The sequence below is a fragment of the Tasmannia lanceolata genome, unplaced genomic scaffold (assembly GCF_043159265.1).
Source record: "Tasmannia lanceolata isolate RefF3 unplaced genomic scaffold, GAP_Taslan_0.1 ptg000008l, whole genome shotgun sequence".
Classification (NCBI taxonomy): domain Eukaryota; kingdom Viridiplantae; phylum Streptophyta; class Magnoliopsida; order Canellales; family Winteraceae; genus Tasmannia; species Tasmannia lanceolata.
Window position 1 is genome coordinate 24,834,206 of NW_027518685.1, and position 144,179 is coordinate 24,978,384.

Genomic DNA, 144,179 nt, shown 5'->3' on the forward strand with positions numbered 1-144,179 from the left:
CAATGATTTATGAAAACTGAAGAAGTGCTTGGATCTTAATCTTTTTTTGGTTATGGATTTGTGTTGTATTGTTAAATACTTAAATTATTAAGTATTTTAAGCTTATTTTCTTATTAAGTTTTTGACTTTTTGTTATTATTTAATGTTTAGTGCTTATGCATAAAATGGTTTGGATTGTTATGTTTCAAGTACTTATATTTTATATAAAAAAATGCAAGAAATTATGAAAATATATTAATATCTAAAAAAAAATGAAAAACGCCTAGAAACGCCTGGGCGGCCTGGGCGCTGGAAGGTCAGTCAGCCGCCCAGCTCCGCCCAGCGCTTTTTAGAACACTGGTTGCAGGTTCAATCAGAACATATAAATGAGAATAAGGAAATTCTTCATAGCTTTCCTGGAAAATAACCTAGAGCAGTTTCAGAGAGCGCTCATAAAGACCCATGTGTTGCCTCACAGGACATTTCATTACCTGGCCTCATGACCTCATCTTTTGCCTTAAAATACAGGTGATAAAATTGACTACCTTCTAATCCACTACCACAAATCTCTTCCCCACCTCTGTTGTTTGGACTGTGGCCTAATATCTCCAAGGCCAACGCATCAAGGTTAGAAGATAAGTAAAAAGGGGAAAATCCACTACCTAATGCTGTGATTATGCATTAATTGATGAAATAAAGCTTGACTTGTTGTTTCCAAGGGATTGTTGTTTGAATGTAAGAGGTCCTTTTCTTAGATATGTAGCCTCTTTTTTTTTTTGAAATGGAGATATGTAGCCTTTTTAATTCGACTTTTGTAGTTCTTTTGAATACTTAAAGGCATGTGAAATATTTTTATTGGGTGCCCCAAATTGATTGAATAGATGGTATAGCAGTAGACAATATGCGCAAAATTAATGGGCTGCATGCCCATCGTAATTGTATAGTTGGTGTTGTTTCTTTTCATGATTCCAGAATTCCCTTACCGAGTTCTGATACTATATATTGGTTCTTTAAGGTTATGATTTCCTTATTTCATTTTATTCAGTGTGAAAATGAATATGGATTGTTCAAGTATATTTAATGGGTGAACTTTTAATTGTATTTTGCTTGATTTTGATCAACGCTGGTGTGTCCATGTTCCAGAGTGCAAATGAGCTTTTAGCTAGTAGACGAGATGGTCAAATGGGCGACTCATCGGATGACACTCCTATAATTTGTGGTCAAAAAACAAAACTTTCTGCCAAGGATACTGCAGATCAGAAAATAAATGTCTATATTTGGGATATGGACGAGACACTTATATTGCTGAAGTCTTTGTTGAATGGGACGTATGCGGTGGCTTTCAATGGATTAAAAGACCTACAAAAAGGAATAGAAATCGGTAAATGCTGGGAAAAACATATTCTTCAAGTTTGTGATGATTTTTTTCTTTATGAACAAGTAAGTTTGTGGTTTCCAGACGTTCATTTTCCTCTTCTTGATACATTGGCACACATGGTTAGTTTAAGGGTTTCCCACTGTTTTATCTAGACTGTAATCTCCAATGGTTATTGCTAATAATTGTAACTTATATTTTTTATCCATGATGGAGCAGATTGAGAATTACAACGAGCCCTTTCTTGGTGCTTTGAGTGATTATGATGATGGGCGAGATTTGTCAAATTATGATTTCAACAATGATGGCTTTAGTGCTCCCTATGATGACCCCAACAAAAGGAAACTTGCGTACCGGCACCGGCTCATTGCACAGAAGTATGCACAGGTGTTGATGCTCATTTCTGATGCATTTTCAGATCTCGAAATCTCATACATTTTTTTTGAAATGAAAAAAAAATCTTCTAGTTATTGTGCATGACTCCTTGAAAAGAGCACTACTTGCTTTTCTATTAGTGCATACAATATTAAGTGTTTCTATGAGGGTGAGGAATTGCCATGAAGTACATTTCGATTTTCCTGCTTTGCACCATTGCATTTTCTATGTATTATTATTGTTCCAGCTTTTATTAATTATAGAAAACCTTTCGGAGTCTGCTTCTCCTAATAATAGCAGTACTACTTATTAGTCTACTATTAATGGTTAGCTTAATATGATTTTGTGCAAGGATTTAAATGTCATTTTCGGTGTTGGTTTCTGCCACCACCGAAACCGATTTCAGTGGAAATTTCGGCTGAAATCATGTAAAACCTTGATAAAAATTTCGTTTTAAAAAAAAAATCCTACTCAGATGTATAAAATTTTGGTGGAAATTTCGGCGATTTCAGTGGAAATTTTGATAATTTCAGTGGAAATCTTCAACATTTCAGTGAAAAATTTTAAATAAGTGCAAAATCATGATTCAATGTACTTTCGGTTTTGGTCCAAACCGACACCGAAATATTTCAGCCAAAATTTCGGATTTTGGATGAAATTTAAAACTATGGTTTTGTGACTTTGGGTCTGTGTCATTCTAGCAAAGGTTTACACTTTTTGTTTCAGTGTAGTCACCTAAATGGATCAGGTCTTCATTTTATGTAAATCTATGCCTGTCTTAATCATTATGTACATTGATGTTGGTTTTTAACTTGTTTAGGCATATCTTCTCTCTCTTGTTTTACTTATTGCTGTTTTGGTCCTTCGGCCAATTTACATTTGCGATGAGGATTTCTTCGCCAGATATTTCATTCACTTCTCATTATAGTTTGTCTAACATGGCATCGGTGCATAATAGCTATTAATGCTTGAATTTTGTTATTTCTTATTATTTGTTGCAAATTAGGAATTCAGAGTGCAAATGTCCTGTGCAATGTGTTGCTCGAAGACTCCTTGTATCTCTGTCATTGGAACCGGATTTTAACATTCCGAGTTTTGACCAGATTTTAATATTGAGAGTTCTATTATTTTTGTTTCCTCGGCAAGGTATTTGATCACTCAATACAAAAAGTTCTACGATGAACTTGTTCCAACAATAGCACTTTATCAAGTAAGTGATCATTACATAATTGGGATAAAAAAAATTTATGGCCATAATCAGCCAATTCACCCACTATGCATCCAAATCCATTGAAATTCTAGAATTTCTTAATTATGGAAATTGGGTTTTCTTAACACTGTTACATCCAGCTCAGAGTGACTTCTGTTCTTTTTTGAGCAGTAATAGTACACATTTATTAATGAAATAAAAACAGTGCATCAACAAAAGATCTTGGATGTGATGTCCTCATACAAAAAGTAAGTAAATTAAGTGGCCTCTAACAATTGGGCTAGGGAATCTATCATGCCTTAAGCACGCCTATGAATGCATCTGAAAAATGGAGATAATATTAATGCCTAATCAACTAACCTCCACGAACCCAGACTCAATCTTTTGGTCCATGGTGTCTCACTTCCACTTCATTTGAATCTGCAATATCAACGGGACACAAAAAGAATTTATGTCGTTCTTTTGCATTTAACATTTCCTTTCTAAGGACCTCAAAGACTTGTCGATGGTGTATCAGGTGACCTGTCTTGATGCGACTATAAATTAAGATATCGGCAAAGTATAAAATCAAAAACTTTCCTATGGATGGTCTTAGCACCTGGGCATAATTCGCATGAAAGTACTTGGTGCATTGGTCAAACCAAAAGGCATGTCAAGCCATTCATTCAAACCATCCTTTGTCATAAAGGCGGTTTTCCATTCATCCCCCAGTCGAATGCAGATTTGATGGTAATCTTTGAAAAAAATTCTGATCTGGCCATCATGTCAATCATATCATCGAGTCTAGGTATATGGAACTTATACTTAATGGTAATTTTATTGATTGCTCGACTATCCACTCACATTCGCCGGCTTCCATCCTTCTTTGGTGTGAACAATGCAGGTACAACGTGTGGACTAAGACTTTCTTGGATAAAACCCTTTCGCAAGATCTACCTGCCTCATGTTCGGTGGGGTTCATCCTTTTTTTCTTTGAATGATCTCCTTGGAAAATGGTCTGCCTCATCCGTCCTCCAAATCTTATGATCTAAATATTAACAGGTTTATGCTTCACTTCGTGAAGTGAGTTGGAGCTTTCCTAGTTAAAATAGGTCAAGATCCTGCTGTACCCATATAAGATTGTTTCCTTCTGATTAAGAATCTGCAAGTTTTGGGTCATTTTTTATCTAATTTATTCAGTAGTGCATTCTTATAAGTTATGACAGTATGGTCAAGTGACATAATTCAAGTTTTACTCTTTCTGCAGGGTTTGCATAGGGTTCTTGATCAGGAGATGGTTAAACTCTGGGACAATCTATATAATTTGACAGATAGTTATACAGATAGATGGCTTTCCTCAGGTATGTCACTGTGAATAAACACCTAGAAGCATACTTTTAGAGTTCTATTTTATCCCTTTAACTCATTCACTTCAATTTTTTATGCACTGAAATATCAAGATTTTAATTATGCAATATATGTAAGTAATATGCTTACATCTCACCCAGACTCATTGTTTGAAATCTAGTACCTCCAAAATTTTCACTTGGGCACATAGGCCTAGTAGCTCAATCATTGTTTGGTAAACTTGACCAGGTTGAATCAGTAAGGAAATATAGAAAAAGGGAAAGGCTAAAAAATTTGTGGAACAAATACAGAACAGGGGAGGGGGATGAAATTTCAAGCATAAACTCGGAATATTGACATGAATGTTTAGTTTTGTTTTTGTATTTTTTGTTCGTTTATTATTTATAGAGGGGAAACGAAATTTCATGTTTTTTTATTATTAAAAATGTGTATAACTCTGGTCATGATTGTACCTGGAATATGGTTTTAGAGCTTGTGTTCCTAAATCTGATATACATAAGAATTACATTTTTAAGTTTCTAATTTTTCCATTGTCAGTGCAGCACGGAACTTTTTGGAGCTAGTCTCAGGAGGGAGCAAAGACTCAACCCCTCATCTTGTCTCACCAGAGGGTGCCACTGGATCTAGTGTTATGAAATGTCGAAACATTAATGTTTTGGTTACTTCTGGATCATTGGTACCTAGTCTTGTCAAGTGCTTGCTCTTTCGGCTGGATGATCTTTTTGTTCATGGAAATGGTCAGTTTGTTTTTTCTTCTCCCTCTTTTTTTTGTGTCCTAATATTCTTCGAGATTTATGATAATTATAGCTTTTTCTACTTGTTCTTTGTCTTATCTTTCTAGTTATCTTTCTTGATTGTCCGTCCATTATCTTATTCACTCTCACTTAGTTTGAAATTTGCATCCATTGTAACCCAAGTCTATACAATTTGTATGAATTCTATTTCTTTTAATGTTTTGAAATAAGTTGAAAATTTTATTTTCTGTTATTGAAATTTAAAGTATATAGAATAAGACCTATAGTTGAATATTTGAATCAAGTTTTTTGTAGAACTTTTAAGTCTTCTCTCAATCCTTTTCAGTCATGTGAAGTGTTATATGAGAATATAAAAATCTTTCATTAACACGTTCAGATTACACAAGGAAAAAGTGTATCATCTAATTGAGTAGTTGAAAAATCAACCAGCACAATGACAAAACAGTCTCTCAGATTCATATCTTCTGCTAACTTTTTCTTTATATTTGATTCGATTTCAGCACTCGGCTGTTTTTGTTAGTTCCAAAAATTTCACAAAATATCTTGACAAATTCACGCTATTACTTGTTTTCTTAATTTTTTTTTCATAAATTTATATTTTTAAGTATTTTAGTTTTTCCATTTTTCCTGATATAAACCCAAAAATAACAAAAAGAATTAAAATACATCGAGATACACCCTTCCCAAGAAATTACCAAGACATATTTGTGACTAACTGATTATGCCCCTGAATACATATCCTCACTCTTCTTTGTGAAAAAGCACTTATAGAGCTCATTGTTATAGCTTTATACATTTGCTACTCATCAGCAAACTTTTCATCTTATTAGACTTGCTAACTAATGAAGATACAACAATTAGTTGAGGGTCTTGTTTATCAGTTTAGAACTACAGAAATTCGCTTTAGGTTCTGTAGCTTCTATAATTCATGTTCCTTTTGCTTACCCTCCAATTATGCTCCTCGAGAATATGGTCCCACCTCTATTAAACTGCTGTAACTTGGAGTGCAATTTGGGTCGGACTGGGCAGATCTTTTGCTAAAAAATGAATTGGAATCAACCCGAACCGAACCTGATTTCATGGTAAAAGCTCAACCCGCATTCCCAAAAGTCGACCCGAGTTGCACCCCTAGCTCTAACATCTCAGGACATTCAAAATGTTCTATGACATCTTCCTTAAAACTGTCTACAATCTCAATGACTTGGTAACTCCAATCATGCCAAAAGCATCTTTACACACGTTTGCATCACTTTGCCTAAACTTGATATCATCATACATAATAGATTCATTATGTAGTATTCTCAATCTGTGACTATAGTTCTCATAAGTTTAGAATAGATTTAAGAACTCTAGGAATGTAGTTACGTAACAATTTTCTACTGTTTCTTCAGTCTATAGTTCATGGGAAGTAGGAAAGTTCCAATGTTTTTCGTGGATCAAAGAGCGTTTTGGTAGTTCTTCCACCCAATTCTGTGTGATTGGAGACGGGCTCGAAGAGTGCGAAGCTGCTGAGAAAATGAGATGGCCTTATATTAGGATCGATCTGCGACCGGATAGTTCTCATAGGTTTCCCGGTCTTACCATGAAAACAGTCCAGCATTATATCGATGTCGTATACGGTGTCCCTGATGCCGAAGATGACAACAAACAGTAAACTTCCAAACCATCTGCACTACCTATGCTTTACTCTTGTTTATGAGGAAATTATATCAGCACAACCATGGTTTAATATTTGCACAAACCCTGCTTGTCTTTCTTTTTTAATTGGCCCACTGAGAGTTTTTTGGGGAAATGTAATGACCTTCTGAGAGCTTTTTATATACTAAAAGGCAAAATGGGTCAATGAAAATATCAAAATATGGTTGTGCTGATATCATTTCCCTTTTATATTGTAAATGTAGTTGCTCCTTTGTTACTCTTTCTTTGCTTTGTTAATAAATTATGTTGCTTGATAACAGAAAATAAGGGATTTACTAGGCAATTTCGCGGAAAGCTATTTGGCTGCTCACTTTTGCAGGAGAGAGCAGCCACCTAAGATGAATTAAATGAATAAGCCAAAATCTGCTAAAAAGTGAACCTGTGTGGCTGTTCTCTCCTGCAAAAGTGAGCCACGAAATGGCTTTCCGCGAAATTGATGCAGCAAATCCCTAGAAAATAAACAAGGGGGGTATTTTAGTCAATTTAAAACGAAGCAACATGCTAAATTAATTGCATTTTAAACGACTACAATGCTCCTGCAGTATAAACAGATGAGAAAAAAAGAGGGGCAGAAGAGAGGGTAATTTAGTTATAAAACCAAGCATATTAACATAGTATATAATTCAAGGGGGTGAAATTTAGGCGGTGCCAATATCACATCTCATTTGCTGTTTTCCTAAGCTGGTCTGGGTGGTTGTTATTGAAAAAGGTGTGTTTCTATCATATTGGAAGGTTAAATTGGTCCTTTCGGAAAATGTATCTACTCGAATCATTTCTATGAAAATCATGTCCAAATGAAGCACTATTTCCGATTAGTATAATAATGACTCCCAAAACTATCATCTGGCAAACTGGCCAAAGGGAAGTGATATAAATTTGCCCCCTTTTTCTTCCCCGGTCCACCCCCTCGTGGCCTCTAGTCTATTTATGACTGCTCCTTTTACCCCGGGGGGGGGGGGGCAGAATGGGGCTAATATATCACTTCCCTTTGGCGCCCATTGTACAAATAGATGGGTCCCACTATCCCTACGACTCCTCTACTTGGTGCCATTGTGGATGGCCCTCAAAAAAAAAATCCATCTAAAACACGCTTACGTTTTGATAATTAAAGCAAATGATTGAAATGATGAAAATACCCTTAATTAAGGGTTTACTAGGGCACAAGACTTGCCTACGAATATTTCATGCGATGTGTTTTTCATGATTGTAAACATGCCCTTAAGGCCATGTTTGGCCCCATACAAAATATTCCATGGAATATTTTGTAGGGCCAGTTGTGATAGATGGAGAGACTTTAGAGGGTGAATGTCAGTTTTAACCATATTTTTGCTGAAAACTTTTAGGGCCCGTTTGGATACCTCTCATTTTGTATTTGGATTTGGATTTGAGTTTTGAATACAAATTGAATAGATCCGGCAGCTCATGTTGAGGGAGATAGAGAGGGAAGGGGGTACTTCCTAGTGGAGGGGAGAGGTTGAGGAGCAAAGAGGGTAAAGGAAACTGCCACATCTATGGATTTTCAATTTCTTATTTCCACAGCATATTTAGAAATCTGATTTATTTCACTGTCAGCTGCTGAATTAGAAATCCAAGAATTTGATCCGATCCAAATTACAATGCAAAAAGGGCTGCAAATGTGAGAAATCCAAATCAAAATTTTCTCGGCATCCAAACGGGCCCTTAAGGCTGTTTCATAATCTTGGATTTCCTCAAAATCCTAGATGGGAGATGAAAGAAGAAGGAGAGCATCCATCGTTTTCTGATTTCTCACTCTTCCTTCTGTCAGCAAGAGATTAGTCCATCATCCCATGTTTCCAAGTTTTAGAAATCTCATGATGGGGGAGAGATTTCTAAAACCTGGATTTCTCACTTAAAATCCAAGATTATAAAGAGAAGTGAAACGGACAGTCTCCTCTTGTCTCCCATCCAGGATTTTGAGGAAATTCTTTAATCCGCTAATCCAAACGGCCCCTTACTGTTTAAAAAAAAAAACTCCGGTTTGTTGAGGAAGACATTTTAAATGCATTTTTTTGGCAAACTTTCCAACATAATTTGTAAATAACAAAATTTTTATACGCATTTTTTTTGTGTTTTCATTTTTTTTTTTACTACGTTTTTTTTAGCGAATGCCGTATTAAATTCAAAATTTTCCTGTCTTTTTTTATTATGGCTAACTATGGTTTTAACCATGCCTATGGATGTAAGTTTTAAATAAGAGCATATTTTCGTATAATTAAGAGTGCACGGGTTGTAAAATATCCATTTTTGGATCAGCCCTGGATGCGGAGAAAAGTCCACAAAAATACAGGCCCAGTGGTCCATCTCTACACGCTCCATGGTCACGCCTCAAGAGGCAACCTTCTCTTGAAATTTCTGTCTCTTTTGCTTCTCATTTCTTTCTATTCTTCTTTTTTATTTTTTTTAATATTTTCACTTTCTTTATTATTATTGTTTTTGTTCTTTTTTTTACTTTGTTTATCTAAGAGCTGAATCCTGTGTGATTTTTTTAATTTTATTTATTTTAAATAGGTAATAAAATTAAAATAATATAAGATCGCTTTCGAGATAGTTCGGACGTGCAATCTAATTGGATTCTGGGTGCAATTTGTCTGCTGCAGTCATGGTTTTAAATTTCGGTTTCGGTACCGGTTTCGGACCCCACCGAAATCGAAATTGATAAACAATATTGTATTCCATACAAAAGTCAGGCCGAAATTTTGGTAAAATATTTAATTAATTAAAAAACCTGGTTTTTGGGTGAAATTTTGGACAAAAACGAAATTTCGACCGAAAATCCGAAGTTTCAGACGAAATAAAATACCATTTAAGGTATATGTGATTTCGGTGTCGGTCTCGACTGAAATCCAAAATCATTTCGGTCGAAATTTAAAACCATGGTTGCAGTATAAAAAATAACTTCAATAGTTATTCAAAAATAACAAAAAACCCTTGATTTTTAATGAAAGAAACCGGTTTTAGTAGGGAGAAGAATACATAGGAACAGATAGCATCAATGATAAGTCACTCTCAAGTCTCAACAATTCATATTAAAAAATGAATTATTGCCTCTTAGTAGCTGGGGAAATTATATTTCCACCCTCTTTTCTAGTATTTTCACTCCCTTTTGTTTCTCTTTTCTTAAAGTGAATATATTTCTTTTCTTTTCTTTTTCTTTTCTTTTTCTTTTTTTTTTCTTTTTTTTGGAGAAAAGATAAATGCTGGGAAAGAGGGTGGAAATACCATTTCTATTAACACTTATCAGAAATGACATTGGAGGTTTCTGAATACACTCTTCAACGGTACGCATGGTATTAAAAATAGCCACGTCGAGGCCTCTTTAGAGCCACATGTTGGAGCATTTGGCTGACTGCAAATATAATCTCCTCTTATAAATTTCAACTATTTTTTCCTAGGCACTACAAATAAAAGGAAGGGACTCATATCCGCCCTACCTCATTTTTATAATTGCACTACTTTGTTTCATCTAGGTCATCAAAGATAGTGCTGTGACCAAATAGTTTTATTCTTAAATTTATACAATTGATGATTTAAAAGTAGAGATTTTTTGTGTGAAGATTTCTTTTTCTTTTTTTGGTTTTTTTAAATGATATTTGAAATTAGCCACTATCTAAGCTAAACATTAAAAACACAATTTAGCCTTAATCAACCCGAGAAACTTTCTTATGTAAGGGCGGTTTGTGTACTCGGATTTTAGAATCTTGGATTTCCTCAAAATCCTGGATGAGAGATGAGGGAAGAAGGGCCGGGTTTGTTAATCTTGGTATTCCCACAAAAACTTGACTCGACCCGGGAGAAATATCAGGTAGGGTAGGGTTCTTGAAAACCCACGCCGTCCGGCCTGAGTTGCAACCCTACTATCAAAGAACTAATAAGAAAAAAGTGTAAAATAACGTGAGTAGCAGTATGTAAATATGTTGATATTGGAAGACAAATCAATGTTAGTGAGTCTCTAACAGCCCTTCATATTATGCCACGTATGTAACATCGTATTAACAATTACCTTTTCATGACAATCATATCTTTTCTTTTTTAATAAAATCCCAAATAACAAATGTACCGCTCCTTTAGTAGCATACGAGTATGCCCGATTGGAACAATCCTACAACAAAACACGTCGTTTTCCATACTGTTTGAAAGGAAATGATATATTAGCTCCTTTTTCCTTCCCTGGGCCACACCATGTAGTGTAAAAAAGAGTAGTAATATATGCACTAGAAGGGGTAGCACAAGGAAGAAAAGGGGGCGAATGTCACTTCCCTGTTTGAAATATTATGAATAGTGATAGGGTATGAAAAGTAACCCCCAATCAGCTGTCGACACGTGGCCAGGTGATGGCCCACTATCAAGCTGATACCTGCCCTAGGAGTAAAGAGGTAATCTAATGAGAAGAGATGGGGTTTGGCCCACTAGCAAGCTGACACGGGTATGTTTATATGAGTTGGTATATATAGACACCATATAGACACCCTAAAGTTAAGCATGTGCCATCCATTTGGTAGTTTGTCCTTTACGTAAAACAAGTACAAAGAAATCAAAAGTAAGTGGGGCAGGGAAGTCTATCTCTAACATGTAGGCCATGTTTGGCCACCATGAAAAATTATTCCATGGAATATTCATGGGCCCAACTGTGTGAGAGGGCTCAGAAGAAGAGTGAGTGCATTGATCGGGTAGAGTAGATATAGTGCATTGATTAAGGAGCTTTTCATGGTCCCCTCTCCCCACCCTCTCAAGTCTCTCTGTCTGTCTCTCAGTCTCTGTCTCTCTCAGAACTGGCACCACAAAGATTTCATGGAATATATTTAGGGTAAATTACTGTTACGTGCTGTAGTGTTGAAAAAATGACTAGAAAGTGTTAGTTGTTTCAAAAACCCTTATAAATGTTATATTTAAAGAAAAGAGGAACTCAAGGACGAAAATGCCCCTCTAGTACCTTCAAGCTTTAGCCTTTCAATTTTACGTTTTACCTTTACCTTTTACTATAGCAAACGAGAAAGAGGGTTTTCCAACGTTTTCTTCTCTTCTCTGGCGAGACTTCTCCTCTCCGGCGAAATCTTCTCCCGTAAAAGCTCTCTCTCTCTCTCTCTCTCTCTCTCTCTCTCTCTCTCTCTCTCTCTCTCTTTCCCTCATTGTTACTTTTTTAAAGGAAGTGGTGTAAATTTATTTTATGAACACCTAGGGTTGCTTTCTTCTATGCCTCTTCCTCCTCCAATCTTCCATTAAAGTTGGGGTTTCCTTCTTGCTGTTGAAAACGGTTTGGACCTCTCTCTCCCTCATTCTCCAAACCAAAATAGGTAATCAAAGCCAAAAGAGTGTAATCGAAGTGAAAAAAATAATGGTTGAAGCCAAAAATAGTTACTCGAAGCCAAAAACAGGGTAATTGAAGCGAAAAATGACTACCCGAAGTAAAAAATAAGTTGCTTGAAGCCAAAAATTAGCTTCCGACTACTTTTTATTTTCGCTTCAAGTTATTATTATTGGCTTCGACTAATATATTTTTTTTTGGCTTCAAGTCAGTTTTTTTTGGGCTTCGACTAGCTTTTTTGGCTTCAAGTAAAAAATTTTTTTGCTTCGAGTGACTTTTTTTTTTTTTTGGCTTCGACTATCTTTTTTTTTTTTTTTTTGGCTTCAATAAGATTTTTTTGGCTTCAAGTAAATTATTTTTAGCTTCGAGTAACTTTTGTTGGCTTCGTAAATTTTTTTTTGGCTTCAAGTAAATATTGTTTTTGTCTTCGAGTAACTTTTTTTAGGGAGTCAATTTTTTTTGCTTAGACTAGCTTTTTTGGCTTCAAGAAAATTTCGTTTTTGGCTTCAAGTCAGCTTTTTTAGCTTCAAGTAAATTTTTGTTTAAATTCGACTAGCATTTTTTGGCTTCGACTATCATTTTTGGCTTCGAATAGTATTTTTTTTTGCTTCAAATAACTTACATTTTGCTTCGACTAACTTGTTTTGCCTTTGAATACAAATTTTCGCTTCTACTATTTTTTTTTGGCTCCAACCAACTTGTTTTGCATTTTTTCCCTACATTTCTCTATGGATTTTTGATCAATTGGTTGTGGGTTAGGATTTATCTTAATTATGATTTTGAGGTTTTCATGGCCGAATTTTGTGGGTTTGGTGTTTATGTTGAAGCATTTTTTTTTTAGGGTTTTGGGTGTTAATTTGGGGTTGCTTCATTTTCTTGTTTTTCAATGTTTGGTGTCTTACAGAACATATGCTGGGCCGATTTACTAAATAAATCCACTTATTTTTCATCCTCAACTTCGTTCTCCTTGCCCAAATAGATGGAATTAGAAGAGAAACAAGAACCACCACCATCACATTCTGACACCTCAGTATAAATTGCACTCTCCCCCTCTTCATTTTGATCAATTCCCATGTTTGGCTTTTGGGTTTTATGTTAATGCCAATTCTGTTTGCAGGGTTTGAATTTGGGGCTTTGGGACTAAGGTTCGTTTACTTTCAAAATTTACTATATGTGTGCTATCTTTTTATATTTTTTTCCGTATGTGTTTCTCCTAGCTTCTGACTAATTATAATTATGTTTTTGTTTTAAAAGGAAAAGCAGACCTTACCTTAAAGATGTCTACCGGTCGATCAAGAACCAAGAGAGAATGATAATAGTTGGAATTGGTTTTTAACACACTTTCGTCGCAGTATCATGTCATCAGAAGATAAAGTTATTACAGTTTACTCCGTTCGACAAAAGGGGTTGATAAAAGCAGTACCTACGGTGCTACCGAACTCATATCATCGCTTCTGCATGCATCATCTCAGCGCTAACTTTTACGTCAAATTTAAGGATGACATGCTTTATGCGTATTTCTGGGCTGCTGCAATGGCGTTGCATGAGAGCTATTTTAGAGATAAAATGAACAAAATTAAAGCAAGGAATGAACGTGCACACAAATATATAATTGAACATTGGCCAAAGGAACATTGGGCAAGTTGTTATTTCGAGGGTAGTAGGTATGATGTGTTGACACTATGAGGCACTGTGGCTGCAAGAAGTGCGCTGGCTAGGCCCATCAATTGCCATAAACATATGCTATTTTTTTGTTTTAAATGTTTATGTAAAACCTCTTAAGTTTTTCTGTGTAGCTTTTGCTCCAGACTTTACCATTGAAGAGAGTAGTTGATAATGTATAAGTAGTTGTTTGCTGCCTTATTTAATGAATTCCAAATTGCATTTGCAAAAGAAAATTTTTGGTGTTTTTTGTTTGAAATGCACAAAATTGAACACATCGGCCTTCTTCCTTCTCAAATATTTCTCAAAAAGGGTTTCGAGATCTCTTGACGCAAAAATAAGTACTCGAAACAAAATTAGGGTATTCGAAGCCAAAAAAATACTTGGTCGAAGCCAAAAATTGCCTGGTCGAAGCCAAAAATGTGTTTCCAGTAACATTTGCAGATTTGTTTTTCGCTTCGACTAAATTTTTAATGCTTCGAATAACTGTTTTTATCCTTCTCGACGCAAAAAAGGTACTCGAAGCGAAATAAGGTTATTCGAAGCCAAAAAATACTTGGTCGAAGCAAAAAATGTGTTTCCTACATTCGCTGTTGTATTTTTCGCTTAGACTAAATTTTTTAGGCTTCAAATAACTGTTTGTTCTCCTTCTCAACGCAAAAACAAGTACTCGAAGCGAAAAAAGGTTATTCGAAGCCAAAAACTACTTAGTCAAAGCCAGAAATTGCTTGGTCGAAGCCAAAAATGTGTTTCCAGTTACATTCGCCGTTTTGTTTTTTGCTTCGACAAATTTTTTTAGGCTTTGAATAACTATTTTTTTGCTTCGACTAACAGGTTTTTGGCTGTTACTAAAACTTTTGAATTCCAGTAACATTCAGAACTTTTTTTTTTGCTTCGACCAAGTAATTTTTAGCTTCAACAAATGTTTTTTTGGCTTCGACTACCACATGATTGGCTTCAACTAAGTTTTTTTGGCTTTGACTATGACGTCTTGGCTTCCACTAAATTTTTAAATTCCAGTAACATTTGGAACTCTTTTTGCCTTCGGTCAAGTAGACCTCATTCAAATATCAGACGGTGGTAAACATCAACTACCTTGGACCGACCACTCTTGCAATCGAAACAGGGTGGTTCTATAAATTCTAGCATAAGGATTTTGTCCTCTCTGAAAATAACTAATCATTTGATGTCCATTGGATAGCACAAAAATGATAAACATATGACTTTGCCATAGCATCTCTTTTAGACCCAAGTTGCATCCCTACGGTCTCAGGACAAATGAGCATCTGCTGCCGGAGAAATGAAGATGTTTCGCCGGAGAAGAAGGCTTCTTTCGCCGGAAAATGAGGTCGTTTCACACAAAATACGTCGGAGTAAGACATAGAAAGGAAAGAGTGTAAAATCAGAAGTAAAACCAAGAAGAGAAAGATTAAAGTAAGTTGAGGAGTAAAATCGCCGGAATTTCTGTCTCCTTTGCTTCTCATTTCTTTCTATTCTTCTTTTTTATTTTTTTTAATATTTTCACTTTCTTTATTATTATTGTTTTTGTTCTTTTTTTACTTTGTTTATCTAAGAGCTGAATGCTGTGTGATTTTTTTAATTTTATTTATTTTAAACAGGTAATAAAATTAAAATAATATAAGATCGCTTTCGAGATAGTTCAGACGTGCAATCTAATTGGATTCTGGGTGCAATTTGTCTGCTGCAGTCATGGTTTTAAATTTCGGTTTCGGTACCGGTTTCGGACCCCACCGAAATCGAAATTGATAAACAATATTGTATTCCATACAAAAGTCAGGCCGAAATTTCGGAAAAATATTTAATTAATTAAAAAACCTGGTTTTTGGGTGAAATTTTGGACAAAAACGAAATTTCGACCAAAAATCCGAAGTTTCGGACGAAATAAAATACCATTTAAGGTATATGTGATTTCTGTGTCGGTCTCGACTGAAATCCAAAATCATTTCGGTCGAAATTTAAAGCCATGGTTGCAGTATAAAAAATAACTTCAATAGTTATTCAAAAATAACAAAAAACCCTTGATTTTTAATGAAAGAAACCGGTTTTAGTAGGGAGAAGAATACATAGGAACAGATAGCATCAATGATAAGTCACTCTCAAGTCTCAACAATTCATATTAAAAAATGAATTATTGCCTCTTAGTAGCTGGGGAAATTATATTTCCACCCTCTTTTCTAGTATTTTCACTCCCTTTAGTTTCTCTTTTCTTAAAGTGAATATATTTCTTTTCTTTTCTTTTTCTTTTTTTTTCTTTTTTTTGGAGAAAAGATAAATGCTGGAAAAGAGGGTGGAAATACCATTTCTATTAACACTTATCAGAAATGACATTGGAGGTTTCTGAATACACTCTTCAACGGTACGCACGGTATTAAAAATAGCCACGTCGAGGCCTCTTTAGAGCCACATGTTGGAGCATTTGGCTGACTGCAAATATAATTTCCTCTTATAAATTTCAACTATTTTTTCCTAGCCACTACATCCAAATCTCCACGTTGGACTACAAATAAAAGGAAGGGACTCATATCCGCCCTACCGCATTTTTATAATCGCACTACTCTGTTTCATCTAGGTCATCAAAGATAGTGCTGTGACCAAATAGTTTTATTCTTAAATTTATACAATTGATGACTTAAAAGTAGAGATTTTTTGTGTGAAGATTTCTTTTTTTTTTTTTTTTTCAATGATATTTGAAATTAGCCACTGTCTAAGCTAAACATTAAAAACACAATTTAGCCTTAATCAACCCGAGAAACTATCTTATTTAAGGGCCGTTTGTGTACTCGGATTTTAGAATCTTGGATTTCCTCAAAATCCTGGATGAGAGATGAGGGAAGAAGGGCCGGGTTTGTTAATCTTGGTATTCCCACAAAAACTTGACTCGACCCGGGAGAAATATCAGGTAGGGTAGGGTTCTTGAAAACCCACGCCGTCCGGCCTGAGTTGCAACCCTACTATCAAAGAACTAATAAGAAAAAAGTGTAAAATAAGGTGAGTAGTAGTATGTAAATATGTTGATATAGGAAGACAAATCAGTGTTAGGGAGTCTCTAACAGCCCTTCATATTATGCCACGTATGTAACATCGTATTAACAATTGCCTTTTCATGACAATCATATCTTTTCTTTTTTAATAAAATCCCAGACAACCAATGTACCGCTCCTTCAGTAGCATACTAGTATGCCCGATTGGAACAATCCTATAACAAAACCGTCGTTTTCCATACTGTTTGAAAGGAAATGATATATTAGCTCCTTTTTCCTTCCCTGGGCCACACCATGTAGTCTAAAAAAGAGTAGTAATATATGCACTAGAAGGGGTAGCACAGGGAAGTAAAAGGGGCGAATGTCACTTCCCTATTTGAAATATTATGAATAGTGATGGGGTAGGAAAAGTAACCCCCAATCAGTTGTCGACACGTGGCCCAGGTGATGGCCCACTATCAAGCTGATACCTGCCCTAGGGGTAAAGAGGTAATCTAATGAGAAGAGATGGGGTTTGGCACACTAGCAAGTTGACACCTGTCCCGGGGGCACGTTACCGGGGCACGTTACCTAATACCCAAGGCCCTCACTATAAATAGCCTTCACAAATACCAAAGAAGGGACCGAATCCCAAAGAGTTATTTTACCCAGCTTTTGGTTTCATCTTTCTGTGCCCATTACTGACTTGAGTGTCGAAGGGCCCATCCGGAGCTACGACTCCGGATTGGTTTTCTGACCTTTTGCTCCCTTCTGCAGGGCCCAGCTCTCTGACTAGTTTGGACATTTCAGACCTGCTAGATCAGCTCCTTTGTCACTGCCTCATCTGTTACCAATTTTGGGCATAACAGATAGTCATTGTATAGTTCCTCTTATATATATGAGCTGGATGCTCCTACGCTTCCTTGCATATAAATGACCAACTTCACGTCCAAAATAGCCACACTGCTGGGTTCAAAATGCCTACATTTATGGTGTCACTATCAATTTCTTACCTATGTATGTTTATATGAGTTGGTAGATATAGACACCCTAAAGTTAAGCATGTGCCATCCATTGGGTAGTTTGTCCTTTACGTAAAACAAGTACAAAGAGATCAAAAGTAAGTGGGGCAGGGAAGTCTATCTCTAACATGTAGGCCATGTTTGGCCACCATGAAAAATTATTGCATGGAATATTCATGGGCCCAACTGTGTGAGAGGGCTCAGAAGAAGAGTGAGCGCATTGATCGCGTAGAGTAGATATAGTGCATTGATTAAGGAGCTTTTCATTGTCCCCTCTCCCCACGCTCTCAAGTCTCTCTGTCTCTCTCAGAACTGGCACCACAAAGATTTCATGGAATATATTTTGGGTAAATTACTGTTACGTGCTGTAGTGTTGAAAAAATGACCAAAAAGTGTTGGTTGTTTCAAAAACCCTTATAAATGTTATATTTAAAGAAAAGAGGAACTCAAGGACGAAAATGCCCCTCTAGTACCTTCAAGACCTCTCTCTCCCTCATTCTCCAAACCAAAATAGTTAATCAAAGTCAAAAGAGTGTAATCGAAGAGAAAAAAATAATGGTTGAAGCCAAAAATAGTTACTCGAAGCCAAAAACAGGGTAATTGAAGAGAAAAAGGACTACTCGAAGTAAAAAATAAGTTGCCGGAGGCCAAAAATTAGCTTCAGACTACTTTTTATTTTCTCTTCGAGTTATTATTATTGGCTTCGACTCAGTTTTTTTTGGGCTTCGACTAGCTTTTTTGGCTTCAAGTAAAAAAAATTTTGCTTCGAGTAACTCTTTTTTTTTTGGCTTCGAGTAACTTTTTTTTGCTTCAATTAGATTTTTTTGGCTTCAAGTAAATTATTATTAGCTTCGAGTAACTTTTGTTGGCTTCGAGTAAATTTTTTTTTGGCTTCAAGTAAATATTGTTTTTGTCTTCGAGTAACTTTTTTTAGGGAGTCAATTTTTTTTGCTTAGACTAGCTTTTTTGGCTTCAAGAAAATTTTGTTTTTGGTTCGAGTCAACTTTTTTAGCTTCAAGTAAATTTTTGTTTAAATTCAACTAGCATTTTTTGGCTTCGACTATCATTTTTGGCTTCGAGTAGCATTTTTTTTTGCTTCAAATAACTTACATTTTGCTTCGACTAACTTGTTTTGCCTTTGAATACAAATTTTCGCTTCTACTATTTTTTTTTGGCTCCGAGTAACTTGTTTTGCATTTTTTCCCTACATTTCTCTATGGATTTTTGATCAATTGGTTGTGGGTTAGGGTTTATCTTAATTATGATTTTGAGGTTTTCATGGCCGAATTTTGTGGGTTTGGTGTTTATGTTGAAGCATTTTTTTTTAGGGTTTTGGGTGTTAATTTGGGGTTGTTTCATTTTCTTGTTGTTCAATGTTTGGTGTCTTACAGAACATATGCTGGGCCGATTTACTAAATAAATTCACTTATTTTTCATCCTCAACTTCATTCTCCTTGCCCAAATAGATGGAATTAGAAGAGAAACAAGAACCACCACCATCACATACTGACACCTCAGTATAAATTGCACTCTCCCCCTCTTCATTTTGATCAATTCCCATGTTTGGCTTTTGGGTTTTATGTTAATGCCAATTCTGTTTGCAGGGTTTGAATTTGGGGCTTTGGGACTAAGGTTCGTTTACTTTCAAGATTTACTATATGTGTGCTATCTTTTTATATTTTTTTTCATATGTGTTTCTCCTAGCTTCTGACTAATTATAATTATGTTTTTGTTTTAAAAGGAAAAGCAGACCTTACCTTAAAGATGTCTACCGGTCGATCAAGAACCAAGAGAGAATGATGATAGTTGGAATTGGTTTTTAACACACTTTCGTCGCAGTATCATGTCATCAGAAGATAAAGTTATTACGGTTTACTCCGTTCGACAAAAGGGGTTGATAAAAGCAGTACCTACGGTGCTACCGAACTCATATCATCGCTTCTGCATGCATCATCTCAGCGCTAACTTTTACGTCAAATTTAAGGATGACATGCTTTATGCGTATTTCTAGGCTGCTGCAAAGGCGTTGCGTGAGAGCTATTTTAGAGATAAAATGAACAAAATTAAAGCAAGGAATGAACGTGCACACAAATATATAATTGAACATTGGCCAAAGGAACATTGGGCAAGTTGCTATTTCCAGGGTAGTAGGTATGATGTGTTGACACTATGAGGCACTGTGGCTGCAAGAAGTGCGCTGGCTAGGCTCATCAATTGCCATAAACATATGCCATTTTTTTGTTTTAAATGTTTATGTAAAACCTCTTAAGTTTTTCTGTGTAGCTTTTGCTCCAGACTTTACCATTGAAGAGAGTAGTTGATAATGTATAAGCAGTTGTTTGCTGCCTTATTTAATGGCTTCCAAATTGCATTTGCAAAAGAAAATTTTTGGTGTTTTTTGCTTGAAATGCACAAAATTGGACCCATCGGCCTTCTTCCTTCTCAAATATTTCTCAAAAAGGGTTTCGAGATCTCTTCCTTCTTGACGCAAAAATAAGTACTCGAAACAAAATTAGGTTATTCGAAGCCAAAAAAATACTTGGTCGAAGCCAAAAATTGCTTGGTCGAAGCCAAAAATGTGTTTCCAGTAACATTTGCAGTTGTGTTTTTCGCTTCGACTAAATTTTTAATGCTTCGAATAACTGTTTTTATCCTTCTCGACGCAAAAAAGGTACTCGAAGCGAAATAAGGTTATTAGAAGCCAAAAAATACTTGGTCGAAGCCAAAAATGTGTTTCCTACATTCGATGTTGTATTTTTCACTTAGACTAAATTTTTAGGCTTCAAATAACTGTTTGTTCTCCTTCTCGACGCAAAAACAAGTACTCGAAGCGAAAAAAGGTTATTCGAAGCCAAAAACTACTTGGTCAAAGCCAGAAATTGCTTGGTCGAAGCCAAAAATGTGTTTCCAGTTACATTCGCTGTTTTGTTTTTCGCTTCGACAATTTTTTTTTAGGCTTCGAATAACTATTTTTTTGCTTCAACTAACAGGTTTTTGGCTGTTACTAAAACTTTTGAATTCCAGTAACATTCAGAACTTTTTTTTTTGCTTCGACCAAGTAATTTTTAGCTTCGACAAATGTTTTTTTGGCTTCGACTACCACATGATTGGCTTCAACTAAGTTTTTTTGGCTTTGACTATGACGTCTTGGCTTCCACTAAATTTTTTAATTCCAGTAACATTCGGAACTCTTTTTCCCTTCGATCAAGTAGACCTCATTCAAATATCAGACGGTGGTAAACATCAACTACCTTGGACCGACCACTCTTGCAATCGAAACAGGGTGGTTCTATAAATTCTAGCATAAGGATTTTGTCCTCTCTGAAAATAACTAATCATTTGATGTCCATTGGATAGCACAAAAATGATAAACATATGACTTTGCCATAGCATCTCTTTTAGACCCAAGTTGCATCCCTTTACCGTCTCAGGACAAATGAGCATCTGCTGCCAGAGAAATGAAGATGTTTCGCCGGAGAAGAAGGCTTCTATCGCCGGAAAATGAGGTCGTTTCACACAAAATGCGTCGGAGTAAGACCTAGAAAGGAAAGAGTGTAAAACCTAGAAGTAAAACCAAGAAGAGAAAGATTAAAGTAAGTTGAGGGGTATTTTCATCCTAAAAAATTCTTCTTTTAATAAAATAGCATTTTGTAGAGTTTTTTCAAAAGGCAACATTTTCTCGTCATTTTTTCAAATTTGCAGCATGTAACAATAATTTACCCATATATTTTTCACGGTGGCCAAGCATGGCCATAGTCTTTTTAAGTGGTGAAAATATTGAGAAGGGAGATGGAGATATGCATATCATTATCATTATAAACTGAACTAATGCAAAATAATAATAAATAAAAATACCAACTCTGCCACTTTACTGGACTTCTGCAGGATGAAAAATGTGACCCTTTTTTTTTTCTACCTATTCAAAGACAAAAGCCCAATATTTTATAATGAAAAGCCAGTACTCTTCAAAATATCCACGTAGCTATCAACAGTAACTATAATTCAGCTTTGGATAGGAATGCAATCTATGTTACCAGTCATGTCATTAAGAAGGAAAGTCACATACCTCTGAGTTGTTAAGAAAATATATCACCATATACATTCAATGCCGATCGATCTCATTTAAGTTTATCTTCTAAAGTTTTCAATGGTTCAGTCTGACAAAAATATGTTACACCATTAATATTTCCACCACCTTTTCTTTGTCTTAATCCTAAAACTCTAAAAGTGACTGAATTTCCACCCTTTTTGGTTTATGCTACTAGTCAAAGCCCAACAACAGCGTATTTTGGAGGACTCTGATGATTCTTCTGAGTAACGTGGATTAATCTGCACCGTCTGTTGTGGAAGATGAGGTGGATCTTGTGGTTGGCCATGGAACTCACGTGTATGTAATGGGTACAGTAAATGAGAGACAGGGACTGACAAATGCTGATCTTGAAGCTTAAAAATGGAATGGAAAACAAGTCACCCTCCTCTCCTACTCTTAAAAACAATCGTTTCACCAGAAACAAACAATCCCAAAACGAGAAAAAGTAAAAAGAATCACTCATTAAATTAAGACTTTTTCTTACTTATCTTTAAAAAATCACTCTTTAAATTAAGACCTCTCTCTCTCTCTCTCTCTCTCACACACACACACACACACACACACACACACACACAAAAACAACCATTGCACCAAAACAAACAGGCCCAAACAGAAAAAGTAAAAAAAAACACTCATGAAATTAAGACCTTTTTCCTACTTCACTTTTCTCAGATTCTCTCTCCCTCAAAAACAACCATTGCACCAAAAGAAACAAGCCCAAACAGAAAAAGACAAAAAAAAAAAAAAAAAACACATGAAATTATGACCTTTTTTTAACTTTACTTTTTTCTCATATTATTTATCCAAACTATCTCTATCTCACCTAGTTAAATTAAGACTCTTTTTTTTTTCTTACTTCACCTTTTTCTCATATTATTATCCAAACTCTCTCTATCTCCTCATCAAATTAAGACCTTTTTCTTAGTTCTCTTTTTCTAAGATTATTATCCAAACTCTCTCTCTCTCTCTCTCTGCAGTTCATCTGCAACCTGCAAAGGTGTGTGCTGCTCACTTTCATGAAGTTCAACTGATTTTATTGCCTTTCAGTTTTGCTTTCTGTTTTTTGAAGTGTTTTCTGTGCTCCTTGTTTTCTGGGTATGTGGAGTTCAGCTTCATGGAATGAATTGTAATTGGAAAATTTCCATTTGGGTATTGAGTTTTTAGAATATCTTAAGTGTCTTCTTTGTTTTGGCTTTGGAAAATTTTCATATGGGTATTGAGTTCTTAGAATATCTGAAGTGTCTTCTTTGTTTTTGCTTAATCTAAGATGATGTAGCTTTTGTTTTTCCAGAGTGGCTAGAGTGGGGTGACTCTTCTGCTTAAGTTGCAGAGTTTATAGGAAGGAGGAAGAAATTTGTGTCAAATAAGCAATGCCGGTTCCTCTTGCGCCATATCCAACGCCTCCAACTCCGTTTACACCGCCTAATGGTTGATTCCATGCAAATTCTATTTATCTTGAATTTGATTTGAATTTCTTTGTATTTTATTGAATTTATAATCTATCCATTTCTAGTACCATTTATGTCACCAAATGGTTGGTCTGTTTGGGTCTGCAAGTATTTATTTTGAAACTGACATGAGTTGGTTATATTTTGTCTGATTTTGGAATATATCTGTCACTTTTAGCTCAATATATAAAACTTCGTAATCAATTTTTTTGCTTGAAAAAGAAATACAACCGGAAGTATTTATTCATTTTGAATGTAACTGTGGGATTATGAATCCTCCATCGAAAATATCTCTGGTTTCGGTACTAAAAATAGGTACTGTCCTGGGATTTAGATATCTGGTTCTGCTGTTGTTTGTTTTATGGGTGTCTTTCTATTGAAGAGATTTGGATTTCTAGGAGAGAATTGAGGGTTAATTTGATATAACGCTCTGTTCTCGAATGCTGAAACTGCAAGATTTCATAAACTATAAAGTGGGTGTCATATTTAATTGGGTATAGCTCAGTTACAGAATTCTGGAACTGCAAGAGTTCAGAAATCAGGAAATTGTGTATAGCTCAGTTGAATGCTTGTAGTAAGTTTTCTAGGCCTAATTCTGGAAGCCCAAAAATCCATTTCTTATGGCGAGGACGATCCTTCAAACTTTTGCTTCTGTATCCAAAAATGTGTACTTGATGTATAATGATGCAATTGATTTCTGCTACTATTTTTCGTTGTTCTCACATCGTTAGTGCTTTTTTAGTTGCACACAGTCTGTTTATACTTTGGAGAAGTGGTCATGGAGATATTAAGATTGACCGAATTTGAGCAAAATCTGCTTGCTCTCAGGTGTTCAGAGCCAACTTGTTTGTTCTGGCTGTCGAAACCTCCTCCTTTATCCACTCGGAGCGACATCTGTATGTTGTGTTGTTTGCAATGCAGTGACACCTGTACCACCTCCTGGTATGTATTATTTTTTCTGTACTATTTTCATCTATCACAATTCACATGTTTTTCTTTGGATATTGAACCAATTGAAACTCACTCAGTTGCTTGTAATTATAGTTCAGTTTTCATGATACTGGCTATCAAGAAAGTTGAGCAAAAATGTCACTCTGCTTCGATCACTATTAGCATTCTTTCTTCCATATCACTCTGATTATAGACTTTGATTGAGGTGATTAGCAAGGTGTGACCACCTAAAAGTAGGTTATAGTTGGATGATTGCTTCTTGTATGAAGTTTGGAGGGGTCATTAACAAGTTCTAAATGACATGAGGCTTTCATTCAGAAGGTCAAACATATATAGCTTCTAATATGTCCCCTCAAGGGTACTTTAGAGTTATTTAAGAAAGGAGATCAATATTTAAGAGTTATTTTTATTAGGCTATATGTATTGGAAACCAGGTAATTTTGAGGAATTTAATCTCATTTCCCGCAATGAGTGCCAATAAAGAAGAAAAATAACTCAGAAAAGTACCTTTGCTTCATTAGTCTAAGATGACTTGTAGTATATTACATTGGAGCACATAATTTATAAAATTGTCATCTAGGCAGATAAAGATGATAGAAATTCCACTGACCATATATAAGAATCAATGAAAACTGAGAATATTGACATAATATCTTTGTGAGAGAAAACAACAGTTAACATCCCATTCGGAATAGAGCATAGACAGATGGATGTGGGTTTGCATATGAGACAGATCACAAAATGGATGGGTTTGAGGACCCGCTTTCTTTTATCTTTTTACTTCATCAAACATAAACCTAAATTGGCAACACATTTATGTTTTTCTTGTTCTAAACTGTTTTGAATTTGGAACAGGGACAGAGATGGCTCAGTTGGTTTGTCGAGGCTGCCACACTCTTTTGATGTACATTCGTGGAGCAACAAGTGTACAATGTTCTTGCTGTCACACAATAAACCTCGCTTTGGAAGGTGAGTTTAATTATGAAGGAACATATGATCTTGCAAGGGGTAGCAATTTACTTATCATGAAAAGATAACATGTAGGTGGTCCATGCACAACTTATTCTAGTGATGAGCTATGGTATACTTAAAAGTACGGAGAACTAGGAAAATGTAAAGTACTACCAACACAAATGAAGGGTGCTATTTTATCTTATTTGAACTTAGTTTGTAAGACAATATAGCAGTTTCATTTGGAAAATGTTTGAAATATTGACTCGTGGACTAGACGAATAACATATGATAACGAAAAATTATCTCCATCTCAAAATGATGGAATAGCATGTCCCATCCCAAAAAAAAAAACACTGTCAATGTTTACATAGTTTATGCTTGCACTTTTAATTCTTTGAACTTTGGAAAATGTTGTTCATCAGATATGTAATGTCAGTCTCTTTCAATAGCTAGTGAACTTCCTATAGGAATGCAAATGGGGCCTTCATTACTCAAGGATGAACTAGTTTAGGGAACTTGAAAATTTGAATTTTCTTTTGTGTGAGTTTTTATTTTTTTGTAACCGTCTTCCTATCAGCGTAAGGGATTGTTTTTTTTTTTTTTGGCAACCAATAAACTACATTTTTTGTTACAGCAAATCAGGTAGCACATGTGAACTGTGGAAACTGCCAAATGCTGCTGATGTACCAATACGGAGCGCGATCTGTTAAATGCGCAGTCTGCAATTTTGTGACATCAGTTGGGGTCAGTATTCATGTAATTGAAATGTTTGTGACTTATTCCTGTAGGGTTAATTTCATGTGCATGCATAATTCACCTAATTATGAAAATTGAATTTGATCATAGTACATGAGCATGGTTTTGATTCTCATTAAGTGAATTGATTCAAAATTTTAGAAATGTAAATGACTTCTGACCTATGGGTCAGCCTTAAAACATGTTAAACTGAAAACTACCATGCAATACCCGACTATAGCTTTGTAAGTTTCAGGCTTTCTTTGCGTACCATTTCTATGTCAGATCCTCCAAACCAACAGAATATACTATAGATGTCCTTGCGGTCTATATCTTTTTACGATTATAAATAAAACACAAGGCACCCATAAATACCTAAGTTCTCAAATTTATTTGTAGATGACATAAGTAACAACTCCCCCATTTATGCATGTTATAAGATCTTGGAAGACATGTCATTAACTTTCACTGGATGCACCTCCTTTCTTGCATGTAAAGCACATTATTGTCATTCAACCATGCATGGTTTTAAATTTCGGACTGAAAGTCAACACCGAAACCGAAATCACCAATGCCCAAAATGGTATCGGATTTCGGCCGAAATTTTGTTTTCTTAATATTTCATCCAAAATTTCGAGAAATTCAACCCAAAAATCTCAAAAGTTTCACTATATAGCATTTTCCCTGAAATTTCAGAAATTAAATTAAATAAAATGTATTTTTTAATGGTGTACCCCATTTCGCCCGAAATTTTCAGTTTCGGCGAGGGCCGAAACGCATTCCGAGACCGAAATTTAAAACCATGTATTCAACACCCAATGGGAAAATACGTTGCTTTGACAAAAAATATGTGACTACTTTTTGGCTACTTGCCCAAAATAGGCATTCCCCTATTACATAAACCTATCAGTTCATGTAACCAATTTTGATTACTTATTGAGAGCCATGGATCATGCATCTAATAGGCAATCCAAAGTGCATGGTCATAAGAACCTTGCATTTCATCAGTACAAAATTTAAATACTAACCGGAAAAGTTACTTTGTTGCCAAAAAGTGATTGGGTTTACAAATTCCATCCTAATTTCTTACTAGAAGAGAATTATTTAACATGAGGTTCCAACTTCTGTTGAATATAATCATTCCTGTTATGTGTTTATTTTATAAAATTCAGTATGTACTGTATTGTAAAAATTTAATCAATGTCTAGTTGGTCGATGTTGATTGTCCCAAGCCCCTGAAATTTTGCAATTTCAGATTTTTGATCTGACCTTCATGATTTAAATAATGATAAAATCAGATTTGTAACTTGGTTCGTTCATAGAAAAATCTAATCAATTACTGCATATCTCAATACTACTCTACTATTTTTTTGGATTTTGTTTTAATTGTGTTACTACTGGACCACACAGGCTTCCCCCAGCACTGAGCAGAAGTTCAATAATTGAAAATCCAGAAATTGCAGAGTCAGTAAATTCAGATTCCTAAAGCTTGCTCTTTCATTTTTTGCCTAAAGTAATAATGTCCATCAGCAGATGAATAAAGAAGTTTTGGCAGGTTCAATGAGTGAGGATCATTTCATTGAAGACATGTTATGAGTGCAGTTAGAAAATTAGGATTTGGAAAATTTTCTTTCATTGTCTCTCCAAGTATGCAGAACAAAGTTTCTATCTAATAGTAAGCCATGTGAAAGGAAATTTGTATGAGCCTGTCAGTGGCATGATCTACAATGTGTTTTTATTTCCTTATGTTATTTATTCCTAAATTTTGTAACAAATCGAATATTAATCTGCTAAACGTTGTGAATATTTGTTTTTTCAAAGCATGTGTGTGGAACTTTCAATACTTCCGGAATTACCGTGACACTTTTAGATCTCTTTTATCTGTTTTTTTCTTGATACAACTACCAAAACTTTACAATTACCACATGTTTTGAGTTTTATCCATCCTAATAGTAAGTTTTGTATATGTAGGCAAAATATTATATTAACTTAGAGAAAATGGTTTCGGGGGGGGGGGGGGGGGGGGGGGGGTGGGGTGGTGATCCAAACCATTCATTTGGAAGGCCCCATCATGGATGGGCGGTCTACCAAAAATCAGCTCCATTGGACACCATAGGGTGTCCATTTGTGGGGACAAAAATGGACAGATACTGTTTGTTCACAAATCTGTCCGTTTTTTGCCCCACAAATGGACACCCTAAGGTGATCCAATAGAGCTGATTTTTGGTAGACACCCTATCCATGAAAGGGCCCATCAATTGAATGCTTTGGATCCCATAAAAAATGTGGCCACCCTTGTCTCTGAGCTCGAGCGCAGAAACCATTTTCTCATTAACTTAACCTGTTAAAATTCTCAATATATTACTTGCTATAACCATAGTATTATGTACAAAATTAAAATTTAAGAATTGATTAAAATATTTTTGCGAATCCACAAATTATTCCTTTTGAGATTTGCGGAACCCACTCGATATTCGTGTCGGATTCTGAGATCATGTTTTTTGTTCTCAGGACCTCAATAGCATTTGATATTTGAATGTTGTCTATTTAGGAGGACATATCTTATCCACATTATCCAGTCCGTCAGAACAAACCATCGACGTGAAATTGATTTTGACAATCTTACTAGTACTGCAACATGGATCACAATTTTTTGTTCTCAGGATCTCATTAGCATTTGATATCTGAATTTTGTCTATTTAAGAAGACATATCTCATCCACATTCTCCAGTGGATTGAAACAAACCATGGATGTGAAAATGTGTTGGGCCCCTACTATGTTCCATGGTCTTACTCTACCACAGAATTGAAAAAGGTTCAGTGGATGAAATTATATCCAGAGTTCAGGGAAAGATAATTGTGTTATAAGAGTGCAGCCAGGGACCTCACACTGAAATAGTTGATTGTGAAAAGAGGTTTGACACTGACCTACAAACAGATTGGCCCTACAAAAGGCAAGAAGGATATTGTAGTAAATAATGGTTTGGCAGGAATGTGAAAGATTCTGAAACTGAAAAGTTCCAAGCAACAAAACTATGGATCTTATGGATGGTTTGAATGACTGCAACACTATCCTTTTTTACTTTTTTTTATTGAAACAGTAAGAGATATTTTTTAACAGGAAATAACCAAAAAATAAAAAATAAAAAACTCAAGATTTTACATCAGAAGTAGAGATTTCCCCACTACAAGATTATCCCAAATTGCCTTTCTTTATTATGGTAGATACAATATCATTGGCATCCCTAAGAACATGAGAAAAATGAGAACATAGAAACACTTTCTCTTGGGGTTATAGAAAGCTAGCAGTCTGTTTAATTTATTGGCCATTCTCAACTCATGGTTCCATAGGTTTTGAAATTGGGATTTGCTAGGATCCATCGCAAAAGGCATTTCGTGGCTGGTCTGTCGCATGTCAGACCAGCCACCTCGTGAATGGAGATAGGCCATTTTCAAGTCATGGTTCCATAGGTTTTGAACTTGGGATTTGCTAGGATCCATCGCTAAAGGCATTTCGCAGCTGGTCTGTCACATGTCAGACCAGCCACCTCGTGTTGGTGGCTGGTCTGACATGCGACAGACCAGCTGCGAAATGCCTTTTGCGATGGACGCTAGCAATTCCCTTTGAACTTTATCTAATGGTTGAGTTTGAGAGCTGTTGAGGAGACAACAAGCCAGCAATTTGTTTTGTTTGTTGGCCTCTCCATCTGTATCATGTCTTCTGGCAGTGGGGTTATAGAAATTCTTAAATGCTAAGTACAGTTCATGAGTTTTTATTAGGTACCTAGCCTAGCCAATGAGCCAAAAGCCCCATGAATGATGGAACGTATTAGACTAGGCCCTTTAAACCTATCTTATACCAAGCTGGGTCCCACCTAGTTCCCTACCTAAGCAGGCCCCACTTAGGACTGTAACATTCCACCACGCTTTAAACTATGCACTTTAAACATGTCCCATATCAGGCTGGGACTCACGTAGTCCCATACATAGGCAGCACCCACTTAGGACCATAAAAGTTTCAATCCCAAGTTCTTATCGCTTATTTGAGTAGACATCTGTAAAATCTTCTGTCAGTAGCTTCCTATGACAACAGCAATGGTGCCCACGGCATTAATGTGTTCATCACTGTTTGAGGTTCTGGTTCATGGTTGGAGAGTGATTGGTGACTAGAGCTAATTTATGGAGCCAGAGTCAACTAGTCATCTTTATTTTCCATTCCTCTTCAAGAACAGTTAAACATGAGAACTCAATCAATAAGAATGAAAAGAAAAGATGTCACTGATAACAGATCTAGAAGGAAATCAAAATACAGAAGTGCAATGGAGTCAGTGCTTGATAGAGGAGTACCTACAAATCAATCAGAGTAACAATAAAATGCTTAATTTTCAGTTGGTTTTGTTTTTTTTTGGACGTAAAATGAGCGTAAAACAAATTTTACACCGAATTTGAAGTGAAAAAATGAGTGTAAAATTTGTTTTGCGCCCATTTTACGTCAAATGAATCGGATAGGGAAATGATATATGCATTATTTTCAAATATGGTACTCCTCTCTTTAATTTACAGTTTTCTAATTAGCTGTCCCCTGGAAGGCAAAGCTATTGACATTCAATCATAAAAGGGTACAAAGATAGGAATGTCATTATCAAAATATGGGAGAGGACATCATTTCCGTTCCATTATTTGGGCGTTCCATAAATAATTGAATCTATGGAATTGGTACAAATAGCAGAAAAACAGTAGGATTCTGATTATTTTGGCATAACAGTAACTTCCAAAAGAAAATTTATAGAAAGCTGATATGATCACCACCTTTTTTTATATTAGCACCCATCTATTTGTTTCAAACTTTTCTGATCATCTGTGTTCCCTACTGTTACAGGATTACATCCAACAAGAAGGGTTTAATGGAAAATGATTTGAGGACAGTGTAATTTTGCCTCCTTGTTAATAATATTCATCTTTTCTTCTCTTTTAATAAAAAAAAGAGGATGCCCAATGATGTGGAAGGTCTGGGACAGCCACTCCTTGCGCCATCTACATGTAGGTCAGACCACCACTGGTCAAGGTAGTCTGGCCCACATGCAGAGCCAAGGGAAATTTTCCGGTTTCGGCCAAGGCCAAAACAAAATTTACTTGAAAACGGTCCCTTACAAGATTTTGGCAAAATGAAATTTCGTTTTGACCCTTTTTACAAAATTTCCCCGGAAAAATTTTAAACATTTCGGAAATTTTAAAAATGCCGAAATTATCATCATATTTTTACATATATTTTTACATGATATAGGATGAAATTTCCACTGAAACCAAAATATTTCGTTTAAAACCCTGCCTGTGATTGGCGGCGGCGGTCTGGCCCACATGCAGAGTGTGCAAGGAGTGGCAGTCCCGGCACTGTCATCCTCCATTGGGCATTCTGCTGGCAATGCACAAGTTTAAAATACAGAGAGTACTGCCGATATCAAAACAAGCCAAGCTCTCCATCTATCTTGAATCATATCAAAAATAACCAGTGCTGACAAAAAATAGAAGACTTAACATCAGCCACAAAAACTTTAGCAAGACCCTCCATAAAAAAAACATCCCAGATTATCTCCATTACTGCCTAGAATGCACATGTAGTGCTCCCCTCATTTCAAAATCCAAAAGGGTTTTCTATTTTAGCCATTTCCCAATAAAACGATGGCCTGCTCATTCCTGTGTCTTCAACTTAACCCAACTCCACCATCCCAAAGATCCAGCTCAAACTCCACCAATAAACCCCAACTCATTTTTCCTCTCCTGGAAAGGAAATGCTCAAACATAAAAGATCTCCAACAAATCCATGCTCAGATGATTTTAACAGGATTCATCCATCACAATCCATCCCTCGCCAAGCTCATTTCCCATTCCCTCACAGGAGACTCAACAAGTCTAGAATATGCCTGTTTGGTTTTCAATCACATCCATCAACCCAATATAGTAATATGGAACACCATCATAAGAGGATTTGTCAACCACAATATGCCCAAGATGGCAATCTTGAGTTATGTGGAAATGCTTCAAGAATCCAAAGCATTCCCTGATAGATTCACATTCCCATCATTGCTAAAGGGTTGTGCCCAGTCATTGGCTTTCAATGAAGGTAGGATTTTACATGGTCAAATTGTCAGATTAGGCCTTGACTCTGATCTTTACACAGATACTACTCTGATAAAAATGTATGCAACTTGTGGGGATCTAAACTCTGCAAGGATAGTATTTGAAAAGATAAGTGACAAAAACCAAGTTGTTTGGACTTCCATGATTAATGGGTTTGCTGGGAATCATCATCCCAAAGAGGCATTGCTTTTGTTCACTGAGATGGAAAAAGAAGGCCAAGAGCCAGATGAAGTGACAATGGTGAGTGTCCTTTCTGCTTGTGCGGAATTAAGGGATTTGGATTGCGGTAAAAAACTTCATTTTCGCATCAAGAAATCTGGTATGGATATTTGCGTTGTTCTTGGGACTGCTCTGGTAGACATGTATGCGAAATGTGGGAAATTGGAATCCGCAAGAGAGGTTTTTGATGCATTGGCTGAGAGAAATGTGGTTGCTTGGTCTGCTATGATTTCTGGGTATGCACAGAACAATCAAAGCAAAGAGGCAATGGGACTGTTTAATCAGATGATTAGTGAAAATAATCCTAAGCCGAACGAAGTCACAATATTGGCAATGCTTTCAGCTTGTGCTCAATCCGGTGATTTGAATTTGGGTAGATGGGTTCATACTTATATGGGTAAAATTCAGTTGAATCCTTCTATCAGTTTGCAGAATTCACTAATCGATATGTACTCAAAATGTGGCCGGATCGATCTTGCGTTCCAGATTTTCCATGGCATGCCCGAAAAAGATGATGTGTCTTGGAACACCATGATCAATGGCCTTGCTCTTCATGGTCTCGGTGCGGAGGCTCTGGACCAGTTCTCTCTTATGCAGATGGCCGGAATCCGGCCAGATGATATCACGCTCATCGGTGTGTTGTCAGCTTGCAGCCATGTGGGGTTCGTTGAAAAGGGTCTCTATTACTATAAAAATATGAGCGAAAGATATGGAATCTTACCAAAATTGGAGCACTATGGTTGTATGGTTGATCTTCTTAGTAGAGCCGGTCTTCTCGAAGAAGCCGAAAAGTTCATCAGAGAAATGCCCATGGCGCCTAATGGAGCAATTTGGGGGGCTTTGCTTAGTGCATGCAGAGTCTATAACAATGTGGAATTAGGTGAGAAAGCGGCAGAGCACCTTTTGAATATAGAGCCAGACAATGATGGTCTTTATGTACTTTTGTCAAACATTTTTGCTGGAACAAAACAGTGGGAAAAAGTGAGAAAAGTAAGGAGATTGATGCATGAAAGAGGAATTCGAAAGAGACCTGGCTGTAGTTCAATTGTGGTCGCCGGAGTTGTCTATGAGTTTCTGGTAGGAGATCGGTCCCACCCAGAATCAGAAAACATATATTTAATGCTTGAACATGTAAACCAAAGATTAAAGTTGGCTGGTTATGTCGTGGAGACATCGGACGTGTTATTGAACATCGATGAGGAAGAGAAGGAAGACTCAATCTCTCAGCATAGTGAGAAATTAGCTATCTGTTTTGGGTTAATCAAGACAAAGCCAGGGGAGGGTATTCTCATCATGAAAAACCTTAGGGTTTGTAGGGATTGCCATTCGGCAATTAAATTTATTTCGAAGGTTTTTGAACGACGAATAATTGTTAGGGATCGCAGCCGATTCCACCATTTCAGAGATGGGTCTTGTTCTTGCAGGGATTATTGGTGAAGTGAGTGAAACTTCAGGTCTCTATCTTATTGTCCTCAAAATAGCAGGGCATCTTACACATTGATAACATAATTATCTTCTATGCATTAGACTCTGCAATGTGCTAAAACATAAGAAGGCCAAGGCGCAGAGTTTGAGACCATGGGCATCTGGTTTTGGCCAACCTTTAACTGTACCCTTTCCCCCTTTTATCACACCTTAAATATCTTTAGCTAACCAGTAAAAAAATAAGTACAAAGCACTACTCTACTGTCAATACATTATGAGCATGAACATTGACAGATAATCCAACCTTAACAGAAAGCCAAGTTTCGTTATGCATTTTCATTTATTTAGAAGATTATTTTTCCTGATACACATCTATTTCGATAATTATGTTAAACTAAGCAAGGCATTCATAGTCGAGTACACAGACTTGCCCGGTGAAGGACCACAGGGTTCCATTTTAGAAAAGGGTTCCATTTAGGAGCCTTCAAAGCTTTGATCTAAGTGAAATAGCAGTGCGTCTAAAAGGAATATTTAAATCTTGCCATTCCTCATCATCCACCTTATAGAAATACTTGTCCACCATCTCGTCGCTAACCATCTCCAACTTAGAAGGCTCCCACTGCAAAATCAAGAAAAAATAAATTGCAAATCCCATTAATAGAAATCCAAGTCTTAAGAATTAAAACAGCTGAATTAAAGGAGTAGAGAGAGCGTAAACAAGAAAAAAGAAAGGAAAAATGAAATGAGAGGAAAATGGCAATGTCCTTCAACCTTTGGATTTTTATCCTTGTCCAACAATAGAGCCCTGCAACCCTGCATTTGAAGGCTTGTTTCAGGAAGGTTCAAATGAAAAATTGGACAAGTAAGCAGTAATTACAAGCATTGTTTTAAATTTCGGCCAAAATTTCGGATTTCGGTTTCAGTTGGGTCCGAAATCTGAAAATTTTGGATTTCGGCCAAAATTTGGTCATGCATGTTGACCTAAATTGTAAAAATTTCGGCCGAAATGACCAAAATTTGAAAAAAAAAAAAAAAAAAAAAAACGGATTCGGTAGGAAACCGAAATTTAAATCCTTGATTACAAGTGTTGTATTATCATTTGAAAAAAAAAAATACAAGTGCTGTAGTCTAGATAAATCGGATTCGGTAGGAAGCCGAAATTTAAATCCTTGATTACAAGTGTTGTATTATCATTCGAAAAAAAAAAATACAAGTGCTGTAGTCTAGAGACCTCAAAGAAATCCTTGCTGACATCTCTTCGCAAGACATGGCAACACATTCTATACTCTCGGATAAGGCATTGATCAATGCTTTGAAGCCTGCCTTCTCTGATCTGGAATTGAAAAATAACAAGTTCAAGACAAAAGAAATAGAACACTAAAAGCCAGTTCAGCAGGAGATATCTAAGATGTTATACACTCCATGATTTAAGATATTCTAAATTTATTTTATGAATTCAAATAAGCTAATTGAGAATTAACACATTAACAATATTCCACCTCCAGATTAAATTGTATATTAGTATGCATCAGCAAATGACCTAAGACAATGAACTGTAAGGTTTCAAATACCATTCCTATATTTCTCAGAAATCCGGGAATTGGTTGAAGTTTCTTGCATCATATTTATCTTTTCCAAAGCACTCCAAAAATTTCTGATGTGTTAAAATCATTTCATTTCAGCGCTTTGGGAACTTTTTCTTATACAAAAACCATAAAATAGGCCTCAGATTTGACGCATACAAAACACCTTATCATCCAACCTGTCACCTCAATAAAGCTTTCATCATTCTTTTGGGAATCATTTGTTGTGGTAAGATTTGACAATTATTGACTGTTTAAATGAACGCTCCAAAAACTATTCAAAAGTTCAACATCTACTAATAGATACATGTAAATTGTGAACACAGAAAAACAGCTTTCCTCGAGAAAACAGGTGCATTTGCTCCATACCGATCTAAGAGAAATTTTAAGACTCGTGGGGGATGCCTTCTTCAATGATTGAATTGTTGTAGCAATCCACTCATCAGCTCCCTTTACAGCCTCTTGCTCCTACCACAATCAACAAGCTCAAATTGGGTAAGAATTAATAACTTAGACAAGATCAAATTGGGTAAGAATTAGTAACTTATACATGGCCGTAACTTTGAGCAGTAAATACAGATATGTATTGCTGCATCAACTTACAAGAGCAGATAAAATCTCTTCCACTGTTTTTTTGGAGAAGCACCTGTCAATAGTATCCAATCTGCAACCATTCAAAAAACATCACTGGAAATGAGGTGATGTAAGACCAACAGGGTTAAAAACTAAAACTTGTAGCTCTGATACCAAAATGATGGAGAACAAGAAAATAGACATCCTTTACTCTTTCAGCTATGTAAAATTCACTCTAATTTAGCTGATCTGGGGTTTAAGCACACCTCCAAAAATAGAATCCGATCTCACCTTCAGTCTAACCCTACATTTCAGATCTAGGTTAATTTTAACAATACATGTAAAATCAATCTAATCTAATTATTGGATCATGAGGAATCTTGAGAACACGTCAATCTATAAATCTGATGGCTGAGATTAACTCAATCTGACCGTCAGATTTAAGATCAAATCCGATCAAAATGACCCTCACAATGATAATTGTAAAAGCTAACCATCTAAGCGGTTGAGCGGGAGAGACACTTTCTCATAAGTTCCAGAGTCTTACTACAACCCAAACCTAAGACATGTGGGCTCTTTATAACTTATAACTTTAACTCTAGGAAATTCCCACATAAAGACACAATGAAACTAAAAGCTAAGGGAAATGATAAATGCACCCCTTTTCATCACTTGGGACACCCAGCTGCATTGTACGTGGCAATCAGGTCACTTCATTCCTTCAAATGTGAAATACATCAGCCCCTTTGCAGTCATAGATACACTGTAGCTGGGTGTCACAAGTGATGAAAAGGGGTGCATTTATCATTTCCCAAAACTAAAACATGAGTATTGTTAATAGTGTCGTGAATAGTGTCACATGAATAGTGAACCCTAACCAAAACACTATCCCATCCCAATCACATTAAAATTATAATCCCAAAAGAAAATTATACCCCTACTAAAATAAGACATGATTCTAAAGCACTAATTATGGGCCCGATCATCCTTATTCGATTCTCATGAAGGATCATCCCCATCAATATCCAGAGTCCAGACCATGAAAGTGTTGCCATAGAGAAAAGCCAGCTTAAATTGAGTCTAAATTGGAATTTGTAACACTTGCACACTTTAGTTTTAGCAGCACCGTCCTAAGAATGACCTAAGAATGAGGCAGACGATTATTTTCTGGTAAGAAATCTCTTAGCAAAAGCAAACTTGAATTGCTACCCACCACCATTTTTTTGTTTCATGCTGGTTTAATCTTCAAACAGATGGCCCATTAAAATATGCTGCTGATACTAATAAATATGCATCTTTGGTGAACTGCCCATAGCTCCAATATGTTTATGGCTTACATCTTTCATTGAACTGCTCATAGCTCCAATATGTTTATGGTTTACATCTTTCATTGGCAGTTTTTGGTATGAACAACGCTTTACGATGTCGATTTAAATATATCAAAGTATTAGTTTTGTAAATCATGACCTTGATGCGACAGATATCACTAAATCTTTGGGTAGAAAGCAAAATGCACTTGGCATATAACTTGCTTAAGAGGATAAAATTCAGAAGAATTAAGAGAAAAGTAATAGCGGCAAAGCTCCCCATGACAACAGTCTGACTCAAATAACAAGCTCACCTATGATAGGCACTTTTTTCTTTCAAAGGCGCTCGTTGTGAAAATTCATCAATAACTGCACAAATGGCCGCTGGATCAGCAATATCCACCTTATGCAGTGCTTCTTCCAGCGCAGGCAATCTCTGTTACTGAAAAAAGCCAAATTACAAAAACATCCCTTGCAAGTATAGAGGAGATAAAATACTAAATTATTGAACCAGAGAAATATGGCAAGATTATGTCTTGATGTGATCCCAGAAAAGGACCCAATTTGTTCAGAAGAGTGCTGGTAATATTTTTCTTCTTGAAGTCGATGTACAGTGACTAAGAATAAGGATATATTGCATTCGTGGTTTTAAATTTCGGCCGAAATACCTAAATTTCGGATATTGGTCGGGGCCGACTCCGAAAGTACATGAATTCGGTGTCGGCCCAAATTTCATTTCGGACGTATGTGCCAAAATTTCGGAAATTTCGCCATATGTGGATTTTTAATTTCTTTTTTTCCGAAATTTATGTACTTTGGCCGAAATTTCGGCATAAATTTCGGAAAGTAACGAAATTTGGTTTTTTTAACCGAATTTCAGCCTAAATTTCATTTTCGGCAACTGCTGAAACCGATACCGAAACCGAAATTTCAAACCTTGGTTGCACTGAGCTCCTATAACACTACTATTATATGAGCACAATAACAGAATGGTGGAAAATGCAAACAAGGCAATGTGTTAAGGGATATGGAGTCCAGATATCATGCTTTTAATCAGATAATAAGTATACCGAGGAAAAGACAAAGTGTGTTGCAAGGCCGCATGCAAGCATTTCAGCACCATCCAACCTAGCACCAGAAAGACCGGCATATTCTCCTGGCAAAATAGTAACATGGAGATTGAATGATAGCACTACATACATAGTGAAAATTAACGACACAATGAAATATTATTGATAATTATGTCAAGATGCATTCTAATATATGCAAATAACCACGCTAGAGAAAAATCACACGAATTCAACTAACAACAACACTCTTTAGGTAACAAGGCTAACTGATGCAAGTTGGGCTGTAGAAAAAATTAGTCAAATCCCTAACTAGTGCACCAAACTGAAGAGGAACTAGGAGAATTACAAGTTGTGAAACACGACAACTTGAAAAGAAAACTGGAAACTCCAACAGGATATGAAATAAATCAAATGAAATTCGTCACCCTTGGCTGCTACAGACATTACCAACTACTTAACTTGTGTTCCGAGTTCGAACGCAGAAATTAGAGACTTTTGCAAGAAAACAAATCCTAAACTAACTCAATCACTTTAAAATCTTCACAACTCCTAGTCCCACTAGGTCTCTTTGATTGGATGTTCTAGACCCAACCTAAACTCTCCTGGAATCTAGCGTAGAAATTTGTCTGCGCATGAAGACTTTCAAGTACTGCTGGGTGTGCAGGCCGTACACTCCTTCAATAAGGACTCTTTAAAACCAATCCAAATGATTCCAACAATTATGGGGAAAAAAATCGAATCTTGGATAGGAAAATGGGCAGGTGCTGGAAGTTTGGACTTTGGAAGCATCCTGACTAGATGGGCCCTATCTACTGACATCATCAGGTTCTAAACATCATGCTGACATCACCAGGTTCTAAACTTCATGCTGACATCAGCAATATGGTCCCCCTCTGTGACACATGTTCATATCCACTCTTCTTCCTCTTCCTGAAATAGATTTTAAGAGCTCTTGAATCGTTTTGAAACTGAATTTTTACAACATCAACCATTTCAATAAGGCTTCACGCACTGTTTCAAAATGCGGATGCGGGTCAAAACGCGGCCAAAGCAAATCCTAGTCGACTCGGCATGATGCGGTTGAGTGCTCGGTTGATGCAGCTGAATACTCGGTTGACGCATAACTCGGGAGAGTTAAAGGCGTTTTAATTGACTTTATAGGACAAAATGCAGACTCCGACAAGAACGCGGCCATTGTAAAAAGGAGTCGACTCGGGGGAGTCCAAGATGACGAAGGGGAGTTTTGAAACTATGGCTTCAGGTATTTCCCATTTCGAACATGGAAAGATGGAGACATCATACCCAAATGAATCTAATAGTCCAAATGGATTCAACTTGTAGCTCAATTGGTCAAGGCTTTGTTCTTCAACCTTGAGGTCGGAGGTTCAAGCTTACATAAAAAAAAAAAGTTTAAATATCCTAACATGCTCAACGAACACTCAACATGTTTACATCACGGATCTTCTATTATATTTTCTCTTTACATTGGCTAGAGGAGTCGTCGCAATAAGGGAGGTAGAACTATTTGATTCTCCCCACCCGCCCCCGCCCCAACCCTTGCTCCACCCACACACACCACATGAAGGAGTTGTATATTTTCTTCCTTTCTTTCTCTTTAACGAATCATTGATAATAGATAAAGAAAATATACGACTTCATGGTTGATGCCTGTGAAATATTCTTTAAAATTCCATTTACTTAATTGCTTAACACAGAGATAATACTCAAAGAAACCAATTAATGTAAAGAAAAACTACCAGAAGTCTGACTTTTGTGTCCTGCTTATTAGTTAGATTAATTGGAACACAGGAAAAATAAACGGTCACAAAAGGATTCTTGCGAGAATCGCACCAATCATCAAGAGTATACTAAATAGTGAAACATATTTATATTTTGGCAATGAAGAAACAAGTGTTCATGTTTCCATATTGAGCCAAACATATATGAGTAAAGAATCTTCAAAAGGTTTAATGCATGTTAAAGTTAATACCGAAAAATCCAGGGAGCCTGGATAGAAAATACGAAGCACCAATATCTGGGAATAGTCCCAGCGCTGTTTCTGGCATAGCAAAATCCTGCACAAAATCCACAATACGATGAAAAGTGCACAAAAAACTATAGAGTATTTGATATATCATAACTTTGAAGCCAATTTTGATCGCAAGGAGATTGATGCAGCCCAGAATTTCTACCGAGATTTTAACCCATGATTGGAGCAAAAGCATGAGCCACAAAGGGTATTGTGGATACTTACTAAAGTGTATTGTGGATACTTACTAAAGTGTATTTTACTATGCACTATACATATAATATTATAAATCTATAATGGGATTTGCTAGGCAATTCCACGGAAAGCCATTCCACAGCTCACTTTTGAAGGAGAGAACAGACACCTCAGATGAATTAAATTAATAAGACAAAATCTGCTAAACAGCTCACAGACACCTCAGATGAATTAAATGAATAAGATAAAATCTGCTAAACAGTGAGCCTGTGTGGCTGTTCTCTCCTGCAAAAGTTAGTCGCAAAATGCTTTTCCGTGAAACCGCCTGGCAAATCCCATCTTTCTATAATATATACAAGTTACTTTTTTTGAAAACTGACATATTTCATCAATATTCAGATAGCATTCGGGACCAGGAGTCCCAGCCTGCAATACAAAATATTAAGATGAATTGGCACAGGGATACCCGAGACCAATTCAAAAGTAACCAAAAAGTGCAATAGAAAGTAAGCATTCCTTTCCTCTATTATGTAGCATGCCTTCTTTACATCTTTCATAGCGGTCTTTCAAAACTTTCATTTGTACCTTTTTGAAACTGCATATAATTATAGTTCTCCTAAACAAAAACTCTTGAAACTTCATGTTGATTGAGTCATCTGAAACTACCAAACCTCCCTCCTGAAACTCTAATACTCCAGATCTGATGTAAAACTCCAAGAAGGTATAGCAAAGTTCAGACAGGAAAACCTAAGCGAAAGAACGAATCTCTCAAGCTATGGCTATGGAAAATTGAAAAATTTTGGATAACGACATGCAATTCACAGTGCTATTAACCAATAGGTATCCTGGATAGGGGTGCGTATTCGGTTAAAACCGAACCAAAAAAACCAAAAGGCTGAAACCGAATATATTTTGGTTACACAAAATTGGAACCGAAACTGAAACCGAATAGGTGAGGAACCGAAACCGAAAACCGAAATCACTGAAAATCATTAGATTCTCTCATTTTCGGTTTTCGGTTTCGTTTTCAAACGTCTCTAAATTGAAAGAAAAAAAAAACCCACAAACCAAACCCTTAGTAGAAATACCAAAATCATGGGCCTTTGATGCCTATTTTAGTCTCAAAACCTTCTTACCTAGAAACGTAAGCAGGCACAAAATCGGTGAGAATTCTCGAAACAGTTAAGATGAGGATAAGGGTTTCAAAAGAAAAACAAGAAAAACTACAAAGAAGATGAAGTTTTTTTTTTTTTTTTTTTGGGTACTTACTTGATTAGGGTGGAAAATTGGAAGGCAAGCTCTTGATCCCTCCTTCTCTCCCTTTTCCTTTCCTTCTACTTGATCTCCCTCTCTCTCAATCTACTCTCGATCTCTCGATTTCCCTGTTTCTCTTGTTGTTGTTTTTTTTTTCGATTTCCTTGTTGTCTGTAGTACAACAAGGGTTTAGAGGAGGAAAACACAGTTGTGGGTTTTCTGCAAATAGTTGGAGAGGCCGCGGAGACGGAGATGAGGCGGAGCTGGAGTATCGGAGGTGGAGAGGGTGGCTGAGTTTGGAGGAGAAATAACCCTAGCTTTTGGGTTTCTTTTGCTGCAGATGTGAAAACTGAAAAGTGAAAATTGAAAACGAAAAATCAACTATTTTTTACTTGGTTTTGAAAATTAGTCTCATGCTTTTTACTTGGGACACCCTCCTCTTCACCTCTTGTCTCTTAGGGTATATCAAGTGGGGGTTGTCTCAAGTGAAAAGTGGGGGTGGATATATCAAGTTAAGAAAATTCGGTTTTCGGTAAAACCGATTTTTTTTCTTTGGGAACCGAAACCAAAACCGAAAACCGAAATTTTGATTTTTAAAAACCGAACCGTTCCAATCCAGAACCGAACCGAATTGACCGACTGATTTCGCTTCGGTCGGTTAATTCGGTTTTGACTGATTAATGCGCACCCCTAATCCTGGATGATTGTGAAAGGGATTTACGCTTTAACCACCTACAACCCAAATTCTGAAACTCCATTTAAGAACCACTAGATTAGAAAAGAACTTGTACAACCACCAATAGGCACTAGATTGAGGTAAGAATCAGTCCGAAACAAGAGTACCAAGGATTCTCAAGCCTATGGGGAAAAGCCTCCCACTAAAGAAAACACTTCTAGTGAAACAATCCCAAAAGACCTATCTCCTACTATAATTCGGGCTTCAATTTTCTTCCTGATTTCTATTTTCCTTTCTCCTTCATTTCTCTATCTATTCTTTTTCTTTTCCTCTTTTTTCCTCTTCCTTCTCCTTTTATCCTTTTTTTCTTCTTCTCTTCTCTTCTCTTCTCTCTCTTCCCTTTTTTTTAGGAGCCGGAAGGCCTTTCATTCAAGGTTGCTACCCTCGACCCGCTTCTCACCACCACCTTCTCAAGTCCAAACTCCCTTCGCTCTTTCAGATCCCTAATAGCCATAGACCGAAACAAATTCTTAGTGGCTTCCAGGTCATCGTCAAAACCTATTCCGAAGACATCCCCTATAGCCAACAGTTCATCCATTTCCTCAGAGGGAATAACTTTACTTTCTTCCGATTCCAAAATATCCATCAACCTTGAATCCTCCTCTTGTCTTTCCACTTCCACTATCATCCGAGTCCGGACCTCCATGCTGACTTCCTGGTCTAGGGAATCCCTTGACTCCTGAGTTACGCCTACTGGGGTACCCATCAATTTTTCCAGCCGCTCAATCTCTGCTGCTTTAACCTCATCCCAACGCTGACGGCGGGCTCTTCGCTCCTCTTCCAGAGCTTCCTTAAAATATGGAAGTTTATAGATCCTGACAAAAGCCTCCTTCGGGTCAGTCTTCCCTGAAACCCTTAGAAGACAGTCCTTGTTAGCCAAAGCATCCCTCTTGAATTGTTTCTACTGTCTCTTTCAAATTCCATGGTAATTTCCCCAGGCGTAGGACACTCTTCTGCCGCCATTGCTTCATCATATTCCAAATCCCTAAGAAACTGTAAGTCTTCTACCTCGAAAGTGACCGCCTTCCTCTTCCTAGATGAGGAACCAGAGTCGGACGACATGGTAGATGAGAGCGGTTTGAAGGGTTTATCAAAGTATTTAAGACGAAGGCTAAACTTGGAAGCTAAGTTAGTTTTTCTTGGTTCTTCTTTTGTAACGACCCGATTCCGTCAGGTCGCTACGAGCAAAAGAACAACGCAAAAATCATGGAAAATTTTCTTTTTTATATAATCAACAACCACGACAAAAATCTTATTCCAAATTAAATAAGTCTACCATAACAAGAGGTTCTTTCAATACTCATACTTCATAGCGCAATAATCTATGAAGCGAACTCTCCGATCACACGATCCCTTATCCCATGGTTTCTTCGTTTGCAAACGCTCCGCCATCTAACGCCTCAACCCCTGTGGTGGAGGAAACAACATTAGAGCAGGGTCCTCCAAAGACCGAGCGGAGTAAAAGGAACAATATAAAAGGGCATGCAATAATAATTCAGATCCTTAGCAATCATCTAGAAGCAATAATAAATAACTGGAGAATAAAACTATGCCATCTATATCAGTATAAACAGGAATGAATGACAATAATGAATGATATGTTATGTGTTCATCGAATATGTAAAATGAGACAGCACTTTCCCCAGGTACATCCGGCTTTTTCCCTAGTTTACTTTTCTGTCAGTTCTTTTCTGACTTTCTCCTTTTTGCCGGTGTCCTTGCCGCACGACTACCCACTACCCATGTCCAATGGTAGTGACGTTATGGACTCAGATTTCGGTCTCGCATTTAATGCCGAGCCGTTTCGGGGATACTATCCCTTTGGATGGTTTGCCAACGAAAGGTTGTACACGCTTCTCGCGTTGGCCTTTGGACCTTAGGTCCCAGGATGATACCACCACACCCTTAATTTCCCCTTCACTCTCCCCCATGTAGGATATGCAATTAGGGACTTTAAGGTACGTTACCTTTGCCTTCTTTTCCTGCATCCTTTCACATAAAGGTTAGAAACAGTTTATTATTTATTTCATTTCAAGTAAACAAGTATGATGAGCTACACAGTTATCACAAGAAAATAGTATACGTAAGATTACTTTGCATGAAACAAGTTATATTGAAACCATTACAACACAAGGTCATGTCACCTGCCTTAACTTACGAATGGGGAAGAATGGACGGCTTCTGATAGGTAGTGGAGTGTGATAGTCCTGGAGTCAAGTGATAGAACATGACAGTGTCAATTTTTTTCCTTATGTTTAAGTTTTCAAAAATACGTACAGGTACTATGTTAAGGCCCTATCTTAGGTGAAATCCATGCACATAGACATACCATTGCTGTCATATCTTTGGACAGGAAGGATATATACCCGGAGAAGACTCTTGCTGCCCTGTTTTTTTTTTGGGGCGGCCAGCAAGAAGACACATGAAGGACACTATTGCTGCCCTGTTCTGGGGCGTAAAACTTATGCACAGAAAAGCCTACTACTGCCCTGTTTGAGGGCATGAACTCACACACAGAAACAAGACTGCTGCCCTGTTTGAGGGCATAAAACTCACACACAGAAAAACATCATTGCTGCCCTGTTTGAGGGCATAAAACTCGCACACAAAAACACATGACTACTGCCTGTTTTGAGAGCATAAAACTTGTACACAAACATAGAACACTGCTGTGCCGTTTTTAGAATATAAAATACGCATATGAATGACGTAGAACCTGTCCAGTTTTAACACACGAAAACATGCATATATCTGACTCTAAATCTTTCCAGTTTTGATACATAGAAACACACATATAACGGTCTTTAAATCTGTCCAATTTTAATATATAATAAAAATGCATATAACTGAACTTAAATCTGTCTAGTTTTGATACGTAAAAACACCTATCAACCGTACACAAATCTTATCCGTGTTGGGACCAAGGAAACACATGTCAACAGGGTACAAATCTGGACCGTTTTGGGACCTATAGAACATACATTAACAGGGTATAAATCTGATCCGTTTTTGGACCTATAAAACATATATTAACAATGCATAAATCTAGTCCGTTTCGGGAGCTAGAAAACAAACCAAAACAATGTTAAACTTCGCCCATTTTGGAACCGACAACAACACACAAAATGACGCTTAATTTGGCCCATTTTGGGACCAAGAAGAACACACAAAAGCAGTGTTAAATCTGGTCCGATTTGGGACCAAGGAAAACACTATAAGACAAGGAAAGTAATAAGGGTACTTACTTGGATGGATCTAGGGTATAAGGAGAATCAAGTGTAAAGCTCTTCTTCTTCTTCTTCTTCTTTCTTTTCCTTCCTTCTTCCTCTCTCTCTCACTTGGGCGTCCATAAATTTGGACGTGGGAGAGAGCCCAAGTTTCTTATATTCTTCTCTTCTTTGTTGTAGTTTTGATTGCTTTCCTAAATTTGAATTGCAGGATCCCTTGAATCTTTCAACTAATCTATTCAATATAGTTACTTAGCCTTTAAGTAACTCAATCACATCCTTGATTTCCCAATGGACCACAAAATATAGACAATATATAAAAGAGAATGAAGGAGATATGGCAGTTGCTCACAATCAAATCCCTTGATTTCCCAATGAGTTGGGCGTCCCACTATTGTTGGGATTTGATTGCTCATATTCCAAAATCACAAGATCTTATCTTTTAAGAAATCTGTTATAATTTAGAGATTTTGAATTTCACATAAGTAAATCTACTATACCAAAAGAGGCGTACAAGATTCCCTTCAAAGTGGATATCAAATCTCCAAAAAGAAAAGAATCTTTCCCTTCCCAACATTCCTAACTTATTTATCATACAATCATTGTTACTTACCCTAATTATATATATATAATTAGTAGTTTTGAAATGCTATTACTAATTAAAAGCAAAGTATACAAATTCAATGGATTATTGAAAAGATTTTAGGTGGACCCACACCATATGCACGTTTTCCCATACAAGGGAAAACGTGGGTTTCTTCCCATCACTTTTAATACAAAGAAATTTTCCACTTTTTAAGTGATATTTTCTCCGGAAATTACTTTTACAACAAGACTTATTTTCTTCTCTCAATTTGAGAATTTAGATATAACTTTCAATAGCCATAAATTCTATTATCTACGGATCAAAACAAATTAAAGGGAAAAGAGTGATTATAACTAAGATCTAGGGTTGATCATTGATGGATCGTTGATCCCCACCCTTGAAAATAGATTCACTGATCCAATGGCCTAAATCTTAGAGTTTTGAAAGAAGAAGAATCGCAGTCATTACATCTTTTCTCTGAAAACCCAATAGGTTTCTTTTAAATAGAGAAAGACCTCCTTTCATAGCTAAGAAATAGTTCTCGAGGCACACGCCCCGCCCCTTCTGACCTACTATTTCTTTCTGAAACGGAGTGCCTTTTTTGGAGGGGTTGATACGAAACCTTTTGATGTGACTATTGGTATCATTCAAAACTCTTGAACTTCCTTGATTCTTTTTGCTTCTAAAAAAGCAGTTTTTAATCTTTACCGCATTTTCTATTGACACTGGTTGTAGATTGCGACAATCAGAAATATCTTTTCTGAAAGCTTTTCTAGCAATAATACAAGATTTAGCTTTTAGTGTCTTCTGACACGGTCCTTTCCAGGATTGACCGATTTCCCTTTCAATGATGGGGCTAAACTTTTTAGTGTGTCTGCCGGTTTCTCCATTCCCGAAGTAGAGGATAATTCAAAATCTGGGACTGATTTGTCCAACGGCTCTTTTAGCTTGGATAAGACAGATTTACCCCCAGGGACCGCCGGTAGAGGCCCAACCACCGACGATGATTCAACAGAGACATCTAAAGCAGGGACCAAAGGGGCGGAATCACCCTTCGCCAAAGGATCTTTAAAGGACATTAAAGCCTCATCCACCATCTTAACTCCAACTGGATAAACCGTGGAGTCTACCATAAGATTTATAAAGGATGATAGACAATTCAACAACGAAGTTAAAAACCTTAACATATGCAAATTCCAGACGATGGTCATGACTGCCCGACATCTGTGTTCCCAAAACTTGTCTGAAATGCTGACCCAGAACCTCCACCGTGGATAGAGACCAGGCATGAAGTGGAATAATAAAAAACCTTAGTCTCACTGTTCTTGCACCAGTATTTAAAGCAGGGGACCACAGTTGAAGGGAAACAAGGTATCCACCCAAAGCATCACCTCCCCGTCGTAGGATGGAAATAGCCTGATTCTGAGACTCAAAGCAAAAAAGCACCATTGAGGGAATAATACAGAACGGCTTGCTGAGAAGAGACAGGGCCCATTTTCGTTTCGCCTAGGTCCAAATTTCTTCCAACAGGGACCTATTTCTCAAAGTACCTATCAAGCAACTTTTTAGGCTCTTCTTCCTATCATTGATCAATTCGATTGGGATAGTAAACACGAGGGTTTTTTATCCACTCTATGTATATGGATCTCCTTCGGGGTCGCCTTAGGTACCCACGACTAAACGACCTCTGCCTTTTTGTTATACTCCGGCCCCAAACATTTTCTGCAGATACATCGTGTGCCATAGTTGTTGTAGCTGCACTTCATACACTTCCAATCACTTACACTTTGGTTTGGAATAGTCCGCCTTCCTCGAGCAGTTCCATTTCTGAACTCAAACCTTCTTATCATCATGTTCAGATCCTCCTGGCTCCCTAGCGATCGAGGAAAAGATCTGGCGGGCATCATGGTGATCTCTCTCTACTCCCCCCCTTGACTTATCAGAAACAAAGATCTCTGGCAACAACTGTTAAAGACTCATGCCGTATAGAAGGCTTCCTGAGCTGAATATCCACTTTCTACAAGATCTAGAAAAGTTAGAGCCACCCAGTCAAGGCTGGAACCACAAACACACTGATTTTTGGAGGTATCCAGGCCCGACGAGGGATTTGTATGCCGGCGGTTAAAAAAACTCTCGGACAGACATAATGGGAATCCATTATGGAATTTTTATTTATCATGTGGTTTGTTATATAAAAGGAAAAATAAAGGAAATATATATACTAGTTACTAACCATGTTTCTTTCCACTGTCATTCGCTTTCTTTCCAGGAAAATTTTTATGGAAGAAGCGGCGCTTAAGAAAGAAAACGAAAATGGAACTGTTCTGATTTCATTAAAATGAGTGTTCAGTCAATAAAGCCGACAATATATATAGATATATGTCGTCTGGATTAAGGTACTCCTATTGATGTCAATACCCAAGATGGGTGGTTCCACCATTTAAAACTTCATGTTTTGATGTGGTGGGCCCACCATTTCCTCCCAAACACATGCATAGGGTGGGGCCAACCATTTTACACCTCATGTGTTGATGGGATAGGACCAAGGTTTTAAATTTCAGTTTCGGTGTTGGTTTCGGCCACCACTGAAACCGAAATATTTCAGTTTCTGTGGAAATTGACAAAAATTGACAAAAAACCGAAATCATGTAAAAAATTGACAAAAATTTCAGTTTTCTTAAAATTTCCACTGAAAAGTACAAAATTTGGTGGAAATTTCGGCTAAATCTTAGTGGAAATCTTTATATTTCGGTGGAAAGCTATTACATTTCGATAGAAATTTTGTAAATAAGAGGGGAAAGGGTGGAAATTTCGGTGGAAATCTTTACATTTTGGTGGAAAGCTATTACATTTTGGTAGAAATTTTGTAAATAAGGGTGAAAAATGAAATTTCGGTTGAAATTTCAGCTGAAAATTTAGGATTTCAGCAAAATTTCGGGGAAATCATGTAAAAATCCGATTCAATGTAATTTCGGTTTCGGTCCAAACCGAAACCGATATATTTCAAATGAAATTTCGGATTTCAGCCAAAATTTAAAACTATGGATAGGACCACCCTCTTACACCTCATGATTTTAATGGAGTGGGACCCACCATTTTACACCTCAGACTTTGAAGGGGTGGACCCACCATCTCTTCACAAATCCATGCATAGAGTGGGGCCCACCGTCTGTACCCGAACCTATGCATTAGGGATGGTCCCACCATTGCATAATCATGCATAACATGGGCCCGGAATACTAGTATATAGACACACACACACATAAGCAGCAGACATCGAAGAGAAGAAAATGCAAAGGAACCAACTCAGGAAAGGGTCATGAATCGATACAAATTGACTGCCTCAAGAGCCCTTCCTTGGCTGGGGTTGAGTCTATAGCTCAATTGGTAAGAGGCTTTGTTCCTCAACCAAGAGGTCGGAGGTTCAATCTCAGCTTATCTACAAAAAAAAAAGGAGATCCAATAATGTTTCCCTCTAGTAAAATATTTGAAACGGATGTGTCAAGGGCCTCCAAAGCCATAGTTTGTTCGATGACTGCCTTAACTTTCTCACAGCCACCTATACCTCCAAGTGGCCAAGGCCCAAAACTTACAGGCGAAAGCGCATTTAATCACATTGAGCTAAGTCTTCCACCACAGTAAGATAGCCAAGAAAGGAGGAAATAAAATCCTTAAAACCTTCCATCAAAGCTCTACCTTCTACTCCATAGTATTTAAAGCCTACTAGAGCTGAGCTTACCTTGTCTTATGACATCAACCAGCTTGGTAATAACAAACTTCTCATTTCTAATTTCTTACAATGAGCAACTGATTAAAAACTTAGAAACAATAATCACTATCTTAACACTTAACAGCATAAGCAGTGGACAAAATGAATCTGATCGTCAATCGTGGTTGCTCCATCTAACAAGGTGCACATGGAAGAACTTCTTTTTTTATCACTTTACAAAAAGTACTAGATGGGGCCATTAAAGAAAAAGTACTAGATGGGATTATTCTTGCAGTAATATATTCAACAATAGAAATGAAAAAATAATGGGAAATGCATCAGCAAGTATGATTCAATCAGTAAGAAGAGACACGAATAGTTACTTGAATTTAAATAATCTACATTACAAAGAGTTGGCGTTCAGAACCACTCAGCAGTTTGAAACTTCAATAATCTAAGAAGATCTGTGTACGAGAAAACCCAAGATGAAAGTGCTGCCTACTAATCTGAGTGTTTCTGACAGGTGCATGCAATAAACATTAGCACTTTTAAGTTCTTTTAAAAGGAGAAAAGTACCGCATTCTCAGTGGCAACTCGAAACCTCCCATGGATGGAAACTCCAGCCCCACCTCCCATGACAATTCCATTGAGAATTGACACCTTCAAAAAAAAAGTTTCTTCATTTAGCATTAATAACTTTTCATAAGAAAATAACAAGGAAAAATAATTCCAAAAACAAGATGACTCACCTGAGTTTTCCTGTATGTTGCAATTATATAATTTAAGATAAATTCATTCCAGAAAAAATTTGCACCATAACTCCAGTGACCTGAGGCATACAACTAAATCTATCAAAAGTAGAATAAATGTGAAATCTAGTGAAAGATTCACTACATTAATTTTACTTCACATTTTATCAAAACAGAAATCCTCTTTTTCCAATGGGACATGGTTGGTATATACACCCAAATAGGATAAAAAAGTAGCGGCATAAGAAAATTCCAGAGGAAAATGCATTTATCATAGCTAAGGGAGTATCTCCTGCATATTCAAGACAGGTTGATCAGTAAAGAAGCTGTCAAGAGCTACCAAAAGAACCTTACCATCAGTTACATTATGGGCCACAGCAGCAACATCCCCGCCCGCACAAAACGCTCTTCCTTTCCCCTGAAATCATTGAACCACAACAATTACAAACATGCCAAATCAGGAGAAAACCACGACAAGACTATGCTATTTAGAAAATGTTAAACCAAAGGCAGAAAAAAAAAACAACAAAGCATTTGTAAGAAAAAAGATGTATGTGTGTGTGTGTGTGTGTCTATATATATATATATATATATATATATATATAGAGAGAGAGAGAGAGAGAGAGAGGAAACTGTTGGTGCGCTTAAGCTCACCAAGCTTATGGTGCGCTTAAGCGCCCAATCACATGTGGGCCCACTTTGTTAGGATGATCCAAAGCATTCATTTGAAAGGCCCTTACATAGATGGGGGGTGTACCAAAAATCAGCTCCATAGAATCATCCTAACCCATCCATTTTTGGAGGTCAAAATGGACAGACATCGTTTGTCCACAAACCTGCCCAGTTTTGTCCTCCACAAATGGAGGGGTTAGGATCATCCTATGGAGCTGATTTTTGGTACACCCACTATCTACGATAGGACCTTGCAAATGAATGGTTTGGATCACCACAGAAAATGTGGGACCCATGTGATTGGGCGCTTAAGCGCACCATAAGCTTGGTGAGCTTAAGCGCACCAACAGTTTCCTCATATATATATATATATATATATATATATATATATATATATATAGAGAGAGAGAGAGAGAGAGGATGATCCTATAGGGCTGATTTTTGGTACACCCTATCCATGGAAGGGCCTTCCAAATGAATGCTTTGGATCCCCCCCAAAAATGTGGCCCCCACTATGGTTTGTGCAGGCACGCACAGATAGCTTATCCGTGCAGCCCACAAACCATTTCCTCATATATATAAACCATTTCCTCATATATATATATATATATGAGGAAACAGTTCCTGCAGGCGAGTGCAGGAAACAAGGGTGGGCCCACATTTTTGGGTGATCCTAAGCATTTATTTGAAAGGCCCCATCGTGGATGGGGTGTGTACCAAAACTCAGCTCCATTGGATCATCTTAGGGTGTTCATTTGTGGGTGAGAAAATGGACAGATACTGTTTGCCCACAAATCTGGCCATTTTTTCACCCCAGAAATGGAAGGGTTAGGTTGATCCAATGGAGCTGATTTTTTGTACACACCCCATACATGATGGGGCCTTTCAAATGAATGCTTAGGATCACCCAAAAAATGTGGGCCCACCATGCTTCTTGCACTCGAGTGCAGGAACTGTTTTACACACACACACAATAATAAGTACTCCAATCATATGCATCAAGCATTTGAACATACTCACACTTGGTTGTGGACAAAAAGATGATTGGGGCAGTTTATAGAAACAATCTAATTCATTAATATATGGCAAAAAAATGGAGCATTTTAAACTTACACGGTGACATACAGGCAGAACCATAAAAATAAAGGAGGTTACTAGATAAAAAATAACAAACGGAAAAGATTAAGGGGCTGTTTGGATACGCGGATTTTAGAATCCGGGTTTTAGTTTGAAAACAATGTAAAAGAGGGTCATGATCAAGCTGGTGGTATGCTGTCCTGCCAGCGTTTCTTGGATTTTAAGTAAGAAAACTAGGTTTTAGAAATCTCTCCCGCATCCTGCAAGTTCTAAAACCTGGAAACATGGGACGATCGCCAGCTCTCTTATTGTCGGAAGCTAGAAATCAGAAAACAACGGCTGCTCTCTCTCTCTCTTCTCGTCTCCCAACTACAATTTTGAGGAAATCCAGGATTCTAAAATACGCGTATCCAAACACCCCTAAAAGACTTCTGGTAGATATGAGCTCCAAGAAGCTGCAAGTACTGTGACTTAACCAACACATTAGCAAAATAAACTATTGAGGAAGCAAACGAAATATCTCATCAGGACCCACAGCAAACAAGAACCATGCCATGCAAAGGAATATTTGTTCCTTAGAAATCTGGTAATTTGATGACTTATAATGCATACATCCTGATTAAAAGACTTCTGGGGGTGGGCCTATAGCTCAAAGGTTGAGGCTTTGTATCTCAACCTTGAGGTCGTAGGTTCAATCCCATCTGACCTACCCCCAACCCACTCACGCCCCCCCCCCGCCGCCGCAACACACAAAAAAAAAAAAAGGCACTATCTCTAATTCCGCAGATGATTCATAATTTCTTTCCATTGCAATTTCTACTTGGATGATATCAACTGATTATGAATTTAGGCGATAATACCTTCATAATTACCAACTTGACATCGGAATCCTCCTCATAGGCAATGAACATCTTCAATAATTGATCAATCTGAATAGCAGTCATTAAATAGAGTTTGTCAGTCTATCAATCCACAATATTCATGTCAAGTACGCTAGATCCCCACTTCAGATCCTATTACCAATCATACACATGCCTAGTAATAAAAAGAAACCCATGACAACATGCAAGTGGAAGCAATAACATGAGAAGTTTTAAGAGGTAGAGCTCGTGTTCCAATCGCAAGTGCTGATTAACATGATGGTAGTAATGAAACTCAATGCTTTATAATAAAATAAATGCATTATTTTGAATCAAAACCAGCAAGAGGAAGCATGAGTACCCAAGCCGCAACAACATACTTACAAGCATAAACTGGAACATGACAAACACTTACCAACAAGAAGTCCTATTGAGAACATGCAATAACAGATATGCATCGTAACCAACTTTAATTAATTTTCTAGGCACATAGAATTTACCAATCGAATAATAATCTTCTATAAAAAGGACAAATATAAATGGCAGACTGCATATGAAAGTATATCCAATTAGTAGTTATTTAAGTGGCTCATACGTCTGGGTCCTATATATTTCGTTTGTTGTGCTCAGTGAAGAGTGTTGTCATAGGGGTTTGCTTTAGTTGGTTTTACGTATTTCAAAAGTTTTATATAGGTTGTGGTAAAGTGGGCCCTATCTTTCGGTAATTGTTTTAATAGGGGAGGAGAGTTTGATCAGTTTTTTGTTTAGAGAGGACTTGTTTTATAAAAAATTAACCAGTGCCCCCGAAACCCAACTAATGCACCCCTACCCAAAGTGTTTGGTTGTACAGCAAAAGAGTTTTTAAAAAGGGTTGCTTTCAAGAAATAGAAGGTCAACTTCTTGAGAGACTTATTTATCCAAACCTAACAGTTTCCTTCATCACTAACTTGAAAATGTTCTTATTACCATCAAGAATGTATTCAAAATTTCTCTTTCTTTTTTATTTTTTTTGAACTTTCATATGTGTTTCGTGTTGGAATGGATGGTTTTAATTTGGAGAAATTAGTCAAAGGAAAGGGAAACTTGACTAGTATGAATAGTATATCTGTTAGAACTTATTTCCATGCGTCAATTTTAAGTCCAACTGAGGTAAGAATCAACGATCCAGTTGAAGATGAACAAACATGTGCGTGTGTGTGTCAATTGCATCCACGGAAACATCAATAAAAAAGAATGCTAATGAATTTATCAGAGGGACAAGGTAGTAAGAACGCCATGTATCGCTTTAGTTGATACTTGATAGATGACTAGTTGATAGATTGATGGATTTTACATATAGTAGATATTGGGAAATGATATCCGTACTCCCTTGCTTTGATAAAGATACTCGTCATTTTATTAAACATGTTCATTGGCTGTTGATTGAAACAAGAGAGTGCAGATATCATTGCCCTAAAAATTACTACATGCTTTCTTCTATATCTCTGTTTCTATAGCTCTCCAGCATTCCTCTCTTTTCTGACTTTTCCATACATAAAAAGTCAATAAGTAAAGAAATCTTTGCAACTAAGCTAACTTATTCAAATTTACAACCCAGAAAATTTAGACTTGGAGGCCATGTCAGGCAGCAGGGAATTGTTTCGCTTTTTTTTTTTTTTCATGATAAATAGGTGTCTCCAAGTAAACTTTTCAAAAAAAAAAAAAAAAAAAAAAGGTGTCTCCAAGTGGTGAGAGAAGGGTTGGGCAGTGGGAGAAGGAGAGAGATTTGACTGGGCACGATTGAGATGAGGCTGAGAAGTGGCTAAAAATCATGAAAAAGTCAATCCTATTTTGAGTAAAGTTTTTTGTTTCCTGATTTTTAGTCACTTCTCATCACTTGGGAGACACTAGTTTCCTGAGTTTTAGCCACTCCACCTTCATCTCCACTTGGAGACACCAATTTATCATGAAAAAAAAAAATCATGGTAGCCACACGTGCCCGAAGCTGTAAAATTGAAGTTTGAACCTTTGGATGGGAAAGAATTGAACGAGATATAACAAACTTGAATGCAAGTGAAGGAAATAAAAATTCCAGAGAATACTAGACCAGTGGAAATGAACACAATTTTTAAGCACAATGAAACAGAATAAGCATTTCAGATTCAGAACAAATGACTAGTATGGAGTTGAAGAACCACATTATCTTTAGACTAAGTTTTTTTTTTTTTTCATGAGAATAGCTTATAGACAGTTGTCCAATGAACCTTCAACATACCATTTGAGATGATAGGGCATTCAATTGACGAGGCCTATTTAATGATAATGTCCTCACGTACGAATTCTCTTCTATTAGAACCTGACAAACCATAGAAGAGTAGTGAGTAAATCATCCATTCTACATTGCAAAGCAGTAAAGAATTGAATATGCAACATTAATAAGGGAGCATGATAAAGTTATCAAAAGGGAAAGAAAAACTGATTATTTGAGTCCAAAACTGATTATTTGACTCAAATTTGCATTTAATTTTGAGTCCGATAATCATTTTTGGACTCATATGCTCTGTTCTCTTATCAGGGTTTCGTGCAGTTTTCCGTGGAAACATGGGTTTTTTCCGCGGAAACCCTACTTTTGTTACTTTCCCTAGAAAGTTTTTAATCCAACGTGAAAAATCAAAAAAATTACGTGTAAAATGACTTTCCTCGACTTTACTCGAGGCTCTTTTCTGAGCCCTAATATCGGAAACTCCTCTTTTCTCTCGAGTTTCCCCGATCTCACGAGGGTTTTGAAGAGAAAAAAAAAGCCTCTTGTCTTCAACCTTGGATCTCGTCTCCACCAGCCGTCTCCTCTCAACCATAAATTCCGATGATCCCCTCTTCAGCCACCGTAGAAACCCATTCCATTTTCTGCCTACCACCATCATCTTAAGATCCAATTTCTACACCTCTCCCAAAACCCTTCTTTAAATCCTGTTATTTACTTCCTCGCGGCCATTAATTCCAAGATCTCCATCATTCACGACGGTCTCTGATTACTATCGCCATCAGATCCGATTTCTACCTATTGTTGCAGACCGATCGTGGAGAGACTTGGCATTCAACTGCAAAAAGGAGAGGAGATCTAAAAAAGAGACGAAGAAGGGGGTAAATGCTGCTTCGATGTTTATGCTTGTTGTTTGGGCTTTAGAATGATCTTTTCTCTTTACTTTTATTTCTCTGTGTGGGTTCCTCTATGCAAATTTTGGGTTTCAGTTGTTAATATCTGAGTGGAATTTGATGTAGACCTTGATTCACCGATTTGTCTTAATGGGTGTTGATAAATTTGATTTTTGATTGGGGTGCAACTAGTGTGATGGCTTCTCTTTAAATTTGGGTTTTCATTGGACTCTCATCTACTTAGTATTTTGGAATAGATTTCAGTAAAATGACATGCATCTTTTAGCCCATTGATCTTATTTGCAAGTTTAGGTATGCTAAGTGACTACCCTCTCAACCATCAGTTTCTACTTCCTTAATCCTAAGCCTGCACTTATTTCTCTTTACTATCTTACCCTTTATTTGCTTCTTTATTCAGCATCTCATTTATGATTTGCATTTCCCTTCACTCTCTAATAATAAGAAATGGGTTTGGAGTGATTATCGAAACAGGGTAGTGCCCGTAGCAATATTTTTTACCCACTAATATTCACACCATCATATCTAATAATTGCCTGATTTATATCTTGGCAATTCTATCTTGGCAACTCTATTTTGGCAACTCTATATTTGTGACAATTTGATTGGCATTGTTATTGTTCAACTTCTGTTTGTCATGGTTTTCTTATTTTGATTGACTTCAGAGGGTTGGACGTACTTATTTTAGACTAGGTTCTATATTGGCATCATTCTGCATGTTAGTTTGTCACAGTATCTGTTTAACATGTTTCTATTGAGTTTCCCTACAACGAAACGCATATTTCTGTAGTTTCTGTTAGTTTCTGTAAGGTTTCTGTGCAACGAAACGTTCATCTGAGAGGTTTCTTTTCTTTTACTTTCCTTTCTGCCACGTCAGTTTCCTTCCCTTCACTTCCCTTTCCTTTCCCAACGAGAGAACAAAGCAATAAACTTTTCTCAGTAACCAAAACGAATAGGGCCTGAGTTCAGTACTTGGTAGTTGATCTTGCCCTAGTGTTTCTAAAATCTTTATGTAGATAAAAATAAGTATTAGCTTCATAAAATCTTCAAAGCGGAGTTTCTAATTGCTAAACTATTTAGTATTAAATCTATCGACTGGTTGCATCATTCAAAGAGGAAGAAAAAAGAGATACGAAGTTGAAGTTTCAAACAATACCTGATCATCGAAGCCATTACTTTGCTTGCTGGAGGCCATGGAGCAATGTTGAAGCTGTGCCAAAAATGAAATCGAAAGGGAGGAAAGGTGATTTTTTAACCTGTGACTCGAATCTTGGAAGACTGCTTAATCGAAATGTATACAGAGTTCGGTCGGTATACGAAGCCTATAAAAAATCAGGGAAATGATATCAGCAGCACAGCCTTCTTTTAATATTTGCACACACCCAGTTTGCCTTTTATCTTTTAATCGGCTAATGACCGCGTTTTTGAGAACTGCGGTAACCTTCGACAGACAGCTCTTTAAATCACTAGTATAAGACCCACCGTGCGTCGCACGGCGAGAAAGTGTAAATTTTAAAAAAGGGGAAACCAAACCCCACGGCAATATCTGGGTTGTATGGACAATTCGAGATTTGAGGGTTTTAGCCCATTGAATTTCCAGCTGCAAATAGTAAAGCTATGAGGCATGTTACAAATTCAGAAGCATACAATATTATTAGAAAGCAAAAGACAGGAAAGAGGAGGAGCTGCCTAAGAAGAGGTGAGTAGAAATATTTTAATGAACAAAAAATGAAATACCAACAAAAGCCAAAAGGGAAAGAATTAAACAAAAGTCTATTACTAAAGAGCAACAAATAGGTTTTGGGTGTCTTAAGTGATGCTTAAGAGATTTAAAAGAATCTCAAATGGAGAATATACATGCACACATACACAAAATAAAAGTACCAAAAAGACAAATTATGAAGGCAAAACCACTGGAAGGGAATAATCTATTATCTCATTTCTTTCCTCTGAATATAGTGGAGTGGCACCCAAAAAAAGGTTGAGAGATGGAAAATAATGCTCCAATTAAAAAAAAATGGCGAGGAAGAAAAAACAAAATGTAAAAAGATTAAGTGAATTATTTGTAAATGTAAAACTATTAGAATATAAACTTTTAAGAAAATGATGGCATAGAGCCGGCATTTCATTGCATAAGGCCCTGCTCGTTTATGATTATGACAGCCAATTGTGAGTGCCAAACTAATAATTGGACTCATAGTTATGTATAAATTTGACTTCATCAATCTGTTTGGCACCCACAATCGGATGTCATAATATTTTACGAACATGGCATATAGTAATCACCAATGTGAAAGGCAAAACCTAAAGTACATTTCTTCCAGCCATGTGTTCTCTGAGTTCCATTTACATTATCAACTTCATGAAAAGCAAGCAGAACACCGTGTTCTCTGAGTTCCATTTACATTATCAACTTCATGAAAAGCAAGCAGAACACCGTGGTTATAACAGCCAAAATCATAGTAGCCCAAATTTGTTTTTGTTGCCATAGGGTATCCCCACCCCACTTTGTAGGGCAGGACTATTCCTTAGAGGTGTGCGCAGGCACCCGGAGTCGATAGTAGCCGAAATTCGAAACCCAGGAACTGTGTTTTCCCACAGAATGAAAGAAAACAATTGTCATGTCCTTAGCTGATGCATCAATACATCCAAGAAATTGGTTGACATCAATATAAGCTTAGTACAGATAAATTGACACAATACACGATTGGCAGAATACAGTTGTCACAGGCTTCCAATAAAAAAATGTAATATAAAGCTCTGAAATTATATCTTGGAAATTCAAGGATGGCACAATTATTATAAATTTCTTAAGAAAGAAGGTACCAAACAAATAGCGACAAAGGTTAAGAGATTCTGAAAGAGTGTGTACAAACCTTTACAATACACAACTCCCTAAAAACTACTGAGGCTCGCAAAATTCCATTGTCGAACCTCAAATCAAGGGCAAAACAAACAATAAGTTTGATGAAGTGCATGTAAGAAACAAACCATGTGAACCCCTGAGAACCCATTTCCAGAACTGAAAGAGCTTCACAGAAAGTTGAGCGATTTGGGGAAAATGGGGTAGAACTTTAGAAGACATTAAAAAGGAAAAACTTTGACAAAAATTAGTTGAGGAATTTTATGACGTGTTTGATAGCAAATTATCACCTGGGCTTTTAATCTTTAATCTTATCGATAGCTTGTGGGTTCATCATCATTATCAATCTTTTTAATAGCTCTAGGATGCCATCATTCCAATCTTCCAAAATAAAGCAGATTCAAAAGAAGTAAACCATTAGATTGGAAAAGATGGGCAGATAATGTGAATTCACGAATCTTACAGAGAAAGTTAGTGTTCAAAATTCGTATTAAAAACACAGAGGATACAAAAACCTAAGAAAATAAAGGAATCGTAGAGAGAATTGGGAAAAGTGTCGAGGAAACCCTAACCTTGGTATCTAAAGCTGTGAAGGCGTAGGTCTAAGGGGTTCGATGGGCGGTAAAACTAAGTGGGTTAGGGTTTGGAAAATTGTAGAGAGGGAGAAGAGGAAGAAACCTGTAGGGGAGATTTTCAGCTCCAAAATTCCAGAGAGAGAAAGAGAGAGCCATCGAGATTTTTCTTCTTTTTTTTTGGCTTTTTCCACCTGCATTTTATGTCAAATAGGGCTTTTTTTTTTGTCGTTGCTAAGGGCACGTTTGGCAACCATGAAATATCATCTAACAATGGAAAAACTATTCATTGTTGCCAACACATGGTCTAAGTCTTTTAGCCATAATTATGGATACATGGTCATGTGATCAACCACGTTCTCATTTTTTAGGCCATGTTTGGCAGCTATGAATTTTTTTTTTTTCCATGGAATATTATTTTAATCATAAGAGGGGGGGGCTGGGGGGGGGGGGGGGGTTGGGGTTGGGAGGGTGAGACAAGGAGAGACTCTTTTTTATTTGATAGGTGAAGGAGAGACTTGAGAAGACATGAGTAAGAGAGAGTGAGAATATGGAAAAAAAACAAGGAAAATATAAATAGGAAAAGGTTTATGAGCTCGAGCTCAGCGAGCTAGAGCTTAGAAACATATCTCCCATAGTTGTTTGATTCATCCAACACATTCATTCTATATGTTATGATTAGGATTATGGTTTATGGTTATGGTTATGAATGTAGGTTATGGTTAGGTTTATGATCTGTAGAGGTTTAAAATGGATGGCTAGAAGATGTTCTTCTATAGATTGAATTGTTAGGATTATGATATGGAGATGGTTTGTTAGGAATACCCTATCTATGTGAGGTCCTAAAAAATGAAAGGGTTAGATGAGTCAAACAACTATGGGAGATGGTGTATTATGAGCTCTACCCCAGCATGAGCTCGAGCTCAGAAACCTCGCTCTCAAATATAAATCATATATTTGGGTGGAGTTTTATCTTTTCAACCTCTTCTTACGCTCTCCTCACTCGGTCACGGTAGCTAATCTTACATGGGAAAAAAATCGTGGTTGCCAAACATGGGCTTAATGAGTCATATTTCTGATGAATTATATTTCTAATATTAGTTTTATTTGAGTTCCAACACTATTGTAATGTATTTGGATGATCTAGACCATTCATTTGTTGGTCACAGCTGTAGATAGGCCGTGCCTGAAAAATCTTTTGCGTAAGATGATCCTAATCTTCTGATCCATTTGATGTAAAATGGATGGCTCAGATTTCTCAAAAAAGGACAAAAACCTCAACAAATCGAAAGTTTATAGAAGTTTTTTCCGGCACAGCCCATCTACGTCAGGGACTAAAAAATGAAAGCTTTAGATCAATCAGATACGTGGGCCCACTGCACTTTTTTCCTCCATGTGTATTATGACGGACATACATGCTAAGATAGTAAGATATCTTATAAAATCTCGGATAACTCATATCCTGAAATGAATCTTATCTAAGACAATCCATCCTCTAATCGGGGATATGCTACGTTTGTCTTTTTTACTGGTGGAGATTCATCTGACCCAGTTGGCGAGCTTTACGCTAACGCCCATGCATGCACGACACGTTGCAGGCAACGCGGCAGTTTCAAACGGCCACTTTGCGTCTATAAAATGGGGTGCTTTTTTCAGATTTCGCAAGGTACTACCGTTTTCCAGATTTCGCACTGTATTACCGTTTGATCTGTGGTTATTATAAAAGAAGGAAAAAAAAAATGCAGGCTGCAAAGGAGAAATTGAGCAACATGAGTAGTGCTGCTAAGGAGCACGTTGACAAATACAAGGCCAAGGTCGAAGAGAAGGTATATATGATATTTCCTTATGTTTCCATTGATTTCAATTATTATTAGGGGGTGCAGATATTAATCTCATGGTTAATTTTCAGAAAGAGAAGGCAGGGGCGAGGAATGAAGTGGAGAAGGAGATCGCCCACGAGCATAGGAAGGCCAAAGAAACAGAAGCAAAGATGCATTTACACGAAGCCAAGGCTCAACACAAGGCTGAAAGGCACCCCCACGAGGTCGGCACGTGCGTGCCAACTGTTGCCGGAGTGGACCCACTTGTGGCTTCGCACGAGCAGCATGGCCGCCATTATCCGGCCACCGCAGGTGTTGTTCCTCCGGCCACCACCGGTGGCGTTGCGGGCCCCACCACCGTGGCCCCAACTTACCCGGGTACGGGACAGACTCCCACCACAAAATAAATCTAGATTAAGATCGGACGGTGGAGATTGATTTAGTCGCAGACTAGTTTTTTTTTTTTTCTTTGTGGTGTTCCTCCTTTTAGTTCTTGTGATGTTCTTCTTCCTTTTGCAAATTAGTCATGTACTGTTGCTCCTTTTCTTTTGGCTGTGTGAAGATTTGTGATGTACATCATGGTTTTTTTATTTTAGCTTTTTTTAAAGGGAAAGTTTCTCCCCTCTTCGAACCCCAAAATCGTTGAAATCCAACTTAGTTCCTGAAAATCCTACCAATGAAACCATCATGAAATACTATAAATAAAAAATAATTTCACCCCACCACAATTACTCATTCTTCGTTGTTATCCTTTTATTTGCTGGTTCTCAATCAAGAATGTCGGAACCTTCCGAATATTTGTCAACAGTTTCAAAAGAGATAGGTCTTAAGGTCAACCCTAAGGTCCTCTTTGTTTGGAATTTGAGGACGGATTGTTAGACCAAAGCTGAATATTGGAGTCAAAATTAAACATAATTTGAGTCCGAAACTAATTTTGAGTCGAATAATCAGTTTCCGACTTACAGTCGACAAACAGGGCCTAGGAAAAATGCACGTACCACTGTGGGACTCAAATATCAGTTCAAATAGTACAAAATGAAGTGGCAATCTAATATTGGAGTTCATTAAAAGGAACAACTATCTAGGATCTATTCATATTCATATAATAGGGAAAACAATATTACTTTACTTATTATCGAAATTTTCATCTGAAACCGAAACCGAAACGTCCACATTTCCAAGACGATCAAAACTTAAATTGAAATTTAAAATTTTGTTCTTAAGCTGGTTTGAAATTTCGACCGAAATCCAAATTTGGTCAACCCGAAATGGTATGAAATTTCTAACGAAATGAAATTTTGCCTAGAAATTTTTTTCTAAAATTTAATCGAATTTTCAAATTTTCAATTGAAAATTCATTTCCCCCCGAAATCCCGTTCTGAAATTTAAGGAATATTCTTAAAAAATATGGATTTTATCCCTTATTTAATATTATCCTAAAATTTCGGTCAAAATTACTGAAATTTTGACCGAGTTAAAGTATCTTTTAAATTGATTTTTATGGATTCCGCGGATTTCGTCTAAAATCCGACTAAATCCATGAACGACTATTTTTCTTGTATAGAATTTTGACCGAAATTTAAGTAATTTCAGCTGAAATTTCGGGATAATATTAAATAATTATTAATATTATTTAATATTATCCTAGCCCTCCAATCGATTGGATATAGGCTGATCTTAGCCCTTCAATCAATAGAAGTTTCCATAATTGTTGTTCCTCTTGAGGTGTCTGGAATCCGTCAATATTTTACAAGTAGCCTGCATGAGTAATATAAAGTAGTTGTTTCGTCATTGTCATATGTCTTTACCTCTTCTTGGTATTTTTTTCATAATTGTCATAGACAGGCACCCTGTGTCGGTACTTTTCGTATGTAGATTACGATTTTACCCTAAAGAAAGTAGTTAATATCATAACTTATTATTTAAGAGAATAGGCGTAATACAGCTGTGATATAGATGGGATTTTTGGCAAATGGTGGAAGAACTTAACCCACGATTCCGCCTTTATATATAGTAGTTAGATTAGATTAGATTAGATTAGATTGAACAACCACGGTACTCTCAATGTTGAAGTATAAATGATTAAATAACATCAGCTCTAATAGCTTATGCCCTTATGCCCTGTTTGTTTCAGACTATGACAACTGAATATTTGTCAATAGTTTCAAAAGAGATAGGTCTTAAGGTCAACCCTAAGGTCTTGTTTGTTTGGAATTTGAGGACGGATTGTGAGACCAAAACTGAATATTGGAGTCAAAATTAAACATAATTTGAGTCCGAAACTAATTTTGAGTCCAATAATCAGTTTCCGAGATTATTGAACAAGGTCAACTCACAGTGGGTTCTCAAAATCCAAGACAAACAGGGCCTAGAAGTCCTATATTATTGAACAACCACGGTAGTCTCAATATTGAAGTATAAATGATTAAATAACATCAGCTCTAACAGCTTATGCCCTGTTCGTTTCAGATTATGACAACCGATTGTGAGCGCTAAACTGATTATTGAACTCAAATTTAAATGCAATTTTGAGTCCAGGTTTGGCACTCACAATCAGTTGACATAATCTTAAACGAACAGGGCTTAAGCTTTTGGAGTAATTGATTGTTTCAAGTTCTAGAAAGAACCTTCTTATCTTTGAATTAGCCTTAGAAAAAGGAAGAGAGGCACTTCCCGACAGTAGATTTAGGACAGTAACCTAACAACTCCTTGGTATTAAAAATTCATGTGTACAGTCACCTCAAAAGAGGGGCCACATGTGCTCATAAAGCAAAAAATCTGTCTCTCTCTTTAATAGTTATCCAACTAATGCGACTTATGACTCCATTGCTGATATTATAGCTGTTCACCTCCAGGTTTGGGAGGGAAATTGCTTTCCAAAGCTGGCAAGCTAACCTTGATCACGACTGTGACGGGGGAAACATGGTTATTTACACATTTACTTGTTTCAAAGTGCCTAGTTATGTTATTAGGAAGGACGAGAAGCTAAACGAAAAGTGATTCTGGAATCGTACGATCACTTGGATCAATATGCCATAGTAAGAAAGATGACGACTTAGGGTTTTATAGATCTGAAAAAAACGAATAGCGAATCGTTTCACTACCACGCTTAGATGACACTCACGGCATGTCCGGCAACCATGAATTTTTTTTCATGATAAATTAGCTTCTCCAAGTGGGTGAGAGAGGGGTAGTGCGGGTGGGATAATAAGAGACTTGAGAGGGCACGACTGAGTTGAGGGTGGGAAGTGTGACTTAAAAACAAGGAAAAAGTCGATCATATTTTGGGATGAGATTTTTTGTTTCCCTGCTTCTCTAGGCTTTTAGTTCTCTCACCTCACTTAGTCCCTCTTGTATCTATACCCCTCTCCCACTCTCCCTCACCACTTGGAGAAGCTAGTTTATCATGAAAATAAATTCATGAGCTAAGTATATGTCTCATTACCCTTTGTCCTTGCCAATTAAGCCTACCAAAATATATTTTTTTTCACTTTAAAGAGATTTTAGAGGCTGAGACAATGCCCTTACCAAAGCATTTTTTGTTGGCGTAAATGTCTGTGGCCCAAAAGGAGTTTTAGAGGCGAGACATTGCCTTTACCAAAGGCATTTCTCACCTAATTGGAAGTGGCCAAGACACACAGTTGTGGCACTACTAGAACTACTAGATGCACTAATCCCTTGTCCACTCTACTGGCTGATTGCGAAAACTATGGTTAAATTATACGATTACACAGTTGTGCTAGGGGCATCCGACACTCCTCCATGGGTGTGATTTATATCGAGTGAAAGTCTATGGTGTACGAGCATAGCTGCACACAATGGGCGTATGACATATGTGCCGCCCTTAAAGTATGATCCACAACTGCTTCTTATAAATTCAGCTGTTGTTGGATCAAATATCAAGAGGGGCACCATGATTAAGTGCAGCTACACACCAACACCACGTAAAAAGCTCACCTTATTGATGGCCAACTAGGTTGCCTAAGACAAAAGTGTCCTTTAAAGCTATGGTACAATTCATAACTTATTAGGATTTATCGGGAAATACACTGCAAATTATAAATATGAATATATTATATAGGGGCGATGTATCTAGGGAGAACCTCATATGAGATATCTGAGCTACCCACTACAAATAGCACATCAAGCTATGCTGTTTGAGCCATCCGACCCATTCATTCCATAAAAACTAACATAGATAGAGTGTTCGTAAGAAATCATCTTCATAGGATCATCCTAACCATTCGATCTATGCGTCCATTTTAAACCTCCACAAATCAAGGGTTAGTATGATCTTATGGAGATGATTTGTTAGGAACACCTTATCTATGTTAGGTCATATAGAATCAATATCTAACATATGTAAACCAAGCAACATAGGCACCTATCCTATTCATACTCGCTAGCTCAGATAAGCTATCCGAGGTCACCCTCGTATACACTTATCTAATTTTATTTCTGCTCGTGAAATTTTCTGCACAATTTTCATTTCACGTTGTAGTAAGGCTCCATCTCGATCGCATTAAATTTTTTTTATTTTTTTTTGGAAAAGCTTGAAAAGAAAAAAAGAATTCCAAATTTTTTATTTTTCCACTGTTTGATTGCAGATGAAAAAGATAACATTAGAAGACTGGTTCAATAAAGGGGCCTTCAATTTATGATAATATTCCTCTAAATATATTGCTCCATATTATTTAGGCGATGATAAATATGCATCCACTGTACGATAATTTGACGTCATTTCACACTAATGTGGTGCGAATTATCGTACAGGGGGTGGGAATTTGTCAACGCCCTATTATTCATCTATAAACCGAGGAAAGGGAAATGTTTTTCCTGTAATGCAAACAAGGCCTAGGAAAAAGAGAGATAAATAAAACGAAAAATAAGAGTGAGAAGACAAAAAGGAGGGCGGAAAAGGTTTTAGGAAAAGTCTCATATTTCCTCTCTTCCGGCCCTCTTCCATTCTAGAAGCCCTCGCGACGACCTGAAAATTCCCCCACCCTGAAAATCCGAAAGAAGGCAAAAGAAAACATAGATCTGAAATCCCTTTCATTTCAATTCCAATCCCGCCAATCGTTTTCTAATCACTTTCGATTCGTTCTCAAATCATTTATTTCACTGAAAGAGAATAAGAACTAGGGTTTTTTTGGTGGTTATATGAGATCTGAATTTTCCTAGGGTTTATTGTGTTCGGCTTCAGCTCAGATCTCGATTCGCTGGATCCGAAATGCCTGTGTCTGCTTCGGCTATATATTTCTTGAATCTACGTGGTGATGTTCTCATCAATCGCCTCTATCGTGATGATGTCGGGTAGTAATCCAAATCTCACGCCTCTTTTCTTTTCGTTTGTTTTTAATTTTGGGTCTTGCAATCATTTTACACATGTTTTGAGACTCCATTATCAAAACATGTGTAAAAACCCTTTAATTTTTTTTGTGCCTGATGTGTGAATTGGGAATTTTCATGTTTTGTTTGTAAATTCTAGGGGATTGGAATTTAGACACTATTGATTTTCCACTTGTAGTGAGAACTGAGAACGAACATGTAAGAACGTAGATGACTGGATTGGGAATTTCCATGTTTTTGTTGGTAAATTCTTGGGAATTAGAAGGAGAAAACTACGAATTATATATCATCGATCATTGATACAAAACTAGGGTTAGTTTTGATATGCTTTTGATACAAAGTTAGTGGAATTTAGAGATTCTCGATTTTCCACTTGTAGTAAGAACAAATATTTAAGAACGTAGAGGACTGGATCTTCCTCGAATCAATGGACCCTAAATTTGGGTAAGATTCTTGAGTTATGGATGCATAGATTGGTGTGTTTGAGATTTGCAATTAAGTTTTTTTATAACTCCAGTTGTGCATCTTTTAACAAGTCAGAAATTTTAGGGCACAAGGTTAAGGGTTATGGAATCATAACAATTACGAATGAGCTGCTCAAATTAGTTAGATTGTAAACGGTATTTGGAATGATTCAAGAACACGGTATTTGGAAATTCCAATACGTATTCTTGCTGTCTTGCTTGTATTCGGGGAAAGGTATTGCAGGTGGCATTTCATTCGGTGTATTTCTCATCCTTAACAATAGTTAGAATTTTGGGCAGTTGAATGGAATTTTTCATTAAAGTGGGCACACTCATAGTTTCTTCATTGCGTTTTACTTTCATCTCTCACCATCTCATGGTTATCTAGCTATTAATTCCAATTTTAACAAAATTTACAACCAATCGAACTACGATCACTAGATTGCTGGATACATATAATATGCACAGGGAACTTGCTGTAGTGCAGCTGGGCCTAGGTCTGTTTGGAAACGCTCAGGCGTGGGCGTTTTGTGGGCTGGCCTTTTCATTTTTCGGGCCCACGGGAATTGATTTATGGGCTATTTCAATTGTTCCCATTTGCAGTGGGCCTATTAGTAGAAGCCAGTGCCTCCAAGCCTCGTTTGACGGGCTTGCTACCTTTTGATCCACCTTGTGAGAGTCATGCTTGTTTTTCTTTTTGAAAGATAAAAGAATTTTATTGATGGCCTAAAAGTGAAACGTGACTGAGATTGTTAACAAGGAGTAGAAAGGGGAAGGGGAACGAGAGAACAACGCAAAAAACAGGTAACAAACTTAGGATAATTATATGCCCTCATTATTTATAGAAATTACCCATCTCCTTTAGTCTTCTCTTATTCTTTGCCTGAGCAGGTTAAGCCATTGGAAGGCACAAGCTCGTTTTTTACGAATTTAAATGGTGACTTGAGAAACGAAGATATAATTCAGTATTTCAATCTAGAATTTAAATTTGGAAAAAGAACATGGATATCCTAGAAAGAGAACCATGTAATGTATAAATTCCGTATGATACTGTAATGTCAATTTGAATCCAGGAGCCTCTGCTTAACCATTCACCTATCTCAATACAAAAAAGCTGAAGAGGCAGACTCCTTCTTGTAAATCCAGCCATTCGCTATTGATGTGTATTTACTTTCAAACATGAAATTGGATAGAGTCTAGGTGTTGCTATTCACTTGTATTGGTGTTCTTGGAACTGTGTAATCCAGTGTGAAAGATTGTACATGCCAGACCTATGAGGACATGCTCAAGCTACAAGGTCGGTTCCAAGTTGCTTCTTAGTACTTCAGTTCAGAGAAAATCTGGTTCGCCAAAGTTTTCTGCTGTACTTGACCATGATTCAGTGGCAATCCTGGGTTTATGTTGGTGTGCCATGCATTTTATTTTTACTAGCCTTGATATTTGCTAGAATCTTGATCTGGAAACCTTATTTCTTTTTTGCAAAACATGAATATTTCCCTTATGGATGTAACCTACTACTCATGTGTATGTGGATTCATCTTTTATTGATTTGAATGATGTATCCTGTTTTATCAGCATCGACGCTTGTCATTTTCCTTTGTCTATATTTCTTCCTGCTTGTTTGTGTTTGCTTTCCCATGATTTTGTATCAGTATTCTGAATCCTGTCAGTTCCATTTCGAGAATATTTAAAATTTCACATTTTTGTTTTTGTAATAACATGCTCAAATTGTGTTTATACTGGCTGGCTTCATCAGTGGGAACATGGTGGATGCATTTCGAATGCACATAATGCAAACAAAGGAACTTGGCACATGTCCTGTTCGGCAAATAGGAGGTTGCTCTTTCTTTTACATGAGAATCAGCAATGTGTACATTGTGATTGTTGTCAGCAGCAATGCCAATGTTGCTTGTGCATTCAAGTTCGTTGTTGAGGTACACATTATCAAATTTTTTGTGTTTTATTGTACACTGCTGTGGTCGCCATTAAAAAAAAAAAAAGTACACCGCTGTGGTTCCTTAGTAGGTTTCTTGCTTTTCATTGGGGTTTTATGCGCTTTTAATTTCACAATCCATATGAACTTACATCTCAATATATTTAACTGCTTCCATTCATCAATTTATTTTTTTTGCATGTGAGAACCTTATTTCTCTATGCCTTGCCCAATAAAGTTAATGAACATTAAATTCAATGAAACCATTGTTCCTTGAATCGGAATATATCATAAAAGCATGATGTAGATTTAAATAGAAAAAATATCAGAATCATTTTTTTAAGAATCAAGAAAAAATTGAATGATATTAGAAGGATCTGGGAAGGGTTATGCAATTTTTTTTAAATGATCGTTATGGAAACTTTTTCTATATTTATATCATATGACAACTTAATTTGTTCTTGTATCTTTCAGATCAACTTCTTTATCTTTCTGATCATCTCGATCAGTTTTTGTCTTTTATTTTCTCAATAAAGATTAAAGAAATCATTATCAACTTATCCTTAAAAGGAAATGCATACTTTTCTTTTAATAACATGAGCATCATAACATATTGCAATGACACATTATCTGTCAGAAGGTTCATTTTGGTTCTATAATTCTAGTCGTACATTATAAAAAAAAGGTAAAATCTAACTGTACACCAAATCAATTTTTTTTTAAAAAAAGGTACCAAATCTATTTTCGTCGATTCAATTCAAAGTCAATCTTTGCCGTATCATCAACTTAAAGCCACGCATATCTAAATAAAATCTGTTTTTTTTTTTTTTTTTTTCATTTTGGTAGATAAACTGGGATTGAACCTCCGGAAGTACCGTTGGCCTTCCGGAGGCCTTTGGTACCAACGTAATAATACTGCCATTCTATCAACCGATGGCCTTCTTTTTTCCTCAAAAGAAAAATACCAGAAGTTGAGAAGAGCTAAGGATCACTACTGTGATTGATGACTGATGAGTAGTGACCACACCAAATCCCTTAAGAAGAGATAAAAATTATGCCAGAAAGAAAAATCAAAACATAGCTCTTAGCTGCAACATCAGAAGAGATAAAAATTAAGCCAAAAAAAGAAAAATCAAAATATAGCTCTTAGCTGCTCGCAAGTTGCAACTATGATTTTTTGTATCTTACTGAACTGTAGGATTTTGACTGGGTCTTAGAACTCACGACTTGAATCATAAGACTCAGTAAGAAACAGGATTTATATGTGGTGGAATTTAACTTGGGGACTTGAATCACATAGGGTAAGATTCAGTCCAAATTGTAGGAATTGAATTGCAAATCATCGAATTTTGGCAAAATTGAGCTGAACACATCCCCTTATCTAAATATTGGAATAATTTGAAGGTGGTGTATCCCATCCTTAGTAGTTCGAATCTAATAACTAGGGTTCCTCTCGTGCCCAACATTTGTTGTTGCTACAATGACTACATTACATCTACCTTTAATGCCATTAATTTTGTATTTTTTTTAGTTTATGATTGCTTTTGGGCCCTCGATGCTGTTAGAAATGTTTTATCAATACATAAACAAGTTAGTATTTAATTTATGGGTTTTGCTAAGGAGTGCCCTTAGGGCACCAGTGAAGGTGTATTGGAAATGATATTTTACATATCTTTTGATAATAATTTCACAGAATATGAGTATTTTTATCAAACAATGTGTAAAATGATTGTAAAATATCATTTCCAATGCACCTTAACGGGTGCCCTAAGGGCACTCGTTAGCAAAACCCTTAATCTATTAAAAACGTAAACATATTTCAAAATTTAGGATTTAGTTTATACAAATTCTTTATAATTGCTTTTGGTTGACTTATTTGAGAACCACTAGGTCTTTACTCCTGCTATAATTCATTCAACTATGGTTTCAACAACTATGGTTTCAAATTGGTGAAATTTCCTTGGTCACTGGTGCTTCTACTCTGTGTATTTGGTGGAAATAGTTGCATTAGAAACTTGCCTCCATTATAGAAACATGGATTTGATTGATGATTTTGTTTGTTGCTAATGGTGGATGCTGATACTGGTATTTGTTAATTAAATTTCACCACTCGAGGCTGCCATTCTGTCGTAGTAAATTTATGACTAGGCCATCTAAATGACTAAGACAGTTGAGCCTTAGGCTGCTTTGCTTTTACTTATAATGCCATATAACCTAAAATCTGGATGTTTTATTTTTCTGAACAGGCGGTTGCACTGTTCAAATCTTATTTTGGCGGTGCATTTGATGAAGATGCTATTCGTAACAATTTCGTTCTGATTTATGAACTTTTGGATGGTACTCATTCTGTTCCATTTCTTTATGTGATGTTGCAATTAACCTTGAGAGACATTCCTTTTCATTTTCTAATTTTGGTTCTGCTTTTTTGGCTAAAGTTGCTGCAATAAGTTCGTTATCTGTATTATAGGGAGTTTTCTTGAGCTAATTATCTTCGACCAATGCTAATTGGTAAAAGTAGGGGGATTTGAAGCTGGGTGGGGTGGAGTTGCCAGATTATAACTGTATGTTTTGAGATTTTTTGTCATTGGATAGTAATCTAGTGTGCAGTGTTCTCTACATTGCTATGTAGCTTGGCAGTACCTATTCAAGTAAACAATGTTTGAAATTTCCAATTGGACTTAATTGTATGGGCACATGTAAATTTTTTGTATTTTCATAAATGTATATTATTTAATTCTGTGTCTTGACAATCTGGTCGGTTGTGCGTTATTCACTACAACAGGTATCACGCATGCCATTTGGATAGGAAATTTAATCAAATTCATACTATCAAATCGAAATTGTTCTGTCATCCTTGTATAATCAGCCCTCATTCTCTTTGGGATCTTGCCTCACGTCGTGGGATAACACTCAAGAGTTGAGTGCCTTCCGGTACTCAACCTGTATGGATCTCCTTAAAGGCCTTTGTGGCTGATCACCTACACATGATTATTATTATTTTTTGGATGCCATAGGGTCTCCCCACCCCACTTTGTAGGGCGGGACTATTCCCTAGGATGATTATTATTTGATGGAAAGGATGGATCGTAGTTCACAGACCACTTGTTGTTAGTCAAATGAAATAATTCTTAAATATATTGGAGAAAATTATTCTAAAATTCATGTGGAAGGAGTCAAACATATAATTATTCACTCACGGTATATGCAATGCATATCACTTGCTCGCAAGCTGGACATCGGTCTTAATTGTTGGATAGAAATTGCTATAATATTATTTTGGGCGTGGATATCTTGATTAGCATTCTCTAGATATTTGTTGTTTTAGTGATTTTTTTGCTATAATATTTGTTGGGGATAGCATATTCTCAAATCTTACATGTCTCTTAGAGATTTTTTTTTTAAATTATCAAAATACCCTTCTCATGATTTGGTTGTATGAACCAGATGAGGAAACTGGGGTTGTAGGAGAAAAGTATATCGAATTTGATCTCTCGATAAGTAAAGCTTGAAAATAACCCTTCCCCATGTTGATGGCCTAGAAATACTCCAGCCATGGTCTCCATCACTCCCCCATGTTTCTCTGTTTCAACTAAACACTGCCATTTTTTCTCTTACCACTATTCTTCTCTGAAACATTCCATCCTCCACAAACCACTCAATACCATTCCCTGATCTTCCAAACCTCAATTTGTTCTCTAGATGGAAACAAATATCAAAACCCAAGTGTTTTGCCACCAATTTACATGGCAGGTATGGGAATTCCTATGAGAATTAATCCCGATAGTGGTGTTGGAATGGATAATTTATCGTTAGATGTTTGAGGCAAGGCGATGGAACTCGTCAATTGACGTAGAGGGAAGCACATGATTGGAGATGCAACAAGTATGGGGGGTTGGAGTTGAACAAGGCTAAGAGAGTTAGCGCTACAGGTGCTCGTCGATAATGGTAGCTTTGCGTGAAATCGAAAGGGAAGGAGGAAAATAAGATGAAAATGGAAGAAAACAAGAGCTGTAGCTGCAGATCAGTGAATTTACCATAAACATGCCCTTGGTAGTAGCCACACAAGCTCAAGGTACAATGAGGCCCTTTACCGCCTCAAGAGATCCACTGACAAAAGTTAACATCATTGGATTTGATGACAGGGTCTGAGTCCATTTCAATTGCCTCCTCACTAGATATCATTACAGAGTTCGGATTTGGAAACATGGAGGGTCGAGTTGAGACTCACCAGAGTTGATTCGACTCTGGTGATTGGTTTAGAAAAGTGAAAATGTGGGCAGGTCTCTATTGATATTTGGGCTGATTTCATTTATTGATATTTGGTATATTTAGGTATATTTAGCATTCTCTTGATATTTGTTGTTCTCTAGATATCATTCAGGATTTTGGTATACTGCTATCTAGATATCATTCAGGATTTTGGTATATCTAGCTTTCTCTATTGATATTTGGGCTGTTCCATCCAGTTCATCAATCATTTCAAATATTCTATGTTTGTTGTTTTCTGCTGATTTCATTTATTGTATTGCCAAGTTTCCAAATGCTTTCATCATCTCCAATCAATTGCTTTGTCCTGGCTCTTGGGTTTCTAAATTAACATGATTATTCTGGTATATCTTATTACTTACTTTTTACCGAGGCTGGTGTGGAAATTTCAAGTTGCTCCTTCTGTGGAGCTGATGTGTAACCTTTTCTCTTCTTTTAGCATTTGCTATTTGCAAGAGTCTGACTCTATTAGATGGTTTCTCTTCTGCACATCATACTTCTCTTCAAATGAAAGATCAGTTTTGTGTCATTATACTAACTCCATATGTTACGATTGTTGTATACTTGTTGCGTAACATGCAGAAATCATGGATTTTGGTTACCCACAAAATCTTTCTCCTGAAATTTTGAAGCTGTACATCACACAGGAAGGAGTTCGTTCACCATTCTCATCCAAGGTCAGATCTTATAATATCTGTACTTTTTGTCTTCTAAGATTATGAATCTTATGTAGTCAAACCTACAGAAAGGACTGCTCTATATGAATGTTTAAAGTTTATTCTAAGTTGAAACTTTTCTAACCAGTTGTTTCTGCAATATGAAAATTCTACAGCCTGCAGACAAGCCTGTTCCCAATGCAACTCTCCAAGTTACAGGTGCTGTTGGTTGGAGACGTGAGGGTCTCATGTATAAGAAGAATGAGGTGACTTTTTGTCTTCTTTTCATCTTGTTACGAGAGTTCCCTATGGAAAGTCAATCTGCCAACAAAAAAGGTTTCTGAAGTTCCTACATTGCAGGTTTTCCTAGATATTGTGGAAAGTGTGAATCTTCTTATGTCTTCAAAAGGTATATTGGGTTTCCTAGGTGTTGATTTCTCCTGGCACAAAGTCTTTCTTGTTTCTAAGTTGGTTGCTTAATTGTTTCCGTCAAATATTTTGGTGATTATAGGTAGTGTCCTTCGTTGTGATGTAACGGGGAAGATTCTCATGAAGTGCTTTCTATCTGGAATGCCTGATCTAAAGTTGGGCTTAAATGACAAAATTGGTCTTGAAAAGGAATCACAAATTAAATCCCGGCCTACTAAAAGGTAATTTTTTGATCATTCTTCAGACTTTTTCTTCTTAAAGTTTGTAGATCAGTGTGTTATTTCTTCTTGTACATTATGAAGTGTTTGCACTGAGACAATTATTTCTTTCTTTAGCTAGTGATGTTTTAAGTATAAATTCGTTTGAGTTGGACTTTAACATTGTAAACTGGGACTGGTACTTGCCTTATTAAACTACCAGTCGAAGCGAATCTGCCAAACCATTAGTGCTACGAAAAGCATGGAGAAATTCCATCACATTATGATACACACTAGTAAGGTTCCTAATTGCATTAATAAAGTTCACAATACAATCTCCCTTTTTTTATGAACGAATTGTAGTGTTTATCTGATAGTCTTTGTTCTAGCACTGTCGCGTGCTTCTGTTTCCTTGCATATGCCGGGTTGACAAGTAAATGATCTTATAAGTTCTACAAGAAATATTCCGTGAGAATAGAAGCTCAGCTTCTTTTGGTTCCATTATGTCCTTGCAATCTAGTGCAATATACTTCTCTTCCGTTGATCAAGTATTAGGCCTTTGGCTTTTAAAGGGATTGCTAGTTTTGTTTAAATTGTACATTTGTGTTCCCTCTTTATACTTGGTCTGTTTTAGCTTAGAACATCTCTGAGATCCTTCTGATTGCTCTGTTAACTTAGCCCTGAAATTTACTCTTTTTTGTGCAGTGGAAAGACCATTGAGCTCGATGATGTTACTTTCCACCAATGTGTAAACTTGACAAGGTTCAACTCAGAGAAGACTGTCAGTTTTGTGCCACCTGATGGTGAATTTGAATTAATGAAGTAAGCTTTCTACACTTCCCTCTTATATCTTATGCCATGAATTGCAACAAGGGAACATACATGATTTCAGTCGCTTTCTTAATAGTATATTTGAGAGCACTGGGCTTCCTTGAGACATTATCACATGAGTGGCGAGTGTATGCGCTATATATATGACAGGTTGTAGCCAAGGAAAAGCATGTTTGTAAAACTCTTAATAAAGCATTGTGAAACTCTTAATAAAGCATCTGCAAATATAGCATTTGTGAGTAGAAATATTTGTGACACATAGATTCTAATGATTTGCTCAATAACTCATAATTATTATTCCACATTGCTGTCGGGAGACATAATAAATTTTGGCATACTCCTTGCATATAGGGATGGGTGTTTAATGGACATGTACGTTTTATGTCTGTCGCTGAATTGGCCAGTGTACATGAATGTGTCCGCTTGTATACTAATATATGTTGAAATCAAAGCCCACCTCCCAATTCTATATATTTGCATTACTGGAGAGTAGGCTGGTAATTTTGTAGGGGTGGTTAGATTTTTATTACATGTTACTGCATCTCTATGTGTCTCTCTCTTTACTTTGGTGTTGGTGATACACCTCCAATATGTCCGACTTTCATTATATGTTGCTTAAGTTTTCACCATGGTTCATCCATGCTCTTCAATTTCCAGCATTAAATTGCTCAAGACTCTCAGTCTCAACTCTGCATGTGCTTTTTTGGGAAGACCTTTCTGCCATCCACTGCAATGATTTTACCTGTATAGTTTTTTTTATAAAGAGAGATCTTATGACGTGGACTCAATTTTGACTTTTTAATTTGATGTATATCAGATTTTTCTTCACCAGTACGTAATAGGATTGCAGTTACTGTTGCCTGTATTAACCACGTGCATTTATCATGTCACCTTTCCTGTGATTTTCATAGGTATCGTATCACCGAGGGTGTAAATCTTCCATTTCGGGTGTTACCAACAATCAAGGAATTGGGTAGGACGCGGATCGAAGTAAATGTTAAGGTTTGTAGTTAACATTATTGAGTTGCAGATTTCATCTAATCATGGTTCAGCAGTGTTCTTATTGCTTTTAATTTTGCAGGTGAAGAGTGTCTTTGGTGCAAAAATGTTTGCACTTGGAGTGGTTGTCAAGGTTCCAGTTCCAAAGCAAACCGCAAAGACAAGTTTTCAAGTGACATCTGGCCGAGCCAAGTACAATGCATCTATTGACTGCATAGTTTGGAAGTGAGTATTTGATGCTTTAACAATTTTCACATAAACTAAGTGCTTCATGATGCTCTCTTGCTTTTCTTCGTAATCCAAGAAGATTATGTTACACCATGTAGAGAATGGTTTTTTTTTTTTTTTTTTTTACATTTAAAAAAAAAGGGTATTAGTTTGTCACTATGGCCTCTGGTTTTCCCCTTATGAGACAGCCATAAAATTCGTTCCAAATGTTTCACAGAAAGCAAGACATTTTGATGTAGATAATTACAATTTACAACTGGTGATTGCTTTAGAACATTACAACTGGTGATTGTTTTACTTTAGTAACCAGTAACTCTTGAGATTTCACCCTAAATCCTAATCCGAAGGGTGTTAAGCTTGGTTACGGGGTCAAATTTGATGGAAGAAAGGGTTTTTTATGGTCTGCAAGATGTTAAATGTATGGCTTGCAAACTTAATCTCCTTGTGGGATGAAATAGGATGGAGAGGGAAACAGAGAGGCTGGACTATGGATTCAGGACAATGTAGTGCACAAGATTCTCCTGAATGTATGGTGTACGACACAGTAGTGTAATGATGTTATATGTGGCATAGGATGCTATAGACAATACAACATATTATCATACATATGTAGATATGTGCGAGCAGTATAGAATAGAATTTGTGAAAGAGCTCAATGAGCAAAGCTGCCTAAAGACCCCAAATACAAGCATCTATAAACAGTGACTTGGTTAAAGAACCGAAATGAATAACCAACAAGTCACTCTAGCGGTAGATTGCCCGCTAGCAATGTAGTTATCTCCATTTACAAGCCACCCACTCTTAACCCTGGAATCAGCAACATTATTGGTGAGATCTAGAATTGTTCAGAGGCAAATATGTTGCCATCAAGCGACATATTAAGAAACACTAATGAGGCTGCAGATGCATTGGGTAGAGAAGGTGTAATAAGACTGGAATTGCTTAGTGTGTAAGCTCTGCCTTCGTTTCTTTACTAAATTCATTTATAAGCTAGTGGGTCATCGGGAATTGACCATTAGGGAGTGCTACTTCTGAGAGGGGGACAGGGGAGTTCGGTTGTTGATTTTTAGATGAAACTTCATGATCCTCATGGTCAATTTTCGTAATTTCTTTCTTTGTTTCACTTTTAGCAATTGATTTATCGGCTTCTGATTGAGTTGTGTTTGGGGCAAGGGGCTCCATTTTGAATACACGCCTTTGGTTGGATGGCAATCTAACGTTAAGCTCAACAGTTCTAATTTGCTAAAGAAAAAGGACTCCAGCTTGAAAGTAGTTGTGTTTTATGTGAAGAGAAGATCCCAAACCATATGTTTATCTATTGCAAATTTCCTGCCTGATTTGGATAAACAATTTAAGTGCTTTGTCTTTGAATGGGTTCTTCAAAGTCGATGAGGAGAGGCTCTTTGTGAGGTGGTCTGAAGGACCATGTAGAGACTAAGGGCATGATTGTAAGCCATGAAAAAAATATTCCATGGGATATTCATGGGCCCAATTGTAAGAGTGGACCTAGGGGAGGGGAGGGAGGGGGAGACACTTGAGAGGGCCGGAGTAGAGAGAGTACAAGAAATCCCTATATTGTCATCTTCAATAATTTCCATTTCAAAAAAAATAAAAATAAAATACTCTAGTTTAAATTTGGTTTTTTGTTCTGTTTTTTGGGAGGCTTTTCATGCTCCCTTCACTCCTGTCCTCTCAAGTCTTTCCTCTCCTCACATATCCCACAACTGGCCCCACTATTCTTCAATGGAATATTTTCTCATGTTTGCCCAACAATACCCTAAGCAATTTGGCAGATTTCCCCTTTCAACGCCATTTATGGTATTTGGAATGAAAGGAAACAAGGAAATATGTGATGGGAGTCGATTGATATATCAACCTTAGATATTTAAGATATTGGTCGTCAAGTGGGTGGCATATAAAAAGGACTTCCAGGGTTTGTTGATTGGTGGTTTGTTTATGGATTGGAAATTGATTACAAGAAGTACTAGTAGACAGGAAAATTTATCGCAAGATGAACTCCTTTCATCTTAATGACATCAAGCTAAATTTTTGTAGAAGCTCTTCGACAGGTATTAGAAGGGTATTTAGAAACAACTGTGGAGAATTCATAAAGATGTTTTTGGTCTTCGAGCCAGTTGGTATCTTAAATTCTATGAATCAGAGGGGTGGGCCTTTCTTACCAAACAACAATTTTTCAAGAATAGTCTGACTGTTCCATTGCGATTGCATGGGCAAGGCAGTCAAGCTCGACGCCATGGAAGCTGGCTGCTATTGTCCTTCAAATAGTTGACATTAGCAAAATTTATGCACATACTTTAGGGACATGCCCAAGATTATAGTTGACATTGGCAGAGTTGTGCACATTCTTTAAGGACATGCCCAAGAATGCTGACATCATTGCTGATATGTTACCTAGAGAAAGGGTTGATTGAACTTCGCTATGCATTGGAGATGCTTTTCCTCTGTTATTGATTTCTTTTCTACTTTACCTGTGTTGTTTTGCTTTTAATTTCACTGCACCATTCCTTGTGTACCCTTTTGCTGTGGGTTCATCACTACTATGGACATTTACTCTTTTTTCTAGTAAATTTTATTGCTATCTATCCCTTTTTCAGTCATTAAATGCATCTATGAATCAAGGAGTGAAAGAGTAGTAAGGCTTGCTACATGATTAATGACTAATGTCTAATCTAGGGGTGCAACTTGGGTCTGGCTCAACCCGATTTTGGCAGAGTTTGGCCTGGCATTTCCTTGGTTTGGCTTGGGAAAAGCCAACCCGATTTAGTTTCGGGTTGGCTTAGGATTGAGGCCATGGCAACCCGAACCGACCCGAACCCGACCTCCGTCCTCTAATTTTTTCATGATTTTCTTTGGATTATGTTTTTTTTTTCTTGTATTTTTCTGTTTGGCCCCAGGTCAACCTGAACCCAATCCAACTCAACCCGACCCGATTTGGAAAAAACAGGTTAGATGGGTTGGGTTAGGGTTGAGAGATTTAGAGACCGGTTGGGTTAGGGTTGACCATCCTCGGCTTACACTCGGGTTGGGTCGGGTTAGGGTTGAGGGAATGCTATCTCGGGTTGGGCTATGGTTGGCCTCAACCCGATGCAACCCGACCCGTGTTGCAGCCCTGGTCTAATCACATTGAGTCTTTCTTGACTACTTTAAAGAGGACTGTGCTTCTCAGGGCCTTGATATGTGTTCTAGAACCATCACTGGATGGTTGGGCAGAAGCCATAATGAATGACCCATCTATCTTTTTTTGGTTATTAATTGAATCTATAAATCAAGGAGTGGAGTAGTAGTAAGGCTTGCGACATGATTAATGACTAATGTCTAATCACATGGAGTCCCACTTGACTACTTAGCTAAAGAGGACTGTGCGGGTATCTCAGGGCCTTGATATGTGTTGTACCCCTTGCATCAAAATTGGGATTCATTGAATGGAACGACGAGGATACCAGATGTTGGTTAGGTAGCCTTTTGGATGGAACTCCAAGCCAAGTCTATTTCAATCAAAAGAACTGGATAATGAAACCCTTTTGAAGGAAGAGAAATTGACTCCTTTTTTTCGCTAAGCATATCCTAACTTCTCGAGCGTTGGATCTCAGCAGGTAGCTTATCATAAAGCCTTCAAACAAAGTGAAAACTGAGGGGCTTATAATGGTAGTAAACTTTGATCTGATTCAAGACCTGATAGTGAGAGCTATCAAATTGCTGAATCCGGGAAAAATGATATAGAACTTTCATTTCTGTTGGTTCCATTGAACCAAATATCTCTGCAGCCTATGTGGTCGTATTGGTTATAGTTGGAATCATAAAAAAAGGGAAGATGGATTTCCTTAGGAACTTGAATACCATGAAAAGGAGCATATGGATAATTTTCTTATAAACTAAGTATCGTAGCGTTAACGTTTATGTTTGAATTTTACTGAATTATTTCATGCGGTTAAATCCAGTTATGTTCCATCTTTTCCTAGCTAAGCACCATTCTAATACTTTCAAGCATTTAAAAATATTCAAAACTTTGCAGGATACGAAAATTCCCCGGACAAACTGAGCCAACCATGAGTGCCGAGGTAGAGCTGATTTCCACTATTGCAGAAAAGAAGTCATGGACTAGGCCGCCGATCCAAATGGAATTTCAGGTGCCGTATTAATCTTCCATTGCAACTTTTTTCTTATTAGAAAGGGTAACTTTATTGCAAATCAGTTATCAACACATATTAGCACTATCGTTTATGTTTTTATCTGAGAGCTGCAAGGACCAAGGAAGACATGCCCATCTCAAGAAGGTCCCTAAAGGCACTCCCTTTTCTGGCACATATGTGACACCATAATACTACTTTGTGATAACAAAAATCTCCATATTTTTTGATAAAATGGTAAACATATCCTATTTTAGCCCACATGGCAAGTTCACGACGCTAAGTTGGCTGTTGCAGACAATCATAAAACAAAAATGTCTTTATATCGTTGTCTTTTACATCTTAAATATCAGTGGTTGCATGAGCAGATTGTTGTTGAGAGTTTCCTTCTTGAATAAATGATTATTTATTATATCTTTCAATCGTGAGATAGAAGGGTTAAAGTGGGGCAGTTGATTTGTTTGAGAACCACCTCTAGGACGGCAGTGAGTTCTTCACAAACAAGTAAGATTTTTTCTGATAACGTATTTTGTGCTCATCATCAGTTACATGGTCATGAAAGTATATGCATCCTCACAAAGACGTACATATTTACATGTGTATCCATGATCTAATTTTACGACCTGCATTGTTCTTGTGCACACTGTGATTGTATGTAGAGGCACAACTATAGACACTGAGCACTTGTAATAGGGAATTGCCCATGACTGAAGGTTTGATAAGCTAACCGGATTTTTACTGCTGCCTTCAACAAAGTTGCATTCCCTGAAGATAAATTTTGGCTTTTGTATTGTAGTGGGAGCACATTTTCAGCAGTGGGTTCCACCCAATCTATGATAAATTTGTTTTGGACTCACAATCGGTTGTCATAATCTTAAAAGAACAGGGCCTAAATGAGTGAGCAATAATTACTTATTGGAAACTTGGTTTCTGCAGGTTCCAATGTTTACTGCATCTGGTTTAAGGGTTCGATTTCTCAAGGTATATATACATGGTAGTAATTTGCTAGATTCATTTGTGCTACCTGGTTATGTAACCTGATCAACTGTAACATTCTCATTAAACTAAACTTCAGGTGTGGGAGAAGAGCGGATATAATACAGTCGAGTGGGTTCGTTATATTACCAAAGCCGGATCATATGAGGTCAGATGCTAGATAGACTCTGGGAATTGTCTTTGACACCTTTTCGAAGATTTCTAGGGTGCTGGGGAGGATGAGGGGAAGTTTGCAGGCGAGCGAACCCGAGACCCGAATTTTCCTAATTGATCAGGTAAACAGTTCCCTTTTCCTATCCCCGAAAAAGAGCTTGTTGTTGCATTCTCTTGTATTATTGTAGCAGTTGCTTTCTTTAGGGCTGGAGTTCTCTGCGAATGATTCTTTGGAGTGGAATTGCTTCTCAATTGTGCTGTTGTAAAGGCTGATTTTCAATTGGGATTTTGTGGAAAGTGTGGACGTGGATTGCTATTCCAAGTGGGACATTGGTTGCCCTTGGCAAGAACTTTCTTTGAGTTTGACACATTCGGTTTGAAAGAACAGTTTTTTCCATCTATAGCAAGCATTGGTTTTCATAATTTTGCAAGATGATTGCATAAATATTGAATTAGCATTTGCTGCTGTGTGGTTAGAAATAAAATGTGGAAATAGTGCTGTAAGTAGGGGTGTCAATGGACTAGGGGGCAACTCGGATAACTCTTGAGAGTTTTGGTTGAGATTTTACCATAAGATGAGGTCGGGTTCAGGTTGATTGTGCACCCGTACAATGGACCCAGACGGTTCCTTGGCTCCAAAGGATCTGAATGTTAATGTGCAAGATTTGGGCACAGCCTTTGGATCCTATCCGAGTCCATTCGATCCATTCACATAAGCTAACTATGAGTCCTAGATCCGAGTGGAGGGTGCTAATCTACGAGAATACCCATCAATTTTTGTTCATTTATACCTATTCATGACTGGTATTTTCCTTCATAATATTTAAAAACACTAGTCAAAAGGGCAAACATCATTTCATTTTACCACGGGAATTCTCGTGAGTTTCGTCTCCCCTCATCCCTCTTATACCTAAGCCGTAACTGTGAACAATATAAGTAGGACTTAAAGACACTCGGATGGATGCTCCGGTTCAAAATGGTCCATACCCACACTAAGAATGCAGGAACTGAAAAGGACCCTGCAGAGGGATCCAAACAAATTGTGAACAAGAAACGTGGGTTCTGTCCGAAGTGATTGGAACTGTTCATCCACTGTTGATTTTTGAGATTTTGGCCCATCCGTAGGGCCCTTGAAGACCGAGGGAAAAAGCCGGGGTTCTTTAAATGATCTATATATATTAGCCTCGCTTTTCCCAAATTCACCTCGAGTCCTCAACTGCTCATTAAATGCAATTGCTAGGGGTGCAACTCGGGTCGGGTTCAACCTGAAAAAAAAAAGTAAGGTTCAGGTTCTGGTTGAGGGTTTCAGCAACCTGGCCCAAGTGAAACCCGACATTTTTTTATGAAATTTTTTTTTTTGTAAGCTTAAAAACTCAGGTTGGAAAAAAGGGTTCCTCAGGTCAGGTCAGGTCAGCCTCAACCCGACCCAAACTGAGTTGCAACCCCTAGCAATTGCCCTAACAATGCTTTAATGAAATGGAATACATTTAAGTCCTCTTTGTAATGCCACCACATTTAGTCCTTACTTGCAAACAATTATTATTTTGATTTGCAAGTTGGATATTATTTTGATTTGCAAGTTGGATATTGAGCCGTCTTTTGAAGCCATTAGCAAGATAATTTTTAGAAGTATCACGGAAAAATTGAAATTCCAGGAAAACTAAAACAGCAGCTCAGATTACAGACCCCACAGTACTCAACGCAAACATTGCTTGCAAGAGAGAAGCTACATTTGCAATTTAGGAGAACTACAACAGCCAAAAGTCCAATAAGAAAAAAAAGAAAAAAGCCGTGTTAGAAACGCTGAACCCTCTTGTCAAAGGAAGGCAACAAGGCAACAGTAAGTTCAGGCGACTAAACAAATCTCCCTGGCTAACTTCAGTTAGCTTCAAGACTTGGATTTGTATGCACTCAAGGAGAATGCAACTAAATTAGATGCTAAAACCAAAGATTGTTAATTAGGCAATATAAATCTCATGCCTGTGGCCCGTGCTGATTGGCAGAGTGAGAACCTGGCCACCCAACAGGCATATAAGTTGTCATATGTTGAAGAGGCTGACCAATGTTGTTACAAGCTCCAGCGCTCTTGTCAAGGGGGCTACCATTTTCATCAGAGGATTCTCTTGTGGTCCCTTGAGAAGGTGGGCTGGCCGCCCCAGTTGTACCTATGCTTGCCATCTGTGGTGTTGGTGATAAAGGGTTTGCCGATTCTGGCCTTGGTTTTTTCCCTTCTGCAATGAAATTTCCCACCACAACCAGATAGAAAGATTTTAAGAATCAGCACCAAAAAAAATGGATTGTTACAATAGGAGAGGGGATGGCACTTGTGATAGGACAAAGTCTAGAATCTTCTAGACACCTCTAGAATCATGTAGACAAAATTATATTTGTACTTTGAGAATTACATTGGGATCAGAGGTCCCAGCTTGCATTACATAGTATATCTGGTCAGGAGCATACTCCTGAACCATAAGGTAGAACAATCTTCTACATAATTCTAGAGATGTTTAGAAGATTTTAGAATTCTCTACATAGTTCTAGAGGCGTTTAGAACATTTTAGAATTCTCTATATAAGTCTAGAGATGTGTAGAAGGTTCTAGATAATTCTAGAGATGTTTAGAAGATTCCAGAATTCTCTAAATAATTCTAGAGGTGTCTAGAAGTTTCTAGACTTCTTCCTGTGACACACTTCGATGGAAAGATGCTTGTGAATGGAGATGAAAATCATTATGATTTGCTCGCCTGTACAGGGCTTGCTGCCATTAACATCCCGGCCACGCCACCACCCAAAACACGACCATCTGATCCTGCCAATGAGACACTCAAACCACCAGTTCTGCTGCGGGTGCCACCACTCTCTGTAAGCAAATAGGAACCTGATAGAGAGAGAATCTCAAAGCAACCCTGCAGAAAGAGAACCCGCAATGAACGTTTCATCCATGTTCCAACACCGAAATGTAAGATTCCAAATAAGAAATACAGAATCCGATTTGCACATTTTCGATCCATGGGCATTAATTCACATTAATTGTTCGACAATAGGATTGTGCTTAATTGTTAAAACCTAAGAAGGGGCACTATTAATAAAAGAGCATGATTATGTTAAACATGAAACTTTGGAGGCTGGTCCATGTTAGTGTCATCATTGACAAACACCTTCATAATCCTTGAAGAGCATGTACAACTTGATAGAAATCGCTAACTGTATGTTTTTTTTTTCTTTTTTTGAGTGAGCAACAAACTGTAAGTTGTACGACAGTCCTGTCAATTAATTGAGGATAACCAGGGAAGGCAGGGGCGGAGCCGCCAGGAATTTACACTGGAGGGGGCGGGGGGACTAATTTACACTGGCTTGCATTGGTCATTGTGGGGCCATGGCCATTAAACTATCCAAGCATGCATGTGCATGCCATGTACCATAAAAGAGATTTTTCTAGTCATTGGCCCCCCTAATGCTATATGTGCCTCCGCCCCTGAGGGAAGGTATTTGTCATTTGAGTGAGACCCCATTTAGATCACTGATCTTCCTTGTAATACCAAGTGGGAAAACGACCTGATTGAGAACTTACATAGTAATTTGTAAGCAAACACAAGAAGGGTTGGTATTTCTTCCTGAGTATATTCAGATGTAGGCATCAATACGATATCTTAAGGGCTCAAGAAGTTGCTGGCTGCTAGATATGCAAGCGAGTTGTTAATTCGAAGAAAAAAAAAATCATTTGGCATTCAATAGTTAACAGATCACAAATTGGGAGAGGGCCAAATGTGTTAAGAACCAGGAATTACGAGAGTAATGGATATTCATCTGACAACACAGAAAAATGATAATGAATATGATAAGAAAACTGATATTTGTTCAATATGGGACAAAGATGTGCAAAAAGAAATTGGGCAAAAAACGATGATACTAAAACTTGTTGACATAAAATCCAGTCTGGTTGCTTTGGGTCTCCATGCTTTATACCCGTGCCGCTAACAAAAATATGTCCGGTTTGCATGTTTAATGACTTATATTATATGGACTGCCATTGGATTCCGCAAATCCTACGAATCCTTTGTTTTAAAATTAACTTATCATATGAACCTATAAAGTATAAACCATTCAAAAGGAGATGAGAATATAGGCTATATTCTGGAGGCAATTGTTACTATAAACACCACATTGAACCACACATTTTTTTTTGAATGGCACATTGAACCACACATAAAACTGGTTATATAAATTCGGTTCCATCCAAACCTCATAAGTCACAGTCCCACCGGATGTTGCTGGTTGGCGAAGAGTGACATTACAAATGACACCATTTGCTGAAAGAATACAAACTGTTTGTGGCCCTTGCTAAGAAAAGGCCATGATCTTTGAAGCTACGTCCTGCCAAGAGATAAAGATACCGTAGAAACACATGATATCATCACTTTAAAAAAAAAAAAAGAAGAAAAAATGAAAAAAGAAGAAGAAATACATGATGACAACTATATATCATGAGTCATTCGACTCCTTTCATTACAATAGTAATCTTAATCGAAAGCAAAAAGGAACAATGACAACAACCGAATAGAAGAGACAGTATATTATATATCGTCCTTCCTCATTAGAGCATGAACACACTCCAAACAATTAAGCAAACCTGAATGTAGTTCAATTTCAGAAGATCTCCAGAATATATTCCAAGTTGAAGAAAAAAGAAATTCTATGATATAAAACACCTAAAAGAGATAAAAGTCTTAATGTGCTTGCGTGAGCATGTAAGTTGGAAGTGTGTGTGGGTCAATGAGATGACAGATGAAGCCATAAAGCTCTTCAATGCCTCTTAAATGTTAGATGGGGCCAAGTTCCAATCATGGTTTTAAATTTTGACTGAAATCCAAAATTTCGGGTTTTGGACGGGACCGACACCGAAATGTCACATGCCCGAAATGGTATTTTATTTCGTCCGAAATTTCACTCAAAAACCTGTTTTTTTCTTAAAATCAATTTAATATTTTACCGAAATTTCGACTGAAATTACCGGAATTTCTCAAACTTTAGGAAATTTCGGCAAAATTTGGTATTGAATAAAATAATGTTTTTTCGTTTCGCCGGATTTCGGTCGAAATTTCGATTTCGGTGGGGTCAGAAACCAGTACCGAAACCGAAACCGAAATTTAAAACCATGGTTCCAATACATATGACAATAACGAGAAGTTCAATGACAAATAAAAGAGTGTAGCCCTAGAATGCAATAATATACATTATCCATGCCAGCTGTGTTGAACGACAATATTCTTGCAGATTAATCTCAAGCAAGATGCATTTTATGATTTTTCATGTTTTTTATGTATCCATCATTTTGGAAAAGATTCCATCCCACATGGATTTGAAAGAAATGTGTCTATTCATGAAGCTTCCACCTGAAAACAGAGACGGACATTATGGTGGCGTTTGGATGCAGGTAAAACTATTTCGAATGAAATAGGTTTTTGTGGAAATCAATTTTATGTTGTTTCTATCGCTCAATTTTCGTATAAATATATTTCAGTTGGTATGAGTTTTAAGCGAAAAGGGATTGAGCCTCTAGCTCAATGGTAAAGGCTTTGTTCTTCAACTTGGAGGTCCGAGGTTCAATCCCAGCTTACCTAGCGAAAACTCCATAAAACAAGATTCAGACAAAAAACATCTTCTCTATCAGCACGTCTTCTCTACCTTCGAATGGCTTGGCTCGTGGCAATCTCTCTGCCGGGATGCGCCAATTAGCAAGATTGTGGGTCAATCTAGTTTTGATAGCCAGTGGCTAAGCAGCATATACAAATTGGTTGACGTTGTCCTCGTGAAGAGCATTTTCTAGGGTATTGAACTAGTTTTGGAATGGTCGATTTTCAAACTAGGACTTAAATTGGTTGTGGGGTATGTGTGGCGGTGGTGGGTGGTGATGCAATATGATCGAAGGACTAATACTTCGCTCTGGTATCAAACTGATGTAGGACGGATTTATGGAAGGGGCGTTATGGGTGAAATGGATGAGTGGAAATTAAGGAAGATGAGTGGAAATTAACGTTTTGGATCTTAAAATATATGATTAGATTGAAAAAATATTTCTTCTAGGTTGAAGGTAGGTTTAGAAGGGTAAAGTATGCCGGGAAAGTGCAGACGCATGTCGGGAAGGTGCGAGCCAGAGTTTTGATAAGAATAAGGGACACAGGATTTAGGGTGAGATAGTTTGGGTAAAACAAGAAGAAAAAAATAGTGTTTTGAGGTTTTAGGTAGTGTTTTGAGATTTTAGGTAATGACGAGGAATATTTTCGGTTCCCAAACAATTTGCTTTGTAAAAAACCAAGAAAAAAAGAGATGAAATATGAGAAATATAGATTGCAGGTAACAAAGAAACAAGATACTTATCTCAAGGTATCCCACCAAGAGTTTTTTCTTGGCATCTCACAAAAGATGAAGAAGATTATGCTAGAATCACACTAGCAATCCCAAGCTTCACATCAATGGAACCCTAGGCATCACACCAAGAAGAGCAGACATCACAGCCACACAAGAGAAAAAATTCAAATCCATAGCATCTATCCATAGCATAGTATTATGGATGGGATGGAGCCAAACCCACGCATGGGGTGGGGCCTACCATTTTACATCTCATGCTAATGATGAGATGGGGCCAACGTTTTACACCTCTTGTTTTTATGGGATGGAGCCTGCCATTTTACACCTCAAGTTTTGGTGAGTGGGGCCACCATCTCTATGTAAACCTATGCATATGGTGGAGACCACCATTTTATCCCTAATGTTATTGATGATGTGGGGTCCACCATCTCTATCCAAATCCATGCCTTAAAGTGAGTCCCGCCATTTTACACCTCATGTTTTGATGGTGTGGGCCCATCATTTTACACCCATGCATAGCATGGGACCAGAATTCTAGTAGCAATTATGATGATCCCAAAGGCTCCTCCCTCCTCTTTGATTATATATATATATATATATATATATATATATATATATATATATATATATAGACTGCATTTGACTAATCTAGAGCATTGCTTGAACATGATGTGTGTTATTTCTGTAAATGGAATCTTTGTAGGTAAAGGATATGCAGTAGGTCTGATTTTTGGGGACTTGTTCTGTACATAATCCATATAAACGATTGATATATAGATAAATGAATTGTACCTGTAAACGGAGACAATGTTTTCATTTGACTTGCGATTGAATTTCTGATAAATCTGGGGCTACAGCAAAGCTAGAAGAGAAATCCAATCTCCTATACAAAATCTAATGGTACACATTAATAAAATCTGTACCCAAAGAAATGCCATTCCTTGGAATCGATTCAAGAATAGAGTACCATGAGATACATTGTACTCCGTCGCAATTTTTAACAATGACATCCAAAGAAGAGCTTGTCTATACGCACATAAAACTAAGAATTGCACCACAATGACATCCTTGATAATTGCAAGCTAATTTCAAAATGATGCATCACATTGATATAATAAAACTAAGTTCGTGATGCCTTCTCTTTTTGATATGTAATGACCTCATAACATTAATGAAATTCCAACAATAAATAACATCCACAAGCAGCAAGGTTGCTCAAGCAGGAATCATAAAGAAACATATATACCAATACAAGTCTATTACCTCGCCAGCTTTAATATTGATAATATGCGGAGTAAAAGCAATACCAGCAGAGCCTGCAACAACCAACCGATACGAACCAGTTTTTCACAAATTAATCAAACATATACATGTGCATAAAAATAAATAAAAATGAGAAGACAGACAAATACCCATGCACATGAACCAAAGTATATTTAGCTGCAGTGAACTGGTATGGGAAAAAGCTTACGTAAGGCTCCGTTTCTTTCGATGTAAAAATAGACGTAAAATTTGTTTTATGTTGTAAGAATGAATATAGAACAAATTCATGTCAAAGGAAACGGAGCCTAAATGACATCAACAGAAGCATTGAGTTGACATCTCAACTATTCTTGACATGAACTTCTGAAAAATGCTCATAGCATATCACACTATTTTGTAGCAGTGAATTATCACCCTATGAAAACTCTACAAGAACTCAAACTACTTCAAAATCTCAGTCTTTTTTCTTCTTCTAATAAATCAAATATATAATACTGTCAACAACAAAAGAAGAAACGCCAATGCTTAAAAAGATGAGCATAGAAATGCACCCTCTACAAAGCAATCATACTTGAAGAATGCACAAGTGATGTGATCCGACCGTTGGATCTTTTATTTTCTAGTTGAAACTTTGTTTATTTTATTTGTCGTTTAATAATGCCAAAAATAACCATAAGTCCTCGATGTAATCAAACGACTAATAAAATAAACAAAGTATCAACTAGAAAATAAAAGATCCAAAAGTTGGATCGCATCAATAAGAAAGTACCTAAGGCATCCAACTGCTGCTTCTTTCCCGACCCTAGTGGGCGCTCTCTATTTTTCTTAACCGATGGTTCTGATGAAGGAGTATCTGAGTATCCAGACCCAGATAGAGGGGTCAACGATAATGCCATATTACCATCGGGTCCGCACTTCCTTGGCCTTCCTCTCTTATTTTTCATCGGCTCACTCGTGCTAAACCCAACCGGTCTCACACCTGATGACGTCTCACCGTATGGAGAGTTCAAAGAATCAGTTGGTCTTGTCATGGGTGGAACTACTGAACTAAATGGAAGGCGCATGTTTTGGATCATCCCTGCTGAATTTGGACTAGACATTGAATTATTTGGTAAGCTTACACCATAAGAATTCGAACCCAACATCATACCAGGATGTTCAGATGATGTTAATCCTTTAGCTTCCCTAGAATCCATTCACAGAATCCTAATTCCAGTCACTAGAAATTTACATTCTTAAGGGATACAGAAAACCCATGTCAGTTTCAAGTGATTTTGCGATTCCACCCTTCTTGTAAAATTGCTTAATGCAGTCCCTAAAACTGTAATCCCAAGACAAAAAACAGGGAAAAAAAAAGGAAGCTCAATCAGTCCCAACTAAGCAAACCGGATTGCATTTTAAATAAAAAGAGAGGAAGAAAAACAAATCCCAGCTATGGGATTTCCTCTAAAACTTACTTTAAGCATCATTAACCAAGAACTGATTTTTTATTTTTTTTTCACAAATAAGGCGTTAGAGGGAAAATGGGTTTTTTTCCCCCTTTCTAATAAGAAAAAATAATAAGGAAAATCAGAAACAACATTGAAGCTTCTTTTATAACCAAACTCCACTCAGCTAAGAAGGGAAAAAACAATAGCAACAGCAGAATAAAAAGAGAAAAAAGAGAAGATACAGTACCTCAGTTCAATGGAGGGGATTTTTAGGGTTTAAAGGCCTCCAAATTTAGGGTTTTAGTGACTCCCTCCCTCCCTCCCTCTCTCTCTCTCTCTCTCCCTGTTTTTTTTTTTTAATTTTCACCTACCCTTGCGTTCAGAAAAAAGGGAAAATGACAGAATGAGGTGCAAATAATGATTCTACTTTTTACCTAAAATGTGTAACAACAAAAACACTACTCCTTAATTACAACGTTTAGCCCTTGTTGCTTCCTGACTCCATTATTATTATGGAAGTGAAATATTCCGCCCCCTCTTTTTACTTAGATTGAGACAGGCCTATGCAGTGTATATATGAGTCATGACTACTCTTTTACACTAGATTGGGCTGTCCTAGGTAAAAAAAGAAGAAGGGTGGGAACATATCATAGCAATTTGAAGCTGCTTTTCCATTTTTTGCATCTCTCACTTTTCTCTTCTTTTATAACTAGTGGTTTTCATCTCCCACTTTGGATGTGTGCACCATTTCCCTTTTCCCTCCTTGTTTTGAATGTTCAAACGCTTTGGAACTTCATAAGTTCATATAATACATGCAAAGATTTAAACACTTCTAGTCTACTGGTGGTGATAAATTCACCCCACTTTGGTGGGGCCTAACAAGTGAATTGTTCAGATCTTTGAACATGGTAAGCCCCACCTGTACTTATTCCCAGCATTCTCTCTTCTTCCCTTTGAGCACAAACCTTTGGTGGGGCCTGACAATGAATGATCTAAATCTTTGAAGAAGGTGGACATCATAAAAGGTGTATCTTAAAAAAAAAAAAAAAAAATCATTTGCGACAACCTGATTCAAAGATCCAAACTGTTCTTTTGTTGGGCCTCAACATAAATACGGAGAGTTAGGATCATCATACAGAGATGGTTTTTGAAGAAAGGTTTGGACTGCAATGAATTTTCTAATAAATACGGTGTATGTACGGAGGCGCATGTATTTAAAAAAAAAAGAAGAGTGGGGCCCACATTGTTCAAAAATCTAAACCATTTAGTTGGTAGGCCTCAACGTAAATACGTCGTACCAGAAAAATCAACTTCATTGGATGATCATAACTCTTCGATCTATAGAGATTTCTATATGTTGTAATAGGTTAGAGGGTTAAGATCATCCGACGGAGTTTAATGGGTCCAACAACTGAATGGTTTGGATCTCCATATTTTTCAAAATATATGCTCACCAACGGACCAATGCAATATACACTATCTCACCTACAGGCATATATCATACAATGCATTTTTTTTTCTTTCAAAAAAATCACTGGGGCCCTCCTCGATCAGCTAAGTGCATATATCATATAACATGTATTTTTTAAGAAAATATGCCGGGCTGCTTATTTGAAGATCCAAATCGTTCAAATGTTGAGCTTTAACGTAAATAGTCTTTGCAACAAAATCATCTCGATGATCAGATAGTATCTGATCTAATATGATGGCACCATATATGAATCTCTATGGATCGAAGAGTTGGGATCATCCCTGTGAGATGATTTTCGGGGCAAGGCCTATTTACGTTGGGTCGCAACAAATGAATGGTTTGGATCTTCGAACAAAGTGAGCTGAACTGATTATTAAAAAAAGAGAGGATAATACTCATTCTATGGTGTCCACCTTCAAAGATTTAATCATTCATTGTTGGGCTCCACTAAGGGTTCATGTTCAAAGAGAGAAGAGAGAGAGGGAGTACTGGTTGTAGGAATAAGTATGGGTTGGGCCCACCAATAGTTCAGGTTGGGGGGTGGGGGGGGAGAGATGGTGGTACCAGTATTGTGCTGGTTGTGGCTTCACAATAGTAAGGGGGTGAATTTATCATAGAAAAGGGGTGAATTTATCACCATGTCCTCGTATATTTTGAAAGGTGCGATGGGGTGGGGCCCATGGGGTTGTGTCATCTAAACCATTCATTTGTTAGGTCCTTTCTTAAATATGTAGGCCATGTTCCATAAATCATCCCCATAGAATGATCCTAACCCTCAGATCTGAAGAGGTTCTATAACTTGACATCCCCATAGAATGATCATAGAATGATCTAATACCCTGATGTGTTGAGGGATGTTACTAGAGAACCACTTAATATTTGAGGGTTAAGATCATGCTATGGAGATGCATGATTTATGGAGCACCATTTTAAAAAATTGCATCAGCTAAGAGCAGCGGCTAACAGTTAGGCCAATAGACCAAGGAGTATCAAGGGAGGTTTTGGAAACATTCGATTTCCTTCCTCCTTGAATCTTGATAGATATTAGTCTTGTATTCTTTGTACTTATTTGTTGGGTTCGTATCATCTTGATCTGCTCCCCGGGTTTTCTTTCGTTTTTTTAAAATAATTCTTTGCCATTCAAAAAGAAAGAAAGAGAGAGAGCATGTAAATAGTAGTATAGGTAGATGCTAACAGTATCATTGGCCCAGTTGTTTCAAGACAAAAGAAAAGAGGAAATAAAGGCTTACGCCGGTAAAAAGTGAGCTAGGCAATACTTTACATTTGAACTAATTTTGCTTGTTTTTCGCTCATAGTAAAATATGATGTAAAACCCTATTTTAGGAAAAGAGCTGAAAAATCATAAGTATTTGTTTTGTTTAGGTTGAGAAATTGATGAAAAAACCATAAATTTTTTCATTTTCGTAAAAACAAACATGAAAATTGTGAAGGGAGCATAAAACTTTGCATGTCAAAACAAATCAACCCAAATGTAAACTGCCAATAGAAATTGGACGCTCAAGATTAAATGATATGGTATAAAGCTTCTAGTTGGATCCGTCCAGATGATGTAAGATTTGATGTCTAATTCGTCTCACATTAGCATTTAGTTATTGGGTAGTGAATGAGTGCTCAGTTGTGACCATGGTTTTAAATTCCGACTGAAATCTGAAATTTCGGACTGACATTTTGGATTTCGGTGAGGACTGAAACGAAAAGGTACCGAAACCAAAATTCTCGAAATTTACCAAATCTCATTCGAACGAAATTAACATAATTTTGCCTGAAAATTCGGTAATTTCGATCGAGATTTCGTCCCAAAAATCCAGCGTTCCATGCGCCAATTTGGCTAGAAATTTCAGGATTTCAGCGGATAAGTCCGAAATTTTAGCCGAAACCAAAATTTAAAACCATGGCTGTGATGCATTTTCTTCCAGTCTTACTTCGTTGCACCATCGAGGCCTATCATATGATTACGGTCATATGGTGCATCCCAAGTCCCCACGGATGTTATATGCTATCTGTTGTGCCTCTAGTGACATGGGTTCATGGCAACAATCGATATAATGTGAGGGAAATTTTGAATTGCCAAGTGGCACTGAGTTTTGGCCGTGTTTGTTTTGGATTTTGAGAACCGATTGTGAGTCAATATTGGACTACCTTAAGGCCCTTTTCGTTTAAGATTATGATAACATACTGTGAGTCCAAAACCAATCATTGGACTCACACAATCTGGTTATCATAAAAAAATCAACAAAAAAAACAAAAAAAATCTGGTTGTGATAATCTTAAACAAACATGACCTTAATTTTGAGTCTAATAATCAGGTTTTCGACTCAAAATAAGCTCTCAAAATCCAAAACAAACACTGCCTTAGTGTACGTCATACACATTTGATTAGAATCTATGTTTAAACAAAGTCTTGATAAGAATTGTCATCGTAAAATGCCACATGGTATGTTGCAACCCGGGTTAAACAACAACCAATCCATCCTTTTTTGCCACGCTGGTTGGGGGCCACCAAAACGAAGGGTCACTTTCACTTTTCAACAGAAAGTGATATATTCACCCCCTTTTCTTCCTCGAATACTCTTTTTACAATAGAGGGCGTAGGTTGGGGAAGAAAAGCGGGCGAATATATCATTTCCCTATTCAACGAGGTATGTTAATAGGGACCATTTGAGATTAAATATGATACTATGAGCACAAGGGAAATGATATATTCGAGCCCTTTTCTTCTCTGGGCCATCCCTTCACAAGGGAAATGAATCAAATGATCTCTCTCTCTCTACACTACCTGATAGAGACAAGCTCAAACATGTCAGACATGTCAAAGGATTCAATGAGGAAGCATTTGACGCACATGTTGTAAAGGGCCATGGACTTGCTGATTGTCGGCAAGGATAAAAATGGCATGCAAATATTGTAAAACATCCCTTGAATGTGGTGAACTACAAAGATGGTTAGAGAGGAGTGGAGAGAAGAAGAGAGAAAGCACAAACTTTGAAGTCTATTCCAACTTTATTAATTAATTTCAAATTGGAGATTCGCATTGTTATTTCTTTATAATTAAGAGGACTAAGGCAAGGCGACGCTCTATCTCCATTTTTATTTGTGATTGTGGCAGAAACATTGGGCAAACAGATTTACCAAGGTAAGGATTTGGGATTGATTGAAGGATATATAATGGATAATCAAGGGTGGAGATATCTCATCTTTAGTTCGCTGACAACACACTGATTTCAGTACACTAGAGGTAGAAAATGTGCTTAACTTGATGTTACAAGTTAGTCACAGGACAAAGTATTGGATCCTTGGCACCCACATTTCTCAAGAGGAGTTCGAGTGGCTGGTGAGTCTATTCGGGTGCACAGTGGATCGCTTTCCCACATCTTATCTTGGTCTCCAATTGGGAGGGGTAGGCTCTTGATGAGTCAATGGGAATAAAAAGTAGAACGGGTGGAAAAAATACTGGATACTTGGAAGTGAAATTTGGTCTCCTTGAGAGTAAAATAAAATTAATCAAAGCAATTCTCACAAATATTCCAATATCTTAACTATCAATGTTCAAATTCCCAATGAGCGTGGCCAGCTAGATAGGGCAAATCCAAAGAAGATTCCTTTGAGGTGGGTTATATGATAATTGGAAGATGCATTTGGTGTGCTGGAAGGAGGTTTGCAAACCAATTATTGCAAGAGGGCTTGGGATCAGAAGATTAAAGATGTAAACAAGGCACTCCTAAGGAAGTGGCTATAGACATTCGGGGAAGAGAGGCATCACCTATGGGTGAAGGTCATCGAAGAGAAGTGTGGATCACTACCAGAGAAATGGGAACCGGATGATAGGTTTGGGTATGCAGGAGTGACAATTATTGAGGACATTCTCAGCCAAAAGAGCAATTTCAATGAAGGAGTCAGGTTTAGAGTTAACGCGGGAGAGAGGATCAAGTTATTGTTTGCAGTGGTGGTGTATCATGAGGCATGGGTTAAGGATTGCTTTGAAAGATTGGAGAATGGGATATCGTGGAAGATTAGTTTCAGAAAAACTTCTTTGATAGGGAAATAGAGATGTTTCAGAAAAACTTCTTTGATAGGGAAATAGAGATGGTAACGAGGTTACTACAATTGCTAACGTCCCGTTTTTTAAAGAAGTTGGACGATGGCAAAAGGGTTTGGATCCGGTGCTCTTATGAGTCTTTCACCATCAAATCATTCTACAACCTGATTGTATCCAATCCTACAACTTCTCTAGTTTCTAGAATGTGGAACATACGGGTTCCACCTAGGGTATATACATTTTCCTGGACGATTGTTCTAGACAAATTTCTCACAGTGAATCACCTACGTAATCTGAATATGTGGATAATCGACCATTGAGTAGTATGTGTGGAGGCGGGGAGTCAGTTGATCACATATTCCTTCATTGCAATACCGCCAGCTACACGTGGAGTCAAATTCTAAGCAAATTTGGTATATCATGGGTATCCCCCTCCAAGCTTTCAGAGCTAATGGAAAGTTGGTCTTCTATTCCATGGTGTAAAAGAGGTAAGATCTTATGGAATGTGGCATTACTAACTACCATTTGGGTGTTATGGAAAGAGAATAACGCTAGAGTGTTTGGAGGCTTAGTGAAGACCCCTAGTACCTTTTCATTAAGGAAATTACGCTGATCATCTCTTGGGCCAGGGCTTTGCCCAGTTTCCAATTTGTGTTTGAGCTTGACTTATGGCAAGGTTGGTTAGAGGTATGCACCAGCATCGAGCAAAGGACAACCATTTCACAGGCATGGGAGCTTCCTAGTAGCAGGTATCTAAAGCTGAACTTTGATGGTTCAACCTTGGGAATCCAATCCCTATTGGAGTCGGTGAACTTTTACGAGACAATGTTTGCACAATGATATGGGCTTTCTCAGGCCCTATTGGGATTGCAAACTCTAATGAGGCCGAGATCGGAGTGGTTCATGAAGGAATTAAGGAGATTGATCGCAATATTAACGATCAGGTAGTAGTGGAGGCAGACTCCCTTAATGTTATCCGTCATTGCTTCTTCTCCGGGAAAAGTAGTTCTCGACCCGTGGGCCTTCTACCACCACACGCCTTGCCCAGCCAGGCTTTTGCCTATTGCGGAAAATTCCCCACTGCTTATAAATGGTTGAAGGGAAGTACTCCCCATCCTTGGAGGTTTGCACATTAGATTGATGAGATATTGGATCAAGTGGCAAGATCCTCCATCTCCTTTCATCATATTTATAATGGCATCCCCTTTTATCATGTATAAGAGGTTGGGAATCTTCGACTTCTCCCTTGACGGGTCTATGTCTTGCCAGCGTTTTCTGTTTCTTTGCTTGCTGTCTTTTTTTATCATCTCAATCGCCAGGGTCCTCACCATGTTCCTTTTCTCTGTTAATATTATTCGTTGTCATTAAAAAAAAAGTCAAACAACCAATTTAGGTCCATAATACAATTCAACATATTTCAGCACTCCTTAAGCTGAATTCTTCTATGGGACATGTTCAACTTGTTGATCATATGTGAGGACCTGTGTGAAGATATCAACAACTTGTTCACTCCTGCAAAAGTGAGCTGTGAAATAGCTTTCCAAGAAATTGCCTAGCAAATATTGTGTGCTTGGTAATCTTATTCAAAGTAGTTAGAAGCTTGAGAATTTGTATCTTGCTGATCAAACCTAATTGTGAGCAACAGAAGTTGGAGACCAAATGCCTAACAATGCTAAACTGCAGTTGTTAAATAATAATACATTAATCAATCAAGCTGGAAGAGTACTGAAGTTCATGTCTTCCATGTATCCCTTTCAATTTTAATTTCTTTTAATTATTACTTCACTTTCCTTTTCCTTTCACGGGTCTTCCATGTATCCCTTTCAATTTTAATTTCTTTTAATTATTACTTCACTTTCCTTTTCCTTTCACGTCTGAAGTTGGTGGTTAGGCCATGGGCTCAAACCTTCTTTTCCTTCCATGTTCTCATTTTCTTCATTCTCATTTTCCAAGCCATAATAAAAAACTTGCTGGTTGTGCCTCGTGCTCTAGCGATTAGGTAGTAGTATATATCCAAGTTGCAGGATCGAGATTATGAATTTGACTCCAGCTGACTCACCAAAAAATAAAATTAAAAACTAGTAACTTGGGCTGAACTAAGCTCACTTTCTTCTAATCATTTTTAGGAAAAAATGGATCCAGGGCTTGAAGTTCACTTGGGTGGAAATTAAGCAAATAAACAACACCGATATTGCTTATAAAATTGTTTAAAAAAACTAGTTTTTTGAAAACAATAAAGCCTGCAATCCAAAAAAGAGCCCATTTTTTGTGTTTTGGTTATCATTTTGGAATTGAACTGAATTAAAAAACGTGCTATATCCCTCGGTATCGTCAACTTCTTTGATAAAAATAAATAAAAATAAATAAATTTTGAGGCTAGTTTCTTTTATTGCACTTAAATGTCAACGTTGCATGTGAAGAGACAAGTTGTACTAGGTATATTTCCTTTATTGTCTGGGAGACCATGAAATACATCTAACTGAAAACAGTTTGAGAAGACAAACACAATAATCTGGCTCTGATACCATGAAAACAGTTTGAGGAGAATGCAATTAATCCTTTGATTAGGGCTAATCTTATATTATATACCGTATTATCAGAAGTACTCTAACAACAATATTAGGACCATTTTTATGTATAGAAATACATATCAATGCATATGTGTTGGGGTTCCACGCAAAAGCAAATTATCCCACATTGGAAAAATGGGCGGTTGTGGATGGGTTATAAGGGAATGGGCACCCTCCCACTAACTGCTGGCTTTTAGGGGTGAGTTCTACGAGGTTAAAATTCCCAAAAAATGCTATAAGAGCTCACGGCATGTCAATCCCGGTTTGCCTCTGAGGGTGGAAATGTCTCTCAGGGAAGATCTCAGAAACCCAGGTGTAGTATCTCATGGTCCCCACGTTGCCACCATGTGGAGGGGGGAGATTGTCCACGTTGCTTCCATTGGAGGGGGAGATTGTTGGGGTTCTACACAAAAGCAAATTATCCCATATCGGGAAAAATGGGTCAATATGGATGGGTTATAAGGGAACGGGCACCCTCCCTCTAACGGCTAGCTTTTAGGGGTTAGTTCTACCCCGGTCAAGGTCCCTACAATTGTAAAAAAGGTTTTTCTAGTCCAAATTCTACTAAGGGTTCAATACCACATCAATTGTTAGCTAGAAAGTGTGTTGAATTTAAAAAAAGTCTCAATTAGCATAATTCCAAAGTCCAAAGGTGTATATAGTAAACTCTTCCACTATGGGATGACTAAATTCCAACTCGCTAGATAGTCTTGATTGCCATTCTTCTAGGGAAGGAAGTTTTCAATTAAGACAAGGGTAGTTATAGTTGTGGAATACTAAGATCGAATTCGTGTTCCTGTAGGGCACAAGCATTCCAATGATCCTAAGCATGGCTGTTTTCTGGGGAACATGAAAATTGAAGAATGAGGCCGTGTGTGCAATTCCAGGTAAATTTTACCCACCAAAAATGAGAGAATTGAAGCAATTAAACAAAGCTATACACTACAGACTACTATAAATTATGTCATTGAAGTCACCGTCGAGAAGGGAAGAATTCAATATTTTTGTTTGAATGTCAAGGAATTAAATTAATAAGAAATGAAAACCCGTAACTACCCCGTCGATTGAGATGATCAAGATAAGAAAGGAACAAGACAAGAGAAAAACCCAACACATAAACCCGTCAAGGGGGAGGAAATAAAAATTATTTGTTGAATTAGCTCTAAAGAATTCAATATTTTGCGCCGAGATTACTGGAATCTCACAAAATATGAACATGAAATTGTAGGGTTCTTTGCAAGTAGTCCAAAATTTTGAAAACAGAAACCAGATAGAGGAGTTGGAGGAGAAAAGATACACAAAATTATGAACTACCAACAACGAAAAAACTATAGAAAAGGAGAAAATCTAAGGGTTTCCACTTTCTGAAATCTACTGGTGAAATCTAAGTAAATCTCTGAGCTCCAAGGAACGTTGCATTTGGTAGTCCAACTAAAGATAAAATGCCATTATCTACACTCCAACAATGTTTGACCAAATAGAAAAGCCCCAACTGTAAAGAAAATAAAATAGATAGTGGGAAAGTAATGAAAAATATTAAACCGCACTTGGTGCAAGTTAAAGAATATAAAGTGTCATCCTGAGTAATTTTCTCTTCTATCAAGAAAAGAAGAGTTTATAAACAATGAGTATTTTAGGTTTGCAATTCTTAAAGATAAAGATGCTTGATGAAAGACCTTTTTGCTGCACATAACATATAGAATTACTAGATCGAGTGAAACGAGCAGTTTGACAACATGGTAAGCTATTTAATTGAGTCTCTGCATTTAAAGCAGTTTTGTGAAATCCAAACGTGAAATTGTCTCAATGTTTGGAGACAAATCTCATATTTCGAAAAAAGAAAGAAAGAAAGAAAGAAGAAGACGAAACCATAAAAGCCAAGTTGAGAAAATCAAGTGTAAAAACCCTAAACAGTAGGAACCATAATTTCTCATCCCCCCCCAAAACAATGCTAAAAATGGAGAGTAGAACCCCATTATCTTAAATCTTGTAAGATTTAAAAATCCCAAATCATCTACAGCAATAAAACAGAAAATCATAGAGCAGATTGGAACCCTACCTTATGTTTTTTTTCCTGAAAGAAATGCTAAAAGTGGAAAATAGAAACCCATCATCTAAAATCTTGCAAGATTTTTCTAAGAATAATACTATCACAAAAAACCGTATCATCTATAGCAATAAAACAGAAAATCATAGAGCAGTGCTATAAATAGCAAGCAGTTGTAGTACACAACTACTACTAGTAGAAGAAATTAAGAAACCCTAGTTTTTTTTTTGAATGAATCAAGAAACCCTAGTAGTAGTCTTAAGGAAGAAGATGGTTATAATCAAACACCAAGGCCCAAAGATTCAAACCTATTGATATTGGAAAGAAAGAAAGTTCCATGAACAACAACAAGATGATCTGAATAAATCAAAGATCAACAAGAAAAACAAAGCTAGAAAGTACAAAATAAATATTAATTGTACATAATCCATCAATAAGCTGACCTTTCCAATCCACATAGCCGGTAATTTATTCTCCATAAAATCGATTCTGTCCGAATTTCCATCTCCATCACCCAAAATATTACACCACGGCCGCGAGCCATCTCTCAGTACGGAGCCCGCCCGGTCGCATTACCGGCCCAGTCGACCGGTAACTGACAATTCGCCATGTTTAGTGGCAAATTAAAGAAAGGCAACCCTGCCGATGGGTCTGGAAACAAGTTAGGGTTAGGACTAGGGTTAGGGTTAGGGTTACCGCCCGATGATTGAGACACCGGGGGCTGAATCTGAAGTGGCTCCTCCTCATCCAACGGGAGCCGCTCATACGCCACATTAGTAAATGACGCAGCAATCACTATCACCGGACCCGCTGCAATCAGGGCCCCCACAACATTCCCTCCGACAACCTGCCCTTGCCCACCAGCTAAAAGCACGGTTAAACTCGTGGCCCCCGGTGGGGCCGGCGGTGGCAAGAAAGAACCCGAAAGTGATAATATCTCGAACCGGCCATGCAAAGTGACGATCCCGCCGGCTCCGGCCGGCTGCCGGAGACTTACATTAGTGACGGTCCCACTCCCGCTTAGGACGCAGACCCCACGTTGTCTCCGGCGAGCATACGTAGAGATACAATCAAAGACATCACAACCGTTGGTGACCTCTAGTATATGGGCCCGGAGCGTGTTCGCACTCTCGCGTGTTATAATTACCGGCGGCTTCATCTTGTTCTTCGAACCGGGTGGTCGGCCTCTCGGTCTCCGGCCGATGATATCCCCCGGGTTGCCGGAGTTTTGGCCGATGTCATCTCTTTCCCCGGAATATTGGCCTCTTGTATTATCCTCATCGGAATCCGGTTGCCGGTGCAAGTGCAATTCCGGGAGGTGTATTTGGTGAGCGTATCTTGATGCAGTCCCTAAATCCAACCCAGCCATCTATCTCCACATCCAAGGAAGATAAAAAATCTTAAAAAAAAAAAAAGGAGATTTAGATTTTTATATTTAATAAAAAAGAGAAAAGAAAGGTTTGGAAATAGAACCCTAGAATAGAAAACGAGGATCGAGTAAGGAGAAAGAGAGGGAGGAGGCTGTAGCAGAGAAGGGTTCTGATAAATAATGTTTGAGAAAGAGAATGGATTTGACGTAGTAAAAGAAACAAAAGAGGAAGGTGTGTATTTATGTATGTGTGGGTCTGGCGTATGGAATATGATAATAGATTAATTGGGGAGTAGGGTTTTAGAGTTAACCATAGTTAAGGGACTTCACCTAGGGTTAGACGTGTGTGGGCCTGGGTTAGCATTTGCAAGTGGGAGGGGTGCGGCGGGTGGGCCCTATTTTGTCGTTTGTTGTTGTTTCAACTTTCAACGAGGAAAAAGCGAGCGTCCGAGAAGCTTGGCCGTATGATGTCAGCTATGATCTGGACCCTTAATCTGATGGGTCCCAACTTTAGGTGAAATAATTGCTCCTTTCCGACGTTTCTAACCATAATCAAAAGCTAGAATGTGGATCTTGCTCTTTATTTCTTGACCGTTGACTAGCAAGCCTCGGATTGGACGGTTGGGATCATGATTTTTCACATTTTTGGATCTGATGCGGGTCCACCATGGACGGTTGTATTAGAGTGCATATAGTCATGACTCATGAGATACATTGTGATTGGGCCCCTCTATGTATTACAATATCATCCTTTCATCGAATGAAATGGGCCCACCTTGGATGATCCAAAGCGTCTGATTTTCTGTATATTAGCCTTCAACCAAATTGGGCTATTGGATGTAGGTTTGGACTATGGATAAGGCTAATCTAATCTAATATTAAAATGATTAACTCAAAAATAAGAGCATTAATCTTTATTTATTAATACTAATCAAGCACCAACCACATTACGTACAGGAGCACGTTGTTATGGTTGGTGCAAATAGTAGGACCATTTGTAACAGTCTAACATATCAGAGCGGGGTCCACTCTCTCGACCAACCATGTCTGTTAAAAGCGCAGACATGGTTGGTGCAATTTGGATACCTAAGCTAATGCTTTGCACGCTACAAATATTGATGAAAATACCCAATATTTTATTTTTACAGGATTAATTAGATTTTTCTTATCAGGTAATGTACGGGGGGTTAACTGGTTTGGTGTTAATTGGGTATAGACTGTTCCACACGAGATCATGAGTTCGAATCCAATGATCTCTGAAATTATATAATTAAGAGAGAAAAAAGGACCCTTCTAGCTATGGCAAGATACATTTATTTAATTTTTCTTGTCAAACAATGCCTCAATGGGCGGAACCGGCCGGATTAGGAGTGCAACTTGGGTCGGGCTCAACCCGAACCCGATTTAATTTTGGATAACCTTGCCTTCTAATTTTATCTTGATTTTCTATGGGCTGTTGTATTTTTCTATTTGGCCCAAGGTGAACCCGAACCAACCCGACTCAACCTGACCCTATTTTGGTTAGATGGGTTGGGTTAGGGTTGACCATCCTCAACCTTAGGCTCGGGTTAGGGTTGAGGGAATGCTATCTTGGGTTGGGTTAAGGTTGGCCTCAACCAGATCCAACCCGACCCGAGTTGCACCCCCGGGCCGGATTGGATTTCCATAACACAATTCTTGGTTTTTTTTTTTCCATATTAGATTATTTTTTTAGAACTTCCTGAAAATATCCTCAAGAATTGGATTATTGAGGATGAGTTAAAAAATTTATGAGATTATTATCTTTTTTTTCTCATTTCTACATTTGTTAACCAACTTGAAAGCATCCAATCAGAAAAGTGTAAAAACTGATTAGTGCCATTATAACAGTGCAGATATCAATCTCTCAGTTTTTTTAATTTCAACTGCAAAACGTCCGGAAAAGCCCCCCACTAACGCTGAATTCTGCCACCAGAAAAACACCGTGCAAGACGGATCGGAGGTGTGAGACACATGAATAGGGGTGCTGGTCACGTGAGGTCTCCAAGTCAAAGGGACTCTGGTCACGAGGCAGGAATCGCTTTCATAGGTAACAGGTTAACCTGCCGGAAAACCTAGGCAGATGGGCTCTCTCGGTCACTTGCTTCTTTGCTTGCAGTTTGGACTAAGTAGGTCTTTGCTACAAAGGGGTGCAACTCAGGTCGGGTTCAACCCGAGAAGAAGTCAGGTCATGTCGGGTTCGGGTTGAGTTTTCCCAACCCGGGTCGGCTTCTGGTATAGGGTTTGGGCAACTCTACCCGAGTGAAACCCGACATTTTTTTATCTTTCTTTTGTAAGCTTAAAAAACTCATGTTAGGTCGGGTTGGGTTGAACTTGGGTCGTCGGGTTCGAGTTGGGAAAAAGGTTCCTCCGGTCGGGTCAGATTGAACCTCGTCGGGTTGGAAATCGTGTCAGGTTGGGAAAAAGGTTCCTCGGGATAGGTAAGCCTCAACCCAACCCAATCCGAGTTCCACCCCTAAGATAAAGCCGTACATTGTCCAAACTCTAGAAAAGCCCTGGGGTATTAGGACACCACCGGAGGAAAAGGTGAACAAAACTTGGCTCCCCAAGGTTGTGGTCCTGCGGAGGAACCTCAACCGCAATGCTCTAAAAGCATGGGAAAATAAGGGGTGTGGAAATATTAATTAAAACAACAGACAGTGGAATTGATGTTGCCACACCCCATGCTATTAGTGCATTGCGGATGAAGTTCTCCACAACGTTAAGGAGCCAAGTTAGGCCAAAGGCACTATCTCTCTCTCTCTCTCTCTCTAGAGAGAGAGATGAAGTGGGGGTGATGTTAATGGTACAAAATAATCACTAAGGTTTCTAAGACCTTCTGTTTATTATAATTTATAAAGATGAAGGGAAAAGGGGATCGCTTTTCAGAGCATTATCTTTTGTCCTTCAATGTGCTAAGAAGAAAAAGTACATTTAAATGAACCTTAGCATCTATTTAGTCATGACAGTAACTGTTACCCATTCTTTTAATCTCAACAAGGTTGTTGTTTCAAGTTCTTACAGAAAAGGGAGTACCCCATGTTGGGTCTTTGCTGCAAATGGAATTCTTTTTGGAACTATAACTATGTTGCTGTGGGGAGGAAGGGATGATCGGTCACAATTTAAGAAGGTTATACATAGGATAGCAAACACTTTAGGAAGAACATTGAAATTTTATATAGGATAGTAAACAACACAATTTTTTTTATAAAATTGCAGTATTTATGGGGCTAATCATGTTATAGACACACACACATATATAGACGTTTCAAAGAAATTTTATCAATAGATTGCCAAGTCCAATAATTTTTTATTTTTAAATATTATTATGTTGAGGCCAACCCGACCCGAGGAACCCATATATACATACATATATATATATATATATATATATATATATATATATATATATATATATATATATATATACTTTTTAATAAATATAAACTATTAGTATATGTTTATTTACTTTTTAATTAATGTAACCTATTGGTATAATACATGTAAACTAGCAATATATAATAGTCAATTCATAGCGATATAACAAGCGACCAATAAATTCCTGGTATACTTTTTTGTTGCTAGCTATGGCTTGAATGATTCAGAGAGCTTGGGTTCTTCAAGGTCAGTCGCCAGTCGCCATGGAGACTGATGGCTGGCGCTAATTTGTCGTCTTTCGCTTTAGAAAATTGGCAAAAGTTTATTGATAATCATGTTGATAACATCACGATCGAAAAAACTAAACCGGATATTCGGGCATTGAAAAAGAAATTAACTTGTCCTAATCTATGCTCAAGTCCGGGTCCCCACTAATCGCGTCTTCTCAATAATAATTATTATATTTTGAATTACATGGCTTTTATTATTTCAACATTGCCCTAGATCCTTTCTCCCGATTAACTCCCACCCACGGGGATTCCAAGCAAATCTATGGTTTTGCCATCCTAAGCCTCAACTGTCTTCTCATTAGCCCATATGTTTCTCACAAGAAGACATAATCTATTAGTTAATGTAACAAAATGCACACACAATTTAAAAGCTCATCACTTTCACTTAAAAGATTTGGGGGTTAATCAAGTAGAATAAAGTAACCACACCCTAATTTAACGGACATATCCCTAGTTTTATAATCAAAATTCGAATAAGCTATTATTTCCTACTGTTTCCTAAGATAATCTAAAAGCCCTCTTTAAAATGAAAGAAAGGGTTTAATAAGCGTATTTGATACGAGTGGAGATTAAGAATTCAATAAGAACTACTTTCTTTTATATTAAATGTCTTTTCCTACTTGATTATGAACCATATGGATAATACAAATGCCTAAGCCTCGAAAAGATTCTTCAATTCAATCATTCAATGATGAGCACTTGAAATATAACTGTCAATATATAACATGAATATAGTAATCGGAGAGTATAAATTAGAGGATTGAAAACTAACTTGGATCTTCTCAACAAAAAGCAGTATGTTTTTATTTTTTTTCCCGCTTTTGATGCCTGGGAACCAAATTTATTCTAGAACAAAGATATAAGAAATTAATTAGATTACCCCTCCATGTGTGATGTATATAAATACATTCTTTGGGGGAGAAGTTATGGCTTTCAATTACAGTTTAAAAGTCAAATATTAGAATATGATATTGTCCCTAAATAAGAACTAGTTTCTTGACAACATCATTTACTATAGACGATTTGATGTTAGTTAGTTCTCTTTTATCAAAATTGAACAATGAGGATCCCTTGTCCTCTTATAGTTCTACCTGGAAGGCTCAAGGCCTTTGTAAGAGTTAAAAAAGGGAGAAAAAAAAACATTTCTAATATATTTTTAGTCACCTCATACAATGCTATCATGGAATAGCTATCATGGAATGCTATCATGGAATAGCTAAGTTTATTATTTTTTCTTGTGATGGTAAAAATAATGAATTAATAAGATGGAGAAGCATAAAAAAATTTCAAGTATTTATTAATTAATGACTAGACAAAGGATCATTACAAGCTTTATTACTCACTTAGTCTATTCCATGCAAAAGACTTGACTAGGGTTTGTTTCAAGGGATTTGAGGGGATCCAATACTTTTTATTAGTCAATGAAATGTGATAGTAAACAAGTTTGTCAAAGGAAATGGTTTGACAAGGACATGGTTTACAATCCAAGGCAAGTCCCAGCTATAGACATGCGATTCTCCAGATGAGTGATGGCAAACATGGTTCCAATTTCTATAGACACAAATGCAAAGTACCTAATCTACCTTACACAACAAATGACCTTGTTTTCTGAATTAACTTATGATGAATCTACATTTAACAAGTGGAAGCATAATGGTACATGTGACCGATTCTCATGTAACACTTAAAACATTTTAATAGCGAGCTAGCAATGGGGTCCATCGCTTTCCTTATATAATGACATACTAGACCAATTATGACCCCTTGTCGTGCTTCCCTTTTCAAATTCCTACTATCTTAATAAAGTCTTTAACCGATTTATAAGGCCCCAAACAAGGAAAAAATATAAGACAAATTGAAGCTGAAATGGGTTTTAATTTTATGCATTGCCAAGCAGCCATTTCGGTGTCTACAAAATCTAATTTCATCAATGCAGATATGCCCACCATGGCTTCCTTCAATAATCATTTGAAGCATCCCCAAACAAACTCTCTTAGTCTTCTATATATACTTAAATCCATTGTTCTTATTCTTCACAATTTATAAGGTCTCAAACTCTCTCTTATCTTTCCACAATCTTGTATACTTAAATCCATTGTTCTTATTCTTCTGATTCCTTATTCTTGTTGTAGGAATGAATACTATTTTCATTTGAGTGCTACATTGCATCTTTGAGCAGTTTCATGGGTTTAAACTACCACATATCTCACTGGAATCAAATAACCTAGGTTGTCAAACTTCTCATTGGTTTGAGGAAGATTAGGAATGTGATGGAGCAATTCAACCCCTTAAAGAAACAAAGGAAACCACCATGTTAAATATAAAGAACTACGCTTGCTATTAAGGCCAGCAAAATCCAGGTAGCTTCATCGGATAGCAACTCCTCTCAATCATGTAGCTCCTTTGCTTTAGAACTTCAAACCTATCCAAATCAGCTTTAAATTATATTATACCTCGGCCAACTTGGACCTTGATTTAGTATTCAAAGAAAAGATGAGGTGCATCACTAATAGTTCCCACAAGAAGTGCTTAAAATATTCCTTGGAAAGGGGCCTACGAATGTAATTTATACATAGCACCCATTGTAGCATAGATTCCACGGGGCACGTAATTTTAATTAAATTAATGGAGATGTCAAAGAAAATTAGGGTTACTAACCCTCGATCATGAGCCACCCATGTGATAACCACGTGATCGATAATGATTGCGTTGTCTTATTATCATCATAATTTTCCCAACTTGCTTAGTAATTCCTACAATTTTTTATAAGAACCATGCAAGAGTATATGTATTTACATATATGTATTCTTATAATCAATTTCAAAACCTTAGAGCTGAGTCAAATGTAAATAAAAATTTCTCTGAAAAACTGAAAATGATAGAAAAGAAGCACAAGAAAAGGCTTTGTAAAAAAAAGTAAGAATATATTGCTATGTACAATTATTGGAGAGTAGATGTTGGTTCACACCTCTGTTTGGTTGCGACATGCCTGCTATCCTCAAGGATTTTCCAAGCAAAAAATGCACTTTTCTTCAACTTTAGGTGCTTGGTTGCCAATGTATCATCGAAATCTCTAGAGACTACCAGACAAATTTCAAAGGTAATAATTGCATGTCTCGTGATGTGGCATCAATGTCCCCCTGCTCTTTATACTTTCCAAGCCAAATTTCTCAAAAAATGAGGAAATTGCCTCAGAAAATTTTTCTTTTACTCTTTCGCTCTCTTCCTTCTCTCTCCCTTCCCCTTCTATATTGGTAATGACACCCTCTCCCATTGCTCTACAAGGTTGGCAACCAAACACTACTACCATTAATCTACAAGGTAAATTCTAGGTAAATCAGATATTTGTCTCCTCCCTATTGACTACTTATACCACTAATCCTCAAGGTAATACCTGTATCCAAACAGAGTCTTAGGGAATCTTAGGATCTTGGTCATTTTTTTTCCTAAAAATTAGAAATTAAATCCAAAGTTTGGTGAACTACTTTAATATTGATTTTGAAATTCTGGGATTAAATTTTCTGCCAAAAATAAGAAGAGTAAATTCTCTCAGACCTGCTATTTCCTCTTCCAAGAAAGAAAAATTCTAATTTTTCGAGCTCTCACAAATTTCTTTCCCAACAGGAGGTGGATTTTGCTTCCCTCTTCTTCATCAATGGCTAACTGTGAAACAACCAATTACTCGAAAAGCTTAAGTTGTTCAAGTTAGCGTTATTTAATCATTTATACTTCAATACTCCCCCTCATGTGTGGCCCCTCTTTTTTTTGGGTTGGCCTTTCACGTGGACTTTTATGTTGGGTATACATGTGTATGGTATAACCCTAGTATATGTTCTAATATAAGCCCAATAGGTAATGGATCTGGTGTAGTGGGCCCATATGGGCTGGAGCCCATTAACCTCTTATAACCCTAGTGTATCTATATATATAGGGGCTGGAGGCAACAAACTTGGTATTCCAAATTAGATACCTTGGGTGTAATGCTTCAAGCAACCTCTTGCTTGACCTAAGTACTTTAACATTCTTGAAGCATTAAACCCCTAATTTTCTGTTGTTTTTGGACGGGGATTTTTTCTTCACTAAATCCATCGTTTTGATTTGGGCCTGTCTCTCTCTCGTGAAACAACTGTTTCGATTTGGGTTTGGTTTCAACTTCTAAAACTTTGGAATCATCCCATAGAGGTATTCGATTCATCGTTGGGTTTATTATTTCAGCCATCGTTCCTTGAATTTTGCAGAGAAGGCAAACGGTTGATGTGGGTTTCTTAAAAAAAAAAAAAAAAAACCCAAATTCCACCAAACAAAACATGTGAAGTTTCTCCACGGCAAAAATTTGGACGTGAGAGGTAGGTTTCTCTCTCCTACCTGTGCTTGCCGCCGGTTGGGCTTTTGCCACCGTTTGGGTTTGGGTTTCTTGGTGGAAATGACATCTCCATCCATCGGTTGGGATTCTTGGTCCACCGTTGAGATTCATTGGATTGAAGCCCTTGCTGGCTGAAATATTCCTTTGTAGCTTTGTGGACTACAATCAGATTTTTAATCACAAGCTTGGTGCCAAATAAATTCCTTTGGGGTTTGTAGCTGTGGTGGTCGGGCAGACCTTTCTCCTTTGGGAATTCGATCTCTCGTCAAGAACCGAACCCTTTTTCTTGCTTTTTTCTATTGAGATTTAGTGTTATTCACCTTCTCTGTGAATTCTTGGAGGCTGTAGACACCCCATTTTGACCGGACCCAAGTTCGTGTCGCTGGTGCGAAACCTCGCCAAACCAGTGAGTTAGGGCCTCAAATTACACCCTAAGCTAGGTTAGGGTCCCTCATAGGTCCCCGTAAAATTTCGTTGGGATCCGAGCTCGTTTGATCAGCGAACGAGGTGAATCAGTGTCATAATGTAAACCTGTAAGGGGAGTGGATTAGCTGAAGAGGGGGTGCGCCTTTGAGGTGCGAAATTCCGATTGTCTTTCGCTAGTAGGACAAAGCGGGAAGAGTGCAACTAGTAGTTCGCGCGCTTTATCAAAAAGGGGGTGCCAATATCAACAGATATTTTTAATATATAAAAAAAAAAAATCGAGAAGAGAGGGCACTGTTCATCCTTCGTGAAAAATCCGGAAAAAGCAGAGAGAGCGAGAGAGCGAGAGATCTGTTTTTTCTTTTTCTTTTTCCTCCGATCGTCTTCTTCGACCAAACTCCGGCAAGCCTCCGGTCAAGCTCCGATTTCATCCTCCTTTTTCTTCTCCTTCTTCTTCCACCTCCGGCAATCTCTGCAAATCCCACCGGCAACCCCCTCCTCCGGCCAAGCGTCTTCTCCGATCGGATTTTCCGATCGGATCTCCATCAACTCTTCTTCTTCTACCTCCGGCAACCTCTGCAAATCCCACCGGCAACCTCCTCCATCTCCACACTCTTCCTCTCCGATCTCCTTGCCGGAGCACCGTCACCGTCTCTCATCACTTGCCGGAATCTGATCCCTTCACCGCCATCTCTCTTTTCGAATCTGAGATCTGAAATCTCAGATCTAGAAATCTCAGATCTAAGATCTGAAATCTCAGATCCAAGATCTGAAATCTCAGATCTGAGAAGAAAGAAATTGCAGAGGAAAAGAGAGGCAGAGAGAGAGGTTTTTATTTGTGGATTTTCTTCTCCGGCAGATTCCCGGAGCTCCGACAACCAAATTTCCGAGAGATCATCCATCTATATTGCTTTCCTTCATTTCAATCCTCAACTTCTCTTCTTCTTTGCTTTTGCTACTCTTCATCCACCATCGCTTTCTCCGGCAAATCCCATCGTCCCCAACCATTATTTCTTCATTTTCGATTTTTCTCTGAGCAGATCTCCGGTCAATTTTTCCGGCCGGCATCTCTGAAATTTTTGTTTGATTTCTTCATCGTTACTCTCCACTATTGCTTTAGATCCTTCTTTTCCCCCAAATTGAAACCCAAGATCTGCTTTTCTCTTACCTTGTAAGCTTTGGATCTGGAATTTTCGTGGTGATTTGAGCTGGAAATTGAAGAGAGTGGGAGATCAAGTGCATCCTCTATTTTCAAATAGAAGAGGCAGCTAATTAGAGGTAAAATTTCGTTTCAATTTCAATTGATGCTTGAAGTATAGACTATAATTCATATTCATGGTCCGGATGTTTGAGTAGTTTGTGGTGTCTTTGTGCTTGGAAATGCATGCTTAGGTAGACGATTCTGGAGGATTGTTCCTATTTCAGATGATTTTTACCCAAACTTCTTTGGAGTTAATAATAAATGGCATAAGAGACCAAGTGCTTGCACTCGGACGAATCGGGGGTGCTCTCAGACCTTCCCCATTCGTAACCAGGCACGAACCCATATATATTTCTGGTTATCCATTGTACAGAGGATTTGATTTTAAGGTTCCATGGCATATCCATGGATGGCGACTCTGAGTTTATTTCAGGTATGTCTCGGTTTCGAACCTCGGTTCCGGATCAAGACATATCTCTTTCTTTTATATCGCCACTCGTGCTATGCTATGAGGGTGGCATCCGTTTTGAGAGTTCCTTGGTAGAGCTCTCCTTCACACGTTGATGATCCGGATGGTGTGGGGACCCGTTCCCTCGCCGCCTATCTCGGGTCGGGGTCCACAGGCTGGCGACTCTGCTGGGGAGTTCTTGAAACATTGCCTAACTCTATATAAATGCCATTTTTGCTAACTTTGGAGAAATTTGGATTAAAATCATTTTAAATGGGAACTTTTTCGCTTAGAATCCAGGGGCACCAGACAGGTGCGTAATTAAAACGAGGGATTCACACACTGCACATCATGCATTATCATATTTGTTATTTATTTCATTGTTTTTCCTTCTTGGCTCCACGGGATAGATTCAATGCGTACCCGACTGGGATGTCTTCACCCTGATGGTACTGTTGAATCTATTTCCAAGCTATGCGCTAGAGCTGCAGTCGTAGACATTGGGCGTACTTTTGTCTACAGCAGCCGATGAGCAATGAAGCATACTATGTATGACACGGGGCGTACTTGTGTTATACATGTTAAGTATGTTTCATACGCATAGTACCCATTAGATTGAGTCCGGAGCCCTACTTTGTTTTATATATTATGTATATACTTACTGGCCTAGTGAAATCCAACTAGGAAGTACATGTGTTTATATACATCTGTATTGCATTCATATAGGGTTGAACGTGTGTTGCTTACACATGTGGAGCCTAGAGTTAGGAGCTTTGCCCCATTTGTAGACTAGGGTAGTTCATTTTATATGACTACGACGGTCCTAGCACACTCATCAGTCTGTCTTGAGTCGACATTTTCTTGACTCCGCTAGATTAGAATTAGGGCTGGTGCCCCTGGTTAGGATTTGTGTGTATGTGTATATACTTATATATACTGATTATGTATATTAGGGTTCTCCTCTTAGGTAGAGTTCCTTATTCATTTCAATTGGTTATATCCATTCGTTATTCAGATTTAGATCTAGTCAATGGCTTTTTACTGCCATTTCCTTGGCCAGGTTTGGTCCTTGATCTCTTCATTATAGGATTTGACCTGTTGTTGTACATTCTCACATTTGGTCAGTCCTTCAGTTGATCACCTTTCTCTGGTAATCATTATTCATATATCTTTGATTGAGTTACGAGGATCCCTTGTCTAGCGTCGTTATGTTGCCGAATTTTTCGCAGAATATTTTTGAGCATAACCGCTATTTCTTAGAGTTAAGAAAACCGTGAGTTTGCCTTTTCTTGACTTCCTTGTCTAGCGTCGTTATGCTGCCGAATTTTTCGCAGAATATTTTGAGCATAAAACCTTGAGTTTGCCTTTTCTTGACTTCCTTGTCTAGCGTCGTTATGCTGCCGAATTTTTCGCAGAATATTTTGAGCATAATCGCTATTTCTTAGAGTTAGGAAAACCGTGAGTTTGCCTTCTCTTGACTTTCTTGTTTAGCCGTTATGCTGTCGATTTTTTCGCAGAACATTTCGAGCATGACTGCTACTCTTTAGAGTCAGTTTACTTAGTTTGGACCTTGACCTCCTGGTATAGCCGTTATGCTGCTGGATTTTATCCAAAAATATGTTAAACATGATTGCTATCCTTTGGAGTCGGTCTACCTTATCTGGATTCCCATGTATACATCATTTAGTAGGATTAGATCCTTATTTGTCAACCTGTTATGTCTTAGATCTGGTTGATGGCTTGTCTGTTATCCCTATGACCATGATCTATCATTCTGATCCTTTTGATCGCATAGTTGATGATATTCATCGCCAGATTTAGATCCGGTTTGCGACCTACTTTTGTCATTTTATGGCCGTGGTCTATTGTCTGATCTCTTGATGATCTCTCATCTTTGATGAAAAATTCCATGTCCCAGATTGTATCCTTCCCGTATATTTGATTGTCAAATTCATTCTTATTGTTTACTTAAAGGTTATCTTCTCTCCCTTATCATCTTGTTCTATCTGAGTGTCAGGTCTGATCATGGCGAATAATCTGTTAGACAAGTGGATAGCCGAGACCATTAAATCTTTTCCGCTGAGGTGTGAAGAATGGAGTGTGGCTGAGCGTTTCATCGGTTCATTTGCTCATTTGAATAGTCGCGGTATAAATTGGAAGTTTCTTCAAGCAGCTGCTAGATGTTGGGATCCTGTTTTCCATGTCTTCCGATTCGGGTCCTTTCAACTCTGTCCTATATTTGAGGATTGGTGTGCCTTGTTAGAGCTTCCTCCCGAGGGACTCTGGATCCGACCAAGCACAGACTCCCCTCATGATCTTTTTTGCAAACTTTTTGAAAATAAGATCGTGAAAACTTTGCCATGCTTAACTGAGAAAAATGTGCAATTTCAAGCCCTCATCGAACTGTTTTCTAAAAACGTCGATCCTACTGACTCCCGTTTTCAGCAGTGTCGACGTAGCGCCTTAGTATTTGCTGTCTTTGCACGTCATGTCCTTCGCAGAGACTCTAGTGCCGCTCCTTTCACTTTGTTGACAATAATAGATCAGATAAATGAGGGGAGAAATCCTGTCCCTACTATGCTGGCTGAAACCTTTTATGGGTTAGATTTTATCGCTAGTAGAAAGGTGCAGGATAACTTTTTTGGATGTGCCAAACTATTATACGTGTGGTTATGTGAAAAACTCACTATCCTTCAACCATCAAACCGCATTGAGTACACCCTTAAGAGTTTCCATTCCTGGAAGGTAAAGATTAAGCAACCTCAGCTTAATGAATGGCACCATTGGTTGCAGACCATAGGAGAAAATCAAATTCGTTGGGTGAGTCAATCATGTCCACAAATTATTACCAGTACTTGCCCGTACTCATTTGTCCATCTTATGGGTTTAGAAAAATCATCTTTCTATGCACCTTTGTGTTTTCCTTCCCAGATTATTGGAATCTTGTGTCCTCCTAAGGTTATTACACCACCTTGTTGTGAAGACCTTACTCCTGACCTCATTGCATCCATAGTAGCTGCTTGGAGAAACAAAGTCACGGAGAGGAGATCCGCTTTCATGTTTAAGCTCCGAAAGGGAGGAGTATTTGGAGAGCCTGCATTCCGAAGAGCTCGAATTGGTGAACCATAAGGATCTTTGGATCGAGATTGTCATTTCTTTTATTATTTTCATTTGTTTTACTTGAATATAATCAGAGTCAAAAATTGTAAATCTGATTTCATTATAGATGAAAATTTAAAGAAAGAAATTTTACTTGATACATGTTATAGACAGTCGGTAATTCAGGGTTTCATCATTTTTCATGTAACCAATTGCTGGCGTTGTAACCTGTTCATATAATCAATACAAAGGATGTTTGTTTTTCTTTTCTCTCTATTGGTGCAAACTATCTTATTTCATTTGTCAATCATTTAATCTAGTTTGTTAACTTCCAATCAGGATTCTGAAAGATAGCAACCATCGCTTCCAAAAAGGACTCCCAAGCTAAACCTGCCTGGTCTAGACCTACTTCAGTGTCTAGACTTGTTCGTCACTTTGATTCTCCTGTGTCATCCGCAGTACATTTACCTCCTTCACCAGAGTCTTCCGGTTCCTTTGAAGTGAACCAAATGGCTGACTCAACTGACCTTCTGCTCAGTATGCAAGAGATGATGAAGAATCTCACTCGGGACATGGCCGGAATGAAAGAGGAGATGGCAAATATGAAGACCCAGATAAGTGATAAGACTTCCACCTCTAGACCGGTACTTCAGAATACTCGCGCTGCATCTCCGGAAGCGCGTAGGCCTGATATCTCGCCCTTTGAGGTTGATATAGATGACGCCCAATATGCTGCAGAGTATTGTGCTCCGAGGGCTGATAAAGAAAAAGAGAAATTTGAAAAATTTGAGAAAGAAATGTCCGAAAAATTTAGCAGGATGGCTCACGATATGGAGCAGATGAAGGTCCAGGGGCCTAAGAAGTTTGATGTCTCTGAACTAATACTGTCTTCGACAGTATCTCTGCCACCCAACTTCAAAGCTCCTGATTATGACAAATATGACGGAACCGGGTGTCCGCGTAACCACATGAGGTGGTTTATCATTTTGTCCCAACAGTACGGTCTGAGCCGTGAACAGATGGCGCAGTTGTTTCCGATCTCTTTAACTGGGATTGCGAAGAAATTGTTCCTAAGGCTGAAACCGGAAGAGGTGAGAACCCTGGAGGACATTTCTGAGAAATTGATAGAGCAGTTCTCGATGGAGGAAGGTATTGAGGTCACGAAGAGAGACCTAAAGCAGTTGAAGCAAGGTCCTCAAGAGACCTTTACTTTCTTTATCAGGCGTTGGAGACGCAAATCCGCTCAGCTAAGCCAGAGAATGACTGAATCAGAGCAGATAAAGCTAATTCTGAAGAGTTTGTCTCCTCAGTACTTTCATTTTCTTGCTCCTCAGCATTATCCGAGTTTTGATCATCTGATCAAGACTGGTACTCAGACGGAAGATGCCATAGCAAAGGGTCTGAGAGCAAAAGTTTCTACAGAGATTCGAGAAGGGAAAAGACCTATGGTCCAGCCCAAGGAAGTTCATGCTGTCAGTTATACCAGGCCTGTGGCCAAGGTTGTTACAGAAGCTGCCAGAGCACCCAGGAGAGGTACATTTGACAGGAAATTTGATCCTCTTCCATATCCCATAATAATGATATTCAAGAGGCTCATGAAAGATAGAAAGATCCGGCTCCCAGATATCAAACCTCCACCCAATCCTTTGCCCGCATTCTGGAAGATGGACCAATATTGTGAATATCATAGAGGTCCAGGGCATTTGACTGAAAATTGTTTGGCCTTGAAGCATGCCATTCAAAATCTGATTGACAAAAATGAATTGGCAGTGGAGAGACCAAACATCACTCAAAACCCACTTCCCAACCATCATGCCATGCCTCCTCCTACTATCAATGCAATTTTTGCTAGTGAGCCTCTGCTTGATCCATCAACCCTTATTTGTGCCATTACCACAGAAGAAACCTATGTCATGAAGTTTGATGATAGGGAGCTGGAAGGGGCAGAAAGGAGAGAGCGTTACGTGATTTCCTTCGATGATGACGAAGTTGCTGAGTCATCATCATCTCAGTCTTGTGTATTTCAGACTGACAATGTCAGAAATATGAGAAGAGCTCCATATGTCCTACGGGCTGAGGACTTTGAAGAAGATGAACTGTTGTTGCTAGATGACTTTTGTGACGAAATGCGTCATATGACCCGAGGCGGGCGTGTATTCAAACCTCCAGAGCTGAGTGTAGAAAATCCTGCAGAGGTTGCGCGAAATGCTGAAAACCAGAGACAGAATAAAGTCAGTAAGGCCAGCGCCGATGAAGAAGAAGAGAGCTTGTTGAAACAGCTGAAAAAGACTCAAGCTAATATCTCAGTATGGGGTTTACTCATGGCCTCATCTAAGCACAGAAAGTTAGTCCTTCAAGAGCTTAACTCGGCACAAGTCTCTGTAGACACTACTCCTGATGATCTGGTAAGCTTGGTTGCCATGACCAGAGTGTCTAAGACTTTGTCTTTCACTGATGATGATTTGCCTTCTGAGGGCCGAGACCACACTAAATCTTTGAAAATCACAGTGGTTTGCAACAAAAAGAGGGTACCAGAGGTGTTGGTTGACAACGGCTCTGCTTTGAATGTCTGCCCACTGAGTACTGCTACAACTCTTGGATTTGGTCCCGCAGACTTCATCCCATCTGAACAGGGTATTCTGGCGTACGATGGTACTCGCCGAGATGTGATCGGAACTCTGGTCACCGAAATACAGATCGGAGGAGAAGACTTTGAAATAGAGTTTCAAGTTCTGGACATCAAAGCTTCATTTCTGTTATTGCTGGGCCGCCCTTGGCTGCACAAGTTTGGGGTTGTTCCATCTTCTCTTCATCAAAAGCTGAAGTTTCTTCGCAAAAACGGAGTGGTAACTGTAAAGGGAGACCCAGATCTTGAAGTAGGGCTGATTACTCAGGACCTGACTGTGGAGAAGGCTGAGGATATTAGTTTAACTGGATTCTCGCTAGAGGTGACTGCCATTACCTTCAAGGAAGCTATAAAGGAGGAAATTTGTTTTTTGACCAGTACAAATTCGAATGTCGTCAGGATAATTCGCCGACAGGGATACATGCCAGGTGCAGGGCTGGGTAAATACCATCAGGGTTTGACTGAGTTTCCTGAGTTCGAATCCTTCAACGGTCTATTTGGGCTGGGATACAAGCCCTCAAAGAAAGAGGTTAAAGAGATGAAGCAGCTGATGCGGAAATGGGCTGAATGTCGCCGAAGAGGGTTAGAATTACCAATGGCGCCAATTAATTTGACAATGAATGGCCGGTTTAGACAAGAGGGTGCTGATGTCCCTTTCTGTGGTTTTGCCGAAACTTGGTTGGATGAGAATTCAGGACAGAGGTTGCCAGGTTTTGAAATTTTCTTCAATCTGGAGTTAGAGGACAAGCAGATCGGTGTGCAGACAGAAGCTGAGTCAGAAGCTGATTGGGCAGAGCATATAGAGCCGAGCCTGCTGAATTCAATGTTCCTCGAAGATTCGCAAATTATTACTGTGATTGATCAGAGGGCCGTGATTCTGAATCCTACTCACTTAATCACCCCGGCAGAGGAACCATTGACTAACTGGACCTTTCAGGTCATACCTCAGGTTACTTACCTAAACAGTCGTGTCCCTTCAAAAGAGTCTGTTGTTCGTAAGTCCATGTCAGTCTTTGAGTCTGATTCAGAGTCTGTTTATTCTAACAATTCTTTTGATGCAGGTACTATAAAGGTCGAGTCTCCTGAAGTCGATGGTGATTCTTCTTCTTCCAGCGAGATCGAGTCAGATGCTGTTTCTATTGATGATTCCGACATTATTTCAGTGCATAGTTCAGAGTCAATTGACACAGATGTCAATATATCTGTTGAGTCTGTAAATTTGTTTCAAGAGTCCATTGTAAAGCCCGATGTGGGTAATTCATAATTTGATGTACTTGATTCAACATTCAATGAAATAAAAGATTCTTCTGTGTATATTCCTGTCTCTACTTTTATTTCTAATGTTTCTGCTTCAGAATCTGATAATCTTAATAATAATAATCAAGACTCCCCCTCTGATGAGGATGCCGACGACACTCCCCCTGAAATCAAATACATGATTCAACAGGATGAGAGTCGCCGAGCAAAACCACTCGAAGAGGAAATTGAAACAGTGAATATAGGTGATGAAACCTTGATTCGGGAGATTCGAATTGGCAAAATTTTATCTCCTGAAGAACGTGAGGAATTAATCACCTTGCTCAAAGAGTTCAAGGAAGTTTTTGCTTGGTCATATGATGACATGCCAGGATTAAGTGAAGAAATTGTTCAACATCGCTTACCCTTAATCCCTGATATTAAGCCAAAGAAGCAAAAACTCCGCAAACTCAAAACTGAATGGGAGTTGAAGGTTTATGAAGAAGTAAAGAAACTGTTAGAAGTAAAATTCATTCAAGTGGTTGAATACCCAGAATGGCTTGCAAACATCGTACCGGTGCCCAAAAAGGACGGAAAAGTTCGAATGTGTGTCGATTTTCGAGACTTGAACAAGGCAAGTCCTAAAGATGACTTCCCTCTTCCAAACATTGATCTCCTGGTTGATAATACAGCTGGTCATGCTCTTCTATCTTTTATGGATGGATTCTCAGGCTACAATCAGATTAAGATGGCGCCCGAGGACATGATGAAGACAGCGTTCATTACTCAGTGGGGTACCTATTGCTACAGGGTGATGCCGTTTGGTCTGAAAAATGCTGGTGCTACATATCAGAGGGCTGCTACAACTCTTTTACATGATATGATCCATAAAGAGGTCGAGGTATATGTCGATGACATGATTGTAAAAGGGAAGACTCGACCTGAGCACACTGTTGCCCTGAGAAAGTTCTTTGAGCGAATCAGGAAATATCAGCTTCGTCTAAATCCGAATAAGTGCGTCTTTGGTGTTACATCAGGAAAGCTCTTAGGGTTTATGGTCAGTGAAAGAGGGATCGAAGTAGACCCGCAAAAGATTAAGGCGATTCAAAAAATGCAGCCGCCGAAGACAGAGAGGCAGATCCGAGGTTTCCTTGGCAAAGTTCAGTATCTAAGACGGTTCATATCACATCTGACGATGACGTGTGAACCAATTTTCAAGCTTCTGAAGAAGAATTCCTCGAAGAAATGGAATGAAGAGTGTCAGGAGGCTTTTGAAAAAGTTAAGCAGTGTCTATCCTTGCCCCCTGTTCTATCACCTGTCATTCCGGGCCAGCCGTTGTTGTTGTACTTGTCTATCACAGATACAGCAATGGGTTGCATGCTTGCTCAGCAAGATTTAGAGTCTAAAAGGGAGAAGCCCATTTACTATATCAGTAAGAAGATGCTGGAGTACGAGTTAAAGTACACGGTGTTAGAAAAGACATGTCTAGCATTAGTTTGGGCTACCCAGAGGCTTAGACATTATTTGCTTTCGAGCAAGATCTTTTTGCTTTCGCGGATGGATCCGTTAAAATATTTGTTTGAAAAGCCGGCCCTTACAGGAAGAACCGCAAGATGGTTGTTGTTATTGTCTGAGTTTGACATCACTTATGTCACTCAGAAATCAATTAAAGGGCGTGTTGTTGCTGAACAGTTGGCCGATGCACCCGTTGAAGAAAATGCTTTGCTGAAGGCAGAATTTCCGGACGAAGAGATCATGGATATTGAAGAAGAAGCTTCAGGTACTAAGTGGCTTATGTACTTTGATGGAGCTGTAAACAATCGAGGACAAGGAGTAGGAGCTGTGCTTGTATCCCCTCGGAAGGAGTATATTCCTGTTTCTATCAAGTTGCAGTTCGAATGCACCAATAATATGGCTGAGTATGAAGCTTGCATCGCCGGGTTAGAGGCAGCCTTAGCTTTGGAGATTCAGGATATTGATGTGTTTGGGGATTCTATCTTGATCATTTGCCAGATTAATGGGCAATGGAAAACTCGAGAAGATAAATTAATCCCTTATAACACTTATTTGGAATCTTTGGTCAGAAAATTCAAGAACATTACATTCACTCACTTGTCAAGGACCAGAAATCATTTTGCTGATGCTTTGGCTACTTTGGCCTCGATGTTAGACATTTCTATATCAATGGAGGTTCAACCGCTAGTTGTCAGACTTCAGTGGGCCCCGTCGCATGTGAATGCAATAGAGATTTTAGCCAGGTGTCCAGATGGGAAGCCATGGTACACAGATATCAGGAACCTTATTGCAGGTAAAGGGCATCCTTCAGAAGCTTCAAGTAAAGAGAGGAAGACTCTTCAGAAGTTGGCTGCCAACTTCGTTATTTGTGGTGAAGAGCTGTACAGAAGGTCATTTGATAGCATACAGCTTCTCTGTGTTGATGAAGACAAAGCCGCAGAGCTTATTGAGCAGACCCATGAGGGAGTTTGTGGACCTCATATGAATGGCAAGATGTTGTCTAGAAAGATTTTGAGGCTTGGATTCTATTGGCCCACAATGGAAGCAGATTGCTTCGCATTTGTGAAGAAATGCCATAAGTGTCAAGTCTATGCAAATCTTATTCATGTTCCTCCTTCGGAGTTGCACTCTATGACTTCTCCATGGCCGTTTTCAGTCTGGGGAATTGATATAATTGGGAAGGTTTATCCGAAATCTTCGAGCGGGCATGAGTACATTCTGGTCGCAATTGATTATTTTACGAAATGGATTGAAGCCGCTTCGTATGCTTCCATAACATCGAACACAGTTGCGAAGTTCATTCGTGCCAACATTATTTGCAGATATGGAGTGCCTCACGAGCTGATTTCAGATAATGGGTCGCATTTCAAGAAAGAGGTGTTACACCTGTGTGAAGAATTTAAAATAAGACATCACAAGTCATCTCCTTACAGACCTCAAACAAACGGGGCTGTAGAGGCGGCAAATAAGAATGTTAAAGTCATTATTAGCAAGATGACTGAGACTTATAAGGACTGGTCGAATAAGCTTCCATATGCCTTATGGGCTTATCGGACATCGATCAGATCTTCAACAGGTGTAACTCCATATTCTTTGGTGTACGGAATGGAGGCAGTCCTCCCCGTTGAGGTAAGGATTCCCTCTTTGAGAGTGATGATGGAAGCTGACTTGCCAGAGTCTGATTGGGCCAGAGCCAGACATGATGAGCTGCATATGATAGACGAGAAGAGGTTGAGAGCCTTGTACCATATTCAGGGATATCAGAGGCGAATCGAGAGAGCTTTTAATAAGAAAATTCGTGTTCGAGATCTGAAGCCTGGAGATCTTGTTTTAAAGTCCTACAGGGCACCGGTATTTGATCCTCGAGGTAAATTCAGGCCAAACTGGTCTGGTCCTTACATCGTTGATGAAGTCTTGCCTGGAAAAGCCGTAAGACTCCTCAATGAAAATGGAGAAAAATTAAATGAACCTACAAACCTGGATCAGTTAAAAAAGTATTATGCTTAAGTACACCAGGAGGCCGTCTTTGATCGACCTGAGCTTTAAGTCAGCAGCCTAAATGTTTTAAACCGTTTTGCAAACCCTTTGGGCCTATAAAACAATTTGTTTCTTTGATGAACCCAAACTAGGGGCATTTTTTTTTATATATATAAAAAAAAAGAAAAGAAAAGAAAGTATGTTTGAACTACGTTATGACCTGATCCCTTTTTAAGGGTACGTAGGTAGCCTGATTAACTCGGGTTCGGTCACGTCTTTTGCAAAGCCAAATGGGGCGAACTACGCGGATCTGATTCCCATTTCTTCAGGGATACGTAGGAAGTCTGGAGGGTCCAGATTCGGTCCACTAACATGTAAATACATTAGGGTTTAGCCTTTTTGAACCTAAGCCTACCTGAAAGTCCTTCTGGTGTATTTAGGCCCAGGTTTGTAGAGAAACAGAAAAAGAAAAAAAATGATAGAGTCTTAGACCCGCTAAGCTGAAAACCCGAAAGGGCAGTTTAGGCAAAAATCAGGGCATTGGGCCTGCTGGATGGAAAATCTGCAAGGGCAGACAGTCCAGGCAAAAATTAAGGCACGCGGTCCGCTAAATCGAAAACCCAAAAGGGCGATTTGGTCATGGTAAGACTTCACGAAGGACAGAGCTTTCTGAAAGCTGGTTGAACTTCTATTTTTCTTTTTGGATCTTCTTTAATGTCTGAGTAAGTACCATCAGAGCTTCTTTTGCTACTCTTTGAGTTAGGAAATTGAAACTAAACAATCTGAAGGGATAATAACCATGACGGAGATCTTGAAAAGAGGTTGAAACATCTTAAAACATGGTATTTAAAAGACTCTAAGAGTGATGAACCTTTGACCCTTTTAAAATGTTTATCAATTTAAGAAGCAGATTCAGTCTCTTTTGGAGTCTTGTTTAAAACTCGTCAAAGTCTTTGGTCATTATCTGTCAAAGTCAGTCTGTTGCCAAGTCAAAGTCAATTTCTAGAGTCCTGTTTAGTCAGTATTCTTCCCAAAGCCGGGGTGATAAAGACTCAGAGGCTCAGAGAAGCAGGGAATTTGCGATTCCTGTGAATGACGTAAAGCAGAGCAGTTTTCAGATGTCGACAAGCTTTCAGCTCAGTTCCGGTATCAGCATATGGCAGAGATGAGGAAAATTTGAATAGAACAAGTTTCTTGTACCGGTGAAAGGCCTTATAAACCCAAGTGTTTATCAGAAAATTTGTTGTAATCTCAAATATTCAGTAATAAAAGCCTTTGGCCCATTCCTTTTTTGTTGCTCTCTAATGAATTTTGTCATGGAAGTAATCATACTAGGGGCATCTTTTATGACTTATGTCATAAAAGATATCGAGTAATCATTGATACTTGAGATAAATATCTTTATAAAATAGAGACTAGAGAAGTTCGAACACTCTTTGTATTGAGCTTTTTAGTCAAGTTATTCTCCTTTGGAGTTAAAATTCCTGGAAAAATCTTGGTCTCAGAGGAGTTTAGAATTTACTCCAGCGATTTTTAAACTTCAATAGAATGCTTTGCGTCTTTGAAAAAGGTTTGACCTCCAAAAATTGTTTCAAGTTACTTGAGTCCGGTCTTTGATAAAAATCATGCATCTTAGTTACTCTTTGCGAAGAGATGACTGGTTTATCAATGAAATCATTAAGAGTTGATCTTTTCTTTCAGTCATTGTGAGTTTCTCAACTTCCTGCTGTCTTGAAGTTTTTTTTTCTTAATAAAGATAGAAATTACCAGAATATGTGTTACACGATCTGGTCTTTTCTTCAAGTGTTTTGAAGAGTGTTTTAATAGAATGAGAAATTATCGGATTTAGTGTTGCACTATCTGATTGTTCCTTCAATCTGTTTTTGAAAAAGTTTTACAAAGAGAAATTACCGAACTTGTGTTACACGGTTTGGTCCTTTTTGAGAGGTTTTAGATAATGAAGGTTACTGAACCTGTGTTACACGGTTTGGTCTTTTTGAAAGAGATTTTTAATAGAAATGGAATTTACCGAACCTGTGTTACACGGTTTGGTCTTTTTGAAAGAGATTTTTAACAGAAATGGAAATTACCGAACTTGCGTTACGCGGTTTGGTCTTTTTGAAAGATTTTAACAGAGTTTGAAATCACTGAACCTGTGTTACACGGTTTGGTCGTTTTGAAAGAATTTAATAGAATTGGAAATTACCGAACCTGTGTTACACGGTTTGGTCTTTTTGAAAAAATTTAATAGGAAAATATTTCCGATCCTGTGTTACACGGATTGGTCTTTTCTTCCTTCTCCCGGGTATTTAGTACCCCGGTGATTAGTATTGTAATGTCACGTAGTGACTTGCCTGATCATCGTTCCGCAATGTGCAGCTTCCTAACGTGTTAGGAGTCATGTGTATCTGCGAAGAGGTTTGTATGGGACTGTTTAGCAGGACATACGAATTTGGATTTATGTGGAACTGTTTAACAGAACCGCGTGATCCGGAGTGATTCGCTACCTTGAAAGAGAGGAGTCAGAGTTACTCGGGTAGTTAAACAGATTTATTTTCAGCAATGATCTGTATATCTACCGCCAGGCTTGAGACTTAGTCTCGCCTCGGTATTAGATGTTTGAGTTTAGCTCAAATATTCGAATACCCTAATAATTGATCAAGTTTTAGACTGATCTGCATAAAAAAAAAAAAAAAATTTTGGAAAATAAAATAAAAAAAAACTCTTTGGGTGTTTGGTTTTGAATTTGTTTTGAACGAATTTCATTACAATGGTCTTTGGCCTATTTTTGGCAGGTTTCTAAAAAGGAAAAACTCTTTGAGTGTTTGGATTTATGCTTGTCTTAGACAAGTTGCATCGTGGTTTCTAAAAAATTAAAAAAAATGAAAACTCTTTGAGTGATTGAAATAATTCATTTGTTTGTTTGATTGGTGCTCTTTGAGCAATTGTTATGTTTACTTTGGCTTCACCTGATAAAAAAAAGAAAAAAGAAAAATAGTGTGTTTATGTTTTACAATTGTTCGTTCATCTTTGCTATTTAGTTTAGCTAGTTGAGTCGTGAGTATTAGTGAGAGGCTATCTCTTTGAGGTGTCATAGTTGCCGAGTTAAGAGTCGGTGAGAGGATATCTCCCTATTGTTGATAGAATTTTATCTTTATGAGCATCGTTTAAAAACTGAAAATCCAAAAATTTGCTTTACTTTCGGGTCAGTCAAAATGTGTCGTCTGTTCAGCTTTGCCATTCGCGTGTTACACACGCTCTGCCAAAGAGGGGCATCTGTAGACACCCCATTTTGACCGGACCCAAGTTCGTGTCGCTGGTGCGAAACCTCGCCAAACCAGTGAGTTAGGGCCTCAAATTACACCCTAAGCTAGGTTAGGGTCCCTCATAGGTCCCCGTAAAATTTCGTTGGGATCCGAGCTCGTTTGATCAGCGAACGAGGTGAATCAGTGTCATAATGTAAACCTGTAAGGGGAGTGGATTAGCTGAAGAGGGGGTGCGCCTTTGAGGTGCGAAATTCCGATTGTCTTTCGCTAGTAGGACAAAGCGGGAAGAGTGCAACTAGTAGTTCGCGCGCTTTATCAAAAAGGGGGTGCGAATATCAACAGATATTTTTAATATATAAAAAAAAAATCGAGAAGAGAGGGCACTGTTCATCCTTCGTGAAAAATCCGGAAAAAGCAGAGAGAGCGAGAGAGCGAGAGATCTGTTTTTTCTTTTTCTTTTTCCTCCGATCGTCTTCTTCGACCAAACTCCGGCAAGCCTCCGGTCAAGCTCCGATTTCATCCTCCTTTTTCTTCTCCTTCTTCTTCCACCTCCGGCAATCTCTGCAAATCCCACCGGCAACCCCCTCCTCCGGCCAAGCGTTTTCTCCGATCGGATCTCCATCAACTCTTCTTCTTCTACCTCCGGCAACCTCTGCAAATCCCACCGGCAACCTCCTCCATCTCCACACTCTTCCTCTCCGATCTCCTTGCCGGAGCACCGTCACCGTCTCTCATCACTTGCCGGAATCTGATCCCTTCACCGCCATCTCTCTTTTCGAATCTGAGATCTGAAATCTCAGATCTAGAAATCTCAGATCTAAGATCTGAAATCTCAGATCCAAGATCTGAAATCTCAGATCTGAGAAGAAAGAAATTGCAGAGGAAAAGAGAGGCAGAGAGAGAGGTTTTTATTTGTGGATTTTCTTCTCCGGCAGATTCCCGGAGCTCCGACAACCAAATTTCCGAGAGATCATCCATCTATATTGCTTTCCTTCATTTCAATCCTCAACTTCTCTTCTTCTTTGCTTTTGCTACTCTTCATCCACCATCGCTTTCTCCGGCAAATCCCATCGTCCCCAACCATTATTTCTTCATTTTCGATTTTTCTCTGAGCAGATCTCCGGTCAATTTTTCCGGCCGGCATCTCTGAAATTTTTGTTTGATTTCTTCATCGTTACTCTCCACTATTGCTTTAGATCCTTCTTTTCCCCCAAATTGAAACCCAAGATCTGCTTTTCTCTTACCTTGTAAGCTTTGGATCTGGAATTTTCGTGGTGATTTGAGCTGGAAATTGAAGAGAGTGGGAGATCAAGTGCATCCTCTATTTTCAAATAGAAGAGGCAGCTAATTAGAGGTAAAATTTCGTTTCAATTTCAATTGATGCTTGAAGTATAGACTATAATTCATATTCATGGTCCGGATGTTTGAGTAGTTTGTGGTGTCTTTGTGCTTGGAAATGCATGCTTAGGTAGACGATTCTGGAGGATTGTTCCTATTTCAGATGATTTTTACCCAAACTTCTTTGGAGTTAATAATAAATGGCATAAGAGACCAAGTGCTTGCACTCGGACGAATCGGGGGTGCTCTCAGACCTTCCCCATTCGTAACCAGGCACGAACCCATATATATTTCTGGTTATCCATTGTACAGAGGATTTGATTTTAAGGTTCCATGGCATATCCATGGATGGCGACTCTGAGTTTATTTCAGGTATGTCTCGGTTTCGAACCTCGGTTCCGGATCAAGACATATCTCTTTCTTTTATATCGCCACTCGTGCTATGCTATGAGGGTGGCATCCGTTTTGAGAGTTCCTTGGTAGAGCTCTCCTTCACACGTTGATGATCCGGATGGTGTGGGGACCCGTTCCCTCGCCGCCTATCTCGGGTCGGGGTCCACCTCAATCAAATGGCATAGCTGAGTGTAAGAACAGGACATTAACTTAAGTGTTAAACTCCATGTTAATGACAGCTGGCATGCGTAGTTGCATTTGGAGAGAGACAGCTTTGACTGCAAATCACATCCTGAATCTATATGCTCCTCCATGTGATAGAGTACCCAAGAATTTGGTGAGGACTTTGTGACCTACCAATCAGAGAATGATCCATCATCCTATCAGGAAGTGATGAGATATGGGGACTCTATGTTGTGGGCAGAAGCCATTCATGATGAAATGAGCTCTCTGTAAGAAAATCTAACTTGGCAGCTAGTCGATTTGGCAAAAGTGGCTAAGACTATGGGCTGTAAGTAGATATTTGTATGTGATTATACAAAGTTTGTTATGGTCTTAATCAAGCACCTAAATTGTGACATAAGAAATTTGACAAAGTAGTAAAGAGCTTTGGGTTTCTGACAAATTACTCGGATAAATGCCTTTACTATTTTTTTGTGTCGAATAAGGTCATGATTATTTGCTTGAATGTAGATGTTGATTCTTGTTTCCAATCTCTCTCTATGATGAGTAATGTGAATTTAACCTTGGGTAAAGAATTCGACATGAAAAGACCTGGGTGTTGTTAACACCATTCTTGGTATGGAAGTAAGTTTTTGCAAGGCAAGGAATCACCCTTGGCCCAGCCCATTATATAAAAATTACTTTCCTTTTGAGGATGCAGTGAGTGCAAACCGATTGAGACACCATGTTGATTATACCAAGAAGTTGATCTCTAAGGAAGGGACAATGTGAGACAGTTAGATTTTTCTAAACTGATTGGTAGTCTCATGTTTGTGTTGCACTAGGCCAGACATACCCTTTATAGTTGGCATGCTGAGTCGTTTTACTAGCAATCCTGGCCATGAGCATAGAGATGCCCTTATGAGGCTGATGAGATACCTTTCATGTACTCCAGAGTATGCTCAAAACTATGGTGGTCATCCACTTATCGTGGAAGAATATTCTGATGAATCATGGGGCTCAGAATCAGAGGACAGCAAATTTATTGCTGTTGTGTGCAAGTCGAATTGGAACTTTATGCCTTAACTTCAGCTATAGATGAAAGCTAAGGGATAAAGAATCTAATTATGGTTATGGCATTCCACTGACCCGGTTAAAGATTAGTTCTTTAGTGGGTTAAGGGTTAGTTCTTTATGTGTGTTCTATGATAATCAAGCTACAACAATGGTTGTGAAGAACTCACTCTTTAATGGTAAGAGGAGACATCTTAGGCTGCAACAGGCCATATGCTGAATTATCTCAAGAACATGGGATTATCACTTTGATTGATACAAAATCGAAGGATAATAGGCCGAAGCTCTCACAACAAGGGCTGACCAAAGATCGAATATTCAAAATTGTGGGGGAGATGGGGTTAAAGACTTTGTAGACATGTCTTAACCTACACCATGTTATTTTGAATTTTTTGAATCTCCCTCTGTTTTGGCCAAGATATGCACTTGATATGTTTCGATGATGTTTACAGTTATTGTATGTCATTCCACATTTGATGACATGTCTTTTTTGGGAAGGTTGTACATTCCAAACTTGATGATACATCTTAACTCAAATATGGATAAGATGACTGTAACATTTCAAAAAGAAACATGAAATGGTTCTTTGCAAAAGAAACTATTTAGTCTTGTTCTTTATTGAAACTTGACAATTAGGAATGATTATTTGCAAAAAAAGCTGTTTAGGTCTTGTCTTTATTGAAACTTGACAATGATGCTTATGGTGAGAGTGATACTGATACTTTTTCAGTCATTTTGGAATTGTACTAAGTTCTTCTTCAGGTAGAACTAGATACTTTAGTGTTTTATACAAATGATTGGATTCATTTTCATGACATCCATATTTGGTAATTCACAGGGATTGGCGAAAAATGAAGAGCTTGTCTTGATTTGGACTTTGATGATGATGACTTACTTGATGAGTAAATCTTTTAAAGTCATGTGAGACTATGCTTTCCTTTCAATATGTATTGAGTTCACTTGTTTGTGAAACTTTATTTTGGATCTCGATGAGAATTATACCCCATGAATGAATTCCTTTAAGATCAGTGGGGTTCACTTATATGTGAAACTACCTTTGGTTGAGTTTAGATTGTATCTCAAACTCTTGGTTGATCATTAAAGTATTCGTGTTTTCAGTTGGATTACAGATCTTTAATGATATGGTGATGTGGGTGATTCAATATTTTATTTGAACATCACACTATCTATCTATTGGATTGTGCTATATGTAGAACATAAGGAGGAGATTGTTGGGTATACATGTGTATGGTATAACCCTAATATATGTTCTAATATAAGCCCAATAGGTAATGGATCAGGTGTAGTGGGCCCATATGGGCTGGAGCCCATTAACCTCTTATAACCCTAGTGCATATATATATATATATATATATATATATATATATATATATATATATATATATATATATATATATATATATATATATAGGGGCTAGAGGCAACAAACTTGGTATTCCAAATTAGATACCTTGGGTGTAATGCTTCAAGCAACCTCTTGCTTGACCGAATTACTTTAACATTTTAATATAAAGGAGTTGTGAGTTTTGAATCAAGAATACCATGCATGTGAAACAACCAATTACTCCAAAAGCTTAAGCTATTAGATTTGGTGTTATTTAATCATTTATACTTCAACACTAGCAAGCTACATCAATGGCTTGTCTAGTTTATGTTCAAAAAATCGTCAGAAAATAGGACCCTTCTTCTTCTCGCTTCTCTCTTCCTCAATGGCTTGCCTCCATTTCTGTTCAGAAAACCCCCATTTCTGCTTTTCTTCTATTCTCCCTTCTTTCCCGTTCGATCTAAAGAAAAAGAAGACCTAAATCATGGATGAAAGGTTACCCGTGGTGCGTGAAAGAGGATTCCTTTTTCCTTTTTATAGGGAAGAAAGGCTACCTAATCAGCGAAAGTGAAGAAAAAAAGATTGAAATCCGGGTTTGCTCTTCGGCATAAAGTCACGGGTTTGTTCCCTGTTGACGAGTGTTCGAATCCCGCCCCTGACTTACCTGATACACGTGGTGAGTGGGTCGTTGCGTGTATCCGTCGGGACTAGTCCTAATCCCGAAGGGGGTGGGGACATCCTACATCATAAAAAAAAAGAAGGATTTCTTTTTCTTTTTTCCTTCTCATGGAGTATTAGTTTACTCAATGGTGAGGGGGGGACCTAGGAGGGAGTGAATGATAAGAGGGTGAGGAAGATTGAAAAGGAAAAATACTTTACTCAAAATATGATTTATTTTTTCCTACTTTTAGGCTTTACTCACGCTTCTCTCACTCGTGTCCTCTCAAGTCTTTCTTTCTCTCCTCGCCCTCCTTTCCCCTCTCTCACCACATTATAAACTAATATTATATTCCATGGAAAAAAATTCATGTTTTCCAAAATTCCATGGAAAACATGCTAATTCATTATATTTTCTTGGGATGCTCTCCAGATCAACTTTAAAAGGAAGGAAAAAAAAAAACCTCATAATATATTTCAGCTTACTAAATAACACACTATATCAATAGGGGAAATGATATTGTCACCCATTTGTTCTGGTTGAGAAAGTTCTAAATGAAAGAGGTGCGGGACAAGTACCAAAGTGGCAGGTGAGCACATAGTTACCTGAAACTTATTAGTTGGATGGCATGCTGGCTTCCCCAGAGACTCGCTTCAGAAGCTAAGTTCTTCCCACTTCCCAAATTTAAGGAAGTGCGCATCATAGACGCTTCTGGCGCATTTCCTTTTAACTAAGAGTACGTTTCCTATTCATGTGCTTTTTTTGGTTCCTAAAAGAATATTTTCACCTTTTGATAATGCCGAAAACTTGGGTCGGGTCGGGTTGAGCTTTTGATAAAAAATGAACAAAAACCACAAGCCGTATTCTCAAAAGTTGATTTGAGTTGCACCCCTCCGAAGGAGCATATTAAAAGAAGAGGGCATTTAAAAATTGAAAACTCATATGAATTTTCAAATGAAAATTATGTTGATCTTTTTGAAAAGCTTAAATATTAAATATACAAGAATAAAACATGTATAACTGTAAATTCCTAAAACTTGTTATTGTAATTAGTCGTGAATTCTTCTTTCTACTTGTAATCCTTATCTACAATCATATTCTTTCTATGTACTTGTTCATTTCCAATGAGACTTATTAAATGCTTAATGTTGACTTTCGATGACGTTTCCCACATTTTCTCTATTTTTTTAGAGCTTTTTACTTCCTGCATTTTGTCTTTTCTAAACCCATCGCTTCCCGCACTTGCTTCATATTCCGGCAACTATGGGTGGGCGTACAAATTGGGTGTGAAATATCAACAAGGGTGTCAACGTACTAAACAAGAAAGAAGTATACGTATATGATTCCTCTATTCCATGTATTTGCTACATGCATCAAGTGCAACCTAAAGTCTCATCCTTAGATTTCATTGTTGGGAAGCAACATGATCCTATCAGGTCCGTATGAATACACGTGCGTGTCACCAAGGCACAGACAACTATGAAGTGCATGTGCGCAGTTAATGGGCCCTCCACGCTCCCACGTGAGGACCATAAATAAATTTAAAGAAAATTTTCAAATAAAGAGAAGAGGGCCTTTGCCAACATAAAAACAAGGGGCATGGCTTTAATAAAAACTCTTAGTAAAAACAAGAAGGTAAATGATATTAATACCCACTATATATCTCAGCATTTCCACCCATTTAATGAAGTCACTCTTAGGAAAAGACAAACGAGAGAGGGTGGAAATGCTGAGAAAAGGGGTTGGAAATATCATTTACTAAACAAAAATTAGCTGGGAGATGGTAAGACTGAAATAAATTAGTGAATAAACAAATTTAGTAGTGGCCCCATGTTTGAACTGGTATTGCAAGGCCCACCCCTCATGAAGTCAGCTATTTTGTTTCATTTATTATGGGCCCCATCATTGGCCCTTTTTTACTTTTCTCTGTATTTTGTCTCCCTAAGTCCCTATAACATTTCCCAAATTAAACACCCCTAAAGCTATGCCAATCCCCAATGTTATCCTTTTGTCCATAGAAGAACTAATGGCTATGCGAACCTAAGCTAGGAGATGAATGAAATGCATTAGAGGATGTAAGATTAATTTCATGGAGTGTTTGGATTGCCAATGCGATGGAAATGGCATCCTATTTTGATTCCGCTCGATTCCGATGTACGGCTTAAAAATAATACACTGAATCAAAGGGCATTATTGACCCAAAGACAGACTTAAAGGGGAAAATGCTGGAATATGTTTTCTGTATTAAGAGTTGGTATTCAGAATGAAATTTTTACTGGAAATTTTTCGAATTAAATCTTTAATTCTATTTTCATTACAGATACTGATTCTGATTCTTGAGTCCGGCAATCTAAACGGACCCTTGGGGAATGTTTTGTAAAACTATGATGAAGATAAGGGCAATTTATTGTGATGGAATTTTTTTTAGTAGAGTATAGTTTCTACAAGTGTCACTCCATTATTATAATGTACTCTCACTATATATTATATATATATATATAATACATAGTTATGCTTAAACCCACTAAGTTGGCCATGTGGTTGAGTTAGTGAATGGTTTAAGCTCTTTTCCCTAATGGGAACCAACAATATTTAATAATAATAAGGATGGTAAAAGAGGAGCACTAAGATAAAGTAGAAAAAATTATTAGTTAATGGTGGGCATGAATGGTCCCAAAAGCTCCTTTTGGCGCCGAGTTTGGTGGGAAGGATGAACAAATGGGATGAGAAGTGGGTGCTTAGGAGAAAAACAAGCCCGAGAAGGGCCATTTTTCTCTTCCCTTCTCTTGTAGGATTCTCTTTGTCGAAAGGGACTTTGATGGATCCTTGTGCATGACCCTTTGATCTAGAGGTCTAACGTTGGAAAGAATCCTAAGCTCTATTATCAATATGGCACTCGCAGGTCCAAAGCACATACATGCACACATGTGCAAGCACGCACTCATAGACACACACAGGTGGACCCATTGATAAATCTATACTGGGAGAGAATGTGAGTTTATATATATGAGGAAAACGTTGCACACCATTTTTTTGGTGCGCTTAAGTGGTTAAAACGCCTCCCATTGGTTCCTGTATGTGGGACCCAAACATTTAAACGAATGGGAGGCATATAACCATTTAAGCACACCAAAAATCTCTCTCTCTCTCTCTCTCTCTCTCTCTCTCTCTCTCTCTCTCTCTCTCTCTCTCTCTCTCTCTCTCTCTCTCTCTCTCTCGTGCAGAAACCTTTCTCTCATATACATATACTGGCAAAAAACCTCGTGCGATGCACGGGCTGAGAAAGAATTGTACAGACCACATCATAGGTTGATCTAAACCGTCCATGAGATGGAACACAACATAAATAGGTTGTGCCCGTAAAATAATTTCCATAGGCTGATCCTAGACCTCCAATCCATAGAGGTTTCGATAATTGTTGTTCCTCTTAAGGTGCCCAGAATTCGTCAATATTTTTACAGGTGTCCTGCATTCGTAATATCAAACTTTCCGTAATTTGACCCGTACATAGTGAATAAGGAAAAGTAGTTCCTGATTTCCAACCAGACTGGGTTCAACCCGACCTAACCCGATTTGCAATTTCCTCAACCCGACCCAACCTGATTTCCAATTCTGGTTGGGTTGGGTCGGGTTGACCCGATTTGATATGATACCAATTGTTGACCACCTCAACTCAAGCCGGGTTGTTTTGGATTTTGAGAACCAATAGTGAGACACCAATAATCAGTTTTTAACTCACAATCGGTTTTCAAAATCCAAACCAAACAGGGACTAACAATTAACAAAGGGAAATGTTATCCTCACTACTATATTTTGATGATCACACTCCTCGCTTTATTAAAGTACGATATGGTCCGCACCATAGGATTATCCAAACTGTCAATTGTAAACTGTGGAGACTATTTCAATGTTGAAAAAGAAAAACACATAACGGCCTATGAATAAGGGAGTCGCCCTCATTTGGGTGATCACTCTCAGACTTCTAAGCTTCTCCTGTTGCTATGACGGAGCCTTTTTGGTCCTGAAAACGGGGCTTCCTCTAGCTTCTAGAAACCCACCCCCACTTTGCTTCTGGTTACCCCAACTTTCCTTTCTGTGACCCCAAATTCCTGGTGAAGGAACCAAAAACATCACGGGTTTCCCCGGGTCGGCTTGTGCCTTTGTAAGCCCTAACCAAATGCCCCCCATAGGTAGCTAATTTTAAGTACCTGTCATGTGGCTAGATCATGGTTTTAAATTTCGGCAACGAAATTTTGGATTTTGGTTGAGACCGAAACCAAAATTTGGCGAAATCCGAAATTTCGGGTTTTACCAAATTTTGGAATTTCGGTCATTTCGGCCAAAATTTCTAGAATTTGACTTTTTTTTAAAAATAATATGGTATTCTTCTGAATGAATAAAATAGTGTTTTTTTTATTGTGTAGCGGATTTTAGCCTTAAATTTCGTGATTTCGGCCAAAATTTCAGCTTCGGCGAGGGCTGAAATACATACCGAAACCGAAATTTAAAACCATGGGCTAGATATACCAATTAAGCAGCGTCAGTTTTGGGTGGGCTAGAAACGGATGCTGGCATTACCACCCACTGGTCCACGGAAAGGTTGCATACTGAAAGCCGGGATTGGGTATTTTGGGACCTTCCTGCGGGGTTCGTTCGTACTTGGACGAGAAGCAACTTCCTTATTTGACTTCCCAATGATTGATGAGTTTTAATATGGTATTTCACACTTAGCTGTGTGCATTTTCTAAGTAGTATTATGGGGCAAAGGTTTGTAAGGTATCGCGCAGGGTGAGCAGCCCTCAATAAAACACCACCTACATGGTGTTTGACTCATCCTACCCATTCATTCTATACCACCCAATAGAGACCAACTATGAAAACCCATATCAATCTCGTGAAATTGCAATGGATAAATAGATGATTCATTGTATCCTCTGTCGCACCGTACAACTGCATAACCCATTGTCAACTGCACAGATGATCAATTATCGGGATCTTATCCAAGCAAGCCATCCACTAGAAGGCACAAACCCTTCCTCCTAATAAAGATCGAACCCGACCTAACCATGAATGACTCTATTGTGTCAAGCGCAGAAAAAGAACTATCCACTCCACCCTACCCCTTGCAAAACATAGGACTCACCAATGCTGGTCTCACAGTCCAATGCCAACATAACATAAAGAGGCCAGGAAAGTTGGCTTATAATAGATGAATGTTGCACCATAGATCATGCTAGAAGCAAACCAGAGAGCCATATCACGGCCTAAATTAAAGGACCACTCAACTCAACGGATGAGGCTGTTTCACCTCCATCGTGAGTGAAAGTGTGGCCCAAATTCAGCCCGTTCACTTTTTGTGAATAATTGAGATTAGTCTAGGTATGCTAAACCCACAGGAGCCCTTGTTTAAAAGAGCTAGAAAGGCACCATTGGAGCCATGTCAATTTGCTTCTACCGTTATCAGTGCTGTTATAAATGCATTCAGGATGACGTGGCTCCAATGGTGCCGCCTTTGAAACTCTTTTCCAAAAGGGCTCCTGTGAGTTTAGAATCCCTCAACTGAAAAATATGCTTTTTAATCTTAGCCATGTGAAAACAACCAGTTACTCTAAAAGCTTTTGCCGTTAGAGTTTCTGTACTGCTGGTTTATAATATAAAGGAGTTGTTGGGTTTTGAACTCAGGACCTGCCATGAGGCAATAGTCATGGCAGGTCCTGATACTGCATGAAAATATCATGTTGCTCCAAAAGGTTATGCGGTGGGATTTGCAAGCGTCCAATCGCAAAAGGCATTTCGTGGATCGCGGATGGTCTGTTGCATGTGACAGCAGCCACACAGACTCACTCTTCAGCACATTTTGTCTTCATTCATGAGGCGGCTGCTGTCACATGCATCAGACCATCGCGAAATGCCTTTTGCTATGGACACTGGCAAATCCCTTTATTTTACTGTCTCTCATAAAAAAGTGAATGGGCTGATGAGACAAGAAGTTTAACTGCACATGGGCTAAAATTAGGAAAATTAGGGGGTGCATTTATCACTACTAAGTTCTAAATAAAGGAATTCATCACTCCTAAAAAAAGGACTCCAAGCTGTAAAGATAAGATAATGAATCCAAATAAATAAAAGTTAAATACATCCACATCCTCTACCTAAATTTAGGACATTGAAACAACCTTTTTTGTCTACTAGTGGGACCATCCGTGCAATGCACGGGGTGGTCCTGCATGACACCTCCATTTTGTTAAGGAAAATAAGTACATTTTTGTTATATGGGTTACTTGTTATATTGAATTAAGAACAAATAAAACCCTCTTAGATTATCATAAAAGATTGTGAATGCCCACAAAAAAGAAATGGAGTAAAATATGTAGAATACCCAAGAAAGAAAATGCAGTAAAAAGGAAGCAATAAAAAAAATTGTCTAAAAGACAATATAAACTAAGGTATAAGGAACTAAAAACCACATTACGTCCATGCTAGTGGAATTGGATGAACTGAATTGATGGGCCCCTTCAATCTCCACCATAGATGTGATTAGTGGATTGAAATCAGAATTTACAGAAGAAAAATATAGTGGACCTGCCTATTCGGATGATCCAAGCCATTCATTTGCTACACGGATCAACTGAAATGGTGGTTCCCTTCACCGTAGTTGCGATCATGGTTTAAAATTTCGACCGAAATCCGAAATTTCGGATACCGGTGGGGACCGAAACCGAAAATTTCCGAAATTCAATTTTTCGCAATTTACCAAATTTCGTACAATTTCAGTTTAATGACATTATTTATTTTAAAAAAAAGTGTTTCGAAATTTGGGTCCGGAATTTGGAACCAAATTACCAAATTTCGGTTTTTTGTGGGGTCCGAAACGGTTACCGAAACCGAAATTTTAAACCTTGGTTGTGATTAGTGGATCAAAAACAGAATGCTGAGAAAATGTAGAATGGGGCCCACCTATTTGGATAATTGGATGATATAAGCCATTCATTTGTTAAATAGGTCGAAGCCAAAAAATCCATGAAGAGGAGTTTCCTAGCCCTTTCATTTGTGGTGTGACTCCTAAAATCTCCACCGCACACATAGATGTGCTTCTGCGAGTGATGAGATATGAGCCTGTGACCATCGCGATGGGAATCAAAGTGAAGGGGCCCACAATTACGCCCCGTGTTTAAATCTTGATTGGTTGATCATATTAGATGAGATTAAGTGCATTGATCGGATGATTTGGATCGTTAGATTGATCTGGGCCTACACTTTAATTCATCCAATGGTGTGGCTCTATTGTAGAAAGCTCCTCACGTGGGGGCCACTTCATCTAAAAAAAGTAAATTTGTTTGACTGCTAAAGTTGATTTTAGTTTAGAACTTTAGATATTGTTTAGAGAGGGAGAGAGATTGGGAGACTTAGTAACAATTAAAATAAGAAACTAAATTCGTTTGGAAAATAAAGTTTACATTTTTAATTAACGAGAAATTATATTATGCCCGATCTGATATTTCTCCCCGTTTGTAGCGCACGTTAAGCCCCTACGCCCTCGCATTCCCCCCCGCCCCTGTTTTTCCCTATTTACCCTCCTTTTCTCTCAGAAGAACAGAGCTTCCGGAATAGAGAGACATGGCTGTAACAAACCCTAAGATCATGAAAACAGAGCTCTGAATCATTTTTCCAATCCAATCGCCCTGTAATTATCCGATTGATTATGACGAACCGTAAGGAACGGGCCTTGATAGAGCTCTACGATCTTACTGATAAGCTTTTGGAACCAGAGGCATGTAAATTTTTTTAGCTTTTCTCTCGAATTAGGGTTGGTGTTCCATCTGATCGCGTTTTAATAAGCTTGATCGTGTTTTTAGTTCCGCTATTTGGTTTCTGATTGTATTTTCTCGTTTGATTGATGGATTTATCGAAAGTTTTTTTTTTTTTTTTTCCAATTAAAAGTTAGGGTTTCTGATCGGATTGATTTGATTGCTTTGGAAAGTTAGGGTTTTCCCGCCTTTTATAATTTTTTTGTGGCAATGAAATATAGCTCTTGTTAGCTCCAATTAATAGTATTCTTTTCAACTATGGTTTTCTAATTGTTGTCTGATTACAGTTTTTTCTTAATTTTTTTTTTTTTTTATAATGGCGTGAGATGTAGTTCGTGCATGGGACAGATCATTTGATATTTTCTTGAATTGGCATCGGTTATTGTAGTAAGTTAATTATTGAAATAAAAATTTGATTTTTTTTCTTCACAGAAAATGTGCACATTTTACTGTTTAGAGAGTAATTTATCTCCACTTATATGCTAATCATATATTCTGATTCTTAATATTCTGCAGTTGAGTGGTTCTGGCTATTATGATTTAGTATTTTAATAGTTACTGTATTGGAGAGGGTAATTTATGTGTTTTTAACATGCTATTTAGATCACTCCAGTTCTGAAAGGGAGTTGTCGAATACAAGGACCCGTGGATGAGTCAGACCATGATCTTCAGGATAACATGGTAAGGCATGTATGAAACAAACTTGATAGTTTCTTATGTGTTTTTGCTGTCTTGGGTATATACTTCAAATTCAAAGGTTTTGTGTTGCCACAGGTTGTATAGTCTTTGTTTAAACATGTTAGGATACCATTGTGGTGATTTTCTTAAATATTACTGGGCTGCCTCAGTTTATCATCTGACAAATTTGGCAACTGGTATCATAGTTTGACCCACTTTTTATTTCACTTGGACCAGTTACTGTGGTGAATGATCTATCAATTGCTAAATCACATATGAAGATATAATTTCTACTTTAAATCTTCTGGGTCTTTATGTCATTCCTTGGCTCGTTATTATGCTTATGTAGTTTGTTGCAAGGTTTTAAATTTTGGTTTCGGAATGCATTTCGGACCTCACCAAAACCGAAATTTCAGGCGAAATTTCGAATTTTCGTTCGAAATCTGTCGAAACAGAATAAAGTAATATTTTATCCTGTAAAAAATTTCGGCGAAAATTTTGGTAATTTCGGCTGAAATTTCGTGATAATAAATAATGAATATCCTTCAGATTATTTAGGGATATGGGCTGAAATTTCGATCTAAATTTTGTAATGTTTTGACTTCACCCCATTTCGGTTGAAATTTAAAACCTTGGTTTGTTGGAGGGATCCTATTTGCGCCGCCCCCCCCCCCCAACACACACACACACACACACACACACACACTCACTCACTCACTCTCTCTCTCTCTCTCTAGGATATATTTTCATTAAAAAAAATTGGTTTTCTATGTGCCCATTGATTTTATTTTTGATCCTATGTCAAGAATAAGCTATGTAACTATAGTCTTCAATGCAATCTCAAGAACAAATTATCATATTTGGCAGGACTTGTCAAACTTCTTTCTTTTGTTCAGTTTTTATTTAACAAGGTATTTTGATATTAATTCCTTCTTAGGAAATTGCATGATCGTTTAACCTGGTTGACACCTCTGGCCAGTTTAATCTTTACAAACCAAGACTTTACCTTATTAAATAGATAAGTGATTCATCTAATTAAACAATCACCTTGGTCCGATGTATAGAAACTAAATAAGGATAATAGTGATAGTAATGCCCAGTGAAACATAAGTTCTTTCTCCTCTTGGTATTTCTTCTTTGAATGGAAAAATGCATTAATAAAAGAAGATAAAACGAGACCGACTTGGTCGGAGCAAACTTCTTCTTCTCTTGGTATTAGTAGGTATTCTCTCGGCCTATCTAAGTTGAAGGCTTAAATATCCAACTTGTTCCATTAACTTGAGTTTGATCAAGTTCATCAAGTGATACTTAGGCATAATGGCCAAATTCTTTGGCTTGGTTGCAAGTTGCAACAGGCTAAGGACCACCCCTAGTCAACTTGGCTTAGCGTGCCTATCAACCACATGAATACTTTTGATTCTGAAATCCAAAAGTACGTAGCTTGAATCATAGTTTCAACAAAACCTACCCCCCCGCGTTACCTCCCACGAGTTGACTCCCTTTTACATTGGTCGCGTCTTTGTCCGACTCCTCGTTTTGCCCTATAAAGTCAATCGAAACTCCTTTGACTCTCCTGAGTTATTACCGCATCAACCAACTACTTAGCCATGTCAACCGTGTACTTGACCGCGTCGTGCCGAGTCGACTAGGATTTGCTTTGGCTGCGTTTTGAAACAATGGTTTGAATGAATCTTTTTTGTGCGTGATGCCATAGGTCAAATGTATTCAACTTAGCAAGTCCCTACTTACCTGCTCTTATGCATTTTGAGGACGTTTGAAACATAGTGTACATTTTATTGTATAACTGGCACTTAACACAAACACGTGCGCACACGCATCTGTGTGTATTTATGTATGCATCTGTATGTATGTGTGGTGTATGGTTCTTGAATGACAGTTTCTAAAAAACTCTGCTGGAAATTTATCGGTGACATAGCACTATCATTGTGCTTTTTCTTTTTTATGCTGTTACCAACTTACCATGATTGAAGTGAAGGAGAAATTTTCTGCCATTCTAATATGTGGATTTGTAGAAGGACATGTTCAACGTTACTTTGGTAGTCATTACAAAAGCAATGTATCCCTTCTAATATATGGATTGGTAGAAGGACATTTTTAATGTTTCCTTTGGTAGTCATTACAAAAGCAATGTATCCCCCTCTTTGTTCAGTTTGTTCAAACTTTTGAATGTTTAAGTTTTTAACTGATATCTCTCTCTCTCTCTCTCTCTCTCTCTCTCGAATATATTTTCATTCTGAAAAAAAAAAAAAAAAAAAAAAAACTCTTCGGGTTTTCTATGCGCCCATTGATTTTATTTTTGATCCTATGTCAAGAATAAGCTATGTAACTATAGTCTTCAATGCAATCTCAAGAACAAATTATCATATTGGGCAGGACTTGTCAAACTTCTTTCTTTTGTTCAGTTTTTTATTTTAACGAGGTATTGTCTTCCCTTGTTCAATAGAAGGTTTTGATATTAATTCCTTCTTAGGAAATTGCATGATTGTTTAACCTGTTTGACACCCCTGGCCAGTTTAATCTTCACAAACCAGGACTTTACCTCATTAAATAGATAGTGATTCATCTAATTAAACAATCACCTTGGTCCGATGTATAGAAACTAAATAAGGATAATAGTGATAGTAATGCCCAGTGAAACATAAGTTCTTTCTCCTCTTGGTATTTCTTCTTTGAATGGAAAAATGCATTAATAAAAGAAGATAAACGAGACCGACATGGTCGGAGCAACTTCTTCTTCTCTTGGTATTAGTAGGTATTCTCTCGGCCAATCTAAGTTGAAGGCTTAAATATCCAACTTGTTCCATTAACTTGAGTTTGATCAAGTTCATCAAGTGATACTTAGGCATAATGGCCAAGTTCTTTGGCTTGGTTGCAAGTTGCAACAGGCTAAGGACCACCCCTAGTCAACTTGGCTTAGCGTGCCTATCAACCACATGAATACTTTTGATTCTGAAATCCAAAAGTACGTAGCTTGAATCATAGTTTCAACAAAACCTAACAACCCCCATCCCCCCCCCCCCCCGGTTACCTCCCACGAAGTGACTCCCTTTTACATTGGTCGCGTCTTTGTCTGACTCCTCGTTTTGCCCTATAAAGTCAATCGAAACTCCTTTGACTCTCCTGAGTTATGACCACATCAACCAAGTACTTAGCCACGTCAACCGAGTACTTGCTTTGGCTGCATTTTGAAACAATGGTTTGAATGAATCTTTTTTGTGCGTGATGCCATAGGTCAAATGTATTCAACTTAGCAAGTCCCTACTTACCTGCTCTTATGCATTTTGAGGACGTTTGAAACATAGTGTACATTTTATTGTATAACTGGCACTTAACACAAACACGTGCGCACTCGCATCTGTGTGTATTTATGTATGCATCTGTATGTATGTGTGGTGTATGGTTCTTGAATGACAGTTTCTAAAAAACTCTGCTGGAAATTTATCGGTGACATAGCACTATCATTGTGCTTTTTCTTTTTTATGCTGTTACCAACTTACCATGATTGAAGTGAAGGAGAAATTTTCTGCCATTCTAATATGTGGATTTGTAGAAGGACATGTTCAACGTTACTTTGGTAGTCATTACAAAAGCAATGTATCCCTTCTAATATATGGATTGGTAGAAGGACATTTTTAATGTTTCCTTTGGTAGTCATTACAAAAGCAATGTACCCCCCTCTTTGTTCAGTTTGTTCAAACTTTTGAATGTTTAAGTTTTTAACTGATAAATCTTGATAGTATATTGGAAGATGTAATGCTGCTATCCACTTATTGAACTTTCCTTTTCTTGCTAAATTAGCAGTAATTTTCAAGCTCAGGTTTATATGTTTCCGGTGTATGACTGATATTTCTATAGGTTTTCTTGTCTTGATGAAATCTTCATCACTTATTCTCAATAGGAAGCATCTCCATCTGAGAAA

At 37.9% G+C, this 144,179-nt stretch overlaps 6 protein-coding genes, 1 long non-coding RNA gene and 3 pseudogenes across 20 annotated transcripts in view; 7 read left to right on the forward strand and 3 right to left on the reverse strand.

Annotated features, from left to right (window-relative positions):
- Window positions 1-6,962, forward strand: part of LOC143884945 (protein phosphatase EYA-like) — a 12,041-nt gene extending 5,079 nt beyond the window's left edge. Inside the window, exons 2-6 of the mRNA XM_077388825.1 lie at window positions 1,123-1,419; window positions 1,574-1,741; window positions 4,186-4,279; window positions 4,829-5,023; window positions 6,433-6,962. Coding sequence (XP_077244940.1) covers window positions 1,123-1,419; window positions 1,574-1,741; window positions 4,186-4,279; window positions 4,829-5,023; window positions 6,433-6,695 — 1,017 coding nt within the window. The 3' untranslated portion in view covers window positions 6,696-6,962. The remainder of the gene's footprint in view (window positions 1-1,122; window positions 1,420-1,573; window positions 1,742-4,185; window positions 4,280-4,828; window positions 5,024-6,432) is intronic.
- Window positions 6,963-11,860: 4,898 nt separating this feature from the next.
- LOC143883475 (uncharacterized) lies at window positions 11,861-13,916 on the forward strand. Its single transcript, XR_013252392.1, has 3 exons — window positions 11,861-12,011; window positions 13,180-13,207; window positions 13,317-13,916. It is a non-coding gene; the product is annotated as an uncharacterized LOC143883475 (long non-coding RNA).
- An 8,740-nt stretch (window positions 13,917-22,656) lies between these two features.
- On the forward strand, window positions 22,657-27,725 carry LOC143884946 (protein LSD1-like). The gene is made up of 6 exons (XM_077388826.1): window positions 22,657-22,814; window positions 23,109-23,245; window positions 24,094-24,207; window positions 25,072-25,185; window positions 25,805-25,914; window positions 27,316-27,725. The coding sequence occupies exons 2-6, from the start codon at window positions 23,188-23,190 to the stop codon at window positions 27,349-27,351; spliced, it is 432 nt and encodes a 143-aa protein (XP_077244941.1). The 5' UTR covers window positions 22,657-22,814; window positions 23,109-23,187; the 3' UTR covers window positions 27,352-27,725.
- Window positions 27,726-31,584: 3,859 nt separating this feature from the next.
- Window positions 31,585-33,699, forward strand: LOC143882830 (pentatricopeptide repeat-containing protein At1g08070, chloroplastic pseudogene; annotated as a pseudogene).
- A 293-nt stretch (window positions 33,700-33,992) lies between these two features.
- LOC143884947 (3-hydroxyisobutyryl-CoA hydrolase 1-like) lies at window positions 33,993-60,163 on the reverse strand. 4 transcript variants are annotated; one of them, XM_077388830.1, is made up of 16 exons: window positions 60,006-60,147; window positions 59,618-59,708; window positions 57,621-57,786; window positions 55,569-55,649; window positions 53,315-53,383; window positions 51,060-51,123; window positions 50,706-50,785; window positions 50,533-50,616; window positions 40,211-40,295; window positions 38,221-38,306; window positions 37,465-37,586; window positions 35,874-35,934; window positions 35,640-35,738; window positions 34,919-35,020; window positions 34,459-34,500; window positions 33,993-34,306 (listed from the first exon to the last, which is right to left on the reverse strand). In XM_077388830.1, the coding sequence occupies exons 3-16, from the start codon at window positions 57,657-57,659 to the stop codon at window positions 34,172-34,174; spliced, it is 1,149 nt and encodes a 382-aa protein (XP_077244945.1). In that variant the 5' UTR covers window positions 57,660-57,786; window positions 59,618-59,708; window positions 60,006-60,147; the 3' UTR covers window positions 33,993-34,171. The 4 variants fall into 4 exon arrangements, with proteins under 4 accessions (XP_077244945.1, XP_077244944.1, XP_077244942.1 ...); XM_077388829.1 differs by having other exon boundaries at window positions 59,900-60,083; XM_077388827.1 differs by lacking the exon at window positions 59,618-59,708 and having other exon boundaries at window positions 60,006-60,163.
- A 1,405-nt stretch (window positions 60,164-61,568) lies between these two features.
- ATLEA4-1 (Late embryogenesis abundant protein, group 1 protein) lies at window positions 61,569-62,261 on the forward strand. Its single transcript, XM_077386827.1, has 2 exons — window positions 61,569-61,725; window positions 61,809-62,261. Exons 1-2 carry the CDS (start codon window positions 61,639-61,641, stop codon window positions 62,124-62,126), a joined length of 405 nt encoding a protein of 134 aa, XP_077242942.1. The 5' UTR covers window positions 61,569-61,638; the 3' UTR covers window positions 62,127-62,261.
- A 4,333-nt stretch (window positions 62,262-66,594) lies between these two features.
- Window positions 66,595-82,791, forward strand: LOC143884949 (Clathrin adaptor complexes medium subunit family protein). Its single transcript, XM_077388831.1, has 13 exons — window positions 66,595-67,032; window positions 69,289-69,466; window positions 71,712-71,802; window positions 74,314-74,408; window positions 74,564-74,653; window positions 74,748-74,796; window positions 74,899-75,037; window positions 75,719-75,835; window positions 76,756-76,846; window positions 76,926-77,068; window positions 81,105-81,219; window positions 82,156-82,200; window positions 82,295-82,791. The coding sequence occupies exons 1-13, from the start codon at window positions 66,950-66,952 to the stop codon at window positions 82,373-82,375; spliced, it is 1,317 nt and encodes a 438-aa protein (XP_077244946.1). The 5' UTR covers window positions 66,595-66,949; the 3' UTR covers window positions 82,376-82,791.
- Window positions 82,792-84,005: 1,214 nt separating this feature from the next.
- LOC143884950 (AT-hook motif nuclear-localized protein 10-like) lies at window positions 84,006-91,795 on the reverse strand (annotated as a pseudogene). The gene is made up of 6 exons (XR_013253101.1): window positions 91,677-91,795; window positions 90,769-91,320; window positions 90,000-90,052; window positions 86,610-86,741; window positions 85,113-85,273; window positions 84,006-84,625 (listed from the first exon to the last, which is right to left on the reverse strand). The product of XR_013253101.1 is annotated as an AT-hook motif nuclear-localized protein 10-like (transcript).
- A 10,076-nt stretch (window positions 91,796-101,871) lies between these two features.
- Window positions 101,872-103,140, reverse strand: LOC143883477 (AT-hook motif nuclear-localized protein 23 pseudogene; annotated as a pseudogene).
- Window positions 103,141-139,259: 36,119 nt separating this feature from the next.
- LOC143884951 (ASI1-immunoprecipitated protein 2-like) overlaps window positions 139,260-144,179 on the forward strand; it is a 12,422-nt gene continuing 7,502 nt past the window's right edge. For 3 of the 10 annotated variants that reach the window (XM_077388834.1, XM_077388833.1, XM_077388836.1), the window contains exons 1-3: window positions 139,260-139,524; window positions 140,165-140,251; window positions 144,159-144,179. The exon at window positions 144,159-144,179 is cut by the window's right edge and continues 787 nt beyond it. In XM_077388834.1, coding sequence (XP_077244949.1) covers window positions 139,456-139,524; window positions 140,165-140,251; window positions 144,159-144,179 — 177 coding nt within the window. In that variant the 5' untranslated portion in view covers window positions 139,260-139,455. Of the gene's footprint in view, window positions 139,529-140,164; window positions 140,252-144,115 lie in introns of all 10 variants that reach the window. The other 7 variants (XM_077388839.1, XM_077388835.1, XM_077388837.1 and 4 more) reach the window with 7 other exon arrangements.

Bases quoted from the DNA above. Each gene is read 5' to 3' on its own strand.
- LOC143884947 (XM_077388827.1), bottom strand. From the start codon at position 57,659: ATGGCCTCCAGCAAGCAAAGTAATGGCTTCGATGATCAG. The intron at 55,650-57,620 runs GTATTGTTTGAA...ATGGTTTGTCAG, and splicing joins GTAATGGCTTCGATGATCAG to GTTCTAATAGAAGAGAATTC. The intron at 35,935-37,464 runs GTGAGCTTGTTA...GAATGGTTGCAG, and splicing joins GAAAAAAGTGCCTATCATAG to ATTGGATACTATTGACAGGT.
- LOC143884946 (XM_077388826.1), top strand. From the start codon at position 23,188: ATGCCGGTTCCTCTTGCGCCATATCCAACGCCTCCAACTCCGTTTACA. The intron at 24,208-25,071 runs GTATGTATTATT...AATTTGGAACAG, and splicing joins GACACCTGTACCACCTCCTG to GGACAGAGATGGCTCAGTTG. The intron at 25,915-27,315 runs GTCAGTATTCAT...TGGACCACACAG, and splicing joins ATTTTGTGACATCAGTTGGG to GCTTCCCCCAGCACTGAGCA.
- ATLEA4-1 (XM_077386827.1), top strand. From the start codon at position 61,639: ATGCAGGCTGCAAAGGAGAAATTGAGCAACATGAGTAGTGCTGCTAAG. The intron at 61,726-61,808 runs GTATATATGATA...GTTAATTTTCAG, and splicing joins AGGCCAAGGTCGAAGAGAAG to AAAGAGAAGGCAGGGGCGAG.
- LOC143884949 (XM_077388831.1), top strand. From the start codon at position 66,950: ATGCCTGTGTCTGCTTCGGCTATATATTTCTTGAATCTACGTGGTGAT. The intron at 75,836-76,755 runs GTAAGCTTTCTA...TGATTTTCATAG, and splicing joins GGTGAATTTGAATTAATGAA to GTATCGTATCACCGAGGGTG. The intron at 77,069-81,104 runs GTGAGTATTTGA...AAAACTTTGCAG, and splicing joins ATTGACTGCATAGTTTGGAA to GATACGAAAATTCCCCGGAC.